General features: G+C 35.8%; 6 protein-coding genes and 1 pseudogene across 7 annotated transcripts; all 7 read left to right on the forward strand.

Moving 5' to 3' along the window:
- Window positions 1–252: 252 nt before the first annotated feature.
- On the forward strand, window positions 253–2,149 carry LOC117914514 (photosynthetic NDH subunit of subcomplex B 5, chloroplastic). The gene is made up of 5 exons (XM_034829865.1): window positions 253–576; window positions 1,096–1,156; window positions 1,287–1,349; window positions 1,447–1,505; window positions 1,620–2,149. The coding sequence occupies exons 1-5, from the start codon at window positions 334–336 to the stop codon at window positions 1,848–1,850; spliced, it is 657 nt and encodes a 218-aa protein (XP_034685756.1). The 5' UTR covers window positions 253–333; the 3' UTR covers window positions 1,851–2,149.
- A 12,138-nt stretch (window positions 2,150–14,287) lies between these two features.
- Window positions 14,288–17,953, forward strand: LOC117914713 (serine/threonine receptor-like kinase NFP). Its single transcript, XM_034830162.1, has 2 exons — window positions 14,288–16,045; window positions 17,051–17,953. The coding sequence occupies exons 1-2, from the start codon at window positions 14,915–14,917 to the stop codon at window positions 17,786–17,788; spliced, it is 1,869 nt and encodes a 622-aa protein (XP_034686053.1). The 5' UTR covers window positions 14,288–14,914; the 3' UTR covers window positions 17,789–17,953.
- A 4,677-nt stretch (window positions 17,954–22,630) lies between these two features.
- LOC117914831 (transcription factor UNE12-like) lies at window positions 22,631–29,165 on the forward strand. Its single transcript, XM_034830318.1, has 7 exons — window positions 22,631–23,112; window positions 23,313–23,405; window positions 24,095–24,214; window positions 24,664–24,729; window positions 26,574–26,639; window positions 27,335–27,412; window positions 28,377–29,165. Exons 1-7 carry the CDS (start codon window positions 22,825–22,827, stop codon window positions 28,605–28,607), a joined length of 942 nt encoding a protein of 313 aa, XP_034686209.1. The 5' UTR covers window positions 22,631–22,824; the 3' UTR covers window positions 28,608–29,165.
- Window positions 29,166–34,120: 4,955 nt separating this feature from the next.
- LOC117914261 (putative ion channel POLLUX-like 2) lies at window positions 34,121–63,730 on the forward strand. Its single transcript, XM_034829513.1, has 24 exons — window positions 34,121–34,333; window positions 34,647–34,723; window positions 35,745–35,854; window positions 37,654–37,934; window positions 38,290–38,361; window positions 39,775–39,850; window positions 39,973–40,071; window positions 40,151–40,305; window positions 40,397–40,501; window positions 45,970–46,059; window positions 47,395–47,479; window positions 47,574–47,721; window positions 51,512–51,588; window positions 51,686–51,766; window positions 52,398–52,589; window positions 52,680–52,793; window positions 61,488–61,580; window positions 61,687–61,813; window positions 61,875–61,951; window positions 62,298–62,345; window positions 62,470–62,539; window positions 62,627–62,700; window positions 63,391–63,501; window positions 63,573–63,730. The coding sequence occupies exons 1-24, from the start codon at window positions 34,257–34,259 to the stop codon at window positions 63,672–63,674; spliced, it is 2,541 nt and encodes an 846-aa protein (XP_034685404.1). The 5' UTR covers window positions 34,121–34,256; the 3' UTR covers window positions 63,675–63,730.
- A 4,490-nt stretch (window positions 63,731–68,220) lies between these two features.
- Window positions 68,221–76,520, forward strand: LOC117914890 (rRNA-processing protein EFG1). 2 transcript variants are annotated; one of them, XM_034830406.1, is made up of 8 exons: window positions 68,221–68,464; window positions 68,784–68,913; window positions 69,014–69,141; window positions 69,917–70,055; window positions 74,608–74,722; window positions 75,069–75,132; window positions 75,217–75,504; window positions 76,193–76,520. In XM_034830406.1, the coding sequence occupies exons 1-8, from the start codon at window positions 68,321–68,323 to the stop codon at window positions 76,196–76,198; spliced, it is 1,014 nt and encodes a 337-aa protein (XP_034686297.1). In that variant the 5' UTR covers window positions 68,221–68,320; the 3' UTR covers window positions 76,199–76,520. The 2 variants fall into 2 exon arrangements, with proteins under 2 accessions (XP_034686297.1, XP_034686298.1); XM_034830407.1 differs by having other exon boundaries at window positions 75,223–75,504.
- Window positions 76,521–78,495: 1,975 nt separating this feature from the next.
- On the forward strand, window positions 78,496–105,781 carry LOC117914580 (alpha-mannosidase I MNS4). The gene is made up of 18 exons (XM_034829961.1): window positions 78,496–78,766; window positions 79,502–79,621; window positions 79,723–79,815; window positions 80,513–80,599; window positions 81,879–81,969; window positions 82,730–82,785; window positions 83,196–83,268; window positions 85,066–85,175; window positions 92,902–92,952; window positions 93,901–93,989; window positions 94,121–94,202; window positions 94,276–94,389; window positions 101,136–101,215; window positions 102,523–102,658; window positions 103,844–103,914; window positions 104,099–104,342; window positions 104,813–105,176; window positions 105,266–105,781. The coding sequence occupies exons 1-17, from the start codon at window positions 78,644–78,646 to the stop codon at window positions 105,140–105,142; spliced, it is 1,950 nt and encodes a 649-aa protein (XP_034685852.1). The 5' UTR covers window positions 78,496–78,643; the 3' UTR covers window positions 105,143–105,176; window positions 105,266–105,781.
- Window positions 105,782–109,627: 3,846 nt separating this feature from the next.
- LOC117914245 lies at window positions 109,628–111,963 on the forward strand (annotated as a pseudogene).
- Window positions 111,964–114,029: the final 2,066 nt, after the last annotated feature.

The raw sequence follows: 114,029 nt of genomic DNA on the forward strand, positions 1-114,029 counted from the left end.
TGAAATTAAACTAACTTTTAAATATATTTCATTATTTTGAATGGAATTTGTGCCACGTTTGAAGAAACCTGTTCTTCAAAATGCCACGGAGGCTTCCGATGGATAAGGTCGCTACGGCCTCACCAGTCACTCAGTAACCAGCTAATTCAGAAGGAGATAACCAAACTGAAGTTTGAATGTCCGATAAAAGGACACAAACCAAAATCTAAACACGTGGCATAGAAACACTAGGCTTTGATACGCATCTGAGAGAGAGAGCAGTCACGGTATCCTGACCTCCAAGATCACGAAACAAAGCAAGGCCCAAAACGCTACACCGTAAGAAAAACAGAAATGGCGGTTTCTTCCTCACCTTCAGTTCTCTCCACCACTTTACTATCCAGAATCAGCCCCAGTTCTCAGCCACTCGAAGCTAGGGTTAGGGCCCGCTTTTCGATTCAAACAACTCCTGCCTCTACCCAGCAACTTAAATTGTTTGGAAATTTGAGGAGATTGAATGCTGCTGGATTGTCAGAGATTGAACCGGACCTCAACGAAGATCCCGTCGACCGTTGGGGCACCAACGGAATCAGCTCCGTGCGTTGTTATAATTATTTGTTATATTCTAAATGGTTATAGAATTTCAATCTGCAATATGATATAACAAACTGTTCTCAGGAGCTTCGGGGATATGTTTGAGTTGGCAATGTTTCAATATTGCTAATAGTAGTAATGGCGTATTACCAAAATTGTATGTAGAGGCTTAGATTTGAATGGATTAATTTTTCCATTTGATATAATTAATAAAAGAGGAATAATGGTTTGCTTATTTGTTGTTTAATGTTTGATGACCTTACATGTGAAATTATTTTATTGATTGCATTTTGTGAGGTATGGTTTCCAGAGATTAATTGTGATTATACAGTATGAAAGTGATTAGGTGATGATTTTGATTAGGAAGAAATGATGAGAAAGCCAGTAGTTGTTTGTTTGTGTTTGTGTATCATTTCTTTCATGATTTTTTTTCTTCATTTTTTGGATGAATGTAAACCTAAATGGTATTGTTGTCATTTTCTTTTCTTTTTTTGTTTTATTTTATCATAATGATGGTTTCAGGAAGATTTTAAATATGGGTATTATGATGGACATCACACTTACTTTGAAGGCGATGACAAAGGTATTTGTTTTGCATTCTTTTTCCCTTTCTGGTTTTGTTGATTTGATTGTGGGTTCAACTTTGGTTTCTGCTTGATTGAAGTATTATGAAAGTGGGGGACCTTATTTGCTTGTTGTGGGGATCATTTCAGGAACATTCTGGGGAGCAATTGCAGAGGATTATGCAGCAGTAGAGCCCCCCACAGGGTTTCAAGGTATTGATGAATAACTTAGACATTTGATAACGCTGTATCCTAAGCTATTGTCACTGACTGAACATTTGCTGGCTTGGTTCTCCTTTTGGCTGGGCAGGGTTTATTTCATGGGCTTTCCTTCCAGCAATTGCTGCAGGGATGTATTTCAATGTCCCGGTAATTTCAAATCTAGAATTAACATTTGTGAGGAATTGGCTATTACTGGACTTAGAAATTAGCAAAATGGCCTTGGTTAACTTTGCTTTAACATTGCTCTGCCCTACTCTGCAGGGGGAGTACTTATACATAGGAGCAGCTTTGTTTGCTGCAGTATTTTGCATAATTGAAATGGATAAACCAGACAAACCCCACAATTTTGAGCCACAGATATACAATATGGAGAGGGGAGCTCGTGACAAGTTGATAGCCGACTACAACACCATGGATATATGGGAATTTAATGAGAAATATGGGGATCTGTGGGATTTCACCGTGAAGAAGGATGACATAGAAAAGAGATAACTATTCCTGAGCAGAATTATTGTTAGAATTGCACAATCATTCCACACATGGACAGTTAAAGGTATCCATAACCTCTCTCGGCCACCCCCAAAATCCCATCGGTACATATTTATATGGTGAACATTGAACAATGTGAGTGTATATTCTAGTAGCAAAATATCAATGTGAATGAAAAAAAAAAATTCTTGCCACAAGATTGGTTATTTATGCTTTGAATTTGTTCTGTTAGAATGGTTGAACAGCAAAAAGGGGAGTTGATTTTTGAGTTTGCTGTATTGGAATACTGATAAAGTTTTTTATTCCCCTTCTTTTTTGAAGAATTTCTGAATTCCTTTATTGATCGTTTAGGTACACACCATACACATATATATACACAACTGACTGAATAAGAAAAAAAATCAATCTAGCTTGATTATTTTAGGAAACTAAATCATCCTAAATGATCTCTCCTTCTTTATTCCTAAAATACTTTCCTAAATTAAAAAACCCTAACTTTGAATGTCAAATTTCAACACTCCCCCTCAAGCTGGAGAATATATATCATATAATCCCAGCTTGCAAGTTAAGTCTTCAAAGTTAGGCCTAGGTAAAGCTTTGGTGAGGATGTCTGCGGTTTGGTGCTTGGTAGGAACATAGTTCAATCTAACCGTCTCACTAGTCACCTTCTCTGTGATGAAGTGTCTGTCAATCTCAACGTGCTTGGTCCTGTCATGATGCACGGGGTTCTTTGCTATGCTTATAGCTGCCTGATTATCACACATCATCAGAATTGGAGATGAACTCGTTTGCCCCAGTTCACTAAGAACCCTTTTTATCCAAATCCCTTCACAGATTCCCTGTGCAAGAGCTCTGTACTCAACTTCTGCACTACTTATGGCTACAACTGATTGCTTCTTACTCCTCCAGGTAACAAGATTTCCCCAGACAAAAGAACAATATCCAGAAGTAGACCGCCTGTCAATGATGTTTCCTGCCCAATCCGCATCTGAGTATACTTCAGTGTCACGGTTCTCTGTCTTTCTGAAGAATAGACCTTTCCCTGGTGTCATTTTTAAATATCTAAGAATCCTGTAGACTGCTTCCATGTGTTCCTCAGTGGGGCTGTGCATGAATTGACTTACAGCACTCACTGCAAAGCCAATATCTGGCCGAGTGTGTGAGAGATAAATCAAGCGCCCGACGAGCCGTTGATATCTCCCCCTATCTACCGGTGTACTTTCTTTCTCGATACCAAGTTTATTCTGACTATCCATAGGAGTATCAATTGGTTTGCATCCAAGCATACCAGTCTCCTTAAGAAGATCGAGTATGTATTTTCTTTGAGAGACTACAATTCCCTTCCTTGATCTAGCCACTTCCATACCAAGGAAATATTTCAAATTTCCAAGGTCTTTAACTTCAAACTCCTCTGACAAATACTTCTTCAAATTCTGTAATTCCTCCATATCATTCCCAGATAGAATAATATCATCAACATAGACTATCAATATGGCCATTTTCCCGGCATGAGACTTCTTAACAAATAGAGTATGATCAGCCTGACCTTGTTTGTAGCCCAGCTTCAGGACTGCTTTTGTGAATCTATCAAACCAGGCTTGGGGAGATTGTTTAAGGCCGTACAAGGATTTTTGGAGTTTGCAAACCTGATTCTTTGCCATACTTCCTTCGAAACCAGGTGGTATTTCCATGTAGACTTCCTCTTCTAGGTCACCATTTAGAAACGCATTTTTTATGTCCAGTTGTTGCAAGCACCAATCTTGATTGACAGCCAATGAGAGAAGAATCCTGATAGTGTTCAGTTTTGCAACAGGAGCAAAAGTCTCCTAATAGTCTATCCCATAGGATTGCGTAAACCCTCTAGCTACCAAATGAGCCTTGAATCTCTCGACTGATCCATCTGCTTTGTATTTTATGGTGAAAATCCACTTGCACCCCACGGGCCTCTTCCCAACCGGCAAATCTATGATAGTTCACGTCCCATTCTTCTCAAGTGCATCAATCTCATCTTGTACTGCCTTCTTCCATTCTGAAATTTTTAATGTCTCTTGTATTGTGTTGGGAACCTGAGTATCATCAAGAGAAGTAGCAAATGCTCTGTAAGATGGTGATAGCCCTTCATATGTAACATAATTCCCAATTGGGTGATCTGTACATCTCCTAACACTCTTCCTCAATGCAATCGGCAGAGTAGAATCATCAATGCTGGGAATTAACACCTCTTCAGCCCTATCCTCACCTATGTTCTCTTCAGGAAGACTTGAATTGGAGTCAATATATTGGCCACATGTTGACTGTGATCCGTGCTCTAATTCCTGTCTTTTCCTCCTCCTGATGTAAACTTGTAAGTTCTCATTAGCAAGTTGTGGGGCTATAGGTTGAATAGGCATGGGAGACTGGATGGTCACAAGAGATGGCTGGACTGATGACGGTATGGGTGTGGACAACTCAGTGGGCGCAAATTGAAGATGATTTGGTAACTCTGAGTGAAAAGAAGGTACACCCTCAAGAAGAGACTCCCAAACTTGATGTTCATTCATGCTCTCCCCCTGAACATGAGATTTGGGATAGAAGAAGACATGTTCAAAGAAAGAGACGTCCATGGTGGTGTAAAATCTTTTGTTGGTTGGAGAATAGCATTTGTACCTTTTTTGGGTTGGAGAATACCCTAGGAAAATGCACTTATTCGCTCGAGGAGCAAATTTGCTACGATTTTGAGGATACACATGAACGAATGCCGTGCAACCAAATACTTTGAGTGGTAAATCAGAAGAGGCTGCACGGGTGTGAGGAAATTGTTTTAAGAAAAGTTGACGTGGGGATTGAAAGGTAAGCACTCTGGATGGCATACGGTTAATCAAATAAGTAGCTGTGAGAATAGCTTCCCCCCAGAAATAGTTTGGAACATTAGAGGAAAACATAAGGCACCGGGCAACCTCCAAGAGATGTCTATTCTTGCGTTCAGCCACCCCATTTTGTTGTGGGGTGTCAACGCAAGAACTTATGTGGATAATACCGTGATTTTGAAGATAAGTACTGAGACTACTAGTAAAGTATTCCTTTGCATTATCTGACTTGAGGACTTGAATTTTGGAATTGAATTGATTTTGAACCATAAGATGGAAGGTTTGAAAAATGTGCCCGACCTCTGACTTTTCTTTCATAAGGAAAACCCATGTTACCCGTGTATGATCATCAACGAATGTCACAAACCATCGAGTGCCAGAAATATTTTTTATCCGGGAGGGACCCCACACATCACTATGTACTAGAGAGAAAACAGTCGAAGGTTTGTATGGGATTTGAGGATAGACTGTTCGAGTATGCTTTGCAAACTGACAAATTTCACAGTGATAAGATGCTGGATTTTTATTGATAAATAATTTGGGAAACAATTTTGCAAGGTAAACAAAGCTAGGATGACCAAGGCGATAGTGTAACATTATAATCTCACTATCTTTATTGACCTTAGAATTTGACACAGAATTGAAAGACTCTAACATACTCTGAGACTGTACGCAACTTGCTTGAGAGACTTGGTTTGAGAATTGGCCACATGAGAGGAGGTAGAGCCCGGAACACAGTTCAGCACTGCCAATCATCTTCCCCGATTTCAAGTCCTGAAAAACACACAAGTTTGGATAAAATTTAGTAACACATTGGAGATCACGGGCCAATTTGCTAATGGACAAAAGATTACAATCCAAGGTTGGAACATGGAGAACAGAATCAAGATATAAGTCTTTAGTAAGTTTTATAGAACCTGTCCCGGCAATTTTTGACTTTGAACCATCAGCAATATGGACGGATGAATGACCATTACTTGGCTTGTAATTTTGAAGAATGGTAGCATCTCCTGTCATGTGATCAGAAGCACCTGTGTCCACTATCCACGACTTCATTCCTCCTCGATTAGCAGTGAAGGCTACACCGGTAGTACTGCCACTGCCAACTTGGCTTAATAGTTTCTGTAGCATCTCCATCTGCTCTTTGTTGAATGGACTCGGCTCGGGAACAAAGGTGCTCTCAGAGTTGGCAGCCACGTGTGCTTTGCCATCTCTGTCAGACCGTGGCTTTGGTTTCTAATCAGCCGGTTTGCCATGAAGCTTCCAACAAGTCTCCTTATAATGGCCTGGTTTCTTACAATAATCACACCAAGGCCTATCCCGTTTCTGACGATCTCCACCACTACTATTAAATGACCGAGTCGCAAGGGCAGAGGCATCCAATGTTGGGGCAGGTTGCTCTTTGGATCCCATCATCACTTTCTTTCTACTTTCTTCACGCCTAACTTCTGAAAAAGCCTCCCTGAGACTTGGCAGGGGTTTAATGCCCATGATTCGGCCTCTAACATCATCCAATTCCCTGTTTAGTCCTAGGAAAAACTTGAACAGTCTCTTTTGTTCCACAATATTCCTGTATGTTGCTGCATCATCAGGACATTTCCATGAGTGAGTCTCGAATAAGTCAAGGTGCTGCCAATACCTTGTGAGTGTGTTGTAATACTGAGTAACTGTCTGCTCTCCTTGGCGGAAGTCATGTAGGGCTTATTCAACCTGAAAAAGTTCTGAAATATTTTCAGAACTTGAGTAAGTTTCTTTGGCTGCTTCCCATATGTCCTTTGCAGTCCTAAACAATAAGAAATTTTCACCTATGTCATTATTCATGGAATTGATAAGCCATGACATGATCATGTTGTTTTCAATCTTCCACTTCCTGAAACCCGGTTCTGTAGTTTCTGGCATGACTGCTTCTCCAGTGAGGTACTCATCCTTTCCTTTACCGCAAATGAACAGCAACACAGATTGTGACCACTGTAAGTAGTTATGGCCATTTAATTTGTGTCCTGTGATGAGAATAGGAGAGGAATCACTACCACCAAGGTTTGGAATTTCAGATCTGCCTCCTAATTCTGGTGACGTGACGCTGGATACTTGTGATGATGCCATTCCGTATTTCGTCATGGACCGGAAAGGTAGAAGAACACTTCCCAAGGCACGTGCAGGGATTGGAGTTGAGGAAAAATAGCCGGAGGACGTTGGAAAAGCTGATCGGAGGGCTCGCGGAGGCAAAAAGACCCCAAAAGAGGCACGTGCAGGGCTTGGATGGCAGAAACAGGTACGTAGGGTGGCTGGTCGGCGTCAGGCGAGCTTGGAGTAGGAAGCGCGTCGCCGGAAAGTGGCTCACGCGCCGGCGCGTGAGATGCAGTCGCCGGTCGGAAAAACGCGCGTGGGAGGCGCGTGGATGGTTTTCTGGCTCCGGTGTTTTTGGAAAAGTTGTAGATCTCCTCCAGATGCTCTTTGCGGTGTGAAAAAAACCGTCGCCGGAAAAGTTCACCGGCGGTGAATGTTTTTCTGACGACGATTCGACCGACCGGAAAGCGTTTTCCCCCTTGGCTCTGAGAACAGGGACTGATGACCGGAATGAGAGATGGTCGGATTGAGAGATGGCCAGAGAGATTTGGTCGGAATGAATGATGGCCTGAATACGAGGTGGCTAGAAGGGATTAGGGTTTCAGAAAACTGGCTCTGATACCATGAAGAATTTCTGAATTCCTTTATTGATCGTTTAGGTACACACCATACACATATATATACACAACTGACTAAATAAGAAAAAAAATCAATCTAGCTTGATTCTCTCCTAAAATTAAGAAACTGAATCATTCTAAATGATCTCTCCTTCTTTATTCCTAAAATACTTTCCTAAATTAAAAAACCCTAACTTTGAATGCCAAATTTCAACATTTTTCAATGGGATAAAGCTTTGCTGCATTGAATTGGTGGAACCTCTTGGTGGCTTCAAATATAGAATGCAACTATTATTGTGGCTTATAGGAAGTATTATGATGCACCAGGTGCCATGAAAAAACATAATTTTATTGTCACATTTGCCTCCTATAAACGTTAGGACTTGAGTAGATAATAATGGATTTCCTTTTGTATTGTGCAAAGAAATTGAAAAAGATGTGAGTCCATGATATAGCAGAATCATATGCCTGCCCATTATGGATTCGTTGTTCATTTTAATGTGTCCAGACAGGTACATTCTTTGTAGATTCCTGATCAACTTGAATGACATTTACTAGCACATATAGCACAGGAGTATATGTGCTTGTTCTTGTGTTTTATCCATGCTAAACTGGAATATCCAGTCCAGGCTACTAAAAATATCTAAAAGAAATCTGTAAACCATGTATGCAGCTAGCATGAATAGATAGAGATTCAATTTTGAGCAATCTTCTAAAAGCTGCTAGCCTCTTGAAGACTGTTGATATTCCAAAAAGTGTATATAAGAAACACTATAATTTTTCCTGATCAAAAAAAAAAAAAAGAAACACTATAATTTTTCATTTTTAAAAAATGGAGGAGATTAGAGAGAAGATGAAAGTTGTTAGAATGGATCCAGCTTGATAAGCAATATTATTTTGTACTCTTCAATTCAAGTACCATCGCATGTTAATCCTAGTAAAATTTCTTTTTAATCTTGTAAACTTCACTCAGTCACCGCCGTTTGTTTGTAAAGGGACTTTGATTGTGTATTTATACTTCTTCAAATTGATAAATTGTGGTTTTTTCATTCATACTTTCATTCGTTCATGTACAGAGTATATATAGAGGGTAATCACCATTCTAAGAATGGGAAAGAATGATACAAGGAAAGAATGATATAAGGAAATAACAACTAATATCCTAATATCTCAACTTTCTTAATATCTCAATATTCCTAATATCTTAATATTCCTAGTATCTCAATATTCATAATATCTCAACTTTCCTAATATCTAAACATTCCTAATATCTCAACACTAAATGATATAAGGAAATAATGATATAAGGAAAGCATTCTTAATATCTCAACACTCCCCCTCAAGTTGGTGCATAGATGTCACACATGCCCAACTTGTCTAAAAATTTTGAGAACACTTGACTTGAGACAGCTTTGGTAAGGATATCGGCCAATTGATCTTCTGATCGAATCTTAGGCAATTCCACAATCTTATCATCCAACTTTTCCTTAATGAAGAATCTATCCACCTCGACATGCTTTGTACGATCATGTTGTACTGGATTATGAGCAATATCACATGCGGCTTTATTGTCACAAAACAATCGGATTGGTTGCCTAGATAGGTAACCTAAATCTTGTAAGAGGAGTCTTAGCCATAATGCCTCACAAAGTCCTAGAGCCATACCTCTAAATTCCGCTTCTGCACTTGAACGAGCGACGACATTCTGTTTCTTACTTTTCCATGTCACAAGATTACCACCTACAAAGGTAAAGTAACCAGATGTAGATCGCCTATCATCCACTGCACCAGCCCAATCAGCATCAGTATATACTTCTATACTCTGATGATCAACATTTTTTGCGAATAAAATTCCCTTCCCAGGAGCATTCTTCAAATACCTCAAAATACGCATGACTGCATTCATATGTTGTTCTCCAGGATTATGCATGTATTGACTCACTACACTCAATGCATAAGCAAGATCTGGTCTTGTATGAGCTAAGTACATTAATCTCCCCACAAGTCTTTGGTATCTTCCCTTATCGGTTGATACTTGATTAGGCTCAACACACAATTTCAGACCTTCTTCTATTGGTGTATTAATAGGTTGACATCCCGACATTCCAGTCTCCTGTAAAAGATCTAAGGCATACTTTATTTGAGACAGAAAAATTCCTTCACTTGATCGAGAAACTTCAATCCCAAGAAAGTATTTCAGAGGACCTAGATCTTTCATTTCGAATTCTCTAGATAGATAATTTTGTAGAGCTTTTCTTTCTTCAGGATCATTTCCTGTAACTACCATGTCATCCACATATACGATGAGTGCCGTAATCTTACCATGTTGCTTTTTTAGGAACAAAGTGTGATCTGAATTACTTTGACGATAGCCAAAAGCTCTCATTGACTTTGTGAACCTTCCAAACCATGCTCTCGGGGATTGCTTCAACCCATACAATGACTTCTTCAATTTGCACACCTTCTGACATTGCTTTTCTGACACCATGCATCCTGGTGGAAGATCCATATATACTTCTTCAGATAACTCGCCATGCAAAAAGGCATTTTTCACATCAAATTGTTGTAATGGCCAATCTAGGTTTGCAGCTAAAGGCAGTAATACTCGAATTGTGTTGATCTTAGCTACAGGTGCAAATGTCTCTGTGTAGTCAATTCCATAAGTTTGAGTGTACCCTTTTGCTACCAGTCTTGCTTTAAATCGTTCAATACTACCATCTGCCTTGTACTTCACAGTATAGATCCAACGACACCCAACTGGCTTCTTTCCTGGTGGACATTCTACGAGTTCCCATGTTTCATTCTTCTGCAATGATTTCATCTCTTCATTCATGGCTGCTTTCCACCTTGGATCAGCTAAGGCTTCCTGCACACTATTAGGAATAGCTACAGTAGATAATTGATTTACAAATGACTTATTTGATTCAGACAAACGATGGGTAGACACATAGTTGCTCATGGGATATTTGACTTTAGTAGACAATTCAGGTTCATATGTGGGTTTAGGAATACCTCTATTATGACGATGTGGTAACCGTTTCATGAATGGATTATGCTCCAAATTAAGAACACCCTCAACAGACGACGATTGGTTTGGTATTTCAATGAAGACATCTTCGGACCCAAATTGTTGACCACTCATATCCAACTCACCCACTTCTTGGTTCACTAGTTCAGATTGTCCAGATTCATCTTCCTCAAAAATATGATAATCATAATCGAGAGTCTGAATTTCCTTATGGTACTCCCCCTGAAGTTCAGACTCAGATGAAAAATACATTGAATCTTCATGAAACACCACATCCATTGTAATATACATTTGTCGAGTTGGAGGATGGTAACATCGATATCCCTTTTTGTGCAATGCATATCCAACAAACACACATTGCAATGCATGGGAAGTTAACTTGGTGCGTTGGTGCTTGTGTAGATGCACAAATGCCACGCAACCAAAAACACGAGGAGGTAGATTTGGGACGGTTGGGGCAACTACGGCATTAGTAAGAGCTTGGAGAGGTGTTTGAAAGTTAATTGAGCTAGAAGGTACCCGATTGATCAAGTATGCGGCAGATGTGATTGCTTCTCCCCAATAAGATATTGGTGTTTTTGCTGCTATCAAGGAAGCACGAACAACCTCTAACAAGTGTCGATTTTTTCGTTCAGCGACTCCATTTTGCTGGGGTGTATTGGAACAAGTAGTCTGATGAATGATGCCATGTCCTTCCAAATACTTTTGAAGATCAGAACTTTGATATTCTCCACCATTATCACTACGCAAAACCCGAACCTTTGCATTGTATTGAGTTTCAATCATTTTATGAAATTTTTGAAACAACAAGTTCACTTCATCTTTGGTCTTCATCAAGCATAACCATGTCATTCTGGTACAATCATCAATAAAAGTAACAAACCAACGTGAGCCACTCAAAGTTGGGACTTTGGATGGGCCCCAAACATCAGAATGTATAACCATAAAAGGAAACGGACTTTTATTCAAAATTAACGGAAACGAAGCACGATGACTTTTAGCCAATTCACAAATATCACAAAGGAAACCAGAAATATCACTCTTTGCAAACAAACTAGGAAACAATTTTTTTTAAATAACCAAAGGAAGCATGTCCCAGACGTCGATGCCACAACCAAATTTCAGACTTTTTCTTCTCCCCCTCAAATCCATCTGCCATTAAGGCTTGTTGCAACTTATTTGAATCCTTTGACTGCAAGTCCAAGTAATAGAGTTTTCCCCGTTTAATACCACAACCAATCGTCTGTTTTGTTTGGATGTCCTTAATCACACAAAATTCAGGCCAAAAAATGACAATACAAGATAAGGCTGTAGTGATTTGAGAAACTGACAAAAGATTGTAATCTAAAGATGGAACAACTAAAACAGAATCCAAATTCAAAGTATCAGTAAGAGTTAAGGATCCTTCCCCAATAACTGGGGTTGTGTTACCATTGGCTGTGGAAACAATTTTTTGTGAGGAAGGTCTAAGGGGTGAAACCTGTCTAGAATCAAAAGTCATATGATCTGTAGCACCAGAATCAATTATCCATGTACTATTAATAACAGGTGTAAAAGTATTTAAAAACTTATTACCATGATCAGTAGCGGCTACCAATGCAGAGGCTTTCTCAGCAACATTAGCCTCTGTTTTTATTTCGGCAACAATTGCAGTCGAGGTTTTCTTGGAATCCTTCTTCCGTTGATCACGATTATTATAATTAATAACAAAGTGTTGATAGCCTAAACATGATCTAAAGGTCCATGGTTCAAACCCTCGGTTCCTTATTGTTTTCCTGGTCATACCAAGAGTCGTTGCTTTGAAATTGTGGGATATCCAGACTGGTGGGACCAGTCTTATTGCAGTGAGTGCATTTGAAGGTTGGCTTATCAATATTAGGGCTTGTCTTAGGATGGTTGATCGCTGTCGGACTACCATAGCGACAAAATATCCAGGATTTCAGTTCCATGGCTCTGATACCATCTTCAAATTGATAAATTGTAGTTTTTTCATTCATACTTTCATTCGTTCATGTACAGAGTATATATAGAGGGTAATCACCATTCTAAGAATGGGAAAGAATGATACAAGGAAAGAATGATATAAGGAAATAACAACTAATATCCTAATATCTCAACTTTCCTAATATCTCAATATTCCTAATATCTTAATATTCCTAGTATCTCAATATTCATAATACTCAACTTTCCTAATATCTAAACATTCCTAATATCTCAACACTAAATGATATAAGGAAATAATGATATAAGGAAAGCATTCTTAATATCTCAACAATACTTACATCAGCTGCAAAGTTATTTGGTTCTTGCATGTAACCATCTTTTAGTGTCCATCTCAAAAAGAAATCATGTGTCACATTTTCCCAGTTGTAGGGCATGTGCGTTTGGGGGCATCTTTGTTGTCACTGATCCTCATCCAGTTAACCAAATCAAGAGTTCTTAGCCTATCTTTTGGAGAGTGTTCAATTGTAGGTAGCCCTTGGCTTTGCCCCAATTCTGTGATCAAGTTGTGATCTCATGTGCTACCACTAGTCTGCCTAGTCCTTTCAGATGTCCTGTTTGTGTTGTGTCTGCTCATGCCAATCTAATTGCTTATTCAGATGTGACGCATACTTATATTTACACACAAAGATAGGGTTTTAATGGGTGAAGCTCCCTTTTATATTCAAATTATACCCCTGCCCTTTTACTTAAATTAGTTCCTGTCCATGATTGTTTACTGATTCTTCTGTTTATCTTTCATAAATATTGCTTTTTGCATCTAGAACGCCGCTGTTGTAGACAGTTCTTCAGTTTTGTTCTTCTCTAGATTTCCTATGAATCCTCTGGCCTAATTTGCTTCCAGCTGCCCACTTTAGCTGAGAGTGACAGCAGAAGGTAAGATTATGGTTCCCATTTAATGAGCATCCATATTTTTCTGACATAGGGACACATTTTTCTTAAGCAGTTGTTATCTCATAGCTTAAACACTCCAGATTATGTCATAGGGAGGGAAAAGGTCCATAAGAGTGGGCTTTACATGTCTGAATTTTGCAACTAGTCACCTGGTGAATTGCCATCCTAGTTTGTTTTATGCCATAATGTTGGTTTTGTGAAAGAGACGCATCCCTCATCAAGGTCGGTGGTATTTATTTTTGGGTCCCATAAAAGCTTCTAGCAGCAGCAATTGTAGTTCTTACATAGAAACCCTAATGGCTATTACCAATGTTAAATTCTCACTCTCTCTTTATATTTGTTGTTTAGTTGTTTATTAGGATTATGCATTTGGGTCTTGTTTGAGATGACTTATTTTTCACTTTAGCTATAAGTTGAAGTAGGAGTCATAATTTTTACCCAATAATATTGGTATCGGCATAAATAAAACAGGCATAAAAGCTCTTATTGAGCTTAAAGAGGAGCTTTTACCTTCTGAGAAAGATCACAAAAGAAAGATCATTAAAAATCTGAACTGAGAACTGCCCCTTTGTTAGAAACAATGACAGGGGTTATAATTTTTTGAGAATTCAGGAAAATCATGGTTTGATGTTACTGGAAAACCAATTCAAAGGATCAGTTTGAGTCATTTTGCTTTACTGGGATAATAAATAGAAGTGCCTCAAACGAGAAGGTGGGTGGTTAAATGTGAAGTCATAACGATGGGATAGGTGGGATTTGAAAATTTACGTTCATATTTGATTAGATTCAATTTTGTAATGAATAAAGTACAGTTATTTGGTAAGTTTTTCCAACATGGTATTTGAAAATAGGAAGCTTTGTAGGATAAAGCTTTCAACAATTTTTCACCATAACCAACATTTCAAAGTCAACGACTCTTGTCTTTTTTACTTGCTCTATTATTTTTATTTTTTTTCAACCTATTCGCACTTATTTATCGAAATTTTATCCATTCAAATGACGAAATATCAAAGAAAGGCTATGCAAGTGGAGGCTGCCGCGGGGGTGAGACTAATGCAGACTTGGTAATAAATGATGGTGGTGCGTGGTGGGCGGCCTCTTTTGACACGGCAAGCTGTCTCAGGCCACCATTTTCAACCTCCACTGTGGAAAAGGCCATCGGGCTTATCGTCTTCTTCGAGACTCAGGCGCACGTGATTCCCTTGTGAACATCTGGTATTTTTCCCACTAGGTCATGGATTGAGAGCTATGTGAATCGACAACTGGGAGAGATATTATATTGCAGGGGATCTCTGATTGGTTTATATTGAAACTGCCGTAGAAAATTTTCATGTGCGGATCGGACCAACATCCTGGACAAGACCCATTATACGATAATGGAGTATGGGGCAATCAGAAGCGCATTCAGTGCCCATGAAGTCATTAGACTGACTGACGAAAGGGCGAAGGTCCAGCATCCCATTTAATCATCTTGACTAGAATATTGACGAATCACAAATCACAAACCTCCATTATTAATTTCATTACTACTAAAAAAAACTCCTTATAAAGCCCAAATCAAACCCTGTCCACCCCATAAAACTTGCTAGTTGCAGCGCCACAGGGTCAGGAAACATGAAGCTCAAACCCCTAAACCACACCGTTTCTTCTCTCCTGCTGTTCTTCTTCCTCTGCTCCCTCCATCTCCACTACTCCCAGGCCCAGCCTGAACCCAACGCCACCGGCTACCCCTGCTCCGCCAACCTCTCCTCCTACCCCTGCCACACCTTCGCCTTTTACACTGCCACTTCTCCCAACTTCCTCGACCTAGCTTCCATTGGCGACCTCTTCTGGGTCAGCCGCCTCATGATCTCCGAGCCCAGCAACATCTCCTCCCCGTCCAACCCCCTTGTCGCCGGTCAAAGCCTCTTCGTCCCTCTCAATTGCTCCTGCAACTCCGTTAACGCCACCACCGCTATCTCTTACGCCAATCTCACCTACACCATCAAGAGTGGTGACACCTTCTACCTCGTCTCCACTTTCAGCTTCCTCAACCTCACCACCTACTATTCCGTCGAAATTGTGAATCCTACTCTCGTTCCCACTGCTCTCGATGTCGGCGATAAAGTCATTTTCCCGATCTTCTGCAAGTGCCCCAACGAAACCCAGTTAAGTAACGGAGTGAATTTTCTCATTTCCTATGTGTTTCAGCCTTCTGATAACTTGACTGGTGTTGCTGCATCGTTGGGGTCAGATACAGCGTCTATAATAGACGTTAATGGAGATAATATTCAGCCCTTCCAGACCATTTTCGTGCCGGTTTCCCGGCTTCCAAACATATCACAGCCTAATGTGACCGCTTCGGTGGCGACCTCTGTTCGGAGGGTTGAGAGAAAGGGGGTGATTATAGGATTGGCAATTGGGTTGGGAGTGTGCGGGATCTTGTTGGTTCTGTTGATTGGGGTGTGGGTTTATAGACATGTTATGGTGGAGAAGATCAAGGAAATTGAGGGAGATAAGGAGAGGCCTTTGATTGGAAGAGGGACGGGGTTGAAGGCGGAGGAGGTGAATTTAATGGCCGATGTTTCGGATTGTTTGGACAAGTATAAAGTGTACGGGATTGAAGAATTGAGGGATGCAACTGGTGGGTTTAGTGAGCGTTCCCTGATCCAAGGGTCTGTGTATAAAGGGTCTATTGATGGAGAGCTCTATGCCATCAAGAAGATGAAGTGGAATGCCTATGAAGAGCTGAAGATCTTGCAAAAGGTAAAAAATTTCTCACATACATTTCTCCACATATGCCATAGTATAGTTTTGTTTACACTGCCATCAAGTACTTCTAGCATATCAAGAATCAGACCACTTCAAAATTTTCAGAATCTTCTGAGTAAAAAGAGTTTGAATTTAATTACCCAAAAAATAGTTCTATGTTGTCATATGCCTGATGAAATTTAGCCCTGTTTGGCAGCCTCATACTGGTTATATTTGCTTCAGTTTGACTAGGTTTATAATTTTAGGAATACAATCAAAAGCCTTCTGCTATTTTTTTACAAATTCATCAATTATATTTGTCTTTCTTATTCCATAGGTTACTGGGATTATAGAGTGTGCTTTGTTGAGATATTAAGAATGGAGTATGCGAACTTAGTTGGAAACAGCCCAATGAAATCCATGAACAGAAAAATCATAATTTAGAGAGGAAAAGTAGAAGATATTGAAGGAAATTGGGAGTGAAAAATGTAACATTGGAAGCGATAAGGACACCAGTGCAAGAACCACCATTATGAAAATGATCCTTCCCGATATTTAAGTCCTTACTAATAAGATAATGGTTAGGTGTAGTGATCTGTCTAATTATTAGCTTTAAGGTCTAAAATAATCAATGCTTAGGTCAGAAATGTTAATTAATTGAGCTAAGAAATAGTGTCATTTTGACTTGTAGCTTTGGATGATAGTATGCCTGCCAAAGCAAAGTGACATTCAAATGTTTCTTTTCTATTTGATTTTAATCTTAATATATCATTTGGATGCCCTCTGGAAATTAACTTGCTCTGTTTTGTTTCATAGCACTTGAAAGAATAATGCATTATTTAGATATCAGAAAGACTGAGCTATCATAAAAATTAATCTTAAGAATTTATTCAAGGGTAACATTGACTTGATTCCTTGAGGCTCGTAACCCTTCAATATTTCACTGGTTATGCTTGAACATTGATCAAAATTCTCTCTTTTTACGAGTAACAAAATTGTGATTCATTTTGCATTATGAAGGTGAACCATGGCAATCTGGTGAGGCTTGAGGGCTTCTGCATAGACCCTGAAGATGCAACTTGCTATCTAGTTTACGAGTATGTTGAAAATGGATCTCTACAGTCATGGTTGCATGGAGACAGGGATGAAAAACTAAACTGGAAAAATAGGCTAAGAATTGCTATAGATGTTGCAAATGGCCTCCAATACATTCATGAGCATACGAGACCGCGAGTTGTGCATAAAGACATCAAAAGCAGCAATATTCTATTAGATGGAAACATGAGAGCCAAGATTGCCAATTTCGGATTAGCGAAATCTGGCTGCAATGCCATAACCATGCACATTGTTGGAACCCAAGGTTATATTGCACCAGAGTATCTGGCAGATGGTGTAGTTTCAACAAGAATGGATGTTTTCTCGTTTGGGGTGGTTCTGCTTGAGCTGATCTCAGGGAAGGAGGCAGTGGATGAAGAGGGAAGGGTTCTGTGGATGAGCGCAAGAGGAATTTTGGAGGGGAAGGACGAGAAGGTGAAGGCAAAGAGAGTGAAGGATTGGATGGACGAAGGTCTTCTTAGGGAGTCTTGCTCCATGGACAGTGTGATCAATGTGATGGCTGTTGCCACTGCTTGTACACACAGAGATCCTTCAAAGAGGCCCAGCATGGTGGATATTGTGTATGCTTTGTGCAAGTGTGAGGATTTCTTCTTTGACATATCTGAAGATGGATTGGCTCCCGCTGCAGTTATAGCTAGATAGATTGATCGAATAGCAAGCACTTCACAGCATCGGCACGCTGTGCATAAAAATAACATGATCCATGTTTTTGAATTTTGATTAGATTGGGACTGGAGGACTGTGTTTAATAGAGAAGTCTTTGTTTTTTGGTTGAATATAAAAAGTCAAAATATTTGACTTTTTCTATTAAGCTAAAAGTAACATGTTGATATCATCCAATATAACTAAACTGAACCTATTGATAACAAGTTCATTTTAGCTATGTTGGATGATGTCAATAAGTTACTTTTAGCTAAATAAAAAAAGTCAAAAAACAAACACCACTTTAAGTTAAGGACACTATGTATCACTGCAAACGAAGCATATATAAACTTATTTGGGATTGCTTTTAACTTCTATGTTTGCCATTAGAAGTAGAAGGAAAAGTCATTACTGTTATTGTGTGGTAATAAATTATCATTTCTTGGTTAAATAGAAGTTCCAATTGATGATGAAAATATCGGTAATTACGAATATATCGGTACTTAGATTTTATGGATATATCGGAGATTTATTGACAAATATTTTGATACAAAATATCGATAGACCAAAAATTCATCAAAATTTATGAAAATTTAAGAAAAAACTTTTAAAAATGAAATTAGAAATATAATAGACATTTTAAAATTGTTTTATTGAAGAAATCAATATATGTATGATATGATTTGCGATATTAAATTTAATTAGATAGTGTCGGCGGATAAGAAATGTGAATTTTGTAAGTGTAGACTCATTATGAAGTTAAATTATTACAAATATACTAATTATGTGATTTAAATATATTACTATGTTAAATGAATTTACTTACCTCTATTAAAAATATATTAATTAATTATAAAAATGTACTAATTTAAATTCAATGTTATACTAATTTTAAAATGTACTAAGTTAATTTATTCTCAATATACTATTATTACACTTGAATATCAAAATAAAATAAAATTATTAATTTAAAACTAAATTATTGCAAATATACTAATTATGTTATTTAAATATATTTATAATTTTTATTTTAAAATATTGGTACATTTTGATACAAAATATTTTTATTTAAAAATATTGATAATTTTATTTATAATTTTATATTTTTTTTATATTTAATTAGTATACAAATTTAATTTTAAGATAATTAAAATTAACTTATTTATAATAATTTAAATTTTTTACCGATTTTTCACATATATATCTCCAATATATCCCCGAAATTTTAGCCATTTTTTCCCATTTAGGGTTGATATTTTGCTTATATCACCGATATATCCATGATTATATATCGTCGATATATCACCGATATTTTTGTTAGACGATATATCTTACCTATATATCGTATTCACCTTCTTTAATACACAATATATATCCCGATATTTTCTTCTTGGTTCCAATTGCCTTAAAGACAAGATCATTTCAACATCTCACTAGATCAATTATTTTTCCAAAGTTTTATTTAAAGACAGGATTTTGGAAACTTTGTAGACACCTTGATGATTGACATAAAACTGTTTTTGTTTCTTTTTCCATTTTTTTTTAATTTTTTATTCTAGACTAATATTTCTAGTGGAAAAGTTTAAATGTGAGATTTTGAAAACTTCGTATGCACCACAAATGATCGACATAAAACCGTTTTATTTTTTATTTTATTTTTTGTATTCTAGGCTAATATTTCTAGTGGAAAAGTTGTCTTTTGACGTTAAGACAATACTTTCTTTTTTCTAGAAAGCCATGATTGGAATTTATGAGCCTTTTTTTTCCAAGGACCCTCATCTACATTGATTATATACTACTCTTCTCACTAGATGCTCAAGGCCAAGTTGAAATCCTATGGTAGTTCAAAACTCGTGTGGCATCATGCTCACTAAAAAAAGATGCACATTGCTCAAAAGGAATGAATTCTTTAGAATGACTATCTCTAGTGGGCAATTCTCTTACTAGCCCTATAATAGTCTAATTGGACAAGTTCCTATACTAACTCATGTTCGTAAAACATATCTAACAATTTTAGGAATTTTCAGTTATATGATTAATTTTATCTCACACTCTCCCCATATAGGAAGTCACTAAGGTGGTATTTGTATTTTTGGCTTTTTGTTAAAAGTAATTTGTTTTTAGAATTTAAATTGTTTGTTTTTCTACTTTTTTTATGACTTATTATAAACTTTTTACTAAATAGAAAATGCCAAAATATATAATTTTTTCTAAATAGAAAAAATAACATATTGATTTTTTTTTACTTTTTAATACTTAATAGAAATAAAATATTACAAAAACAAACAACTTAATATTTAACACTATTAAGCATTAAGGTTCAATTTAAAATTAAGTAAAAAAACAAACACCATCTAAGTTCTTTTTTCAAGAAACAAACTCCTCGATTGTAAGAGCATCGTGTCAATGTAGTATAAGAAATAAAGTGGCTTTTCAAGAAACTACCTCATCTAACAATTCCTTCACATGGTATGAAAATTCTCTAAATGGATGCCAATGATGAAAATTGTTTACTTTCTTCTAGAAGAGATCAATGGAGAGCCTCAATTATATGGTTACAAGACTAGAACATTCAAGCAATTTGAGACCCATTCTCACTCAACATTTAAAGAGATACCAATGATGAAGAAAGGTATTGACAAATTCTAGTCCCATTTAATAGGACAACAATTTCTCATGGAAATGGACATATCCTTATTCCCATGAATGCTCTAGTTCAAGAAAAAGATGCTCCCATAAACACAACTCCTCAAATGATTAAATTGGTTCTCACAATAGGACTTTATACTTAAACATATCAAAAGGAAAACAACACTTTGGCAAACTTCCTCTTAAGGCCTTAACTTTTGATCATCCTATTGTTACATTGGCTCCTAATGAACTTCATGAGTTCATTGAAGGCCTTCAATCAGAGGTCCAAGAACTTATAGCTTCACCTTGGTACATCCATAACTACTAAATTAACATTTGAAACATAGTAGCAAAGTCATAGACAAGATTAGTTGCTTAGAAATAGCAATCACCACATTATGATCATTATTAGAGATTCTAGCATATTTGGAAATTAGATTGTTTTGAGGACGAGGAGGATAAAAACAACTAGATTTCAAAAAACCAAAAGAAAATTGGGTAATCCTACCATTAGACATCACTCTAGCCATAATGGTATTGATATTATAGTAGTAACAAAATAATGAGAGCTATAGTTTCTTCTAATATTGGATCTAGCATTTTTTTTTTATTTACTCTCTAAAGAATGTTAGCTTGACAAATGTAGTTCTCATTTTTTGTTAAGATGATCTACCATTGAAGTACAAAAGACAGTAACGAACTTTTGTTCTCCCAAACATCTCAGAGGAACCTATTACAAATAAAGAGATGAATTGGATTCTAAAGATATAAGACCTAATGAACCTAATGAAAGAAAAGTAGCATGTAATTGATTAGAGAACTAAAGGAGAAAATTTTAATCATTTATTTTCTTTATTGATCCTAAACCAATGATCAATCTTAGTCCTTACCTCTTTATTCAATGATGGCAACTGTTGAGCATCTAGAAAAGAAAAACCAAATTAGTGATCGACAAATAATTGAAGCAAAAAAATGCAGAAGAAAAGGAATCATTGAAGATAGATGGGAATATCGAGAGTGTTATAACAATGAAGGACTATGGGACCCTCACTATTAGGACACTCTGAACTCCTAATCTTCAGAAATAACAACCATGCCACAGTCAAGATCGTTTTAAGTGGAAGAAAAGCCAAGCAAAATGCCGTCCTTCCTGATTCGAGGGCAATTTTAGAATTCTTCATAGTATAAACATACAAGATATATTGAATAATAACATTTATATTTCACATATGGTTCAGAACTAGATGGGAGTCATGGGATAACATTATTATAACCAAGTTTGTTAAAAAGTTGAGTAAAAGATATCTTCAAATGGTAAACGACATCTCTAAACCATAGGGTCATGGTAAGTCTCAAACCCGTCTTAAAGAAACATTTATTAAGGAAAAACGTAGTACTATGAGAACTATAACCTTCCAAATCTGTCACATTTCTATCTACAGAATGAAGATCACCCAAAGATACTATATACAATCTTAAAATCTTTAATCTCACTTATTGAGGCTTTTGAGAACTTCTTTTATCCATTCTACGCCATAGAAAACTCATAACAAGGGATAAAAGTTAAAACATTGCTTTACAAATAAGAATGAAAAACTCATTAAAGAGATATGGATCAAATCCTTAGAAAAAGAAAAGTCCAACAAGAAAATGATAAAAAAGAAAAATAGACCATATTTAATACTTCGTAGGGTATCAAATTTGACACCTGACACCTGCACCATCATGATCTAGTAATCGTATCAAAAGTGTCTAAGTAGATGTGATTAGCTCTTCCTTCAAAGAAGTCATATAAAAGACTAAAAAAAATTAAAAAAAAAAGGCCTCGGATTTTACAATAACTAAAATTTGAGACATTAGATATTAAAATAACTAAAATTCTCAATTACGATGTATTATTAATTATTAATTATTAATCATCTTACACCTATCAAGGATGGGGAATAGATCAAGGATAACTCAAACTCCGTTAAGAATACAGACCGGCTAGGAGCTTGTCCACAATGCTGATCGAGTCACCCTTTGAAGACAACCTAGGATTATTTGTTTTGAAAAAAGAAAAAGAAAAAGAGAAAAATCTAATTATGAATTATGGGATGATTCATTATTAGTTTCATTTTATAATGGGGAAAGCTTCTTGAGACAATCCTGCCCCTTAATTCTAACAAATTTACAAAGTGAGCCCCAAAATATCATTCTAAAAGTGCGACAACCGAGGAACCGTGTCGGAGCAAGGAAACCGAAGCAGGCCATTTCCCAAACATCTCTTACCGATTTATCGGACGACCTCTCTGTGACCTCTTTCTCCAACAATTTGACCTTTTTGCTAAACCCGAAAACCATCCTCATCTCTTCTTTGCTTCTCGCTGGAAAATCTATTTTCCGTTCCCGTCCATTCTCTAGCCATGGCCACCAACCCGCCCGAAGGTTACGCCGATGATTTTCTGGAACAAATCCTCGCAATTCCCTCCTATCCTGGACACGACCCTAATATGGTGGGAACGGGTTCTACCATGGTGCTGCAGCTGAGTTCAGGCGACGGCTCAGGCCACGTCGCCGGAGGTGGCTTCCAGGGGCCGGTCTTTCCGTTAGGTCTGAGCTTGGAGAGCGGGATTCCGGCGACACAGGTGGCGCCGGGAAGTGGCGAGCGGTTTCGAGATGACGTTGATGCCAGAGGTTCTTCAGGGAGGAGCGTAAGTGGTGATTTGCATTCATGCGGTTAGGCTTTGTTTTTCGTTTCTGTGTTTGTAAGATGGTGAATATGTTACTGTAAGAGGTGTTTTCCGATGGAGGATCGGCGGTTTCTGCTTTTCACGGGCTAGGACGGTATGTTCCGTAAATTGAGAAAGAAAAGGAGGGCAATTGAGTCATAATTTGAGGTGTTTGGTTGCAGGAGAGAGAGTCGGTGCATTTGGATGGTTTGTTTCCGGCGTATGGACATGTACAGTCTCTCTCCGTCCGACCCGCCGTTCCTCAGGTTCACCAGGTTCGGTTCCTGCCCTTTTAAACTTCTATTGCATCTTTTTTCCCCCTTAGAACCTGATCTCTGAGGCACAAAGAGACAGGAAAAAGGAAGGAGATAGCATGACATTAGGAAAAACGTAGAACATGTATGGGTTTGTCCATTCATTGGCTTTTGATATAACAAAATTGGTTAGCACTTAGAAAGAAGGTATCTTCGAAAAGGGCCCCAACCTTTAACTTAGCAAGATCCAATTCAACTGAGCTCTGAACTTAAAACGAGTTCACTGGTTTGAGCTCTAAAATTTTATGCTTGAATGGAGATTTTTCGGTTAGGTGTTTCACTTTTGTTTTGGCAGGTCTCAACATTTCAATTTTTTGTGCCAAATTTCTTTGTTTTATGAAATACTTAGTGGATGAACATCCTGTGTTCGTTTTCTTAGCTTTTTATCTTTCGTGCTGTTTTTGAAGTAAAACTGCAGTGGTTGAAATTTTATTGGACACAATCTGTGCCATTTGTTGCTTGAATCTTAGTTTGGAAGTGGGTTACCTACAAAAATCAGTTCCATAGTGAGTCAAGGTCGGGGGCTTTAGGGTGCTCTGTGCCACAATTTTAGAAAGTGTTTAAAGTGAGCTTATGTGATCCTTTGATTCTATAACTGAAAATTTTAGTTCTTAGGTATTTATTTGCTCCTGACCTAGCATCTTTTGCAGGCTTTTCATGGCCAGCCAACTCCTGTCCCAATTACTGCTGCACCACACCCGCCAGCTATCCGCCCAAGGGTGCGTGCTCGGCGTGGACAAGCCACTGATCCTCACAGCATTGCTGAGCGGGTAATTTGAAATATATGGATATAGATTAGCAACATCACATGATGTTGTGCTGAGACTGTATTTATTTCTAAAGAATGGTGATAAAATGTTCAATGTTATCAAAATGTTGTCTGAATAATGTGATAAAAGAAAAGAAAATGCCCACATTTAAGTATTAAAAATAAATAAACTTTAACTATACTTTTATCATTATTCATATGCGGGTTTTATCATTGTTGTCCTCTCTTTTTTATGCTTGCCTGTTGGCAATACTTTTATCCTCCATGTGTACCTTTTTCTGACAAGCATAGTATCATCTCTTATTTTTCCTATGAAAAAAAAAAAGTATAGGTTTGTTTGGAAAATAGTTTGCAAGCATTGCTGTTTTGTATTTATTCTTACCTCGACATCTCATTACTGTGTTAATGTTCTCTGTACCTATTTCATAACATTCTCTCCTTTAACTGCAGCTACGTAGAGAGAGGATAGCAGAAAGAATGAAGGCTTTGCAAGAACTTGTCCCTAGCTCCAACAAGGTGATTGGCATTTTCCCATTGCATCACTCCATTTTCCATAATTGTTTTTTGTTTTTTGTTTTTTCTTCTATTATTGTGGTTGTTATCTCCTGCACTTATAATTATGTTTTGGACTTGGACAAGAGAGGTATGGTAATTATTTTGTTTCATTACAGCCTGAATTCTTCCTTCTCTTGAATAATTAATTTACTATAGTAATTGTGAAATCGATGGTCCAACATTCTTAATCTTTTAATAAAATATATTATTAGTTATGTAGTTTTCACCTGTTCTAAAGTTTGACACCATTGTAGTGTTGTGCATGTCATCCATGTATAGCAGATAAGAAGTACATGGCCTTTTGTTTTATCAATAATGAGGGAATTTGTTGGGAAAGAAAAGGAAAACTAGGAAAGGGATCCTAGATGGAACCATCCATCTTAGAACCCAACAGCATTCAAGAAAGAGTCGCCACTACTTCCTGGAGCATCCTTTTGAAGGATGCTCTGTTAACCATTCTTTATGCTTCAGAAAAAGCCTGTTCTAGGTATGCATCACAGCACTGCTGGTTGAAACACAGTTTTGCCTTATCCTACATTTGGGGTTGGCAACAGAAATTTGGTTTGCCAATCTTCCTGTGTACTCTGTGGCTCCTTTCTGGAGTACCTTTTTTAATATATTGCTTTTTACCCTTCAAAAAAAAAAAAGAAAAAAAAGAGAAATTTGCTTTGCCAATCCATCCTGTCAAAATTCACATCTGCATATGATACTAATTTATAAATTATAATTCAACTGTTATATTTTGGTTTCACTTGACACTTGGTCTTCCACTGCTCTGAACGTGTGATGATCTCTTAAGTTTATAGCTGATGCAAATTGTGATACTAAATACCATGTGGTTCCTGTTGGTATTTGAAAAAAATCACTTCCACTTTTTCGCAAGTTTTGTTTAAGGATCCTTTAGATACCTTCCATTCCCTAGTAGCATTTTCAAATAGTTGCTTTGACTGTGCTATGATGATTGATTTCTCTTGAGTTGTAACATAGAGTTATGGAATGTTTAAGATTATAAGAAAGTAGTAAAAGTGGTTGTTTCCTTGCTACAAAATCTGTTGAATAGAACATTCTTTCACTTCCTGGCTTAGGAGAATGGGAGATACTGTGCAAGATTGAATGGTGGTTGGAATGTATAGCAATGGAAATGGCAATGCAGTTCTTTGATGGAAAAAACAATTTTCTTTACAGCTGTGGCCCATGTAGAAATTGAGATATATTTTATTAAACCAATGTAGTATTCATTAGATACACTACAAGGGTAATATGAGCAGCATCAGAGGATTCATGGTCCTGGAGATTGCCTAAAACTCTACCTCCATTTGTCTTGTTGAAAGAGTAATTCTAGGAATATGTGGTAATGCTATTGCTGACTAGTTTATTTTATTAATACCCTGACTTCTTAGATGGTTCACTGCATCGAAGTTCTTTCATCTATTTTGTTGGATGCACTGTAGCTTTTTGTGCTCTTAATCCCATTTACATAGGGAATATATCCCATTATTAATATTAGGATTGTGAAACAAGTTCCAATAAGGTACTGGTCACTTTTATACTGCAAGAGAACTAAGGGACTAGATTTGGAAAAATTTTCTAATGGCCTGCCAGTTTCTTTATAAACTAAAATTTAATTTTCTGTGACTTCAATGCTTTTCCATCTTCATTAAATGGTTTGGGACTGTTGTCGCACCTAGTATGAGTTACAAGAGTTGAAAAGGAAAAGAAAATATATTAATATATGATCACCTAATGGGAGTTGAAAACTGCTATGTCCATTGTTGCAATTGACATATCAAACTTTCATTGTGCAGACGGATAGGGCTGCAATGCTTGATGAAATTGTGGACTATGTGAAGTTCCTAAGGCTCCAAGTCAAGGTAAATAGTTTCCTTTCAGTGTTCTTGAGCAGAATCTGTTCTGTCTCCAGCTTGCATATTTGTTTGTATATTTTCACATAGATCATGTGATTGTGGACGCATTAGAAGTATTATGCAGTGTTGTGGATTTTTTTATTCTTAGTGATAAGATTATTTTATGCACTGTTTCTCTTTCTTTTTTACTGAAATTGATAGGGTGCCCATGGACATGTCATTGCAAATTTTAATTAGCAATTCAACTGTTGTAGAAAGTTACCAACTGCTATTCAAAGGCCTCCAAATTCCTAGTGAACTTTTTCCTATGTTGCTTCTAAACAATCCCTTTAAAAATCAAATAGTTGTACTATTACTGTTCATGGGTTTTGGGCCATCCAATCGTTACATGAATCAAGATTGACTGATTTTCATCTCCCAGAGAGATTGATAAGGACCTTTTCATTTTACCTACAATAATGGCCATCCACAAAGTCCTTTTGGCAATTTGATTGAAAAGAATAGTTCTGTAAGTCAAAGGTCCGTTTATCTATGGTCAATTTCTTTCAGAATTTGAATATCTAACCTGCTACTGTTAAAAGAAACTGAGCCATGGTTCATTCATTGGTACAAGGTCCTGCCTATTTTGTTTTCTAAATACTTTGGTGTTTATTTTTCTTAATTTACCTATTTATCAATATCCTCATACCCTACTTTTTCAGGTTTTGAGCATGAGTAGACTGGGAGGTGCTGGTGCAGTGGCACAACTCGTGGCTGACATCCCATTGCCAGCAGTTGAGGTAACATGGGAAAGGAATTTTTTAGTGGTTGCTATCAACTTAGCAAAAACTCAGTTAATGCTTCATGTCTTCATGCTGACATTAGCTTTTTAAAATGGTAAACAGTTTTCCATATTTCACCACTGGAGAAAATTTATGAGGTCTTATATTTTCTTAATCCCTCGACCATGAAGGATTTGTTTGTGGAGTTTATGAATACCCAATTTGTCCTAAAAAAATTCTAGTGCAGCTATGCATGTATCTAGGAGCTATACTTGCTGTCTGGATGATTTGACTCAAATATGTTTCTAATATTAGCTAATATGTTCACAGGATTTAAATAAATCATCAAAATTTTTTAATATTTTATATAATGCATGTGTTATGTACTAAAAAAATGCGTATTGTTTTCAACTTTGTGCACAGGTGTACTAATATCATCAATCCTTCCCTATTCCAGTCATTGGTGTATGACTTTGGCAATGGGAATGCTTATACACTTTAAATCTGGGTTTTTTAAAGCACACGTACAACATACCACCTTCCAAAAACTTGTGCTACCTCAAATTCTGCAAAGTACATCATGAATACAACAATCTTAGTAAAAATAATTGCGTACACTCAAAGCATTTTGTTACCCCTGTTTTACATGTTCTTTAGGTGAAGAAATGGGCTTTTTTTGGATGGATTAAGAGAAGTATCACTAGAAACCAAATATTTGGGTTAAAGCACTGCCACTGCAATTATTATTGGCTTTGGGCAAACTTTTTATGCTGACAAATGCTGCAAAGAAATATGCTAGCTATAGTATGAACACATATAGCAATGTTTTCAAAATGTTTCAGTTTTATTATTACATCATGTTAGGTAAGTTTGTCTTTATATGTCTTTGCAATGTTGTTCATGTTTCCTTTGAGCAAGGTTGTTATGTTCCCTTTGATGATTACTTTCCTTCTTCTTCCTTTTTGTTTTTTGATTAATTAAGGGAGAAACGGGTGAAGGTGGAAGCAACCAGCAAGCCTGGGATAAATGGTCAAATGATGGCACGGAACGAGAAGTAGCAAAGCTCATGGAAGAAGATGTTGGAGCTGCTATGCAGTTCCTCCAATCCAAAGCACTGTGCATCATGCCCATATCACTTGCTGCAGCAATATACCCTGCACACCAAACTGATACCCCTACGCTCATCAAGCCTGAGCCAAATGCTCCATCCTAGACCCCTTGAAAATGCACGTGCCTGTTGACAACTCCCATTGACCCCTAGTTGGCTAATCCCAAATTCCTTAGTATCCTGAATCCATATCCTAAAGTGTTCCTCACTATCCCTTTTGGCAATGCAATCATAGTCAGAAGCCATAGTCTTGCTTTTGCCTCTTTTTATTCTGAGTTTTGTCAAAGAAAGAGTGAATCATGCTTTGGGAAAAAAGAAAAGGCACTTTCATCACTTCTTGCCATGCTCGAGTGAAGGGGGGAAATTTTCAAAGCTATATTGATATGCTACTCCTTTTCATTTGTGCTGCTTGCTGGATGGTCAGAACACTTGTGGTGGGGACTCTCTTTGGTTGATGCTGTGGTCTTGTAAAGCGGATGGGATGACTACGATTCCATGTAATTAAAATGAATTTGAAGAAAGCTGAAATGGATAATGGAAAGTCAATTTCAATGTTATATTGCATTATTTCCAGTCTTGGAGGAGATTGATTTGTGCCACTTGGCTTTTGTGGGAACTGAAAGTGGGGTGTATTCCTAAAAGTAATTTCAAGCATTTCTATAATCTCCTGAATCATTATTGAAGGATGAATAATGGGAAAGAGAGTCTTGAGGTAGTGGTAGACATAAAAACTGAGTTGAGTTCCACCATCTTCTTCTAAGCTTTGATCAATATTTTAGCATTTTGTATGGAGACTAGTCTTCCATCGGTCAGTGGCAAATCCTGTGGGCTTGGACGCCCACCGCGAAACACCTAAAAGCCCTTTTAATTTTGATAAAAATGTTTGCAACTTCCAAGTTGCTGCAACCTTAAAATTGATTATGTTACTAATCAAAAGGCTTATTTGCCACAGGGAAAGGGATTCACCATCACAACATGCTAACCCATACTTATACAGGGAAGTTTTTATGTTTTGAGTCCAGGCCCAGAGCCTGTTTTGGGCTTTTGCGTTCTCTGGCTTCAGGCCTGGGCTTTGGCTTTTCAGCCTTTGGGTTCAATTACGCATTTACAATGTAACTGAGTGACATAAGTTACTGACCCAAGCCTTGACTTATAAAATTTATTAATTGTAGGCTATTTTTTTAATCCGTTCTTGAAAGCAATTTTGCCTAGAATAAAAAACATTTTTTTTTTTAATTTAGAAGATATGTTTGATAACTTTTTAGCAGAAAATAGTTCTTTGAAAATTTATTCTGATAATATAATATTTTTTAAAAATAAATTTGGAGTATTTTCTAATGGTTTTGTAGAATATTCTAAGCAATAAGAGAAAAGATAATGAATATTTTGTGAATTTTTGTGTTGTACACAGGTGTATAATATCTTGGGAAATTATATCCGCATCAACCCAATTTCTCCCATAATGAATATTTTTAGGACAAAAATGTCCCTTAACAAAATAACCAAACTACCTTCGCAAAAAATATACATTTATTTCTCTTCCTAGTATTTGGTATATTAAGTTCATCTATTTGCATGATGTTTGGCCTTTTAGGTCTAGACTGATACACTAAGAGGGTGTTTTAGTACATGGGAATAGAAAATGAAAATGAATTTGGTGATTCCATTTTTAGTATTTGGATGAACCTAAGAATTCAAGATTAAAATAATTATTTGTTTTTATCCTAATATTTGATAATAATATGAATGAGAGTGACAAAAGAATTAACGATAATACCCTTACATATAATTTTAAATAATTATTTTTATTTTCATTTAAAAATAAATAATTTTGAAAGTTTTTTGTTACTAAATAATAAGACTAAAAAAAATAGTTTTGTTATAGGATGAAGAGAAATCAGGATTTGAGGAATGAAATCTAAGGGTAAAATAATAATTTTAAACTATTTTATATTTTTTGTACAGGATGAATAAATCATAATACTGCCTACTTGTAATGAATTGAAATCTCACTTATAAGTGGAATTCGACTTTGTTTGAATAATTTTTTATTTTTTTGTTACCTTCATAAAATTTATAAGGGGGAAGAAATGAAATGTTTATTCCCACTTACCAAACACCCCCTAAGATTAACTAAATTTACACGGATTCTTATTAATCAATTTATATTTATATAACTTCCTACAAAGGATTTCTTAAATTCTTTTTAATACATTTATAATTATTTATTTGAAAATATTAAAACCTGTGAATGAAATTACTAATTTTATTGAAATATTTTTATGTAACTTTGAATAAAAATAAATTATTCAACATTACATAAAATTTTCATTTGAAATTTTATTTGAACTTATTTTAATTTTTAATAATTTTTTATAATTTATTTATTATAAATTTTTAATATTTTTGTTATCTTTATTAATTATTAATCTATTTAAATTATTAAAATTTTTGAAAGTTGTATGTGCAATTTATCTTATCATTTTTTTTAAACTTGTATTTTATGAAATATCTAAAAAATTATTATTATTTTTTATATTTTAGTTATTTATAGATTTATGAAAATTTTATATTTTAAAATTTTTATAATAACAAAAATTAAAGTCGTAAATGTAATTAAAAAATCAAAATAAAGTTGTTTATTTCTTTTAATATTTTATTTTTATTAAATATTAAGTTATTTGCTTTTTTTATCTAGATGTATTAAGAAAAATATTTTTATATTAAATTATTATTTGGCAAAAAAGTAATTTAACATATTTCTTAAAAAAAAATCTTAAAATAGTATTATTATACTAAATAATTTATCATTGTCATTATTAAAAGAATAATTATAAATTATATTTTTATTTTTTATAATTAAAATACAATATTTTAAAATTAATATGATTATGTTCTTATTGTTTAAGAATGTATTTGATAATGATTATAAGATGTGTTTCTATCTTTTTTTTTTTTTTTTAAATATTAAAAAAATTAAAAACACTTTATAAAATCATTATTAAATGTAATCTAAGTAAAATAAGATATTATTGATAGGGAGACAAAGTGTGAATTCGAGTGGTTAGGATGAAATGAAACGAAAGATGAATGTTGATTTCATGTTTTGTTGGATTGAGGATAATCAAACGTATAAATCGTTTTTAATATTCGGGAAAATTTAATTGGTCCCCATCAGGCTAGACCATTGCTTTGCGACATGTCAATTTACAGGCAATAAATATTGATTGCCATGGGTTTGTATTTTATCCCAAGCCATCAATTTTAGAAACATATAAATTATGGTTGGTCTCGGAAATTTTTGAGGAAAATAAAAAATAGAAAGAAAATAAAAGATAATTAAAACTCAATAAATTTATAGATATAATGATTAAATAATTTTAAAATACATAAGTTTTTAACTAGTTTTAATTATAAATTGATTTTTTATGGATTATGTTGGGTTCTTGAAAAATATTAAGAAAAGAAAAAAAATATTAAAAAAAATGATTTTCTCATAATTAGTTTCAACATGAAAAATAAAAAAATAATAATTAAAATTAGATAAAAAGTTATATATTTTAAATTATTGAATTTTTACGTAAAAAAAAAAGTTAAACGAATTTGAAATAACATATAAAATAATTTATTGATTTTAAATTTATTTTTTATTTTCTTTTTATTTTTTTTCGTATATTTTCTCTTATATTTTTCAGGAACCAAGTATAACAATTTTTTTTTTTTAGGATAACTAAAATACGAGAATATCATTTTTCTTAATATTTTATTTTTCTTTGGGAATCAAACATAACTATAAGAAAATGGTGAGGTGTAACAGGGGACAAACACGAATTGAAATCCATTTTTTAAAACATTATTCATATTTATTGATAAATAAAATAATTTAAAACATGAATATTACTTTACTCGGTCACATTTATTGAAGTTTAGTGGAAGTTTTTGTTTATTAAAAGAATTTATGATTTAAGAAATAATTTAATATAAAAGTAATATTAATTTATATAAAATTTTATTTTCATATTGAATAAAAAAAATATAATATTATTATTGTTTCTAAAAATTATCATTTTAATTTTCAACCTTAAAAAAATATTTGTTAAACAAATTAAATATATTGGATTTTAGGAGTTTGTTTGAGAATTGTTTTTAAAAACAGTTTTCTATTTTTAGAATATATATATATATTTGACAACCAGAAAACTGATTTTTGTTCTTAATAATAAAAAACAATGGGTTTGTTTGGTAACCAGTTTCGAGAAAAGTTTTTTATTTCCCATAACAAAGAAATAGAAAAACAAGTTTGACAACAAAAAAATGTTTTATATTTTAAAGAATAGAAACCATAGTGTTTTTGAAAAACATCTTTTGATTGTTTTCCACTATTTTCACTTATTTTCTAAGAGGTATTTTAAAAAATAATTATACTAACACGTAAAATGATTAAAACTAAAATACTTAATATAAAAATTATTTTTAAAATATATTTAAAAATATTAAAAACGGGTTATTTTAACAAATAATTATATAAATATATAAATGATTATAAATAAAATATTAGACATAAAAACTATTTTTAAAATATATTTAAAAATACTAAAAGCATGTTTAGGTTATCAAATAAATTTTTATTTTACTTTTTTAAAAATTATTCTTAAAATTATTTTAAAAAACAATTAGCAAACAAGCTCATATCTAATACATTTTAAAAGATTTGGCAAATCTATATGAATATTAATTAAATTAAGAGTATAGTGGTTTTAAAAAGTGTTTTTACGATATAGTAATAAAAGGGCTACTTTGGTCATAAGTTTTATAATAATACTTATATTCTTTTAGGGCTATTTTCACCCCAAAACTCCTTGCATTATCTTTAGAATATGCATAAAAGGTGAGTCAGGCATCCATTTAGAGAAAATTGTGTTTATAGGTTATTATATGGGAAATATATGGTTTTAAAAACTCATATAATTAAAATATGAGATCTGCTTGGTAACGAGAAAAATATTATATGTTTTATGCATTATTTACTGTTCATATTTATATTTTTAAAATTACCATTTAGGTATTTTTGTGGGCAGCAATCATTATTCGTGTCCATATCATATGAAAAACACATGAAGACCTAAAGGTAATTTTAAAAATATAAATATTAATAAAAAATGGTATATGAAACATATAATAATTTTTTCAAACCAAAACTTTCCCTCAACTTTACGGTGGACAAAATCATTGGGCTGTGCAGTTGTTTGTTGGCATCGGAAATATACAAAAGTGACGTCACGCTGTTTTCTTATTCTATTCCGTGTCACCGACTTAAAATAATAATGATAGTATTTCACTCAATATTCAGGTTTTAAAATCTGTTTTCTTATTCTATTCTGTGATCATGTGACAAATCTGAAGCAGGTCAAATATTATAAAAGTTTTTTTCTTTGAATTATTTAAAAAAATAAGTATATAAATATGGAAAAGGATTGGAAATAACATATGATAAATAAAAATTATTTTTAAAAAATAAAAATAAATAAATTGAGCAGGTTTCAAATTCGAAATTTCAGAAAAAGCCAGTTGTCGATTGCTCAGTTCTTAGGGGTGGACGAACAGACGCAGATATTTTAAATACACCGTCTATGTTTTGTCCCCATCGTTGTTCTTTTCCCCTTTTCATGATCGCACTGGTGGATATCCACCGCCCTCTCTTTCTTCTTCTCCATCGACCAAACTCTGATCCCAACTCTTTCTTTCCAAGAAAAGATGCTTCGGTTGCAGAGCTCTTCCCCGTGGACTTCTCCTCAAGTTTCGAGGCTCAATCGGATTTCTTCCTCCAAGAGGCTAGTTCAAACTTCAAACTTTGCTTGCATTTTTCTTTCTTCCCTTTCTATCTCTTTTTTTTTGGATTCAGAATATCTTGAATTAATGTATAATGCGCTCAAATTAGCTCAAAGATTATGTATAGTGAGCTTAGATTAACTTCAACCGAAAAATATCAAATGCTTGGGTTTCGCTTCGATGGATTCTACTGCGAGTACCTTGGAAAATTTGCGTTTTCGAATACTTGTGTGCTTGTGTCACGTGAGTTGTTTTGGCTGGTTTTTATTGGAGAGATAGAGCTTTTGGAACCTGATTTTGGGATGTTGTTTGCAGAAAATCAGTGCCATGTGACTGTTGGTGGATCCAATCTTCTGCTTTGCCTGCCAATAAATTTTTAATGCACAACAGAGGTGAATTTGAGATTGTTTTGTTATGTTTATTTTGTATTGGAAATACCTTTAGCGAGTGAATTTTGGGTGAAAAGCATGCTTTTATGGCTTTGCTGAGTTGTTGAAGTGCTTTGTGACTCGAATTTGAGTACGTATGAACTTATAGGGGCTCTGATTCTGTGGCTAGCTTACCCTTTAACAGACTCAGATATGTCATGTTCTTTTTCACTAAGCTGGAAATGTTCATTGTTAGCTACAAATTCTTCTATTTACGGTTACATAACTCATTTGATGGCCAGTCCACTTGTGAATTCGATTTAGACAAAATCAATACTCTCATGCTTACTTCTTTGCCCAACTTTGTGACATGCCCACTTTATTAGTTTCCTAGTTTCTTCATTTGTAGTTACATTCATGTCATATTTTGGTGCCAGCATTTGTATCAATGGGGCTTGTTGTGCTTAGCTATAGAAATTCATTTAGACAGTTATGTTATATCAGCTGGCATTCGTCTTGGTGAGCATGACCATGCAATGTTTGTTTACACCTCAGCTTGTGGACGGCCATGGTCCTTTTGTCATTTTTTTCAAGGATTGGACAGAAGTCCTGGTTTTCTTTGGTATTTTGGTGAGTCTAAAAGTTGTGGCTATCACATTATGGTGTCCTGTCCTGTGCTCATTGATCGGACACTTGTATCATTTATACCACTCTTGGCCAATGTTGAAGGTGTTGAATGGATTGTGGAGAGACACTTCCCAATGTAGCCATTTGATGTTAGCTTTTTGGTAGTCCATTTTATACTTAATAAACTCTTATTTCATAGAAGACCATGAGGCAAGGTACCATCTATTTCTAAAGCTGAAACAGAGTTCTATGCCATGGCTGTCATTGCTTAAGATTTGCCGATCCCTTACACTTAAGCTTGTTGCTTCTATACAAAATCTCATACACTTCAGCTATTCCCCCTTTGCTTGATAAACTTCTTCTGTGATCTGTTTTACATCGTTTCACATTTCAAACAGTCATGATAATCTTTTATCAGGAAAATGCAAGGCTAGTTTGCAAAGGACATTGGATAAGTCATATTCCCCTACTTATTTAGATGGTTCAAATGCTGGATGCTTTAAGGAAGATCTGAAAAACGGTTCCCAGGTGAGCATTAAATGAATGACAGGTGGAACAGAAAATGTTAAGAAAAAGGATGTTCCTTCTTGCTGTTCCATAATGTGTCATTGTTCTTTCACCTTAATTCAAGGCCTGAGATTTATATTGTCTTTTCTGGTAGTGTAATTATGTAAATCTTTTGTGAATATGATATATAATTTAGTTGGTCCATATCGTCACTTCTTTTATTTACTTGACATTTCTTTCTTGTAGTCTAGGAATAGCTTGGCAACACATTGACTTGAGCATCCTATGTTGATCATTGGTTGTCTAGGCACTTTTGTAATTTGGATATAGAGTAATCATATTAGAAGGATAATATGACATGCATCCTGTGCCTGCAGTGTTATGAATGATGTACGTACAGAATGTAGCTGTATATTTGAGCGTATTTAATCAATTACAACCTCAAAGACAGTAATTTAAATTTGTTGCAGAGTTGGTTGATGCTTTCCATTTCATTGCTTATATTCCAGTTCATGTTTTTCAAAAGAGAGGGGGAAAAGAAAAAGAAATTACGACAAAAACATGCATCGTAATGTGTGTGGACTGGTGAGTGAACTTCTGGAAACAAAACTTTAAGTTGTCAAAAAAAAAGAAGATAAAAATGAAAAATAGAAAGAAAGAAAGGAACAAGCCAGAAATGGCATGACACGTCTCCCCAATCTGAACTCTAATCCTTCCTATTGCCACCTTTTATATCATCACACCATTCCTGACAGCTATTACCCCCACCACTCTACCACCCGACCACCCAACCCCATCACCCAATCCATGTGCTACCATGAATACAACTGCCTTCTTTACCACTTTGTGGCAATGTCTTTCCATCAGTGGGTGGCATCACACTACTGCTGTGGCACCCCCATCACCATCAGCACACCACATCATCACTACCATCAGCATTTCTATATCCATTGCCACCTTTGTCAACACTCACCATCACCACCTCACCAAGTCTATGGAATTCAATATACTAATCTAGCTTCTTCCTTTTTTCTTTTTTTTTTAAACATAATTTTTTAAATTAAAACTATTTGTTATCACCAATAATTGAGTATCACGGCTTCTTTCATCAACTCAACAAGGTACATAACATAGAAGAATGAAAGGCTCAAAGAGTTTGACTTTATTTCTCTGAGTGGCAGGTGATGTATTTGTGGAACTGCATTGTTTTTTTTTAAAAAAAATCAACCCTAATCTTTTGTAGAACAGCTTATGTGGAAGTATGCATGCTATCAATGGAAGAAACTGACTAATTAAGCTTCTGACTAGAAATTCAGCCCTGGTATTGAATGAATGAACATGCTACTCACAAAATGACCCGAATGGAAGAACAGGAAAATAAGGTAAAGATTTCATTGCAGGATTTTTTTATTCAGGGAAACTAGATTTTTAATGCAGTGTGATGTGGATATAATTCTATATTTCATTTGTTTTTCAATATTCTTAATTTACACCATGATGTGGAATCCATTATCCTCTCCTATCTGAACTATTCTATTAATAAACATTTTGGTCTTTTTTCTTTACAAATTTTATGGGGGTGGTCGGACTGTGTGCTGTTTCAGTTCTTCAGTGACTTGTACAACCACACTTGTCTGTATATATGTAATTTGGTTACCAATTCTACACTGGTTACATACTTGCACAAAATCATTTTATAAGTTTCTGCTCACATCAGTAGAACATACTCAGTTTTTATAGAACAATTAATATTCAGTTTCTGGTATTAATAATTTGTGGTTAATGTAGCTCGTGTTCATTGTTATTCACATCATGTGCAGGGTTATGACGCTAAACTCATGATAGGATCTACATCTTATTTTCTACTCAGATTGACACAATTATATTCTGCAAATAGATTGATGAAGATGGTGCAAAACTTACTTTCGGTGGTTTGCACTTTTGGAAATGGGAGCTTGCCTTTTGCTTGTATGTCTAATTCATTGAATAAACCCACACCTCTTCGATTGGATGTATCCTTGCCTTCTTTACAAGATATTAAATGGAACTTTTCCCGGTTGATTTATTTATTCAACATACGACTTGAGAGAAATGTTGCCACGTAAGTGACATATGTATGCTTTTCATTTTCATTTAAGATCCAATGCCTTCTTCTTTTTTCTTTTTCTTTTTTTCCCCTTTTTCTCTATATGTTCACTGACTTTTTCTGTTTTGGCCATTAAATGTTGAGACGTCAATTTTGTCTTGAATGCTATATATACATTTAATATGTGTATTGATCTGTTCTTGAAAGTAAAGCTGCTATATCATATGACCTTGCTATGTGTTTGAAGGTTTCATCAGTCTTTCCTATGCATCAAAGGCTGCCTAGTCAACCATGATTATTAATAGTTTTCTTGTGTATTTATTTAGTTTCTACTTGAATTGTTGCATCATGTGTTCTTGATGTCCTGTAGGTCCTTTGTAGTGCTCCTTGTGGCTTGCTTCTCGTTTGTTGTCATTGGTGGTCTTCTCTTTTTCAAGTTCAGGTAACCTACAAACTGTTCTTTCACAGAATAATTCTGATGTAGCTATAGTTGTAATATTTTGTAAATGATGGATCTGCTTACTGTCTTGTATTGTTTTATTATATGCCAAATTCCTTAAATGAAACCTGTCAAACTAAATCCTGCCTATTCTGTTTTGTTTTATTTTAATCCCACAATTTGGAGAATCGAGATACAAACAATTGATTCAGGCCCTTCCTACTGGTGGATTGATAAAATACTGAACTTAACCATCAGCAACAGCTAATTTAAAGAGGAACCATACATTTATGTCTACCCCTTAATTGAAAGTAAAGAATACATCTTTTTGGTAGACCATGAAAACAAGTTTCTCTTGATAAATTTGCTGGCATAACTTCTTTGTTCTAGAACTTTTGCCAGGAGAAGTTCTTGAAGGATTGTAAATCCCTGTCTTTTGTTCCTCCTCTTTGGTTTTTATCAGGAATAAAAGAAAATGCTTTGAAATATGTTACACACACAAGGACCTTAATAATCTAGTTGTTGAACTACATATGTCAATTCCACGATCTCAAGATATTTGTTGTTTTATTATTCTAAGTCAATAACCAACAATTTTTTGTTGATTGCCTCAGTATTTAGAATAAACATTTTTCTTTCATCATTATATTGCAAAGATATCATCATATATATGAGTTGATGAGGATTTTGAGACTTTAAGATATAGGTACAAAGGAGTAGACCAGCCTTGTCAATGTCATTGGTGCCCTTGTTATTCATATGACTGATTCTGTTTATATTAATTTCTCTTTGATAGTTGGTAGCTTCTCTTCGTTTCCTGCATTTTATATATTTGGAATATATGTGAGAAAACTAATTCCTTGTGATGGGTGTTTGCCTCATGTTTTTCTTTCCTTGGTCAGGTCATAAATGTCAAAATTGAGTTCTCTTCAACTCAAACACGTTTCTCTTATCTTTACCTATGAAAGGGAAAAATATAAAATTGATGAGAATTTGATTTTTTCAGTTGGTTCTCTTCAGATCTTCTTGCAATTCTGCTGCCTCAATTAGCTGTAAAATAAGAAAATAATTTCACTGAAGAAAATAGGCATGTTTTAATTGACTCTCAGCAAGATGTTTAATGACTAAAGATACCCTAATCTAGGCTAACCATGCTCCATTACGGTGTATAGACCACCATAATATGTGATTTTCCATTCCATATAATGAATTAATCCCTCTTATCATGTTTTCAAACAGAATGATTATTAAGAATATTTCCTTCTCACTTTTGCTTCAGATCAATTGGCAGTTGAGCTAATAATTTCTTAGAGTAGTGGCCAATCAGCACTCTTGTTCTTTTCCTTATTGAGTCTTACTCCATGTGTTTCTCATGCTTGTGTCCTGTATTGTACATATCTTACATTGGAAATACAGGGATAACACACAATCTCTGGAGGACTGCTTCTGGGAGGCTTGGGCTTGCTTGATCTCATCATCTACTCATTTAAAAGTGCAATTCTGTCTTGAGAATTTGATATTTTCTAGTTTCATTGTTGCTGCCCTTATATTGCTAAAGTCATAGTGAATTGTTTACTGTTTTGATTGAAAATATTATATTGTGTGGAACTGCAGCAAAGAACACATATTGGACGTGTTATTGGCTTTGTTCTTGCTATATGGGGCATATTGTTTTACACCCGCCTATTGAGTACAATGACAGAACAATTCAGAGTAAGCTCTTGAAAAGAGAAGCTTTTACTAAAGTTTATAGGTATGTTCATTTACCTCCTTATGACCATCATTTGGACAGAATAATATGCAAAAACTTAGAGAAGGAGCACAGATGCAAGTTATGGAGGCTGATCATATCGTTATTTGTGGAATCAATAGTCATCTGACCTTCATACTGAAGCAGCTAAATAAGTATCATGAGTTTGCTGTGCGCTTAGGCACTGCTACAGCTAGGTAATTGGTTCTTATACTGCCAGTTCAAAATATCAGTACAATGTGTTTGAAATACTGGCTCCTATGATCCCTCGGGTGCATATATTTGCAGGAGGCAAAGAATTCTTCTTCTTTCTGATCTTCCAAGGAAGCAGATGGACAAGCTGGCTGACAATATTGCCAAAGACCTTAGCCATATTGATGTCCTAACAAAGAGGTATAGTTAATAGATTCTTCCTTTTGCTAATCAGAGCAGTACCTTTCAGGAAAGTCTCAAATTATCTTTCCTGCACAATGCTGAAAATCTTTAATTTGTCAGTTGCTATCTTTATGGCGTGCTTTTTTATTTTATTTTTTATAGCTGTTCCCAAACCAAATGGAAACACAAAGTGACTTTTTCTGAACTTAGCAACATTTATAGTAAATAGGGAAGCCTTTCTCTTTCACCTTATATTTCAAACATTAGGGACTCCCCAAATTACTGATTTTTCTTTTCTTGCTAGAAATACATGATGAACTAAAAATGGAAGCAAGGGTAAAGCAGGGGAACATATTTCAGGTTAGAAATGCTAGCTAAAAAACAGGATGCATTCCTTGAATAAATCTAACTGTGATTAGTGTCAGGCCAAGTGATCCTGCAGCTTGTGTATGTAAATTCCCCATTGCTACATGTTCATTTACCATAAAATAGAGGTTTTTTGGTTTTAGTGCGGCTTTTTCTAATTAGAAGGAAGTAGGCCTATATGAACAAGAAGTTTTTCCCTCTAATAATCAACTGATTCAAATAACATTATAGGAGTACAGACCTAGCAAGTGAGTTCTAAAGAAGGAAAATAGGAATTGGAACTTTATTAAAGCAGAAGACAACCAGCTCGATTTTCTCCAAGAAACTAGGTCCCAATTTCCTCCTAAAATCCAGGTAACAAACTGACTTCAAGTTTAAAAAGATGGAAAATACAAATCTCCCTAACTTTCAAGACTTATCATGAAATACCCTAATTTATTGAACAAACATAAATCAAATATAAAACCAAACTCTATCCTTATCTACACTCCCCCTCAAGTAGGGGCAAATATGTTTAACATTCCTAACTTGCCCATGAACTTCTCAAAAATCGATTTGCTCAGTCTTTTTGTGAAAATATCAGCCACTTGTTCACTCGTAGGCACGTAGGCCATGCACAATGTACCTTAGTCTATTTTTTCCTTTATAAAGTGCCGATCTACCTCAATGTGTTTCGTTCTGTCATGATGAACAAGATTGTGCAAGACATCTATTGTTGTCTTGCTATCACAAAACAATTTCACTAGTGACTCATTGTTATATGTAACTCCTCAAACATCGTCTTGATTCCCAACCCTTCACATATTCCATGAGCTATAGCTCTGAACTCTGCCTCTGCACTACTTTTATGTATCAAACTTTGTTTCTTAATCCTCCATGTCTCTAAGTTTCCTTTAACAAATGTACAATAGCCTGTAGTTGACCTCCTATCTTCTAGTGATCCGGCCCAATCTACATCTATGTGAACTTCCACTCCTCTATTCTCACTTTTTCCAAAAAAAAGTCATTTACCTAGTGTTCCTTCAAAATTCGGTACACAACCTCCTAGTGAGATTCTGTCGGTGAATGCATATGTTGACTCACTCTACTAACTGCAAAGGTTGTATCTTGGTGAGTGTATGAGAGATAAATCAACCTACCAACCAATCTTTGAAACCTCCCCTTTTCTATTGGTGCTTTGTCATCTAAAGACTTGGGTCTTTTGTTTTGGTCAATAGGAGTTTCACTAGGTTTGCATTCAAGCATCCCTGTTTCTTTTAGTAGATCTAAAGTGTATTTCTATTGACAAATAGAAATTCCAAGTTTGCTTCTAGCAACTTCCATCCCCAAGAAATATCCCAAACTACCAAGATCCTTTACTTGAATTCATCAGCCAATTCTCCTTCAATTTCTTCATTCCAAGGTCATCATCACCTATAAGAATTATGTTATCTACTTAAACAATCATAATTGTCACCTTTCCTTCTTGAGTGTGCCTATATAACATAGTATGATCAGAATGTCCTTGAGAGAACCCCAACCTTTTTAAGACTTTGGTAAATCTTCCAAACCAAGCTCTAGGTGGTTGTTTGAGCCCATAGAGTGACTTCTCCAGTTTGCAAACCTTGACCATGTGTTAGTCATCTGAGAATCCAAGAGGGAGATCCATATGTAGAGGCTAATCCTTGTTTGCTGCTAACAATTTAAGAATCCTTATTAAATTAAGTTTAACAATAGGAGCAAATGTCTCCAAGCAGTCTATGTTATAGGTTTGTGTGAAACCTTTGACTACTAACCTCACCTTGTGCTACTCAATTTCACCATCAAAGTTGTATTTCATCATAAAGACCCATTTGCATCCCACTAGTATTTTTCCATTGGGTAAATCAACAATCTTCCATGTTCTACTTGTTTTAAGAGCTCTCATTTCTTATAAAACAACTGCTTTTCATTAGGAAACCATCATAGCTTCCTATATATTTTTAGGAATTTTTTCTTGTGAAGGATTAGTAATAAATGCATAGAGAGATGGTGATAATTTTCAATAGGACAATTTTGTTTTTGATAAAAAAAAAAAGAAGAAGATAATTTTTAGGAGGACACAAAATTTCAAATAAGGTGAAGTGTGAAAGATCTTACTCCTTTTGGAAGAGCAATGGGAAGGTTAAGATTTTTAGAATGATTTTCTAGAGATGAGTCAAGATTTTCATTACCTATTGATGTTTCTATCTCTGGTTCAGATTCATGTTGAACTTGGGGTGCAATAAACTCTTTTATTTGAGGATTTGGTCATTGAGAATAGATACAAAGATTTTTCAATTGGTGGTCTGCAAGTTGTAAATCATCTCCTTTCCCTGTGGTTGATTTTTCCAGTGACACTATAGGTTCCGTCAAGTGTTGTGATGGTGGTGAAAGAAAAGGCTGGTCAAATTTTGGTGGGTTGTCTAAGATAAGATGAGAAGTTTCCAAAAAATGGTCTTCTCTCAAATTCTCCCCTTGAAGAGTGGTGTTGGTAAGAAGGGCAATTTTTTTTTTTTTTTTTTTTTTTAAAAATGACATCCTTAGTAATAAACAATTTTCATGAGATTGAATGATAACACTTATACCCTTTTTTGTGGAAGAGTATCCTAGAAAGACATATTTAATGGCAAGAGGATCCAATTTGGAACTATGATGAGCTGGAACATGAGTGAAAAGCAATGCAGCTGAAGATTTTCATAGGAAGGCATGGTAAAGACAAGAAGAAGGGTAAGTGGTAGGAGAGTTGATAAAGGAGTGTTAAAGTTTAAGACACTTGATGGCATTCAATTTATAAGAAATGTAGTGGTGAGAATAGCTTTGCCCCAAAATTTTTTAGGCATAAGACTGGTGAACATTAGTGATTTGGCAACTTCTAAAAGATGTTGATTTTTGCGTTTGACAACTCCATTTTGTTGTGGAGTGTCAGTGCATGAACCGTGATGAACAATCCCTTTGAGTAGATGGATAATTGCCAAGAATGGAATCAAAATACTCAGCACCATTATTAGTTCGTATGATTTGGATTTAGGCTTGAAATTGAGTTTTAGCCATGTAATGAAATTGTATAAAGGTTTGAGCAGCTTTAGATTTTTCTTTCAAGAGGTGAACCCAACGAATGCGTGTATGATCATCAATAAAAGATATGAACCATTTTGTATTATTTTAGTTTGGAACATGTGAATGTCACAGTAAATAAGTGAGAAAGCACCAAAAGCTGTGTAGGGTTGGGCAAGATAAGGACTATGGTGATGTTTTGCAAGTTGACAAGTTTTACACTGGAAAAGAGAAACATTTTTATAATTGAATAAAGTGGGAAACAAAGATTTCAGATGAGAAAAACTAGGATGGCCTAATCTATAGTATCATAACATTATTTCATTATCACAAGATAAAGAACCTAATCCACTACTTGCAACTTGACCTTGTCCATTAATGATGGTTGAGTCCTCAAGGTAATAGATGTTGTCACATTCCTAAGCTTTCCCAATCATCTTCCCTAAAGATAGATCTTGAAAAATCATAGTAGGAAGGAAAAAATTTAGCTATGCAGTTGTGGTCCTGGGTTAATTTGCGAATAGAAGATAGATTACAGGAAAGTTTTGGAATGAGTAAAAAAAAAAACGGATTTTTAGAGAATTTGAGAGTTGCACTGTTCCCTTCCTTGCAACAAGAGAAATTGAACTGTATGCAATTCTAATTTTTTGGTGGTGATCAAAGTAAGGGACATAGGAATAAAAATATGTCGATGACCTTGTCATATGGTCCAACGTCCTAGAGTCGACAATCCACATATCTTCTTTATTATTTGCAGTATTGAGAGCAGTAAGGAAGTTACCTTTTTAGGCTATAGAACAGTTACTACCTCCTTGGTTTGGACTGGACTGGGACAATGGTGAATTGAGTTAGTTTATAGAGGTGCTTAATTTGCTCCGTGCTGAATTTCATAGGAGCATTTTCTGAGTTATTTTCGTTTGGGTTTGTAGTGGCTTGATTGTTCTGGACTTGAAAGCTCATTCCACCTGTAGGTCGTCTAAGTGTCCAGTTAGCTGGTTTTCCATGGATCTTCCAGCAGGTCTCCTTAGTATGTCCAGGTCGGTTGCAATACTCACACCATAGCCTTTTGCCACGTTGGTTGACACACTGGTCACTAGAGTTTCTAGTGTTTTGCCCACATGACACACGAGCCAAACTCTCAACAGTCTCTTGAACATTTAGTTTTTCTCCCAGTATTACCTTTCTGTGCCTTTCTTCTCTCCTTACCTCTAAAAAAACTTCATTTGTAGATGAAAATGGCTCTCTACTTAAAATTCTTCCTTATACTTCATCAAGTTCTTTATTTAGACCTGCCAAGAACCCAGAAACTCTTTCCCTCTCAATCATTTTTTTCTGCTTTCACACTACACTCTTCATACCCTAATTATGGCTTGTAGAATAAGTCTAATTTCTGCTAGAAAGTTTGCAGATCATTATTATATTTTGTTACATCCATAGTCCTCTGTTTCATCTCCTTGATCCTACTCCTCAGCTCGAAAATTCGGGCAGCGTGTCTAGATCTGAGTAATTTTTCTTACCCCTGTCCCATATTGCCTTTGTTGTTGATCAGAACAAATAAGTCTGGCTGATTTTTGTGTCCATTGAGTTGATCAGCCACGCTTGACAATTGAATTGTCCATGATCCATGTAGAATAGTTCGTATCATTATTCTTTGGTGCCTTTGTTTCACCGATCAAATAACCGAGCTTGCCTCTTCCACACACCACCAACTTGATCTACTGAGACCATTGGAGGTAGTTTTTTCCATTTAATTAGTGTGTCATGATCTGGATAGAAGGCTTATCACCAGCTTGAAATGCCACAATTGATCTGGGTAGAAAAGTTATGTGATTTTAAAATTTCAGTTAGAAAGGCCATTCAGGGGGAAAAATACTATCTGGAAGGGGTATTTAGCAAGGAACAAGCACTTAACAATGAGCTTGGGTTTTTGGAACTTGGTTTTTGAGAAAAAGGGGCTGGAGGGGTTTGCTTCTTTTGGTTCATGCTTACCATAAATTCTGTTACTGGATTGATAGAATTGAAACTTCCTTTCCTATATCTTACATTATGAGTTTCTATTTGTACAGTTGCAGCAGCCTTAGTTTGACAAAGTCATTTGAAAGAGCTGCTGCTGATAAAGCACGTGCCATAATTATATTGCCTGCAAATGGAGATCGGTGAGAACTTCCATTTCTGTACATCTTCTTGAAATAAACAAAATTAGATACAAATTGCTTTGTTGTTTACACTATAGCTTTTATACTAATTGGAGTTTTTAGTACTGTGGAAAATGCAATCAATGTCAGGGTGTCAGATTTGAAACTCTGATCCATTAGTATAAGAATAATTAATGAAATTAGTGGGGAGGACTGATCATATAGGTAAAAAAAGGCAAAAACTACTTAAGTGGTAAGGGGTTGGAGTGGGGTTGTGGGAGGTTCCAGGTTTGAGTTCGAGTAAGGAGAAAAAAGGAAAAAAAGAAATAAAAGATTTAACCATCAAAATAAATGAAAGATACGGACTGATTCTTAGGGTAGAGATATGGTGAGCGGTCCTCCTCATATGGAGTAAACTTTGAACTCGAGCATTGCTCTGCTAGGGTGTATGCTTGTCTTTTACTGCATGTTCTTTGCAATGAATAATAATATCTGTCACCAGATCATCTATCAAGCAACCAAGAGCTATCAGCTATTACAGAAGAACTGCGATAACTTGTAAAGTTTGATGTACAAGCATCATTTGTCAGTGCATGTCACTTTCCTGTATACTTCATGGACTGGGTTCATTGTTCATACTTTTAAAATACATTCTCATCATAATCACTTCGGCATCAGCTCAAATACTGTGGGGTGGATTCATGAATGTACAGCATTTTCTATTTAAAGTGGATTCTTCAAATATTTTCTTGCTCTTTTATTTCATGTCCTTTTCAGCCTAACCTTTAAGGCATTACAGATGCTATGACTAAATTTTTTTACATGTGTCCAGATCATCTATGTCCATGCTTGTTTGGCTATTAATCCATCTCAACATGCTTATTTTTATGTCTGTGGTTAATGATAGAGAGTGTTGGTTAATCAAGAAGATCATTTACATGAAATGAATGTAGTTTAGGGTTGGACATTGAGATAGATGTATAACAAGACAAGAAAAGGATAGAATATATGATAAATGTGTTTGTGGGAACTGAGAAGTTGGAGGGAGTACCTAATGAAGACAAGATGAAAGGGAGTTGAGCCTAATCATTTGTAGATAACAAATGCTTGCAGAGGAAAGAGGCTGCAAGTACAACATAAAGATTAAAAAATGATATTGGTTGAGTTAGAACTTAGAAATGGGATGGTTTATGATTTATTACAATTTGGAAGCATTGATTAGGCACCCAATTAAGCTCATATTGTGACTTGTTTTCTCTTGACAAGTCCATGGTTTAATCTGTTTACAAGTTGCACAAACCAAAATTATTGAATTTCTCTGTTGAAGTCTACTGATTTTAGATTCTAATTTATCAGGTATGAAGTTGATACAGATGCATTTCTATCTGTACTAGCCCTTCAACCTATTTCAAAAATGACTTCTGTCCCCACCATTGTTGAGGTATAATCTTTATGGATACCTTTTGGACTGAAAATAACACAAGGTTAAGGATGCACTAAATTTGAGTTGAATGTTCTTTTTTCAATTGATGCAGGTTACAAACTCCCAAACCGCTGAGCTTTTAAAGTCAATTTCAGGATTGAAAGTTGAGCCAGTAGAAAATGTTGCATCCAAACTACTGGTTCAATGCTCTCGGCAAAAGGGCCTGATCAAGATCTACAGACATTTACTTAATTATCGAAGTACTTTCTATAATCTTGTTAAAATTATGACTTTCAAGTAAGCTTTTTCTACAAAAGATAAAAAGTATAAAACAAAAGCAAAATCAAAAACAAAGAAGCAAGGAAAAAAAGAGCTAAAAAAGGTTATAAAAAAAGAAAAATTAGAACATAGAAAGAAATGATGAAACCTTTCAGAAAAAATCCCATTGGATTTTTTCCTTTCAATTATTGAAATTCTCTTTATCAAATAAGTATTTGAAGTATTTAGTACAGTAAAAAAAATTAAGTACTCTTTCCTAAATTATTTTATATGATACACATCAGTTCATTTTATTCAAGAATTATTTGAATAGCTTGATATTTTGTTATTTGGAGGCTCTTTCTTGTTTTGTTTACCTTGCTCTTGTTTCATAATGTTTAATATTTGTTCCTTTGAGGTTTCTATTCATTACTCCTCTATTCTTTGTTGATGAAATCTTTTCTCAACCTACCAAATGACATCTTAACTCATCATCATGATACCTTTAGGGAAAATACCTCTGTGGACTTTAATTCTCGTTCAAGTTGGACATGCAAAGGGATTCCCCATTTCTAAGATACTCTACATTCTGAAGGTTAACTTTTAATTTAAATGTAGCATTAATGCACTTTGAGTTTTATCTTGAAAACTTAAGGTGGCTAAAAGTTGCATCACCAAATAAGACGATATCATTTGCAAAGAGAAAGTGAAAGGTGGTGGGGTGCTTTCTCTGCTACCCAAAGACTTACCACTTCCTCTATTCCCACTTTAAAGGTCAGCCTACTCGAAGCTTCTCCCAAATAGTAAACAAACTAGGAGACATCAGGTTACCTTGTCTAGTAACTCTAGGGTTGTAAAAAAAAAACCTTTAGCAGTTTTATCAACTACGTATGCAAAATGGAGTGAACATATAGACATCTAATTTGCACCTCTTTTGCAACATCAAATATAATTTACTCAAAAATTACAACATAAATTCTTAGTGAGCATGGTCAAAGGCCTTCAACAAATCAATCTTTTAAACTATGCTTGTGTTGCCACTCCTTTAAGCATCGGTATTTTTTCTTTTGATAGGCAAAGATGAATTTTGTTAAGAAGTGTTCTATCATAAAGGGGCAAACCTGGCATGCAGAAGGTATAGAGAGGGTGCCTAAAGGCTAAAAGGGAAGGCAAATTACAAAACACCCTCCCCAAAACAGGAGTCTAACCAATCAATGAAAACTAACATAGAAAAGGATTCCACATCAATAGACTTTCTGGATCAAAGGAGTAGATAGTATGTTGAATATAATGTATTTATAGTGTATAACCTTTCCTTGTTAATATAGGACACATGTATGGTAGTTAGGACTCCTAGCCTTGTATATATATATATTTCTCAATTGTAAGTAGAGATTACATTAATGAGAATTAAGGTCTTTCTTCTTTCCCTCTCTCTTCTAGTCTTTCATGAAAGGACTAAACATATTGAAGTTGACTGTCATTTCATTAGAGAGAAGATCGCATCAGGATGTGTTGCTACAAGTTTTGTTAATTCAAATGATCAACTAGCTGACATTTTCACTAAATCTCATATGACGTATATGCTCCAGCTTGAGGGGGAGTGTTGAATATAATGTATTTATAGTGTATAACCTTTCCTTGTTAATATAGGACACATGTATGGTAGTTAGGACTCCTAGCCTTGTATATATATATATTTCTCAATTGTAAGTAGAGATTACATTAATGAGAATTAAGGTCTTTCTTCTTTCTCTCTCTCTCAACATAGTAAATAAAGGATTTCTTTAAGGACCTGGTGAGAATGGTCCACATCTTCATCAGCTATATTCAGAATCCAAAATAGATACAAGAGCACCGTCCAAAAATTATTTGAAGGGGTAGAGTCGCATGGTGAAGCTCAAAGATATCTTCTTTAAGTCCCAGTTCATGTAGTCTAATGATGCCCCTGATGAAAGGAATGCATCATCCTTGATTTTGTGCAAAGAGTGGGGTTGACTTGAGTGCTTTGTGGTTGCGTAGCTGTTATGTTTTTCTTTTCTTTATTTTCATTTCTAGAAAGCCCTCTTTGGATGGTCCTATATATGCTTCATGTCTTATTCCGATATGCATTCACGTTACTTATAATTAATTAAAAAAAAGCACACTGCCACATGTAATATAGTGTAGCAATGTCTTGAACGTAGGTGTCTTCCGTACCTCAGAAGTGTGCTTTTATCCACTTTCCACCAACCTACTTACCTTGAACTTTTGTCTGAATTACCCCTTCTCCAGCGCCATGTTAAGAAAATTTGAATTTGTACTTGTTCTCAAAGCTTTTGCCACTATGGAGCTCCTTCTCCACTTCCATGAAATCCCTTTCTAAAACCTCATAGAATTTTTGTAGAAAGCAACAGTGGCCTGAAAACTGTCTTTTAGTGGCATAGTACTAAATTTTCTATGTCATCCACCTTAACTTAAAGCCTACAACTTTGAGCACAAGTGTTGGCAGTGAAAAGCTTTACATGCATCTACAAAAGCCACAAATGGCTTTCTTTCTTCACTCAACCAGCAGAAGTATTCACTTTTCTACTTGCATTTTCTATCGAATGAAAAGAATATGTTGGCTACATCACCTACCTTAGCCAACTATCCGAAAACAACTCAATCTCACCTTGTGCCAGCCAATACTCCTAAAAATTTGTAGACCTATGAGTATGAAATACCTAGATGAGGATGAATAGGTATTTAGCCCTTTTTAACTTCAAATTTTTAATTTTAATTTCCATTTAAAAGTATGGAAGAAGAAGAGAAATCAATCGCACAAGACAACGATTTTTATGTGGAAAACTACCCACAAAGTCTACCAGAGACTTTGCAGATGTAAACACCACACAGTCTAGAAATCACATAGCACAAATCCATTATTGAAAAAAAAGTACACAGATTTGCCTGGCAGATGTTATCCCTAAATCTTACTCCCCATTATTTATATTTATATTCATGTTCACAACATAATACCACATCTACACCTAGTTGACTACTTCAACATCCGATAGGATGTGGATCTCTCTCACCAAGCCAAGAATGTAAATCACGAACAATTTGAGAGTTTTGGGATACGAAAAAGACTTGATAAATTTTTTCATAAAATTCCCATGTACTAAAAATGATTTTTAGGCATAGTATTTTACCCTAATGGACAAAATCCTAAAGTTTCCAAAAATTGAATTAAAAAAAAATGGAAAGATTATAACAAAATTCTAGAGAATTATGCTTCGGTGCTTAAGCTCTTGATCACTCGAGTGCTCTTACGAAGCATTTGAGCATTCAAACAGATTTTTATAATCTTTATTTTAAATCATTTTTGCTCAATTCAAAAATCTAAAATCCACTTAATGCCATAATTCACCATCTTAGCTTTCATCAAACCTCTCTATACTTACCCATGTCTTCTTAGGTTGATCATGCAACGACCTTGAATCTTTAGTGGAGAGTAAGACACAATATATTAGAAAAGTCCTAAGCCAGGACAAATGGAACAAAATTGCCGACTTAAACTAAGCAACCTAATGCACTAACAACTCCAAACCAAGTCTGGGATATTGTGGGTGTAGATGATTATCCCCTACATTTGTCTTGGGTTGCTGGAGCCAATTCTCGGTGTGTCTGTGGTTGTCCCACCCTTTAGTGTGTCACATGTATTCTATTGTCCAATAAATCAATTTTTTTTTTAAAAAAGAAAAGCTAATATTCATGAGTTTAATTCTTCTTGATTTGGAAAGTTAATCACTTCCTGTTTTTTTGTTGCAGAAAATGTATTTAATCTTTTCAGTTTCCCTAATCTAGCCGGAATAAAGTATAGGCAATTAAGACGTGGATTTGAAGGGGTAAAACTTTCTGCTCAATGTAATCCTTGCTGGTATAGTACTTTGCTGCAAATTTCTGGTTTTATTTCTTTTATTTTTCTCTATGCTTATCTTTTAGGCAGTGGTTTGTGGCCTTTATCGGAATGGGAAGATATATTTCCATCCAAATGATGATGAAGTCCTGCGGCAGACTGACAAAGTAAGTAGACATTATGGAGTTATGAATTGTCTTATATTCAGGTTCACTTTATATAAATAAAAACATTGAGCACCTTTGAGAATCCATTTAAAGTTGAAAGAACCAGTGACCATTTTTACCTTAAGTACTCAAACATTTTGAAATTTACAATGAAAAAAACACAAGTGTTAATTATAAAATGTTAAAAATAATTTTTTTGTCTGAAAAGTGTAAATCTAACATAATGCAATTAAGTAAGACGTATTCTCAACAATGTAGGCTTATGTAATAATATATTTTCAATAATTCATGTGCAATCTCAATCTAGGTTGCACCAAGAGCTGGGGGTTTTGAAACCATGGAAACCTGTCTGATTTGATCATTGAGGTGGTTCAATTGTTCGATCTGATTTTGATAATAACAAGTCCTCTATATGAAATGAATTGTTCTATCATTTTGATTGAAGGGTTCTTGGATGATCATTATCTTTAAAATTTAGTCAGGTTAACGTAAATGGTAAGAGCTTTGGCAAGGGAAATAACCATTTTTAAGTAAAAAATTATTTACAATAGTCCATTTTCATCAAACTTTGAGTTACTTAAGTTCTGAAGAAATGATTTGTTTTATATGCTGATTTGTGTTCCTGGTGTAGGTGTTGTTCGTTGGACCTGTTCCTGGGAAAAGAGAACCACAACTTGCATATCCAGATGTGAAAGAAGAAACTAATACCATTCAAAATCTGGAAGTTCTAGAAAAGAATGGCGGTGCTTCACATTATGCCTTAGATTTGATAAAAACGCGGGTTGAGAATATTGTAAAACGTCCCACAAAACCAGGTTCAAAAGTATGACTTTCCCATAAGATAATTGTTCAAACAACACCATGCTTTAAACCTTGTATGTTGGTTTCTATTTTTCTTTGCTTGTGAATGCAGGCATCAGATTGGAGTTTGGGACCAAAAGAATGTGTACTTTTGATTGGTTGGCGCCAAGATGTTGTAGAAATGATTGAAGAATATGATAATTATCTTGGACCTGGCAGTGTACTGGTATGCTTTAATAATTTTCTGCCAATCTTTATACCTTATCTACCATTGTGCTTCAAGGGTATAAAATTAGATTCAACTTATTTGCAGCTTTAGCATGAGCATACTTGTGAAAGGCATTTGTCTAAAAATAGCTTGAGGATGATACCCAGAACAATTGTTTCTTGAAATTGATTAGGTCAATAGTTGCTGACCAGGTGTCCATTCTTTAGAGAGCTGTCTGAGAGCTAACTAAGATATTTGGAGATAAGAGGTACTAATTCAAAACTACATTCATCATGTTAGAGGAAGGATAGCAGAGATTGTTTTGTTATCATCCCAACTTCACTTCATTGAGGCATTTTGTTATGAGATAGTTTTGCTACCTAACATCAACATTTCTTCTCTTTTTTGATGGGCCAGAGGAATTTTATTAAGGAATACATAAAGGAGTGTGGCCTAAGAACATGGTGTATATACAAGCAACAACAAATGAACATAGGATGAGAAAAAACTACAGAAAAAACCACAAACCAAAAACCCAGCCTATCTATGAAATGCAAAAAAGCCTAGTGCCCCACCTGCTAGAGTCTACCAACCAAACAAACAAGGATTTGAGGATAATCTCTTTTTCCAGCTTGGTCTCCTCTGCCCATTCAAATGATAAGACAGAGATAACATGCAATTTAGTCTTGAAGAGGACACACCTTAATTACATAAATGACAGTGCCCCCTTTTTTCCATCTTAAAGGATTGGAGGTGAATAATATGGTGACTGGACAGAAAAATGACTGGTCCTGCAATTACTCTCCAAAGCTGCCAAACTAAGCACAGTGGGAATGTCCATCACACATTTCTCCTCATCTTAATGAATCTTCCATCTGAAGCTAGTCAAGTCTTCTGTATCTGACCTTGGCATCTCCCAACCCAAAAAGAATAAGCTCCTAGGAGCAAAAACTTTGATCCATGATGCAGCAGATTAAAAGATGGTTAGCAGTCTCCTAGCTTTTCCACGTCAGCACCAATTGACTGAAGTCCACCTCCTCATAATATGGTCAAAAGTTAGTATCTTCTCTCGAGATGAAGACCAGACAAAACAATGCCATTAGAAGGAGTGCAAGAACTCCAACCAACCTCATCTGGAAAAGAAAAACCTCCTCTGGCACTTATAAAGCCTTAAAGTAAGACTTAAATGAAATTGGTTATGTTAGAAAGAATGGAATATCTCCCCTGCTCCATACAACCTCCCTATTGGAAAGGCATCACAGAAAAGAATCCATCAATTCCTGACCCCAGCAGCAAGAACCCAAGAACTCCTGGTAACCCTAGGGTTCCAATTCCACTAACCTACCCCACACTACAGTTATCTACTCAAGAGTAACCTACCATTCCATAGCAATCCTAAAAAGATGCAGAAAGCATGAAGATTGCCACCAAACACCTTCTGACTGAACTTAATTCTCTGCCAATTTCCAATTTTAGAATTAGTGAAGTTCACAAAAGCAAACTTATCATTTCTGATATTTTTCCAAAGCCTCTTTCCATATGGCCACCTAGCTTCCTATGAACACCTCCATAAGCCTCCTCACCAAACTTATCACTGCCACACTTCTCCATAATTTTTCTCTCATCCACAAGCCTCCAAAACCATTTGGCTAACAAGATATCATAAGCATTCAAGACCTTTTATTCTGGAAAGTACTGCCCTCAGTTAAACATATAGTTTTCCATCTGAAAAAGCATGAGTCTTCTTCTTGTATTCTGATCATCACCACAAAACACTCCCTTAAATCTTTGTCATCTTAACACTCCCTTAATTCTTTGCCATCTTGTTTCTAACCAATGCAAATAACTTTTTCTCTCTGGTATTGATTCAGAAGAATTACATGATATTTAAAAGAAAAAAATCCAAAGATCAAGGTTAGATTATAGTTATATAGAAAAGAAAGAACCCTAGGAATATTTATATAACACACAAGGAAATCAAATCAATTTATAAAAATAAATTTATTGATTCTAGTGAATGAAGAAATCGATCAATTGATTGATTCTATTGAAGACAAGTTTCCATTTTGGCTGTAAGACAACCAGATAGAACCAAAATTTTTATCTTCAATACTCCCCCTCAAGCTAGGTTGTAAATATTTATCATGCCCAGCTTGCTTACCAATTCTTGAAATTGTTGTCTTGGTAAACTCTTTGTAAAAATATTTGCCAAATGTTTTTTCTCTAAAGAGACATATGGCATACAAATTTGGTCATTCTCTAATTTCTCCTTAATGAAGTGTTTATGTATCTCTACATGCTTGGTCCTATCATGTTGAATAGGATTGTGAGCTATCTTGATTGAGGCCTTGTTATCACAATAGAGTCTCATCGAGTTGTTGGACAATTGAAACTCCTATTAGAGACTTAAGCCACAATAGTTCACAATTCCCTAATGGCATTTATCTAAATTCAGTTTTAGCACTTAACCTTGCTTCTACACGTTGTTGCTAACCCCTCCAAGTTACTCGGTTACCTTTAATAAAAGCAATAACTAGAGGTGGATCTTCTATCACTTACTAAACTTGCCTAGTCAATGTCTGTGTATGCTTGTATCTTCAAATGATTATTTTCTGCAAAGAAAAGTCATTTTTTTTTACTACCCATAAAGTATCTTAGGATCCTCACCACTGCATTCATGTGATTTTAATTTGGGGCATGCATGGATTGACTAACCACACTTACTACAAAGGCAATGTTTGCCTTCTATTTGATAGATAGATAAACTTCCCTACTAATTGTTGATAGCTCGCGTTATTTACCACATGCCTCTCAGTAAGTATTCCAAGTTTATGATTTGTATTGATTGGTGTATCACTCGGCCTACATCCTAATATCTATACGAAGAAAATATCTCAAATTCTCCAAGTATTTAATCTTAAATCCTTTAGCAAGAGATCCTTTTAATCTTCCTATATCAACAACATTATTCTCAGTTACAATGATATCATCCACATAGACAATAAGAATTGTGATCATTCTTCCTTCAGTATTCCTATGGAACATTGCGTTGTCGGTCTGATTTTAAAGTTATTCCATCTTTTGAATGGATATTGTAAATCTTTTAAACGAAGCCATTGGTGATTGTTTCAAGCCATAAAGGGATTTCTTCAATTTACCCATTTTTCTTCCAAATTTGGTTTCAAATCCTTGTGGTGAGTTCCTCTTCCAATTCTCCATGTAAGAAAACATTTTTTTACGTATAGTTGATGTAGTGGTCATTCAAGATTAGAAGCCAAAGATAGTAAGACCCTTACTATATTCATCTTAGCAACCAGTGCAAGTGTCCCTTGGTAATCAATACCACATGTTTGGTGAAGCCCTTGGCAACAAGTTGAACCTTGTATCTATCAACAATTCCATTGAATTTAAATTTCACTGTGAATTCCCATTTGCAACCCATTGTTTTGTTTCTGGGTGATAGTTCCACAAGCCCCCTTTATTTTTGTGTAAAGTATGCATTTCTTTTTAAACTGCCTCTTTTCACCTTGGATCTTCTAGAGTTTCTTGTATAGTCTTAAGAGTATCCGCATACGAAAATTTAGGAGTAAAGGCTTTAAAGAATAGATTTGAGTTTAGTTAAAGAATAGATTTGAGTTTACTATAAGAAACAAAGTTGGAAATAGGATGTTGAGTACATGACCTTACACCCTTTCAAATGGCTATAGGCAAATCAAGATCTGACATGGTTTCTTGAATATGCTCAGAATAATTAAAGTCACTTGGATTTTTCAATTCCACCATTTTTTATTGAGATGATAGTTAGAGAGAGAGGTTCTCAACTTCTTTATTCCTCTTAAGAGTAAACCTATAGCTCCTTTTCTTGGCCATGATCTCTATGGTTACCCAAAGGTTCTTGTTCTATAATTTTCCCTTCATGAAACTCTCCCTTAAGTTCAATTTGAAGAGTTTCACAAGTGACGAATGGAGCAATAGATATGTTAGACATCTCAAAACTGATCTTTTTCTCTCTCACACTCAACCCTTCCTTGCGCCCTAAAGGAGAAGTTTGGGTAAAGTACGACTTGCTCCCAAAGAACGTGACATCCATGGAGATGAAAAACTATGGGATAGGGAATGAAAGCATTTATAACCCTTTTATGTTGGTGAATGCCTAAGGAACATGCATTTGATGGATTGAGGATTTAACTTCTATTTTGGGTATAGACATGGACAAACGTAGTGGTGGAGAAGAAAATATATGATTAGAAGTTGAATAGATCGTTTGAGGTTATCTATAGGAGTGTCAAAGTTAAGAACACGGGTTAGTATCCTATTAATTAGATATGAAGTTGTTAGAACCACTTCCCCCTAAAATTGATTGGGAACTCCTATTTGAAACATCAAGGCTTGGGCCATTTCTAATAAATGTTTGTTTTTCACTTTGGAAGCCTTATTTGTTTGGGGTGTATCCACATAGAAAGATTGATGAGTAATTGCATTTTTTTTCTAGATAAGTTCTCAAAATACTTGAAAAGTATTTTTTTTCCCTATTATTTGTTCTTAAGACATAAATCTTTGTTTGGAATTGTGTTTGGATTATTGACCAATTTTCTCTATTGTACTAATTTACTTATTTACATAGTAACTCTAGTAAAGAAAAACCAAAGAAAGAGTTACTATGGCTTTTGTAGTATTTTGGGTATCATCCTCAGAGATTGACTTATGGAAATTGTCAATACTAGGTTAAATGAGTTGCTTTTACTTAGGTCTTAAAAAGAAAAACAATATGTAAATAGATTTTTATGAAATGACATTACATAAAGAAAACTAAATTAATAACAATGCAAATATTGATTTTCATTCAAATGATTTGAGTTTAGGGCTTTCTGCAATCTAACTTTAGGTATAGAAACCAGAGAAAATAAGGGTTGCTTAAGTAGAGTGATTTAGGGCTTTGGAATCCTTGCTTGCTCGCAATCAATCTGAGCTCTATAACTCAATGTTGCATCCAATTTTTTTTTTTCATTTTTAAAATAGATTCCTAAAACCATCAAGTGAATGAGATTTATTACCAGTTCAAGGTTTGGCTTTTTTAACTTTCCTACTCTTTGTAGTTTTGTCTAGAGACAGATAACAATAGAAAATACTATGATAACTAATGATCAAGAGTCACCAACAATCACTAGTATTGGGTTATATACCATATCATTCTTTAATACAACTCACAATGATAAGTCTAAATACTCATAAATTATAACCTAACCTTTGATTAATCTTATTATTATAATTATTTACCCATTGTTCCTTTAAGTTTCTAACCCTTAAGTTCTCATGTTTCAAGCTCTAAATTGGTTTTTTAGCCTCTCATGGGGGTGATGGAACATTCACAATCCATAATAGAATAAAAATCCATGTATTATCAAAAGAAACTAAAAACAATGCATTAAGTAAAAATAAAATAAAATAAACCAAATCCGTTGTCTTTTTCCCCCACAAACATCAAAACTTAAAAAAATTACTCCCAAAACCTAGAACTAAGAGAGTTTATATAGTAAGTTCAATAACCTGACATGTGACACACTTCCATTGGCCACTTATTTAAAAGAAAGTCATAAACAACCTAAAAGATTCAAAATGTTACAAGTTTTAAATGAGTGTCATGTACTTTAAATTGAATGGAGACATTTGAAACTCATTTAAACGTGTTTTGGAGCTCAAAACTCGATCACCAGTGACTGAATTTGAAATTGGAGTGAGTTTGAAATTAATTTCAAACTCATAAGTGCGAGAAATAGTTGAATTCGAAATCTAGTAGGTAAGTTCGAAATTCACAATGAATTTCAAACTCACCCACTACCCATGCTGTTACGCCATGTTTTCGGGTTCAAAATACGTGCCTATCATTTGAAATAGGTAGGGGGATTCGAATTCAGCCTCTGCCAAAAGTATCCTTGCATTTCTTTGAGTTTTAAATGCCCAAAAACCATTTCAAATTCTAGTTATTAATTTCGAACTCATCATTCTTCTCTGCCTGGTTCACTTCAAATGCGCATAACTTCCATGTTTTATCTCCGATTTACACACCGTTTGAAGCATTGGACTCCTGACTTCCTAACCTTTAGAATGATATATAGTTTGCCCTAAAATGACTTTAGGAAGTGTTCCAGATTTTGCCTCAAAGTTAGAGTATATGTTGCTACCGGATTACAAGCTCCAATTTGCCATGTGAATTGGTTAAATTTTGCTTCATGCCTCTTTTCCTATGATTGGGTGCCTTCTTTCTTACTTCATAATGGTCATTCCTCATCTCTCAAGCTCATGAAATCCTCATCTTGCCTTTTCTTATGTTCCATGAGTCTTGACTCTCTCAATTTCTCATTTAACTTCTTTTTGTTCTTTAAAGTCTAAAACAATTTTTTCGACTTGCATTCTTTCCATCCCTTGAACATAAATCTCAAAATAAAAATTAAACTCATGGCTAGGGTCTTTGCATTGATTTGAGTCAAGTAGGATGATTAGAGTGTCTTATGTTGCAAAATTCATAATTTTTAAGTGACATTTGAACACATATTTGAGTTCCAATCAATCATTGATGAAAATTTTGAAATAGATTTTATGCCTCTGATTTTTCTTGCAAAAGATATGTCCAAGATTCATGGGTATGGTCATTAGTGAATATAATAAACCATTTAGCACCAGAAATTGTATTCACACAAGAAAGACCCCATACATCACTATGAATAAGGGAAAAAGGACTTGGTTTAGTATAATCTTAAACCGGATATAGGTATGATGATATTTGGAAAGTTCACATGTCTCACATTGGAATTTAGGCACATTTTTATTTTTAAACAAAGAAGGAAATAACCTCTTTAGATAAGGAAAAGTAGGGTGCCTTAATCTAAGATGCCACAATTATATTTCTTTATCACATTTTTTAGAGTTTTCACATAGAGGAGCTTGAGATGGGTCTCCTCTATCCTTAGGTTCCTCATCAAGGATATAGAGACTGGCGACCTCTCTGACATTGATAATTGTCTTCCCTGTACACAACTCCTGAAATTCACACTCATTTGAGAGAAATTTAGTCACGCAATTTAGATTACAAGTAAGTTTACTAATGGAAATCAGGTTGCATGATAATTTAGGAACATTTAGAACTGGATTTAATGTTTAGGTTTTTGAAAGAAAAATCGCGCCCTTTCCAACAAGGGAAGAACTGAACCGATAACAATTTTTAACTTCTTAATGACTCGAATGCCTCCGAATCTATACTCTAGAGGTATGCTTTTGTGCTTTTAAAATGGATCACAGCAAGGAAATCACTTGTTTGGGCCAAATTTGCTGAAGAGGAAAAATTGGAAGAGATTGTTTTTACCCATAAACCTATAGAATGGTCTAGTTGTTCCTTAGTGAAGGTTGCTGATTCAACATTCAAGAGGGCTGCATGTGTTGCATTCTGACTTCTTTTTTTATCAGCAGCGAGGGCCCTGATTGTTGTTATTGGTTGTCTTATCCCCTCTGCCTTTGATAAAAAGTTTGACTAACTGTGACCAATGGGGAAAATTTTGGCCATTGCATGTATGAGTGGTGATTTGTAAAGTACGATTTTCAGTTCGAATTGGTGGGGTTACAATAGAGCTTTCTGATTTCTTTGATGTAACAAACATCTTGGACTGAATAGGAAGTTGAAAAACTTTCAACAATGAATGCTGGAAAAGGATAGTAGTGGAGGGCAACAACTAGAGAAGAACAGCAGCCCCAAAATCCTAAAGATGGCTCTGATACCATGAGGCAAATTGAAAAAATAACTTTTTCTCTCTTTTATTAATTCAAAAGAATTACATGGTATTAAAAAAAAAAAAAAATCCGACAGTCAAGGCTAAATTCTAGCTATACAAAAAAGAAAGAAAAAATCTTAGTAACATTTATATAATGCACTAGGAAATCAAATCAATTTATAAAAATAAATTGATTGATTCTAATGAAGGAAAAGATCAATCAATTGATTGATTAAGAAATCAATCAATGATCTTATCTGTTTCCGTTTAGGCTGTAACACAAGCCTGATGGAAGCATCTTTCTGATCTTCAACACTAGCCAAAGCTATGATCGTAGACATGTGCTTAATAAACTTGATTGTGTGCTCTTTATCAACTTCAGTCTTCCTCTAAACAGATACCATCACTTATTTAAGATCTATTTTTATGCGTATGAATCTCTTTGTTAGATCTTCTTTGTCTGGGAAAGCGTGTCTTGAGCATCTTCTCATTGACCATTACAGCCAGTTTACATTATAGGTTTCACCATTGTGGTTTAGCCATTTCAGGTGGTCACCAGAAACTTGGAAATCAATATTCCTCTCTCATTGTGAACTCTGAAACTGCTTGTTTGATGTCATATATTTGAAAACTTCAAGGATAAACCTAGGATGCTTTGCTGTTTCATGCTTTGGTCTTTCATCTACAGAGCAGTTTTTTCCAGCAACTGGAGGCTCTGTAACTGATATTATAATGCTAATCTGAATGAACCTCCATCTGATTACTACATACAAATAATGTTGATCTGAATGCCACTTTTGAGACCCTCAATGAAATAACATCATTATTTGTCTATTGAAATTAGATGGAGCTTAGATTGTATATACATAGTTTTTAGTTTACAAAGCTTTGACATTGTTCATCTTTGATATGGAGCCGGTACTTTGTTGTTTTACATATTTATATGCAGGAAATATTGTCAGATGTGCCATTAGATGACAGAAACAGGGCATGTAACTTTGCTGGTCATGGCAAAGTTAAAAACATACGAGTCTCCCATAGGGTACAGTTGCTCATTCTTTAGAAGTTAGATTGTCTCCCTTTCTGTTTTTTCTCATGGAAGTCAACATTCATCCTCGATTTTCCTTTCATATGGTGCAACCATGCAGGTTGGAAACCCCATGAACTACGATACATTGAGGGAGGCCATATTAAATATTAGAAGCTCTTTCAAGAAAGGCGAAAGCGTTCCCTTATCAATCATTGTAATATCTGATAGGGAATGTCTTCTTGGAGGTAATTATATTGATATTTTGGTTGGCTGAAGATAGACTCCCATTAACTATTCTCTCTTCAGATCCGTCCAGGGCAGACAAACATTCTGCATATTCTCTGCTTCTTGCTGAAAATATTTGCAACAAACTTGGAGTGAAGGTGAGCATGTTTTCAGGTTCAATTTGAACCTATACTCATAGTTATATCTATAAGTCTTTGGCTTTTTTGAGTAATACGTATAGGTGATCCTACTTAAGTGATTTGAGTCAGGTTTTGCCATTTTATTCCTAGAATAATGATCCGATTAATCTTGTAATGAAAATGAAAGAAATAGGAAAAAGAAGATTGATGAGATTTACTATCACCTAGAACTGTAACCTTAGCATTTTATGAGGGGCTGTGAAAGAGGTGCATCTAGTTCTTCATGTAATATTTTTTTAGTGGTAAGGACGGATATCTATTTCTTTTATGTGAGAACTGAAGAAATACGATGAGTGCATTTCAGGTGCAAAATCTAGTTGCTGAAATTGTTGACTCAAAATTGGGCAAACAAGTAATCTTTCCTTTTGCTCTCTCTCTCTCTCTCTCTCTCTCTGTGTTTCCTTGTCTGAACATTTGTGATTTTGTCTTTTGTTTTCCAACTTAATGGTATTTTTTGCCCACTTGGAACCCTACAGATTACAAGAATCAGGCCATCTCTCACTTATATTGCAGCAGAGGAAGTGATGGGTCTTGTAACAGCTCAAGGTTTTGAATTTGTCTCTCCTTGCTGTTATGGTTTTTATATCATTGAGGGATTTATTTTGAAGAGCAAATCATCTTTGTGCATGACAGTGGCAGAGAATAGCGAGCTGAATGAGGTCTGGAAAGATATTCTTAATGCAGAGGGAGATGAGATATATGTGAAGGTACATGGCTCCTCCTGTAACTGCTTGAGTTTTAAATTTTCTGGTGTAAATACTCGGAATCTCTTATAAATAAGTAAAATGAAAATTAGTTAAGAATGAGAATGAAAGACATCATTGCAAGTTTAGTGGATTACCACTCTGGCTTGTTGCCTATTTTGTGTGGTTGTGATTACAGCAAGTCATTATTGGGAAATGCCTTTATTTTGTTGAAAAGCAAGGTATTAGTCTGTTTAACTCAATCAATCAAGTGGCTGCATCACCCCTTTGTACCACAATTTGACATCCTGTGCTGGCTAAACAGACAATATCTCTGAAGAGATGACCCTGAACAAATCGCCAAAACTGTATAAAACATGTCTAGGCGATGGCTTAAAATGCTTCGGTCAGATGTTGGAGACACCCAAATAGATTACATGGCTATGGTTCACCAATCATTTATCCTTTTTCCTATTCTTAAACCAATTGCCCTTGGGACTTATTTTGTGCCTGATCACTAACCATTCATTCAGTCACCACACATGAGTATTATATCTAACATTGTCCTAAAACATGTGCACGACTATCAACCTTTCCTTTATGTGTGTGTGTATATATATATCTAGCTATGTTGGTGTCCTTTGACTGGTTCTACTTGATAACCAAACCATGTACCGACTGTGACTGCTTTCTTTACCTTGTTTCCTTTGACAGGATATTCGTCTCTACATGAAACCAGGCGAGAACCCATCATTTTCTGAGCTTGCTGAAAGGGCACATTTGCGGCAAGAAGTTGCCATTGGCTATGTGAAAAACAATAAGAAGGTAAACTGCTTTGATTTCACACTTGAATTGAAATGGCACTGTTAAGCTTATTCAAACCTTATTGGTTGCAGGTTATTAACCCAATTCCCAAGTCGGAACCCCTTTCTCTTGAAATGACAGACTCACTTATTGTAATATCTGAGCTTGAAGGAGCACAACCCATTGTAATGTAAAATGTACACTTCAGTCCTTGTTCATTATTTCCTTTTTAATTTGGGATTTTTTTTTTTTGGCTCTTTTTCATTAAATTTCAAGTGGAAACATCCTAACAAATCCCCATAACTAAAATCTGAAAAATAAATAAATAAATAAATCACTAGTTGATTCAATTGATTGACACTAAACTTATATTATAGGAGAAAACAGAACCTAACATGCAAAATTGTAAGCCAATCACCTGATGAACACACGGCTGCCAAAAGTAGCTCCAAATAGTTAAAAATTGAGACATTTTCCTGTCTTCAAAAAAATAAAAAATAATGGTGCAAGACGATATAATTTTTGAGAGCAGATGGATCAAAATGATTTCAAAATGGGTTCCTGTGAGTTAGGTGGGATTTGTTTTCTGTATTAAAGTCTAAATAGATTCGAAATTGTCATGTATTGTTTACTCTCTTTGGAAAAGGAGTCGGTCCCTTACGTGCGGAATTATGGGAATATCATTCCAGTAAGGGTTAACGGACTAATACTCTGAGAAGAGCGAGTCTGGATGGCTTGTCCGCAAAGCTCACGTGCCCTAAGAAATGCCACTAACTATAACTGTATCTCACACTCCCCCACATCCTAACAATTAGAGATTAGTTATGGTGTGTCAAGAACTTGTGGAATTGCATCGTCTATACTCCATACATAAACCCAGTATAGTCTGTAGATTTATAGCAGGAAACGTTCCCTTCAAAGCTGATATTTCATAGATTGGAGAGACCTTATGGTGGGGAGTTTCTCGGAGCAGGATCCTCACCAAATCCCGACGCCGATTGTTAGGAGCAGCAAACATTGCGCTATGACCAGCCTCTGTGACGTCTTATGCAACAAAATGAAGGCTTGCTAAAAGACAACGAGGATTTAAGATTGCGACTACACATGGTTCATTCTCATTCCACTGACAATTTGAGTGCACCCTCGATGGCTAAAAGATCCCTGCAAGCTAAATCGACACCCACTCTTGAGGAAGACGAGTCAGTGAGAAATGGTATTGTTTGGTCATCTTAGGAAAGGGCTTCATTTGAGCTGCAGTTGCATGAACTGAAGGCTCTGAGTGGATTCTTTAAAGGGAAAAGCTACTTTACAAATAGTGTCAAAGAGCTTACAGGCTAACCTCAAGTTCGTTCTCAATGCAAATCCTGAATCAGAAGTTCCTCGAACTTCATCTTTCCTAAATTCCAAGTCTTTGACGACCTTGAAGGCCCGACAGATCACCTTATGCATTTTTACCAGTTGATGTCCCTGGTAAAGGGGAATGCATTGATAGCTAGGCTTTTCCTTTTAGCTTGCAAGGACCACTCTTGTCTGGTTCCATAGTCTCCCGAATAATCATCTGAGTGTTTCAGATATGACTAGGATTCACCCTTGTGTTGTTTTACACCAACTCAAGATAATCACAAAATTTATCCTTAGTTAAACAATGTCAAGGAAGTCAATACCTCGCATGGTTAGCTAACACCATAATAGTCCTAAAGAAGAATGACAAATGGGGGCCGGGTTTGTGTGGATTATATAGATTTGAATGAAGGAGATTATCCTTTATGGATGCATATTTTAGGTACAATCAAATAAATATGGCACTTGGAGACATCAAGAAGACCACATTCATCTCTACAAAGGACATTCATTTTTATTTGCTCAAGTCTTTCATATTGAAAAATGATCGGGCTATCTACCAAAGACTAGTGTCCCAATTATTCTCTTACATACTTGGTAAGAGGCTTATATCAATGACATATTAGTTAAAACAAAAGACAAAATGCATCACAATGATCGAAATATTAATTATGTTCGATGTAATGCTCCACTATGGGTTTCCGATCCGTATAAGTAAGACTCATCCAAAGTTCTTGAGAGAAATTAGAAGACAATTCAAAAGATAAGAGTTTAAGGAGAGCTATTCAATAGACATACAAGACTGCTTCAAAATTTCAAAAAGAGACTTCAACAAATCTTCAATTTGTTTAAAGAGTCTTCGAGTTTATCAAGATCTTCAAAGCCTTGAATTTCAAGTTTTAAGATTATAATTTACACAATATCTTTTTTATCCATGATCAAGCTACTCAAGCCTCGAGTTAACATTGTTCAAGACAAGCCAATACCCCAAGTTTAGCCAAATCTCAAGTTAGTCCAAATCTCAAGTCATGCCAAGGTCCAAGTCATTTGACCTAAGTTAATCCAAGGTCAAAGTCACATTAAGGTTCATGTTACCAAGATCCAAATCAAAATAAAACCCAAGTGATTGTGGTTGCTCTCTATTTTAAACATAAAAATCTTTATGATAATAGAAATCCTAGTAAAGAAAAAACTATAGAGAGATGTCTACAACATGTAAGATTTGGATGTTGTCATAAGAGAGCAACAAAATTGATTGTTTGTGTACTATTTAGAACAATCCTAGAATTACCTTTAAACCTAACTCAAATATCTTCACATTAAGAGATCAAATCTTAATTTAAAGATGATAATAGATTTAAATCAATCTAGAACTAAAGTTATGTAGTTTTCATAATATAGCTTTGGACTCAAGACATAATAGAGAGCAATATGAGGATTTATGTTTTAAGATATAAGGTCTATTCAAGATTTAATTAAGTTTGGAGACCAATTCGCATCTAAACCCTAAATTAATTCTCTTTTATTATGATCCCTACAAGCTAATAGTAGATTAGATTTTAAACCAATCTAACATCACTATATTTATTTTGCTCTTCCACCTTTATGCTACATCTCCAATGTGGAACTAATTTCTCCTTCAACTTGAAACTCGCAAATTGGTTTTGAGATCTACCTTGATTGAAATTTTGACATGATGCTTTGACTTCTCCTCAATTTGTTGTTTTTAAATTGATTTCAAATTGGAAAACTAATTTTAGACACTACCTTATGTTGAAACTTCTATCCTTGAAATCAGTTTATTTTTTAAATCAATTTAGCTTAATTCATAAATCAATTGGGCATGCCTTTGTGATTTTTCCTATATTTTCTCTTTTTTGGCATAATTTAGTAGCTACCAAGGTTCCTAAAAAACATATAGATACCTCTATTCCATCTCACATAATAGGATTATGCTAAATATCTCACGTTTTCTCTATTCTACGTCTTTTTACTAAAAACATAATGTGTTAGTTCTCGAATGTGGCACTAACACAAATCTAAACTAAAGGTAATAATTTGACTCATTTGTCATGAATAAAACACAATCATTAACATCCTTTATAAGTTTAAATTTGGTACAAATCACTAAGTCAAAAGTTAAAGCATAAATTAAACTTGAGCATTTGAGATCAAACTTCTTTAAGTTTCCAATTATCAACTAGAAAAGGAAGAATCAAAGGGCAAAATAAAGATTGGACTCTCAGTTTTTTTTTTTAAAAAAAAATCAATAAAAATAGAATTTGACCATTCCTAATTTTTTAAAAATAAACATTGGCTTATACAACCTTAACATATTATGCATTTAAAATAAGGATATTATATATATATATATATATATATATATATATATATATATATATATATATATATATGATATTTGAGAAAAAATAGTAAATATTTTTAAAAATAATTTATAGTGTTAAAAAATCATTTATTCATTTATAATATTTTTTTTAGAGAAACATTTAATAAGTAATTCTTTTAAAAATACTTTTAAAGAAAGCAATTCTACTAAAAATATTTCAAATAGAATTATTGTCAAACATATTTTAAATATTATGTAAAATTTAATTATTTAATAAATTGGTGTACTTTTGTATATGTTTTTTATTTTAAAATAAAAAAATAGAATTGAGTTTTATACAAGATGCAAAAACTTTTAGAGATTTACATTCAAAAAGTATTAATTTAAAAGAAATTTAAGTATAATTTTTATTATTATCTTAAATTTTAAAATTTGGAAGTGATTTTTAAAAATATACGAGAAATATATATATATATAATATTATATTTTTATATAAAAGTTTTTTATTTTAAAAACAAAAAGTAGAAAAGGTATAAACCCAATGCTAAATAAATTTATTAAAATTCTACTTTTCATTTTAAAAATAAAAAATAGGAAATGTGTCCACTCATTTTTTGACTAGTCAAATTTGAAGGAACCAAAATAAAGCCAATTCTAACCCAAAATAGAATGAATGGAGCCCACCTACACAAATCAAGTTTCGAAAAATATTTTAAATTGAAAATATTTTATTCATATTTATTTCATTGAAATAATTTATAAGTAAATAATATTTTTACTCAAAATATTTTTAATAAAAATATTTTAAAATCATCATCTGTCAAATATTTCTTTAAAAAATGTTGTAAGTGATTTTTTAATGTTTTAAATAATTTTTTATATTTTTAAAAATGTTTTTTATAATTTGACAAATATCTCATTTAAAAAAAAACAATTTTTAGGTTTAAAATAATTTAACGAGTTAGCAGGCTTGACCGACCTTTTTCATTTTTTTTAAAAATTTTTTATTTCTATTTCAGGAAAGGCGGAAAGGAACTTTAGAGAAACGAAGACCGTCATTGTCATTCGAAGCATCGGTGCGGGAGTTCCAGAGCAAGAGCCCTAATTAGGGCAAAAGGAAGCCCCAGTTTCCTGCAAGCTCAGATCAGGAAAATGGCGCACGGTGGCTATGGGAAGCGCAGGGTCGCCGAACGCAAGCCCGAGAGTCGACGATCGAAGGGATTGGCTGTGGATAAGAAACCCAAATCAGTGTCTCTCAAGAACCAGATACGCTCCACAGAACGCATCCTCCGTAAGGTACGCTCCACTCTCTTGCTTCTTGTATTTGCTTTCCCTTTGTCGTCTTTTTGTTTTTGTTTAGTGGCGGGGAAAAATTATATTAATTTTCGTTATTTGATGAGGTTGAACTCCATCTCAACTTAGCTTGGTACAACAATTTGAGTTTATGGAAGATGTTCCCTTCTTCTCTTTTCTGTCTATCAAGTTAATGCCTGTATGTGATTTTCTATTCCGTTAGCCGACTTCATAATGATTTTTCTGTTTGGTAGAATGTTGTGAAAATTTTGTATTTTCTTAATGTAATGTGTGCGTGTTTGTGTGTCTTTCTTTTTTGAAGAATCTTCCGCCTGAAATGAGAGAAGCCCAAGAAAAGAAGTTAGAAGGACTTAAGAAACAGCAGGAAATTCATACTCGTTTGGCTGTGGAGCGTAAAATATTCCTGCGGGATAGAAAGATAAAGTTTTTTGGTATGGTTCTCTTTTTTTGTGCAATCGGTTCAGATGTGGTTGTTCAGTTCGAGTTTCATATGTTTTGGTATGAGTATTGTGTTAACATTTTCTTGATCAGAGAGAAGAAAGATAGAAAGGAGAATAAGGCGTTTGGAGAAACAGCAGCGCGCTGCCTCTGGTCAGGCCCAAGAGGCAGAAGTTGCTGAGCAGCTGTCCAAATTGAAAGAAGATCTGGAATATGTTAGGGTGAGCTATATATTCTGCATTTTTTTTTTTTTTTTTTGTGTTAAATTTTTTTGGAATATGTTGGCCAACTCATTGGGACTTGAACCTGGAACCTCCCACACCACAAACCTTCCCCATCCCTTTACCACTTGAGCTAGGCCTCAAGGGCAGGGGAGAGTGAATTAGATATGTTGCACTTTCATGAAAACATCATGAATAATTGCATAAGTTGCTACCCAAACTCAAACTCAAATTGAAATTGGCCAGCCAATTTTCAGTTATCTAACTTGGATAAAAATTGGCTGGTTCTCATGTGTGTTAGTTAGAGTTATGGTCTTTATTGTAATATTTAAACTGTGTTGTTGTCATGACTTTAATTTTCAAGTTTCTGGGTATTTTTTTCCTGGTCTGGACAATTCTTAATCCTAATTATTATCTCTTGGTAGAATATCAAATATTTTTCCATTTTACTATGGATCTGACTGTAATTTGTTTAGAATTTACTAAAATTTTCGCCAATTTTACTTTCTGAATTTGATAACTTTAAAATGGTTGAATTTGTTAAATTATTCAATTATTTTTAAAATTCTGAAAAGTGACCAGTTTTTTGCATCCTGCTTTTTTTTCTTCTTTTATTGGATTCCAGATTGAATTCAAATCTAATGTTTTTCCTGTCTAGTTGGGATGAACATGTGAATTTCAAAAGCTGGTGCTTTTATACGCTTGGTCATGAATAACATGATTGTGGTGGGAAAAAAACTGCAAAGTTAAAGTTGATTTTTTATTTGAACTACAGTTCTTTCCCAAGACAGAGAAGTATGTATCCTTATTTATCGGAGGTGATGATACAGACATGGTTGACAGGAGAAATAGATTGCGCAAGCAGATTAAAGCCAATATAATTGCTGCTGCAGCCAGTGGAAAGGATTTGGAAGGTATTTTCTTTGCTATATTTCTACCAGCACCATGTCACTCAATGCTTTAAGAATTGTCATTTTTGGTTTGATTTTTGGGTACCAACATGGGCTTCATCTTCCATCGTAAATACAATATGCTGGAGACAATATTTTCATTAACGTACTATGGAGATGTTAATATTTGTGAATATGCTTCACAGAAGTTGTACATCTTCTAAGCATTGTTCTGTCTATATTTTTGGTCATGATTACGTTGAACTCTCTTCAATTTCTTTTAATAGGCAAAGATCAAATATTAAAAGGCCCTAACAAAATACTTGGGGGCGCTGTTTTGGCGTCTCCCCTTTATATATATATACCTATTGCTCTTACCTATCAAAAAAAGGAAAAAAAAAGGAAGGGCCCAACAAAAGGGCATATAAAAGCATGTACAAGGTAATACAAAGGCACTAAACGACTCGACAAAGTGAAGAGAGAGAAAAAAAAAAAAAAAAACCAACTCCCTCTCTGTGCTTAAAGCCGGTCGTTGAGGTCAACCATAGACATTGAGAAATGTCATATGTACATTCTAACCCACTCTAAAATATTATACATAAAGGATTGTTTGGTTGACTAATATACTTTTTCAATATTTTTAAACACTCTCATCTTTTCCTCCTTCCATATAGTCCAAAATAAGCACAAAGAAGCAACTTTCCAAGTTTTTTTCCTCTTTTTCCCAACAAATGATCCATTCTAACTCAAAAGGACACTTCTTATTAAGGAGTGCATCACCTACTTTTTTCCAAATAGGGCTTAAAGTAGCTGCCACAAGATGATTGCTTTTGTGTAGTGAGATAGGATGTGAGCAACTTCCATCCTCTACTTTTGAGTTTGTCCAATGTCAAGATCCTTTCCCTTGCAACTTCTCAGGCAAAAAAGCTAACCTTTAATTGAACCCAAGAATTCCAAACAATGCTTGAGGGAAAAGCTTCTATTCTTTCATTACACAAAGAGAAGTAAAGAGATTTAATTGAAAATTTGTGGCATTTAGAATTTAGCCAAACCATTTTATCCTTTACATCCCCACAAATTGTCTGTGCTTGTAGTCTATTAAAAAAAAACCTTCACCCCATCTAGCTCCCACTTATAGATCTATCTTGTGAAATGGGGGTTTCAACTATCACCCTCGCCTTCCTATTCTCAGATCTCAACTACCCATGTATCGTTGATGGTGGCCGTGGAAAATAATACATGAAAGGACTCTCCAAGTGTTTGGCCATACCATCCTTCCAAAATTTCATCATATGTTTTTTACCCACCTAAAATTGGTTCTATTGTTAAAGAACTCCCACCCACTTCTAATTGCCTTCCTCAACCCCATATCTTTCCCTCCCCCCTCTTTGAGCACCAATCCCTTCTTACTCTCATATCTCCCTAGAATCACTCGCTTCCAAAACGATTCCTTCTTAGTAGCAAATTTTCAACAACATTTGTTGAAGAGGACCATGTTGAGAGTGGATAAACTTCTACTATCCACACTCCCATTCATTCTTGTCAATACAAACTATCAATCAATTCACTAAATGTGACTTATTCTCAAGGGTAACTTTTCCCCAAAGTAAGAGACAAGTCTCTTTAGATCTTTTTCACCCTTAGCCTTACCTTTCTAGGGATAATAAATAATGACATTAAGTGGATGGACAAGCTAGGTAGAGTGCTTTTTATCAGAGATAACCTTCCTTCTTTTGATAGGTTCTGTCTCTTTCACATAGCAAGTCGTGTCTAAAATCTTTCGGCCACCATATCCCATATTTGCGTTGATTTGAAATGGGCTCCCAACCTTTCTTTCCTTCTTCCCCCACACTAGGATCAACCCTCTTTTCTCCAAATTGATTTTAAACACCAAGATTGCCTTACACCTCATGAATGACCACTTTTCTCCCCACTCTGATCCTTCAAACATTCCAAGATAGAATTTGTAGCTTCATCATCAAACCTTTACTAGCTCCCAATCGCTCTTCCCACTCTTTGCCCTTTTTCTTGAAATAATCGTGGTTGATGGAGCCTTCCAACTTATGAAGTTCCCTCTGAAATCTAGACCTAGAAATTGGTTTCCTTTTAATCCTTGAGCTTAAGGCTTTATCCCCATTTCTAGGCTCGATCATCCTAATAAGGGTCAAAATTCCTTTTGGCTCCCTCTAGCAAATCAAACTTCCTTCCATACCCTCCACTAGATGTTTGTACTTAGAGAAAGGAAAATGAGGGGTAGACTTGATTGAGTTGATTTCCTAGGGCAAAGCAATGACTATCTCTAATCCCCACCACCACACAATCAGCCACCAAAGCTGCTCTCTCTCCACAGTGGCTAGGGCTCGAGTGATCTTTCTTCTTTGATTGAGCTAGGGGTTCACTTTCTGAATTAGATTTCTAATCTGGTACCATTTTACCTATGAGGGTGGCTTAGTTGGTCAAGGCGAATACTAGGAAGTGTGGTCCCAGTAAGTGACACATGGTATTAGGTTTGAATCTTGTCACTAATGATACCCTGAATTTACTCGGTGTTGGTTATTGTGGGGTGGTTAGCACCTTGAGGTTTGGGTCCCCATGAAGATTCCTAAGGGCTTGGCCATAGAAGGTTCCTCGGTTATAAAAAAAAAAAAAGACCTAGTAGCATTGGGCACTCCACTAGGATGAGAGGAGCCCACTTAAAACAGCAAGTCTCATACCCTTCAAGCCCAAGCCTCCTTGAAGGCTTTCAATGACCAGTTCCACAGAGCTCAACTCTTCACCTTGGGCCTCAACAGAAAAAAAATGGCCCTTCTTAGCCCTGCTCAATTTGATGGCCCTCCTTACCTCCCTTAGGCCTAAATTTGCTAACTTCTTATTAGCCTCTTTTGTGGCCAAGATCCATTTTCTTGCTTGGAATACCCTTATGGCCCGCTGATTCTCCTATAGCATCATTCCTGATAAGGTTGAGCTCTACCGAAATGCCTCGCTCTGAATCATGGGTCCATGCTTGCTGCCCACCACCAGAAGGATTGCAAAGGCCTTACCTATGTTAGCCTTGGTTTTATCTTGGGGTGACTTGTTTGCCTTCCCCTTTTTTTGTTGCAAAATTGAAGACCCCACTCTCACCAGTGCAGGACAATCCCTCCACATCTTTCCTCAACTCAAACTTTGTTCTAGTCTTGCTCAGCACAACCTAAGAAAGCGACAATCAGATCTCTCATCATCTTTTAATGGCGTACTAAGATTACCCCACCACGACCTGCAACATTCCTATCACCTTCCTCCATCTTTTCTAATCACCCATTGCAAGTTGGGCTAACTTGTGTCTTCATCCACTGTCACAAAACCTCCATAGAGATCTCTCAATTGCTTAAAACATTCCGTGTCCCACAAGAAAACTCCCACAATTCTCACCCAAGCTTCCTCTGTATGGACTTGTTCTCTACAACAAGCAGCTTCTGGGACCCACTTGTCCAACAACCACCTCGTCTTCTTGAAAACTTTCAATCCCCTCTTGAAGAACCCTCTCCACTTCAGAGATAACCTCAAACTCAAACAAAATGAGGTGTCTTTCCAACAAGGATAAATGGAGTTCCCTTTCAGTAACTAATTATACCTATCCCAAGCCTTTAAGGAAGGCAAAAAACGGGGCCTAATTCGAGTATTCTCCCTATCTACCCATTAGGCAATGTTTAAGGGATTGCATTTTATTGAAGGAATCCAACCCCTCACACTGAATCCATACAACTTCTCCTAACTTCATCCGGTCTTTTTTCACCACATTTACATAAGATCCTCCTACTCGAAAGGCCCTTTACCCCACTGCCCACAATAGAGGATTTGCAAGCTTGAGGCACCACAGCGAGTCTAGGTAGAGGCGCCACTCCAAAACTCCTCACCTTTAGCAAGAAAACTCTTCCCCTCCAGCTATCCCCTTCCTTTTGGGAACACCACAGAGAACATTTTTGCCTCCACAGAGCACATGGAGCACATAAGGAATCTCCCAACGCCATTACTCTAGAGCTCTTGCTTGTAATTTCCACTTCCCTCTAAGCAAATCTTTCTGAAGTTTGTCAGGTCCTGTCTAAAAACAAGCCTCCACCCCTTCCGATAATAAGGACAATCCCTTTTCGCCAAATATGATTCATCCAGAGAAGCCTCGGCTCCTCTAATCTTTCCAACCACCTTGCCTTTGACTTAGTCAATTGAGGTCTCAAAGGATTTTGCCTCTACTCCAAACCAGCTTTTATGTCCTTTCACCTCCATTAGCTCATCCTATAACTCTCTTAAGCAATACCAATTAAATAAACAATACCGGTAACTACAAACTAGCTCTCTTCCAAAAATAAAGTTACTATTTATTAACCATAATGTTTAGATAAAGAAAAAAAGAAGATGTCTGTCCTGGAGTATTAATGTTGGGTTGTCATTTTTGTCGTTTTGGGTGTATACTGTCCCTAATCTCCTTTATTTTTTACCAAGAAACTATTGTTAACAGAAAAAACCTACAGTTTTAGTGGCTGGGTGGACTTTTTCTGTGCTCACTAGACTGATGGACTTTTTGGACTTCCCTTAACAGAGACAGGGAGTGAAGATGATGGGCTTTTGGATCTGAGTGAGGATGATTTTTTCTTAAGTGGAAGCTCTAGTGATGAAGCAGATGCTGATGATGAATGGACTGATAAAAGTACAAGGTACACATTTCATTGGGAAGGGAGATGCAGCTTCTGACTTTATTTCTATTGAAAGTGCTAATTTTCTTTAGTTCCACAGATGGAATCCAAGTTCCCTCATTTATTTATTACCCACTTAAAAAATAGAGTGTGTTAAATGGAGGAGTCGAGATTATTATAGTACTTGTTTTCTATATGGTGTAGTTCTGCATAAATCTCTTTGCATGATATTTTGATGACACTTCCATTTTTATGAACAGAGTGCCAGTAATGGGTTATTGAAGCTTCTGAGACATGGCCTTGTTTCATATTATTTAGAGACTATCCCTTAAGGGGCATCTTAGGATTTTTGTTAATTGTTTGGCAGGGAACAGGCTTCTAGTGCTTCAGGAAAAGCAGCATCTGGCATGTCCAGTGATGAAAGGAATCAGGTTCCTGTTTAATTTGGATACCTTTTTGTTAAAAAGGCATACTGATCTATTCGCTGTACTTACTATGACAACCTATTTATTTAGAAGCAGATTTCTGCTCGTGCTCTAATGCCTCCTCCTCGGCCATCAGCTAATTCATTTTCAAGTTCTGCACGTACAAAATCAAGGTTTGGAGCCTCATCTAGCAAAAATTCATCCATACGGAGAGCTGAAATGTCAACGTCCAGGAATACATCAAATAGCAGGAGCGGGTATTCCTTCAAAAACAGGGAATCCTCAAGTTCAAGAACAGGTCACAGTAGCAATCTAAGTTCCAACTCTGATGCTCATAAACCCCGAAGAAAGAGAAGGCCAAAGAAGAAGAAGCAACAGGTATGATGACTGTAAGTTTGTAATATAGGCTTTCTAATATCACTTCTATTGTTAAAAAGGACAATTACCCCCTCAAGGATTTGTCTGGACTCTGACTGCCCCTCTTAAGTTATGATGCTTTTACCTACCTTGTAATTTAATCTAGTAATGATAGAAGAGGGTTTTATCTTAATAATAATGATAATTTCATTCATCTCTTCTCAGGTTTTGGTTAAATACACTTTGACCCCATTAGTTTGAAATTTCATCAAATACCTCTCTTATCATTTTCATTTGTTATTTTAATTCACTTTTCCTCTCACTGAAAATAAAGAAGGTATTTGATGAAATTTCAAACCAATAAAAACTAGGTGTATTTAGTTAAAACCACGGGAAGGTGTATGAAATTAACTCTTTTGTATTATTAATACAAGTTATGATGGCCTTGCAACAATCATGGGACTGGCCATGTTTACTTTCCATGAGGATGATGGAAATACTGTATTTTTGTACGGTCAGTCCTAGTGGCAGTCCTGCTCATTTAGCGAATGGTTTGTTCCAGTGGATGGGGACGTGGCAGTCCTGCTTTAACATGGCAAGATGTACACTATAAAACAGAATGCATTTAATCCTTCTCTTGTTTACATCTGAGTAAGAAGCCTATGCACAATGCTCTAACTCATTCACCCCTTTTGTTGGTTGCCCACAGGCATGAATCCAGTGGATGTGGTGCTGATGCAACCTCTTTGTAGTCAATAGACTAGTTCTCGACAAGATGTTTCTGTGAGATTCTGCAGCAAGGGTTTAACCTGCTTTAACATTTCTCTATTTTTATTGGAAAAACAGTAGGGGTTGTGTACATCCTGCCTACTGTAATATCAATTTGACGGCCATCCTGCACCACCATAGCCAGTTGGTTTGAGAATTAATTTTAGTTATTAATCGTGCCAAGAAGTTATGGTCACTGGTCATTGTGGGTTCCCGTCACTCTCTGTTGCTCCTTATAAATTGTTCTTTGGAATTTTCCTTTTTGTTTTCTCAATTGCCCTTTTCAATTTATTATTCATTTTTCCTAAATCTTTCTTGAAAACATTATTGGGCATGGGAAGTTCCAACTAGCGAGGCGGCAAAAGTGATTTCTTCGTAATCAAACTGTTTTGATTGAATCAATGGTTTAGATTTTGTGGGATTTGATCCCATATGTTTATTTTCATTGATGTAAGTAGTCAGCAACTGCAACCATCTGTAGCAGTTGAGCAACAAGCTAAAAGGCATTGGGCCAACAACCTTCAGTTTTGCATTTCCCCCTGTTAATGGGCAAACACAAGGTTGGATGCCAACATCATGAAATGATGAAATGCAACAGGTTCTGCAATGCTTTTCCAACCAACAAGAAAAGGACGACCAAATTGCATCTTCCCCATGTTCACATCACCATAAATATGCATTATTATTTTATTTTATAACAGAGGCTTAAAGGCGCATTACAGTTAATATTTGGATTGGAAATTATTCAGTACTATTGAATGAACTAGAAGGCACAAAAAAAAAAAAAAAAAAAAAAAAAAAAACAAACAAAACAAAACAAAACGAAAAAGAAAAAAAAAATGGAATTGAGAAAATATGATAAATGATTTTGAAGGTGGGAACCAAGAATTAAAAGAGAGAAAAAAAAAAACAATGTTTTAAAATTTTGATCATTGAATAGGAAAAGTTATTTCATGATATTTTTATTCTAGAGTTCATATTTAACCACACATATAAAATGGTAAGATTGAAATATTTATATATTATTGATCACTAATTCAATATTTTATTTTGTTTTATTTTTTAATTTAACTATAATACCAAAAAAATAACTTTTCTATATCACGTATTTTCTTTTCAATCAATGACAAATTTCTATGTATATAATTACCATTTTCAATCCATGACAGACTTTTATATATATAATTGATATTTAAAGTTTTTCTTTTAAAGAAAATCAATTCATAAATTATGATTTCTTTGACTCATTTAATCATTAACATTGCATGCAAATAAGATACTAGTAGCCTAGAGTTTGATTTTTTGATTCAAAATTCACAAAATTATAGCCACAGATTTAGTGATAAACTTTTACATTTCTGTATTAAAACTTAAAAGTCTCTAAATTTTATTAAATGGGACGCTAATGTTGGGATGGCGTCGTCGCCCGCGGCCACTAGAGGGGGTGGCAGTGGCGTAGAAATTTTTATTAATTATACTACATTTGAGGATAGGAGATAAGATTATGTTTGGTTTGGAAAGTATTAAGAAAAAATAAATAAATAAAGAAAATGTTTTTTCAATATTTGGTTTTATTATGAAAAAATATATATATATAATTAAAATTGGTTAAAAATTTATGTATTTTAAACTTATTTAATCTTTATATAATAAAAAAAATAAATGAAATAAGTTTAAAAAATAAATAAAGAATAGTTTACTAATTTTAAATCTATTTTTTTATTTTCTTTCATTTTTTTCTCTCTATTTTCCTTCTCTCGTATTTTTCAAACCCAAATATAGGCTAAGGCTTCCGTGGAAATAAAGTTCTTGTAAAGTAAGATATTCCCTTTGACTTTAAGAGAAAATTTTTAATGTCCAAAAATAATATTTATATTTGTATATATCAAATATCTCTATTCATTCACTTGAATTTAGAAAAAAAAATTAAGACAAAATATTTATATTTGAAGAAAGGATTATGTCTTTAGGATTATCATTAAGAAGAAAAGAATTGAAAGAAAATGAAGAATAAAGCAGAAAGGGAAAAGGGAAAATGAGAAAACTATTTTTAGGTTTATTAGAAAATTTTAAATTGACAGAATTAATGTTTTAAAAGTTGATGAATAAATAGAATGGATGCAAATATAATTTTTTATTTTTAGACGAAAATACCAAGAAAAAAAAAACCTAATTAAACTCTAAAAAAATATATATATATATTTTAAATAATTTTTTCTATGATGGCTTCGCCCAGACTTCCAGTATTCGATCAACCTTCTCGCCTTGTGTCTTCCCCGCATTTAAAACTCCGCCATGAAAGCTTTCGAAGGGCAGAAGGGAAAGAGAAAAGCAGATGTTACTGTTGCTTAAAGCGAGAGAGAGAGAGACGGAGGGAGATAGAAAGTAGAGAATGGAAGCTGTGAAACCATGGATTCTATTGTTCTCAATACTCCTCCTATTCTCTCACATTTTCATTCTCACTACTCTCGCCGAAGGCGTTACTCCCCAGGAAGCCAAGCTACTACGCGACGAGGTTTTTGTTTTATTTTATTTTTGTGTTTCTGAGAGCTGACTTCAATTACGCTCTGTTTGGTTGCCCGGAAAACGCTGGAAAGGATAGAGGGATACGGAAACTTGAAACTTGTGAACTTGGTCATATTAACTTGAACCCAATTTCATTTGAGATTCGGTGTTCTAATATCATTTTTTGCTTTGTTCTGTTTGCAGTTAAATGTGGCGTTAGGGTTTGTAGTGATTTGAGATTTGAGATTGGTTAGTTGTTGGAGCAATTGTAGTGACTTGTAATTTTTGCCCTAGGTGGGGTGGGGGGTGGGGAGACTAATGATGAAGTTTCTGAGAGTGAGTACGTTAAAAGAAGCAGTTGAATTGGATCATGCTCATTATGCTTGTTGAAGCTATTTACATTGCATTTTCATTGAACATAAAATCAGGATTCATGGTGAGGATTTTTATAGATTTCATGGGACAGGGACTTAGGCAATTTCCTTTTTGTCATATGAAATGGTAGTGGATTTACTGAAATGTCACTGTTGGTTGTTGCAATGTTGATTTCTTCTTCATCTTAGTTAATGGTAGAATTTGTACTTGCATTATGATAGGGATTAACACTTTTACCAGCTTGAGTGGTCATTAGCTTAAACTGCACCTTAATGATTTGAACTTAAGGGAATAGGAAAATTCCAATATGAGTTGGGATTTAGCTAAATGGTTTATGGTTGGTAATTGATGCATTTACCGTCTGCCATAGGTACGTGGCATGTTCTATCATGCGTTTGATGGATATATGGAGAATGCTTTTCCTTTAGATGAATTAAGACCTCTGACATGCGAGGGAGAAGACACACTAGGAGGTTATGCCTTGACTCTGGTATGAGAAATTCATTTTCTTTTGTTCTTTTGAATTTATTTATTTGTTATTGAACTTTTCATAATAAACTTTTATATCATGTTGGCATCATGTCATCACAGATTGACTCCTTAGACACACTAGCTTTATTGGGTGACCGAGAGCGGTTTGCTACCTCAGTTGAATGGATTGGTAAAAACCTTCGGTTTGATATTGTGAGTAATGCTCTTTTCTTGCATTAATGATATGACCTATCATTTTTGGGGTGTGTTGTTGCCCATAATACATTGACAGCTTCACTTGGTCAAATATTAGACTCTGATTTCATAAAACAGATTAGGCACTTAAGCCCCAGTATTTATATTATCATTTGTGACATATCTTTCGATATTTTGATACTTCATGAAAACTTACCTGATGTATGCTTATTGTCCACTAATGATTTTTTTTTTCTCCAATTTTTTTTATTCAGGGGGTAAAACCACTAGTTTTCAATTTCAAATAAACCTTCACAATCCTAAATTTCTTTTTTAAGTCCTTGCATTTCTTAGAAGTGATTAGAAGTTAGAACCATCTCAGTTTTTCTCAATTTGGTCACTGTAATTTGTATGGTCTCATAAAATATGGTAAGGTAAGTGAAAATTTTCATGCTTCAATATAATATTTTGTCAATAGTGATATTCATCAAGAATTTGTAGTCTCAAAGTATTTCTTATTTTTGCTCTCTTTAGTTCCTCGTATTGGACCCTTTTTGTTGCATTATCTAGTTCTTAATATACACTCTTATTTTTGGCTATCGTTGCCTTTGTCAATGTATTGACAATCATTTCAATCTGGCTGGGCTTGCTGCTTTGGTTACTGCAAAATAAACACATCAATCTAAACTTTTGAGCTTATTGTGTCCACTTGCAGAATAAGACGGTATCTGTGTTTGAGACTACCATCCGAATCCTTGGAGGTTTACTTTCTGGTCATCTTATTGCCAGTGATTATGCTACGGTATTTTTCACACACCTTTGTGGATCTTTTTCCAAACAATTTCTCACATGGACTGTGATGTGAAGCAAAGTGATTGTCTTTGTTCAATTAAAATCATATATTCTGGTACAGTGGGGTTGGCAATTGATAATGTGTCTTGTTATTAGTTTATAGGTGCTCCTAGAAGGAAAATAATGTGTTGGAAGTACTTCCATTAGCTAGTATATCTTCAAGAAAGCAAATGCAGCAATAACAATGGTTAGAACAGGCCCCAATATTAAATGCTTTTTATGTTCTATGGTATGATTTCTATAAACTTGACCTTTTATTCTTAAGCTAAAAACAGATCCTAACTGAAAGTAGACTACAATCAATTTAGTAAAAAATTGAACTCTTAGAAGGACTTTCTAACCCAATCTACTCAAAATTAAAAACCCTATCGTTTGGAAACAGCTCTTGGAGTTAACAACATAAATTAGAATTTGAAAAATGTCCTTAGGCCTCTTATGGGGCAGCAAGCATGTTGTAACACTGGTATGCAATAATATAATGCTAGATGAGTGATAACCTTGGATCTTGTTGATCTGGATCAATTAGGAGCTGTAACTGAGGGCAAAAGCTCTAGTCAGCTTGGTTACGTAGTAATTATGACCATCCATTGGGCTTGAGAGTACTTGGGTTGACATCAATTGGATATGACCCTTTAATGGATCATGTTTATGAAAATTGCTTGATCGAAGGGAATCAGTGAATGTAGTGATTATTGATCCTACTTGGTAAATATAAGAGATATTCTAACTATAAAAGGTGTTTTACTTTCTTGTTTTGCTATGCAACTACTATACAGTACATTACATGATTCATGATACAAAGCAATACACAATTGATTATTCCGAAACACAGAAATTGTTCTTGCATACTGTACTAGTATTGGTTCGCACAGTCAATATGCCATTCTATTTGACTGTGGACTGTGATACAACTTGTGATCAGTTGATAGGGCCTTAGTATGTAGATTTCTAGCCTGGGGCAGTGTATGCTGGTTTACTTTACTGCAGCTAGGATCTCATGATATGAGTCCAATTTACCTATTTACTAAAATCTCAGGATATATTTTGATTTTATCAAAGGGTATATAGCCGGATTATGACTTACAGATCTCCAGTGGAACTTTGTTTTGTTTAAAGATTCCTAAACTTCTTTTCCCTTTCGCTTTTGTTTCTATTTTCTAGAATTACTGCAGTGTTATAGTGTACTCCATGTTAAGGTCTTGAGGCATTTCTATGTTTTTTGAGTGCAGGGTATGAAAATTCCATCCTATGACAATCAATTGCTTCATTTGTGTGAGGATCTGGCACGGAGATTGTTACCTGCATTTGACACTCCTACAGGTATCTTATTGGAGCATTCTTTGGTACTTACACACAGAACTGTACACAAATGGTTTCAGGCTGGACTTTGCTACTTTTTATTTTGTTTTTTTATCACTTAGATTATTGGTTCCTTAGTTTTACAGGAACAATGTCTGTCCCACTTATTCCTCATGTCTTTTGGTAACTTGGTGTGAATTATCAGCATTATGCAGATTATCTACTTGAAAATATTTTTTCTAAAAAAGACGACAGGAGTAATTGATCATAACTGAATGTGAGAAAATGTATGTTACATTAAATGCCACCGTATCTGCAGTTTAGCATGTAGGCCTGAGTCTACAAGGGGTAGAGTAGGATTGCCAGTAGTTTGGATTTAGTTTCAGGTTTAATTATTCAAGAGATTTGACTTCTCAGGTGACACAAGACTGTTGCATGACTAGCTTTGCTGGATAGAAAGTATTTTGCAGCTAGATAATTTGAATTGTGAAACAATCCTAGTAGGCTCTCAACATTAGCTTGTTTAAACTCATTCAAGCTTGCTTGGTATGATTAATGAGCTGAGCTCAAGCCTGATCTGCAGCTTGTTTTCTTAAGTAGCAAGCTTGGGCAACAGATACCAGCTTGTCAACTGGTAAAAGTGACACTTGGTAATGGTGATTTCACTACTTGATGGTCACTTAGCACAGAGATCTTTACTTTAATAGAGAAAAAGCTTTAAATGTTCTCTGTTATAGACTTCTATCATATTATGACCTCTTTAAGCTATGATGTATTGCAGGAATTCCCTTTGGATCTGTCAATCTATTGCATGGAGTTGATGAACATGAAAGCAAGGCAAAGCCTCTCTGTATTTTCTTTCCCTCTTATGTGAAAAATCTGTTTTATACTCCAACATTTCTTAATGCATACTCATACTGAAGCAGCTAATCATCTTGTGGGACAATTCATGTCATATTTTTACATTTATATGAGCTTATGCCTCAAATTATACCATAATGTTAATAGTAAATTGCCATGCACATTTTCTTGTGTTGCAACCCTAAAATTTTTAAAGATCTGTTGTAGCTAGTCACCCCTGACAATTAGCTAAGAATCAACAAGTGGAGATCCACACTTGTAGCAAATGAAATGGAAATTGCTATTCTTTCTCACTATTGGATTAATGCATATTTTTGCTTCCTTTTTGTGACTCCATCCCATATTGTTCAGATACATTTCTGAATGTCTGATTTGTCTTTTTTTAGATAACTTCAACAGCAGGTGGTGGGACATTGACCTTGGAATTTGGGGTGCTTAGCCGCTTAACTAATGATCCCAGTAAGTGTTTATTATCCTTTCTGTAGGGCTAGTACATATCATTTTTCAACTTTTTTTGACTGGAATCTGGCCTCTAATTGATTTTCTTTTATTTTTTTCCCAATGGGGGAAACATGCTATTGGTATTCACCATTTTGTAACCGTCACTAGATCTTGCAGCCTGCGATGGACATAATCCTTGTGGAGGGTGGTGTCATTATCCTCCTGTAGGACCACTACATTTCACTTTTCTACCTGTTTTTAACTGGAATCTGGCCTAGTTTATGTGTGTGTGTGTGTGTGTATTTGTAGGCAAAGGACAGAATATATTAAAGGCACCTGAAAAAGGATGTACCAAAGTGCATAAGAAGTATATAGGAAGCGTCATCAAGCAAGCAAAAAAGAAAAGAGGGAGAATAAAAAACAACCTCTCTCTACCTAAAGCCTATCATGGTCAGAGAGTAGTCATCTATGTACGCTCTAGAGCAGATTCCCAAAAGATACACATAAAGAAAGATTTGATTGCTTGATTCGTTTGGCGTCTTCAAATGACCTCCTATTTCTTTCCATCCATAACATTCAGAAAATACACAAAGGAGCGGCCTTCTAAGCTTTCTTCTGCATCTTCTCCACAAAAGAACCATGCCAACTCAGTAGGTTTCCTCTTAGTGAAGAGTGTATTACCTAAGTCACTCCAAAAGGAGAAAAAACTAGCTGCCACAGAATTCTCGCTTGGAGAAGTGCAGGAGCATATGGTCAATTGACTCCGTTTCCCCTTTACACATGTAGCTGATCCAACTGGTTGGCCAGTCTATATATATTCACTGGAGAGATGCTATCAGTATTCATCCTTGTGTAACCAAATCTAAGTCTTGCTGCCTGTGGTGGACATAATCCATGTGGAGGTTGGCAGGATGTTGCCAAATTATAAGTTTGGTTTCCAAAATGGCATCAATATTGACAGTTTCCACACTGACGACAACACTTAGGTTCTTTCCATGCACATGCACACAAAAACCGTTGATATTGACAATTTCCACACAGACAGCAGCTCTTAGGTTCTTTGTGCATGTGCACACACACATGCTACTATTATGTTATTCATAGCTCATAGATTTTTTGATTCCACTATCTTCTAATAAGGCATGGCTTATGCTATATATGTGGTTAATTCCTTCATGATTTCTCACTTGGATCACTATAGTTTGTTAATTATTTATTAATATTTGGTAAATTGAGTCATGTGTCACGATTGTCTTCCTCTATTTGATTTCTGCTTTGTGCATAGTTGGTGAAGAAATTGATCTATCATTGACTTATTTATTTTTTTGGAAAACTTTCTTAAGCAAGATATTATCTTGTTTCAACGCTGAAGCTAATTATTGTACACTGGCTTGTTTGTTTGAATATCTCCATGCTGACAGGGAGTTTAATATTTTCATGCATTTTTTTTTCCATCAGAAATATCTGTGTGATTTGGGATGACTGAAATTTTTACATGTGAACCACACATATTGAGATCAATTGCCATCCCAATTTTTTTTGATAAGTGGAGATCAATTTCCATCTCATTGTTTGCATTATATAATTGGGATCTCTATTCCACATCAAACATGCTTACTTTTTTACACATTATTGTATGCTTCTCTTGTTATCTTATGCTTCTCTCTCTCTCTCTCTCTCTCTCACACACACACACACACACACACACACACACACAAACACAAACACGATTCTTCTCCTTTTTTGGGTGGAGGGATCTTTGCATTTATTGTTGAAAGAGGTTTTATATTTATGTCCATTCTCATATACATGCAGTTTTCGAGCAAGTTACAAAGAATGCAGTGCGTGGATTATGGGCTCGCCGATCAAAGCTGAACCTAGTTGGTGCTCATATCAATGTTTTTACAGGTGAATGGACACAGAAGGTAACATTTGTTTTAACATGAAAACATTGTAAGGGCCTTCTTTTCTATTTCTAAGATAGAGAAATGCTTAGTTATTTAACATCATAATTTCTTTATTTTTTTAATACAGCTTTAGATGAAGTAATCAAAAGTAATATTATGAGTATATAAGACTCATCATGTTGATGATGAGTCTTTTATACTCATAATATTACTTATCAAAAAGACTCATCATGTTTGCCATTATACTCTTTTATTAAGGTTATATTCCTTTAGTTTAAGTATGATATGTATACTTTAGAGTTCTGTAATGATTAGAAGACATGTTTAACTTTGTACTTCTGCCCAGGATTTTTGTTTCTCACAATGCTATTTCAAATATTGATAAGAAAAAACTGCATGTGGTGAAAATATGGACTTAATTGGCTACTTCAAGTTCCAAGAATTCTCTGTTTAAACTTTTGGTATTTTTTTGTTTTTGTTTTTTTAATTTTTTTTGTTGTGATCTCTATGTCTTTCCTCTTTTCCCACAATCAAGAAAAGGGTAAACTTCATATACACCTCCTATTATTTAGCCTTAGATGCACTTGGACTTCTTTTTTTTCTCCTTTTTTTTTTTTTTTTGTTTTTTTTCTCCTCTTGCTTGGTTTTCTGCTTCACATGGGCCACTCCATCAAATGCCTGTTAATTATCCTAACAAAAGTGGTTGAATTCTTGATATATATATATATATATATATATATATATATATATATATATCCCTTAAAATATGAGAACTATCTTTAATTTCATCATTGAAGGGACCATGGCTGCCTTCTCTCCTCCCTTTAACACTTTTCCTTTCCCTTCCCCCTTCACCATTGTGCCTTCTGCAATGGTTGTGCGGCCACATTAGCTGGACCATGAGTTTTCCTTTTAGTTGGGGAAGGTGGCATCAGCCATGACTCTTGTGTGTGTGTGTGTTTTTTTCAAATTATTATTATTATTTTGGAAGTGGAAAGTGGCACCAGCTGTGGTTGCATGGCCATGGTTCTCTCTATTTCTCTCTCCGCTTCTTCTTTTGTAAGTTTAGGAAGGAGAAGAAAGGAAAATGTTGGCATAGACCATCACTCTCTCTCTCTCTCTCTATATATATATATATAAATATATATACATATATCTTAAATTTGAGAAGGAAGAAGAGAGAGAGAAGGAGAAAGAGAGGGTGTATCTTAGACATTACATTTGTCCACTAAGGTGTTGATGCTGAAGGTGGAAAAGGTAGTTCTAAAAGAGGATGTGGTCCCAAGTGCATCTGAGGCTATTGACAAGAATTGTAAAATGAACTTTACTCCTAAAAAAGAACAAAACGAAATGTTAAAGAGTTAATAGTAGTTATTTGGTAAGGGGTAGTTTAGTCTTTTTGTCTTTTATTGTGAAAGTCTATATATACTCTGTACTCTTTTCTTGAAGAATTAAGACACTATTTTTTTCTCTCACTCAACATGGTATAGAGCAAGTTTGATTTGGAACCTTAGCCCTAAAAAAAAAAAAAAAAAAGAAAAGAAAGCACTCCAACCTTAACATGTTACAGTACTGTGCTATGGTACTATGCTACACTAATACACTATAGTGCCGTGCTACTGTGATCTGCTATGGCACTGCTACCTTGGCCTTTGACACTAGTGCTTATGTGATTGGTTGTATTTTGTGATGAGTAAGAAAATGATAACTCCTTGCATCAAGTTTGAAGATCAGTTGGGTGATGTGTTTATTAAATCTTTGGGGAGAAATCCTTTTTTCTGTTATGTGCTCCAAGCTGGTGATACACACAAGGCAAGAAATTAACCAGAAAACGCAGAGAAAAAGTAGAGGAATAACTGGTATTTCTGTATTAATGTTTGAAATGCAATATCTAAGCTTTCGAGAGGCTTAGTTCTCTCCCAAATGGGCAAGCCCAATTCTAGATCATTCTTTCCATCCCCTCCCCCCAAATCCCCCCTCACCTTTTATTCCCTTCACCCCTCTGGTCCTAACAGAAAATCTCAACCAAATACCCAACACCTCCTTTCTAACAGAATTTGCAATCATTCCTTCCACGTCAGCTACTGCTTGCAATTCCAGAATTATTCTTACGCCTAGTGTAGGTGAAGTGCACAGGTGGCCTAACATTACCTCCCCCCAAACTTTCACCTTGTCCTCAAGGTGGAAAGCAGGAAATTGTTGGTGAATCAAATGAAAATCTTCCCAAGTGGCTTCATATTCTGGTAAAGACTTCCATTTCAACAGCACTTCAACTTCACCCGGCTGGCCTTGAGCTTTCGGACGAACATCTAGCAATAAATCCGGCTCCACAACAAGTTCAAGTTCAGGAGTTAATTGTGGAGGTAAAACTGGTGAAGAAGAGGAGACTCCATGTGCAGGTCGCAACTGAGAGACATGGAAAACAGGATGGATTGCTGCTGTTGGGGGAAGCTCCAGCTTATAAGCCACCTTGCCAATACGTTGCAGAACCTTGAAAGGACCATAATATCGAGCAGCTAATTTTTCGAACTTTCGCTGCGCAAGAGAACGCTGCCGATATGGTTTCAGCTTCAAAAAAACTAAGTCACCATCTTGAAATTCTGCATGATGACGCTTGGTATCAGCTTGCAGCTTCATCCGCTGTTGCGCCCGTAACAAATGCATGCGCAAATCATCCAAGACAACATCTCGATCATCCAAAAGCTGATCTACAGTAGACACCAACGCAATGCCTCGTTCATAACGGATGAGAGGGGGTGGATCGCGACCATACAAAGCACGGAAAGGGGTACAACAAGTGGAGGAGTGAAATGAAGTATTGTACCAGTATTCAGCCCAAGCCAACCATCGAGCCCAACTACGCGGCTTATCAGAAGCAAAACAGCGCAAATAAGTTTCTAGACATCGATTAACAACCTCCGTTTGGCCATCAGTTTGTGGATGATAGGCAGTGCTACGCTTAAGAGAAGTCCCTTGCAACTTAAACAACTCATTCCAGAAATTGCTCAAGAATACTCTATCCCGATCAGAAATAATGGATTGAGGAATGCCATGAAGCCTCACAATTTCACGAGTGAAAATGGTAGCGACCGAGACGGCTGTAAATGGGTGTCTTAAGCCGATAAAATGAGCATATTTACTAAGTCGATCCACCACTACCAAGATTGCATCCAAACCTTCCGAACGAGGTAGCCCTTCAATGAAATCAAGTGTGATCTCATCCCAAACCTGCGCCGGAAGAGGAATGGGCTGCAGGAACCCAGCAGGTGTGGTGGCCAAATACTTGTGCTGCTGACAAACCAAGCATTCCCGAACAAACTTGGCTATGTCCTTACGCATACCAACCCAATATAACTCAGCTGCAAGGCGGTGATAAGTTTTTGTTTCCCCTGAATGGCCCCCAACTGGAGTGGTATGAAACTCTCCAATTAGAGTAGAAATGAGCTTAGATGTCCGTGGAATAACGAGACGATTCTTGTAAAACAATACCCCTTGTTCCACAGTAAACCCAACATGAGACTGAGTGCCCGAAGTGATGTTGTCCTTTAATTTCTTCAGAAAATCATCCTCTGCCAATTCTGTCCGTAAAGTGTCCCAATGCTGCCACTGAGGTACTACTAAGGTGGTACACTCTACTTGATCAGATACACGGGAGAGAGCATCTGCTACTCGATTGCTTGCCCCACTACGGTATTGTATATCGAAGTCATACCCCATGAGTTTAGTAACCCACTTTTGGTATTCTTCCCCAACTATTCGCTGCTCCAAAAGGAACTTCAAACTCAGCTGATCTGTCCTCACAATGAACCGTCTTCCACGTAGATATGGCCGCCACCTCAAAACAGCAAATACAATGGCCATCAATTCCTTCTCATATATAGACTTAAGGCGAGCTCGAGAACCAAGAACTTGGCTATAATAAGCCACTGGCTGCTGGTCCTGGAGAAGAACAGCACCCAAACCAAATCCAGAGGCATCTGTCTCTATGATAAAGGGTTTGGTGAAATCGGGCAACGCTAAAACAGGGGCTGAGGTCATGGCTTGCTTAAGTGTTTCAAAGGCTGCAGCGGCTTCCGAATTCCACCCAAATTTATCCTTCTTTAATTGATCAGTCAATGGCAAAGCAATGCGGGCATACCCAGCCACAAACTTTCGATAATACCCTGTCAATCCCAAAAATCCCCTTAGAGCTTTCAAAGTGGTGGGGGTTGGCCAAGAGAGCATGGCCTGAATCTTGCTAGGATCTGCTGCTACCCCCTGTCCAGAAATGATATGGCCCAAGTAAGCCACCTTAGTTTTCCCGAATTCACACTTTTTTTGGTTGACGAAGAGGCGGTTAGCCTGCAGAATCTCTAGAGCTTGTTTTAGGTGCTGTTGGTGGGACTCTTCAGAAGGACTATAAATCAGGATGTCGTCGAAAAATACCAAGACAAACTTCCTAAGGTAGGGCCGGAAGACATCATTCATCAAGGATTGGAAAGTAGCAGGGGCATTCATGAGCCCAAAGGGCATGATGAGGAATTCGTAATGCCCATCGTGAGTCCGAAAAGTTGTTTTGTGAATATCTTGGCTACTAACTCTGATTTGATGATAACCCGACTTCAAGTCTAACTTAGAGAAAATTTTTGCACCGTGTAACTCATCTAGTAACTCATCTATTACTGGAATTGGATAGTTATCTGGTACTGTTACCTTATTCAATGCCCTATAATCCACACAAAATCGCCAAGACCCATCCTTCTTCTTAACAAGCAGAACTGGACTTGAAAAGGGACTGTTACTGACTTGGATTATTCCAGCTGCAAGCATTTCCTTGATTAATCTTTCAATTTCGTCTTTTTGGGCATGAGGATAGCGATACGGACGAACACTAATCGGTTGGCTGTCGTCTTTTAGTACAATGGAATGTTCATGTCCTCTAATAGGGGGTAGTCCCATGGGCATGTCAAAAACTTCTGCATAATCTGCCAAAATCTGATGTAGAAATGGTGGCACATCGGACTTTTCTTCACCCAAGCCTTCTAACTGATTCAACTCCACTAAAATTCCAGTGCCCTCATGCTTGATGGTTCGCATCATAGCCTTTAGAGACACTAGTGTCTTTCCCAGTGAAGGATCCCCACGTAGAGTAACAGATTCATTACCCAGCCTAAACTTCATTACTTGAGTTTTCCAGTTGGTATGTGTCATACCCAAGGTCTCAAGCCATTTGATTCCCAAAATCACATCAGCACTTCCCAACCCTAGTGGTAAAAATTCTTCTACAACATCAATCCCCTGTAGATGAAGAGCTACCCCTCTGCATAATCCTCTCCCACGGACAGCAGTTCCGGTCCCCATAGTAACCCCATATTCCTCACTGTCATCAATAGGCAACTGTATTCTTTTAACCAAATCTAAAGATATAAAATTATGGGTTGCACCTGGATCGATCAAGACCACCACCTCCTGCTCACCCACCATTCCCTTTAATTTCATAGTTTTTGGGGTAGTTAATCCCACAACAGAGCTGAGCGAAACTTCTGCCACTTGATTAAGTTCAACCGCCTCCAAATCAGCCACTGCCTCTTCCGTAACGTCAATCTGACTCGATTCTTCTTCATCGGCGTCATGTATGAGAAGAACACTTAGTTCTTTCTTCTTGCAGCGATGCCCGGGTCCCCATTTTTCATCACATCGAAAGCACAATCCCTTATCTCGTTTCTTTTGTAGCTCCGAATCAGAAAGTCTCCTCACTTCCCCGGCGATCTTGGCTTCCGAATGATTTGCCCTAAAAATTGATCGGGAGGCTTCAGAGGGCACAATACTGCCCCGTGAAGTCCCTGTTCCTGCTCTTGTAACCCCACTAAAGGGTTTATGGGCTTTAGTGATCCACAATTTTTCCTCAATCCTTTGGGCCAAGTCCATGGCCCGGCCCAAATTGCTGGGTTCCAGAATCCTAACCTCCACTCTGATTTCTGGCTTCAGCCCGTTAATGAAATTACCCAGAGCTACTTCATCAGAAATGTTCTCTAATGGCGCCGACAACTCGATGAATCTCCGGCGATAATCCTGTACACTTCCGTCTTGAACCAGGGCTAACCATTGCTCGTGAAGAGTGCCGGCCTAGGTTGTTCGAAACTGCTTCAAGAGAAGCATCTTCATCTCTTCCCAAAGAACGATGGATCTTTTCCTGTTTTCCCACTGATACCAAAGCAGTGCATCACCTTCAAAAGCCATAATTGCAGCCTCAAGTTTCTCTTCATTTGTTAGCCGATTAAATGCAAAATATCGCTCCGCCTTGAGAATCCATCCATCCGGATTCGTTCCGACAAACGGAGGCATTTCGAGCTTCCGAAATCGGGATTCATGGCGAAATCCGGCGGAACCAGGGCTGCCATCTGACCCATGAACCTCCCCCATAAAAGGTCTGTCTGCCCTATTTCCCCCCAGAAGAAATTCCTCCAGCCCGTACAGCGTCTTCTTGCAATTTGATGAATTGCTCGAATCTGTGATTCAGATTCTGCATCTCCTCCTTTAGCGTACCCACTTCACGCCGAAATTCTCCCTGCACTGCTGCAATTACCTCCTCCATAGAATCCATACGCTGAGCCATGTTTTTACTAGCCATTTTCTCAAGTTCGTTACCGCTCTGATACCAATTTGATACACACAAGGCAAGAAATTAACCAGAAAACGCAGAGAAAAAGTAGAGGAATAACTGGTATTTCTGTATTAATGTTTGAAATGCAATATCTAAGCTTTCGAGAGGCTTAGTTCTCTCCCAAATGGGCAAGCCCAATTCTAGATCATTCTTTCCATCCCCTCCCCCCAAATCCCCCCTCACCTTTTATTCCCTTCACCCCTCTGGTCCTAACAGAAAATCTCAACCAAATACCCAACACCTCCTTTCTAACAGAATTTGCAATCATTCCTTCCACGTCAGCTACTGCTTGCAATTCCAGAATTATTCTTACGCCTAGTGTAGGTGAAGTGCACAGGTGGCCTAATAGCTGGGTCTTAGTAATATATATGCCCATCTTGAGGTGAAGTGTCAAAAGAGTTATTAGTAGTTATTTCCTAAGGTGTAGTTTAGTGTTTTTTTGTTGTTGTTGTGGTAAAAGCCTGTATGGATGCTTTGTACTCTTTTCTTAAAGAAAAAGACTTTTTTTTTCTCTCACTCAACAAAAGAAAAAAAAAAAGACAAAAAGAAAGAACGAAAGAAATTTCCACCAACCAAGAAAAGAAGAAAAACTGCAATCTGGCAAAGGCATGCAGACAATCCTGGGTTGAGAATTTAAACTTCCAATAGAATTGTGAAAGGTTTAATGATGCCTTTCAAATTGTGAGTAAGTTGCCTCTTAGTTTTGTAAGGGATTTTAGCTTTGCTTTTGTTTTGTTATTGACACATGTACTCTTTTTGTTAGTTGTTCTAATTTACTTGAAAATAGCCCATCTTTCTTGTTCCTTTAAATTCTGAGTATTGAATTGTAGTTTCTGATTAAAAACAAAGACAAAATTTCTGCATGATTGTCTACTCATCACTTATTATGGCACACCATTAAAGGAAAAGCACTAACTAGATGTAAACTACAGTTATTAGTGTTTTCCTTTTTCTTTTCTACTAATTTTGACAGTAATCTGAAATTTTTTCTTATGGAGCTTCTTGCCAGTGTTGGATTTTCCCCATGAATGAACTTCATGTTGTATGGAAGATTTAGTCTCTTTGTACTATCTAAAGTTACATTTCTTTGTTGCTTTTCAGGATGCTGGAATAGGAACAAGTATTGACTCATTTTATGAGTATCTCTTGAAGGTTAGTTTCATTTATGGAAATGATTAAAAATCACCTTGAGATTTTTTATTATAATTATTAAATATGTTTAGGAAATCTATGGTTCTATGGATCCCATTCTAGACGAAATTCATTAACAATTTCATTGGAGGGGATGGATGCATGGGAGCTTTCTAATATTCTTGGATCTTTCAGAGATTCTTCTCCCCTTCTTCACACTCCCTGCACATTGGAAAGGATGTATGCATGTTTGCATTCAAATATTTCTTAAAGAGATAGTAGCTATCTCTAGAACCTTTTACTATTGCATGGTTGCTAAGGAGAAACAAATAGCACATCCTGTATTTAGTTTAATAAAATTCATGGAATTCTGTCTGCTTGGTCGTATTTCTGTTGCTTTGCATTCATCATTGCAGTGTTTTCTTTCTCCAGTTTTGTTTACTTTTATGAATGTTTTCCTACCATGTAATTATCTTCCGCTTTTTCAATACGTTTCATTTCCTTCCAAAGATCAAGAAGAAAAAAAAGTTCTATGCAAATTTTTTTACTGGATCACTGTTGAGCACTTCTATCCCTTTGAACTGCTGAGAAGAATCCTACCAAATCATTGCTGTTTCTAAATGACCGCTATTTTTGGTCTACTAGGATTTTTGTTCTGTAGCTGACATTTCTCTGCTTCCACTTTCTGGCATAACATGTTTAGTTGGCTTCCTTGTACCCCTGTTGAACCAAATACCAAATCACAAGCTTGCATTTTATGTCCTAGTGTAATAGAAAACAATACCCGAAGTGTTGCCAGCCTTCTTATTGCATGTTAATAGTGATTATCTTAAATGTATGGGCACTTTATAATGTAAAAAATATGCAAATATTCACATGCATGGTGTCAAATTCCTCCCTTTTTTTTGGCAGAAAATGGTGGATTTTCTCCTCTTTTGATCTTGTTTTCATTTTATGATCTCATTTCAGGCTTACTTATTATTTGGGGATGAAGAGTACCTGTTCATATTCCAAGAAGCTTATGGGGCTGCTATGTACTATCTTTACAATGATCCATGGTAAATGATTGTGGCTATCATGTGCTAGTATATGAATCTACAATTCCTTGACTTTGTTTTATTCATTTATTATTTATTAGAATTGGTTTTAACCCGATCACAAATTAGGTTTAATTTTTATGTGTCTGTAGGTATGTGGAGGTAAACATGGATTCTGCTGCTATTGTTTGGCCATTATTTAATAGTTTGCAAGCATTCTGGCCAGGCCTTCAGGTATTTTATCTATTATTTATATATTATAAATTTTGCATTGTTGATTAATCAAAACCGATTATCATTTTGGAAGGTTCTAGCTGGAGACATTGACCCTGCTATTCGAACGCATACTGCCTTTTTTAGTGTTTGGAAAAGATATGGCTTCACCCCAGAGGGTTTTAATCTTGCCACATTAAGTGTTCAGGTATCTGAACTGCCATTATCTGAAAACTGATGCAATACTGTTGTTGATTCTTATTAATTTTTACCTTTGGGTTTCATGCAAGAAGCATATAAATATCTTATTCAAGGGCATGTGCACACAATGTGCATTCTGCATGCTATTTTGCTAAAATGATTTATCTGTCATCACTATGCCTTTGCCGTACGCTGTCTCAAATGATCATCAGGATAACACCATTTTCTGTCTAGCTTTTTTGATGGAGAATCTATTAGTTTGGAACTGCTATAGCATCCTACCATGATACAAGACAAATAGTTCGTTGGCCGCACAAACTCGGACATGAAAAGGGTTACCCCTGATCTTAGTTGGTTAATGTCATATTTAAGGCCATTTTCTGGAATGCCATAAATAAAATCCATTTTCTAAAAGATAAAAAAGAAATTAAAAAAGGAAAAAGGCATATATGTCTCTTTGAAAAGAGCGATGTTAAATACACCCATAAATTCTTTCTGAACCCATTCATTTTCTTTTTGTTTGTGAAAGGGCATAAATGCCCTCATCTTCACACCCGCAGCCACAAATTAAAATCCTAATCCTTCATTCTCTTCTCTTCCCCCTTTTCTCCCTTACCTTTTTCTTTCCTTCCCCTTCCCTTCTTCAGATCAATTTATTAATTTCAACTGAAATGAGAGAAAAGAAAAGAAAGGGCATGTGTGGCCATGGCTGCTGCCTTGACCAGCAACACCTGGCTATGCACTCTCTCATTTTTTGTTTTTAATTTTTTTATTCCAGTTTATGGAAAAAAAAAAATGGAAATCTGAAAAAGGGAAGGGAAGGGAGAGGAGAGAGAGAGAAGAGAAGGAAAGGGAAGAAAAAGGGAAGGAGAAGTGTTAAGGTTAGGGTTTGCTGGGTGGTGGGTGTTGGTGTGAAGAAGATGGGGGCATTTTTGCCCTTTCACATGTCTTTTTTATTTGGAAAAAAAAAAAAGGTAGATGCAGAGAGAGCATAGATGGATGTATTGAACATCACCCATTTGAAAAATGACACATAGATATGCCATGTATCTACTTGAAAAATGGCACCGATAAATTTTGACTTCTTACTAGTGTCCTAGCATATATCACTGTTTTTTGTTCTGAAGAATTTCTGAATTCCTTTATTGATGCTTTAGGTACACACCATACACATATATATACACAAATGACTGAATAAGAAAAAATCAATCTAGCTTGATTCTCTCCTAAAATTAGGAAACTGAATCATCCTAAATGATCTCTCCTTTTTTATTCCTAAAATACTTTCCTAAATTAAAAACCCTAACTTTGAATGCCAAATTTCAACACTCCCCCTCAAGCTGGAGAATATATATCATATAATCCCAGCTTGCAAGTTAAGTCTTCAAAGTTAGGCCTAGGTAAAGCTTTGGTGAGGATGTCTGCGGTTTGGTGCTTGGTAGGAACATAGTTCAATCTAACCGTCTCACTAGTCACCTTCTCTGTGATGAAGTGTCTGTCAATCTCAACGTGCTTGGTCCTGTCATGATGCACGGGGTTCTTTGCTATGCTTATAGCTGCCTGATTATCACACATCATCAGAATTGGAGATGAACTCGTTTGCCCCAGTTCACTAAGAACCCTTTTTATCCAAATCCCTTCACAGATTCCCTGTGCAAGAGCTCTGTACTCAGCTTCTGCACTACTTCTGGCTACAACTGATTGCTTCTTACTCCTCCAGGTAACAAGATTTCCCCAGACAAAAGAACAATATCCAGAAGTGGACCGCCTGTCAATGATGTTTCCTGCCCAATCCGCATTTGAGTATACTTCAGTGTCACGGTTCTCTGTCTTTCTGAAGAATAAACCTTTCCCTGGTGTCATTTTTAAATATCTAAGAATCCTGTAGACTGCTTCCATGTATTCCTCAGTGGGGCTGTGCATGAATTGACTTACAGCACTCACTGCAAAGCCAATATCTGGCCGAGTGTGTGAGAGATAAATCAAGCGCCCGACGAGCCGCTGATATCTCCCCCTGTCTACCGGTGTACTTTCTTTCTCGATACCAAGTTTCTTCTGACTATCCATAGGAGTATCAATTGGTTTACATCCAAGCATACCGGTCTCCTTAAGAAGATCGAGTATGTATTTTCTTTGAGAGACTACAATTCCCTTCCTTGATCTAGCCACTTCCATACCAAGGAAATATTTCAAATTTCCAAGGTCTTTAACTTCAAACTCCTCTGACAAATACTTCTTCAAATTCTGTAATTCCTCCATATCATTCCCAGATAGAATAATATCATCAACATAGACTATCAATATGGCCATTTTCCCGGCATGAGACTTCTTGACAAATAGAGTATGATCAGCCTGACCTTGTTTGTAGCCCAGCTTCAGGACTGCTTTTGTGAATCTATCAAACCAGGCTCGAGGAGATTGTTTAAGGCCGTACAAGGATTTTTGGAGTTTGCAAACCTGATTCTTTGCCATACTTCCTTCGAAACCAGGTGGTATTTTCATGTAGACTTCCTCTTCTAGGTCACCATTTAGAAACGCATTTTTTATGTCCAGTTGTTGCAAGCACCAATCTTGATTGACAGCCAATGAGAGAAGAATCCTGATAGTGTTCAGTTTTGCAACAGGTGCAAAAGTCTCCTGATAGTCTATCCCATAGGATTGTGTAAACCCTCTAGCTACCAAACGAGCCTTGAATCTCTCGACTGATCCATCTGCTTTGTATTTTATGGTGAAAATCCACTTGCACCCCACGGGCCTCTTCCCAACTGGCAAATCTGTGATAGTCCACGTCCCATTCTTCTCAAGTGCATCAATCTCATCTTGTACTGCCTTCTTCCATTCTGAAATTTTTAATGCCTCTTGTATTGTGTTGGGAACCTGAGTATCATCAAGAGAAGTAGCAAATGCTCTGTAAGATGGTGATAGCCCTTCATATGTAACATAATTCCCAATTGGATGATCTGTACATCTCCTAACACCCTTCCTCAATGCAATCGGCAGAGTAGAATCATCAATGCTGGGAATTAACACCTCTCCAGCCCTATCCTCACCTATGTTCTCTTCAGGAAGACTTGAATTGGAGTCAATATATTGGCCACATGTTGACTGTGATCTGTGCTCTAATTCCTGTCTTTTCCTCCTCCTGATGTAAACTTGTAAGTTCTCATTAGCAAGTTGTGGGGCTATAGGTTGAATAGGCATGGGAGACTGGATGGTCACAGGAGATGGCTGGACTGATGACGGTATGGGTGTGGACAACTCAGTGGGCGCGAATTGGAAAGGATTTGGTGACTCTGAGTGAAAAGAAGGTACACCCTTAAGAAGAGACTCCCAAACTTGATGTTCATTCATGCTCTCCCCCTGAACATGAGATTTGGGATAGAAGAAGACATGTTCAAAGAAAAAGACGTCCATGGTGGTGTAAAATCTTTTGTTGGTTGGAGAATAGCATTTGTACCCTTTTTGGGTTGGAGAATACCCTAGGAAAATGCACTTATTCGCTCGAGGAGCAAATTTGCTACGATTTTGAGGATACACATGAACGAATGCCGTGCAACCAAATACTTTGAGTGGTAAATCAGAAGAGGCTGCACGGGTGTGAGGAAATTGTTTTAAGAAAAGTTGACGTGGGGATTGAAAGGTAAGCACTCTGGATGGCATACGGTTAATCAAATAAGTAGCTGTGAGAATAGCTTCCCCCCATAAATAGTTTGGAACATTAGAGGAAAACATAAGGCACCGGGCAACCTCCAAGAGATGTCTATTCTTGCGTTCAGCCACCCCATTTTGTTGTGGGGTGTCAACGCAAGAACTTATGTGGATAATGCCGTGATTTTGAAGATAAGTACTGAGACTACTAGTAAAGTATTCCTTTGCATTATCTGACTTGAGGACTTGAATTTTGGAATTGAATTGATTTTGAACCATAAGATGGAAGGTTTGAAAAATGTGCCCGACCTCTGACTTTTCTTTCATAAGGAAAACCCATGTTACCCGTGTATGATCATCAACAAATGTCACAAACCATCGAGTGCCAGAAATATTTTTTATCCGGGAGGGACCCCACACATCACTATGTACTAGAGAGAAAACAGTCGAAGGTTTGTATGGGATTTGAGGATAGACTGTTCGAGTATGCTTTGCAAACTGACAAATTTCACAGTGATAAGATGCTGGATTTTTATTGATAAATAATTTGGGAAACAATTTTGCAAGGTAAACAAAGCTAGGATGACCAAGGCGATAGTGTAACATTATAATCTCACTATCTTTATTGACCTTAGAATTTGACACAGAATTGAAAGACTCTAACATACTCTGAGACTGTACGCAACTTGCTTGAGAGACTTGGTTTGAGAATTGGCCACATGAGAGGAGGTAGAGCCCGGAACACAGTTCAGCACTGCCAATCATCTTCCCCGATTTCAAGTCCTGAAAAACACACAAGTTTGGATAAAATTTAGTAACACATTGGAGATCACGGGCCAATTTGCTAATGGACAAAAGATTACAATCCAAGTTTGGAACATAGAGAACAGAGTCAAGATATAAGTCTTTAGTAAGTTTTATAGAACCTGTCCCGGCAATTTTTGACTTTGAACCATCAGCAATATGGACAGATGAATGACCATTACTTGGCTTGTAATTTTGAAGAATGGTAGCATCTCCTGTCATGTGATCAGAAGCACCTGTGTCCACTATCCACGACTTCATTCCTCCTCGATTAGCAGTGAAGGCTACGCCGGTAGTACTGCCACTGCCAACTTGGCTTAATAGTTTCTGTAGCATCTCCATCTGCTCTTTGTTGAATGGACTCGGCTCGGGAACAGATGTGCTCTCAGAGTTGGCAGCCACGTGTGCTCTGCCATCTCTATCAGACCGTGGCTTTGGTTTCCAATCAGCCGGTTTGCCATGAAGCTTCCAGCAAGTCTCCTTATAATGGCCTGGTTTCTTACAATAATCACACCAAGGCCTATCCCGTTTCTGACTATCTCCACCACTACTATTAAATGACCGAGCCGCAAGGGCAGAGGCATCCAATGTTGGGGCAGGTTGCTCTTTGGATCCCATCATCACTTTCTTTCTACTTTCTTCACGCCTAACCTCTGAAAAAGCCTCCCTGAGACTTGGCAGGGGTTTAATGCCCATGATTCGGCCTCTAACATCATCCAATTCCCTGTTTAGTCCTAGGAAAAACTTGAACAGTCTCTTTTGTTCCACAATTTTCCTGTATGTTGCTGCATCATCAGGACATTTCCATGAGTGAGTCTCGAATAAGTCAAGGTGCTGCCAATACCTTGTGAGTGTGTTGTAATACTGAGTAACTGTCTGCTCTCCTTGGCGGAAGTCATGTAGGGCTGATTCAACCTGAAAAAGTTCTGAAATATTTTCAGAACTTGAGTAAGTTTCTTTGGCCGCATCCCATATGTCCTTTGCAGTCCTAAACAGCAAGAAATTTTCACCTATGTCATTGTTCATGGAATTGATAAGCCATGACATGATCATGCTGTTTTCAATCTTCCACTTCCTGAAACCCGGTTCTGTAGTTTCTGGCATGACTGCTTCTCCAGTGAGGTACTCATCCTTTCCTTTACCGCAAATGAACAGCAACACAGATTGTGACCACTGTAAGTAGTTATGGCCATTTAATTTGTGTCTTGTGATGAGAATAGGAGAGGAATCACTGCCACCAAGGTTTGGAATTTCAGATCTGCCTCCTAATTCTGGCGACGTGACGCTGGATACTTGTGATGATGCCATTCCGTATTTCGTCATGGACCGGAAAGGTAGAAGAACACTTCCCAAGGCACGTGCAGGGATTGGAGTTGAGGAAAAATAGCCGGAGGACGTCGGAAAAGCTGATCGGAGGGCTCGCGGAGGCAAAAAGACCCCAAAAGAGGCACGTGCAGGGCTTGGATGGCAGAAACAGGTACGTAGGGTGGCTGGTCGGCGTCAGGCGAGCTTGGAGTAGGAAGCGCGTCGCCGAAAAGTGGCTTACGCGCCCTCACGCGCCGGCGCGTGAGATGCAGTTGCCGGCCGGAAAAACGCGCATGGGCGGCGCGTGGATGGTTTTCTGGCTCCGGTGTTTTGGGAAAAGTTGTAGATCTCCTCCAGACGCTCCTTGCGGTGTGAAAAAAAAAGTTCACCGGAAAAGTTCGCCGGCGGTGAATGTTTTTCTGACGACGATTCGATCGACCGGAAAGCGTTTTCTCCCTTGACTCTAAGAACAGGGACTGATGATCGGAATGAGAGATGGTCGGATTGAGAGATGGCCAGAGAGATTTGGCCGGAATGAATGATGGCCTGAATAAGAGGTGGCCAGAAGGATTAGGGTTTCAGAAAACTGGCTCTGATACCATGAAGAATTTCCGAATTCCTTTATTGATGCTTTAGGTACACACCATACACATATATATACACAAATGACTGAATAAGAAAAAATCAATCTAGCTTGATTCTCTCCTAAAATTAGGAAACTGAATCATCCTAAATGATCTCTCCTTTTTTATTCCTAAAATACTTTCCTAAATTAAAAACCCTAACTTTGAATGCCAAATTTCAACATGTTCTATGCTTTTTTTCTTTCATCAGATTCATTGTTATGTTTTTCTTGAATTATTTTCCTTTTCATTTCTTGTTTCTGGTTTCTTTATTAGTAGATGATGGCTATTTTTCGTGCTCCTTAATAATAGATTTCTTATTTCTTACAGGGGTGTATCTCCAGTAGTTTAACTTTTAATACTTTCTTTTCAGCATGGCCAGAAAAGTTATCCACTTCGTCCAGAGTTAATGGAGAGCACATATTGGCTCTATAAGGCTACCAGGAACCCCAGGTAAGCTAATATCCAATTTATGATTCCCTGTTTACTTATCTTTTTTTTTTTGGTCTTTATTTTCAAGACATAATTTCCTTTTTGGTAAGAACCTTTAACTGAAAAATTTTAGGTTGAAGGAGGTTTAAATCTTCTTTTCATTTTGTTCTTATTTTTTTCCCCTTTCTTTCCCTCTTGTTCATTCACCATGATAATTTGAAAAGCTAATGAATGAATAAAGCATAATAAATGTGGGGAGATTCCTTTTATATCTTAGTCATTGCATCAAGATATCAAAACATTTCTTTCCATCTTGCAAGGCTTTTTGTTTTCCACAAAAAACAGAAAACAAAAAAGGGAGACTGAAAAGAAAGATGTCAATTTATTTGGATCAATGTTTTTAAACCCAGAATAGATAGACTGTACAATTGAATTGCTAGGACAGTGAAGCACTTTTAGGCATCCAGTTGTGGAAGCAATTTGGGTTTCAGATGAAATATTGAAATGCTTTGCCCCAAAAAAATAATATGGTTGTAGTCTTTTTTCTTGGTCTTCCATTATGCAAGTTATTATTTGATTTTTCCTGTCTCTGTCTTAATTTTTACAATTTTCTGTTAAGCACCTCGCCTACTTTATAGTTCTAGTCTGCCTACCAAATGGAGGAAACAGATATTATACCATCCTCATGTAGTTTTCCATTCAGAAAAGCATTCCCCACATATCATTGGAACGAAGGCTACTTTCTTCACTAATGGCATATTTTGTTGGCTTTATTATTAGTCTTGGTTGGAAAACATTGTGATTTTGGTAGCTTCTACCTTTCTCAATATGCCAAATGTGCCCTACTAAACAATTTTCTCATAAAAGTTATTTTTTCATGGTGTTGCCACATTTTGGACACTTCATATTCCAATTTGATAACTGAAATATGCTTGATCTATTTCATAAAGTAGGTAGTACCACTTTGTAGACCCTGAAAGTTTCACTTTGGGGGTTGGTAGAGCATACTCTGTTGAGTTTTTACTCCTAAGCTTAATGTTTCCACTTTTGCTGTAAAATTTTCTGCCTCAAAAGAAACTCATGCACTAGAATCATAGAAAGTGTTGTTAGTGATCAGCAACCTTCATTTTTACCCCTTTTTCCTAACTATAAAGTGGATGAACAAGGGAAGAGACAATTTGATCTTTTATGAAATATAATCTGAAACATATGTTTATTTTTTGTGAGATTGTGCATTTGTTTGTGCTGGTTCATAACTTATTTTCAACTCTTTCCTCTTGTTAATATGGAAAATTGTTATGTTCTCCCTGAAAATTTTCTTCTTCTAGATATCTTGATGCTGGAAGGGACATGGTTACTAGCTTGCAGTATGGGGCTCGATGCCCTTGTGGATACTGTCACATATCAGATGTAGAGTTTCATAAACAGGAAGATCACATGGAGAGCTTTTTTCTAGCTGAAACAGTAAGGATCAATTTTACACCTGTAAATTCAAATGTTGATCTCTCCTCTCAGCTTCTTGTCGTGTTTAGAGGAACTTCATTGTGAAATGGGGATGAAGAAACTTTCTTTTTGTATGACTATCACACAGGCAGGGTAGTTGAGGGTCTCTCAGCTGACTATCTAATCTCATGCTTTACTTAATAATTGGTGAAGAATGTTCTCATACTTTACTTAATAATTGGTGAAGAATGGGATATGAGAAATACTCATGATGAGGTGAAAACAATGGAAAGGTTGCAGTGATTAGATTGGATCTAATTTTGTCATGTGGAGTTACAATTGATGGTTTTTGGATGAATTGTTTTAGATACAAGAAATGTGTTTCATACTCTCTTTTCCGTAATATGTCTGTACTGGTCAAGGCAGCCTAGATTATAGCCTACAACCTATGTTGCTTGGCCTCGGTCATGGGTGTGGGGAGTTACATTATTTTAACTCCAAAATTTAGAATGTGGGGAGCTGACGAAAAAGGATCCAAAATTTAGATATGGATATCAGGATACAACACAATAAAAGGAAAAAGAGAACCCAATTAGAAATCAATGAAGGTAAAGATATCTTTGATAGGAATTTTTCCTATCTTTTTTCTTGTCTTTATCTTTTCTTCCTAATCCCTAAATATTTTTAATTTTCTATTTTTTCAATATGATAATTTGCTAAGGAAGTTGAAAAAAAAAAAACGAAGTCAAACAACCATATGCCAAGTAAAAAAGGAGTTTCCGACAAGGATCTCACAACCACACCCATATTGTGTTGCATTGACAGGGGTACACTTGGTGAAGTTGGAGCTTCTGGGTGTCATAGCCTGCAATTTACACAGGTTGGCTTGGCTTGGGTTGATTTGGTTGCAAGAGCATCAGATCTTTGCATTTGCCCGACCAAGCTTGACCCTAAACCCAATCTGCCCTGCCCTTTTTAAATGCTAGGGATGATGACTTCACTTTTTTGTTTGAGGATTTCCTTCCTGGAAGTGCCTAGTTGTGGTTCTCAATTTCCTTACAATAGCTTATGTATTCTTTGCCATCATGCCTTATGATAGTCTTCCATGTCTTTCTAGCATTTGTTTTTTGATTGGCTTGTGCTCCTTTTATTTCCTTATGTCATCTTTTTTCTTTTCATTGATTATTGAACTATCCACATTATTAGGTCAAGTATTTGTGGCTTCTTTTTGATTTGGCTGCGGGTTCGGACAACCTTGTTGAAAATGGGCCATACAAGTAAGTCCATGCATACTTGTACTTTTTTCTTTTTCTTTTTTTTTCCCCCTTCAATTGATTAAAAATCCAAAGCCTATTTGAACTGAAACATCTAGCAATTGAAATAAGATATCAATCTCAATTACAGTAGATGGTAACAGTTACTTGTTTCTATCATATTCTGTTAAAAATTCTCCCTTTACAGGTATATCTTCAGTACTGAAGGCCACTTATTGCCTGCAACCCCACAAATATCTCTTATACGTGAACATTGTTCATATTTTGGGGCCTACTGTAATAATGATGACTCAAGACAAGATTCTCGTACTTTGGACCTCTCAGCGGATCATCAGGAAAATAATAGTCAATTATATAGAGGTTGGGATCCTTCCAGTTCTCCGTCGGACAACACTCTCCGTGAGCCTACGTCTATTTCAGGATCAATGAAGGTCAGCTTAGAGTATTTTTAATTTGAACCTTATTGCCTACAAGGCATCATGTGCCTATATCATATTTACTTGACTTCTACATACTCCTCTTCCACAACCAACAACACCTCAATTTTTGTATTTTCATATTTGCCATTGTACTGCATATCATAGCACAAGGGATGTCATACCATCAAAGGAATTATCCTTTCAACTTCTCAAGATTAGGTCTCCTTATATTAGCCTGAGAAAGCGGGAAGCTAATTTACTTATCTTATTAAATTTTAGAGTTTTATTATTTCTGACATTTTATTAATTTAAAATTTAAGCACCTAATTAGTACATGAGTCTACAAAATTAAGTAAATAAATGATCACATGGTTGTTTAGTAGTATGGGAAAACACAATGGGGCATATGCAAAATAACCAATCTAGTTCCTCATAAATAATCTGAGTACTTCCCTTTTTCTATTTTCTTATATATCACACAGGGGCTATGTCCAGGACTAACTCATGGACAAAAGTTTGGCGTATCATATCTGGCTTCAACTGATAAAAAAACTCATGAGGGTGAGTCCACAAGCCAGAAAGAGGCAACTGTGGTTCCCACCCAATCTGCAGTGATTGTTTCTAATCCAGATGCCGAGTCCACAGGCCAAAGAGAGGTCACTGTGGTTCAAAGCCATTCACTGGTGGTTGTTTCTAACCCAGAAGTTGAGTTCTCACAACCTGATGACAAGAATGATCATGATAAAGATCAGGGATTGATTGAAGAAGAGCTAGAGAGTGACCCGTCTCAAGACATTGATGAAGGTGCATGAGTTGCTTGTTAAGACTTCTGGAGGAAGATAAATGGTGGGAATGCAAATTCATAATTATATGTTGTTTACTTCCTATATTTCTTCTGCTAAAAGAAGGCGGTTAACAGTGAATATACTGTACAGGGAGAAGTGCTGGAGCAGTTCAGCCTTTGTATACAGAAAGCCTATATATGAATCTGGGCTCTCGGACTGGGACGTGTGATTTCTGTTCATGGATTCGAGTCTGTCGCCTGCTATTGATGCGTTGGGCTTGGATCTTCGATGTGAGGATATAGACAAGAAGAACAAGCTGCCCTGTACGATATGTTGCTGGCTGTGTAATCTAGCTGATTTTATTTAAATTTGTTTTTGGGAATTCTGTGTAAAGTTGATTTATTTAGGAGAAGGCACATCTGCAGACATTGCTTGGAATAATAAGAGGCTTGGGTGGATCACAGACCTAATACTGCAGAAGCTCTGAACAATTTTTACCACCTGATTTGTTCAATTTTTAACAGGCATTGATGGCCCACCGGACATCTGTGGATTGGTCCCATTTCGGGCTTCCATCTATAGAGCATGGATAGATAAATTATGTTCTGATTATAATAATGATCCATTTAGATGTTGATATATATCACTTCATTATTTGGGCTGTTATTTTGATTTGAGGTCTGATCTTTGACTCTGCGAGACAGGCTTGGATCAGTGTCATAAGAATGATGGCGTTAGTAGTCATTGTGATGGTCGGTGCATGGTTAGACATGTGGTCTGTATCAGTCGTGCAATTTTGTTTCAGGTAGCTAAGAAAATATTTAATATATACCATATATATTTACATATTTAACAACATAGCATAGTATTTTTTTATTTATATAATTTTATATCCCTTAATCATGGGTATTATTAACAAAGAAATGAAAATTTACTAAATTGCATTTGGATCTGCTTTTTATTTTTTATAAAGAATAAATTTTTTTGTACAAAATGTACAAATATTATATGAAAAGTTAGTACAAATGCATTTGAAAATTGTTTTTTAAAATTTTTAAAATTTGAGGAAGTAAAAAATTCTCATTGTCTCAAAATTTTAAATCATTGAAAAGTGCTTTTAATATCACAAGGTAAATTCATACATTTTCCATTAGAGTTCTTGTATTTTGTATACGAGTTTGTACATATAACAAAATGAATAAAATGTGTATCAAAATATAACTTAAATATAATTAGTTCATGAATCTAAGTAATCTATTTAAGATTGTGATGAACAACTTTTTAATAAGAGAAATAGCTTGTTTTAGTTATCGAGATGAGTTTTCTATGACAAGTGTACTAATGTATAAGATCATATTTAAATTGGACCTACGATGAATTAGGACATTGGACATTAGCTAGTAGTGATTTTATTAAGCTATTATATTACATGAACTCCCAATTTTGAGAGAATATTGATGTGGTAAGACCCTTAGGTGGTTATATATTCCTTATAGATCAAGTCGCTAATAATTACAATATTAGAAATAAGTATTATTAATAAAAGTATTATGATATCTCATGAAATTGAAATAACATATCTCCTTTAGTGATTCCAAAGACTTGTGATTATGAAATATGTGGTGTCATAGTAATTTCTAAATTGAATTTTGACATATATTCTTTGTGAACTAGAGTATGTCAGTTGATTACAATATAGGAGGATTTGAAGCTCAAGAATGATAGAGGTAATATTGAAGTGTTGATAATTTTTATCTTGTTAGATCATGAACACTAATTCATAGGTAGTTTGAATGTTATGGATAGTAGGTCTAAGATCCTAGAAATTAATTAAATTATATTTGATCAGTTTGTCTCTTGTTTTAATATCATAGGATGCTAAAGTGCAATTGACTTTCTTTAGTGGGGTATTGAATTAACTTCATAACTGGATTATTTATTTTCCTATAAGTCCAATGGTCTCTCCTCAAGCTCACATTCTTTTCTGGCACAAGGGTTTGAAGAAAATTGGAGATTTAATCATGTGAGTATAAGAGCGTTTTGGCAAAAGCTCAAGGTTGTTGAAGAACTTGTGACTATGTGTTTTAAGGTTTTATAAAGAATTAATTATTTATATGTATAAAGACATTTTGGTAAAAGTTCAAGGTTATACAAGAATTAATGATTAATTATTTTGGATTTTTATGGATTAAATTAATTAATTAATTAAAGCCAATAAGATTAATTAATTAATTAAGACCTAATGGACTAAATTAAGGGACCTAAACCCAAGTTGGGTCAAAGTAATGTAAGCCCACAATAGTAGCTATATAAACCTACTTAGTATTTAGGATTAACAAAACCCATTCACTCTATTCTTCTATGAAGAAAACTCTAGCCTCCATTACTCTCTCTCTCTCTCTCTCTCTCTCTAAGTATGTAGTCACTTTACACATGTGCCAATGATAAAAGATTGAGTCATCGAAGGGAAAATTTATGGATTTTGAAATTCTTTTCAGTGACTAAATTTGATTTGGAAACATTCAAATCAAAGGTAAAGAGAATTTTTTTTTTTTTTTTTTTTTTTTTTAGCCTTAGATCTAAGCTCTTGTTTTTAAATGCTTACGTTGTCTTTGATCTGGTGTTCCAAGAGCATAAATGCATGCAACCTTGCAATCCAAGACTTGAAATAGATTTTTCTAGGTATTTCAACAACTTTGACATGATGTCATGTGAACCATGATCTTCTATTTCCTCTACTTCTATGGGATACACATAATGCAAAGCATAATGTTGCCTTGTCTCAACTAACGTGTTATTTATCCATCTTATAGGTTTATCATTGAGGTATTTACCCATGTCCTCTCTTGATACAAATTTACCTTCAACATCTTAAGGTCATATTAGATTCTGTAGCAACCTTACACCTTTAATATTATAGTTTACCTATGGTCTGACATCTAGTGCACTATGTCACCTCTTATGTGCTTTCACTTAGTAAAGTCACATAAAGAAAATTGAGTGCTATGTCAATTTGGTATAAGACAAGGTATGCCTCAACCATGTAATATTAACATCAAACCACATAGTATCAATTTACAAGGTTAGCATGATCTTGATTAAGTGATTGTGCATTAGGAGTATATTCAAGTGTAGGACAATTATCGTGATCTTGTAATCAATAACAAGGTAGTATTAGGACATCCAAATCTTACATGCAATGGTACTATTCCACCATGCTTAGATTTTTTACATGGTATAGATCATTTTACAAGTTGTTGGTAATTTCAATAATACTCGTTGTTTCTTTTATTTTGGTTCAATTCTAGCTTCTCCTTTAAAAGTGTAAGGAAATAACACAAAGTGTATATAAAAGTTGTCTAGGCCATATGCTCCATAGGGGGCTATGAGACATAAACACACTATATCATATAGGACATTAGAAGCAGTGCATCAATTAGCTTGATTGTAAATTCGTCCATCAACCATAACTATCTCATATGTATCCTCTCAAGGGGCAAGAAGAGGATGAAGGAGATGAGGGCATAGGGGACATGCTATCGAGAAATAATATCATAATCTTATAACATCAATTGTTCAAGATCGAAGTAGTATTTAGGATTAACCATTCACATTGTTCCATACCACTATTTAGCCTCTCAATGGCGCATTATCAACAACCAACATCTACTCTAGCTCCAATAGCACTTGCCAAAGGACTAGTGAAAGCATAATGCCAAGGAAGTAGGAGCATGTGCCATGATGCATACATTCCTTATGCTGCAATGGACCATGTAAATAATGTAGATATCCAACTTTGGATCTCAATGTTTATGCTACTTTTGATGTCTATATTGCTCTTGATTTCAACATTGCTCCCAATATCAAGGCTGAGCCTATGTAACATATATCTATCGAAACTGTCCAACTCATAAGAAGAGACCCCAACCATGTGACACATGAGATTTAGTGTGATGTTTAATAGATTTACATTTCTATGTTTTGTATGATGTGTATGTTTTTTTTCCTATATAGTTAACACATATTCATTTTTTGGATATCGTTTGCGCATTGATTATATACTATCAAATTAGTGTTTATTGCTTATGTAATCATCGGATGTTTGTAGACCGGTTAAAATTGAGTTTCGATGGAATTTTTTTCTTTGATATTGAGTTTTAGATAAGTTGAGCTCGCTAAGATTGTGTCATTTTCATTTCTAGACATTGAATCTTCAGTAGGTTGAGGACATTGATATTTGGGAGATATTTGTGACAAGTCACGGTAAGCGTCTCTTGAGGAGATGAATTACTATTTAAAAACAATGTTGTATTGAATTTGTCTCTTTAATGAAAAGAAAAATACGGAATTTGTCTCTTAAAGAGAAAAAAAATGTACTAAATTTATTCATTCAAAAGAAGAGTTCAATATAAATTAGAGATAAGTTGGAAACAACTTTTAATTTTTAATGGAAGAGGACCTCATTTCTTAAAAAATAGAGCTCACACATCATTACGCTGGCGTGAAATGTTTGGGCTCAATGATAGGCTTCATGGTCAAATTTGAGCTCAACTAGGCCCACACCATTCTTCTCAATCACTGAGGAAGCCCACTGTTTCAATTTGATATCCCAACAAATGAAACATTTAAAAAGTTGTTAGATTTCCTCTTTCGCGCCATGAATCCTCCTATTTTGCATATCATCCACAACTGCAAAACTCTCAAATCCTTGAAATCCATCCATGCCCGTCTTTTGATCGACAGCTCAGTTGCTTCCTCGGAGTTTGTTATCAACAAACTTCTCCGTCTCTACTCACGCTTTGGAGCCACTGACTACGCCCATAAGGTTTTTGATGAAATTACTCAGCCAAATGCCTATCTATGGACATCCTTGATTCATGGGTATGTTGAAAATCGTCAATATGATGAAGCTTTTTCTCTGTTTATCCAAATGCGGAGGGAACCCATCTCAGTTTTGAATTTCACTATTTCTTCTGTGCTCAAGGCTCTTGCCCGGCTTACAAGATTCAAAGGTGGGCAAGCTGTTTATGGGTTTGTCTTGAAATATGGATTTGGTTTTGATTTGATTGTGCAGAATGCAGTGCTTGATCTGTTCATGAGATGCAGGAAAGTGGATACTGCAAGGCAGGCATTCGATGAGATGTGCGAGAAGGATATTGTGTCTTGGAATATGATGATTTCTGGTTATGGGAATAATGATAGAGTTGATATTGCGCGCAAGTTTTTTGATAGAATGCCAGAGAGGAATGTGGTTTCATGGACTAGCATGATTTGTGGATATGTTAAGGCTGGTGACATGGCAGAGGCACAGGTTCTTTTTGATTCAATGCCTGTCAAAGACTTGGCATCATGGAATGTGATGGTTTCCGGGTACATGGATATTGGTGATTGTGTGAATGCTAGGATCATTTTTGGGAAAATGCCCATTCATGATACTGGGAGTTGGAATATAATGATTTCAGGATTCTGTAAAGCAGGGGAATTAGAATCTGCAAAAGACTTTTTTGATAGAATGCCAAATAAAAATGTTATATCTTGGGGTATTATGCTAGATGGATGCATTAAAAATGGGGATACTAATGGTGCAAGATGTTTATTTGATCAGATGCCCATGAAGAATCTCGTCACTTGGTCTACCATGATTGGAGGTTATGCTAGAAATGGACAGCCTCTTAAGGCTTTGGAATTGTTTGAACGGTTCAAGGAGCAGGACATCAAGCCAGATGAGACTTTTATTTTGGGAATCATCTCAGCTTGCTCGCAGTTGGGGATTATAGATGCAGCTGAATCGATTATTCACAACTATGTGGGGCCCTCACTTCTTTCTGATCTGAGGGTTGTCACTAGTTTGATAGACATGTATGCAAAATGTGGCAGCATTGAAAAGGCTTTGCAAATGTTTGAAATGGCTCACCCAAAGACTTACTATCCTATAGCACAATGATTGCAGCCTTGGCAAATCATGGATTGGGCCGTGATGCTATTTTCTTGTTTGATAAAATGCAAAGGGAAAATATAAAACCTGATGGTGTGACTTTTCTTGGAGTTCTGACTGCTTGTAATCATGGGGGCCTTGTTGATGAAGGCAGGAAGTACTTTAAACAAATGACTGAAGAATTTGGAATTCAACCCTCAGAAAAGCATTATGCATGTGTGGTTGATCTTCTGGGTCGTGTTGGATGCCTTGAGGAGGCATATAACCTTATACGTAATATGCCAATAGCACCACATTCGGTTGTATGGGGTGCTTTGCTTGCAGCTTGTAGGGTCCACTGCAATGTTCAGCTGGCTGAAGTTGCAGCAGCTGAGTTATTCAAGATTGAACCAGATAATTCTGGTAATTATATTCTTTTATCCAATATATGCTGCTACTGGAAGATGGAGCAGTGTTGCTAAAGTGAGAGCAAAGATTAGGGAGCATCGGGTGAGAAAGAATAGAGGCTCAAGCTGGATTGAGTTGAGCCATGTAGTTCATGAGTTTGTTATGGGAGATATGTCACGTACAGATTCAGATAGCATATCGTTGATCTTGTATTTACTCTCTGAAGATATGAAGCTTTCAGGATATTTAATTGACTCCTGACAGAAATAATAAGCTTCTTACATGTCCTCTTAAAATATTTTGGAAGATTGACGACTAAAACAAGGAAGAAAAAAAATGCAAATCTTCTGAAATAATATTACTCATAGTCCTATAGAGAAGATCCCTTACATGGTTGTGGGACAATATCAATCAAAGCATCCCCATTGCTCTGACTTGTGGATTTCCATATAACTAGTACAATACTGTATGGTTTGACCTTTCTTACTGACTTTGTGAATGGAGATGACAACAGCTTGAATGTGAATGCATGAATATCCCGTTTTTCTTCTTAGATGGTGAAGGGTATTAATCAAGTGTTGAGCTGTCAAGGTATCACATTTTGAGAAATCAAAGTAAGGTCTATGATTCATTAAGGGAAATTCATTATTTCTTCCAAGCTAATTTACACTTCATTCACACATCTTTGAATTTTGTTTCTCTGTTCTAGATATTCTTTGAGTTTGTGAGATAGAGTGTCCGTGAGTTGTGGTTGAGGCATGAATGACACCATATTAATGTCCCAAGCATGGCACTTGCTTAACCACAAGAGATTTATCTTTTCTGAACACCCTGTAATGTGTACTATTGATTAAATTTAGCTCATCAAATAGTGGAAAATCATATATCTCAGTATCCATATTTTTAACTTAAGTTTATGTAAGGTTTTGTTTATTTTCATAGAAGGATTCATGTAGCTGAATTGAGGGAGTCTGGATTTATGCTTTTATTGAAAGCAAGAAGCAGATAATAATAGAGTGGCATAGCATGGTTCTTAAGTTATGTTCTTATAATTTTATAATGTTGTGTCTGCAGTTTTTATGGACGATTGAATGATGAATGATGATATTATATCACTATTTATATCATTTATAGTAGTGCTTGCCAAGCTTTATGTCATTTATAGATGATTTAAAATCAACTTTCTTTTTTTAATTAGATTCTTGGTATGAAGATCCTTTAGTAAGGACCATCTAGTTTTGCGCCTAGAGTGCCTAAGCACCTATGTCAGAGAACAACATATCCAGTAAATTGCGCTAACGTTGATAGCTCTGTTGCATGAAGATTCCCTAGTTGATATTTTGCTACGACCACCCACTTAGGACCCAAGAGAAGCAATAAATGACCTGTCTAAGGGAAGATAATGCCTTATTACATTGTTTATGAGAGGTCCAAGGGGCAATTCATTTTCTGACATTAGGTTGGAGAGACATCAACATGTTAGAAGACAATGTCATGGGGCCTTGGCAGAGTATCCAAAGTATTGAAACCTGTCTTTGTGTCAAGTACAGTTAGAATCCTTATCCTTTGAGTTGTTCTGAAAACACACTGGCCCAAAATCTCAGTGCATATAACCCATGAACAGGCGTACAATATTGACCTTGAGATCCCATTAGGTGTAAGTGAGATATGCATCAGCCATTGTCTCTTTGATCATCTTTTAGAACAGATGCCCAAACAACTCATTATATTTTTCTTTGATTAGATCTGGACATCTTACCGACATCCGAGTTAACTCAATTTGGAATTACTAGAGTCAGGTCTAGGAATCATGTCACATCTTGTTTCTAAATCACCTTTGTGTTTCGTTTGGTTGCGTAAGGACAGGAAAAGAGAAGAAAATTTGGATCATTAAAGACACAAAGAGATAGGATTTCAAACCGTGAATCATGACTAGCTCACTGTTTCCTGTTTGAACATTAGTTAAGCCAAAAACAAATGGTGTGTCAACTCATAGTCTCATCCCAACTTATGCCCAACAACTAAGTTCAATGAACCTTTAGCTTATTTAATCAAACTGAACATTCAGGTTTTAAAATCTTTTCAACAAAAGATGTCCAGGGAAAAAGAAAGGTAGAAGAACAAAAGAAAAAAAAAATAATGGTATAGGACAGATCGTAAAGATAAACCTATTAATGGATTTCACTTTGTAAAATAAAAAGACAATCACTTTCATCTGCCTTATGACATAGAGCTCTCAACTGATTCCCCTTTGCGAATATAATATTTGTCCAAACAATGTTCACAATACCCAAAAAATTTCTTGGTTTCTCGATGGGATTTTCCCAGTAAAAAATGTTACTTCAATAATTTGTGTGACCACAGATTAGTAACAGGGTCTCTGGGAAATGTTCTGGATTGCCCAGTCCTAAAAGACCATAGATTCAAGAACAGGAAATCCTAAATGATTCATCATCACAAAAAGGAACACACACACAAAGCAAGGACATATTCTACTAGATCAACATTTTCTGTTGTGACTTGAAGTCTGTTTAGGACTAGAACTAGGTTCAAAATTGACTGCATCGATCCTAATATCAAACTCAACACGGT

This window comes from Vitis riparia, chromosome 5 (assembly GCF_004353265.1).
Source record: "Vitis riparia cultivar Riparia Gloire de Montpellier isolate 1030 chromosome 5, EGFV_Vit.rip_1.0, whole genome shotgun sequence".
NCBI lineage: Eukaryota > Viridiplantae > Streptophyta > Magnoliopsida > Vitales > Vitaceae > Vitis > Vitis riparia.

Coding starts and splice junctions, on each gene's coding strand:
- LOC117914514 (XM_034829865.1), top strand. CDS start 334: ATGGCGGTTTCTTCCTCACCTTCAGTTCTCTCCACCACTTTACTATCC. Junction 577..1,095: donor GCACCAACGGAATCAGCTCC/GTGCGTTGTTAT, acceptor TGATGGTTTCAG/GAAGATTTTAAATATGGGTA. Junction 1,157..1,286: donor CTTTGAAGGCGATGACAAAG/GTATTTGTTTTG, acceptor GGATCATTTCAG/GAACATTCTGGGGAGCAATT.
- LOC117914713 (XM_034830162.1), top strand. CDS start 14,915: ATGAAGCTCAAACCCCTAAACCACACCGTTTCTTCTCTCCTGCTGTTC. Junction 16,046..17,050: donor AGCTGAAGATCTTGCAAAAG/GTAAAAAATTTC, acceptor TGCATTATGAAG/GTGAACCATGGCAATCTGGT.
- LOC117914831 (XM_034830318.1), top strand. CDS start 22,825: ATGGCCACCAACCCGCCCGAAGGTTACGCCGATGATTTTCTGGAACAA. Junction 23,406..24,094: donor CCGTTCCTCAGGTTCACCAG/GTTCGGTTCCTG, acceptor CATCTTTTGCAG/GCTTTTCATGGCCAGCCAAC. Junction 26,640..27,334: donor TCCTAAGGCTCCAAGTCAAG/GTAAATAGTTTC, acceptor CTACTTTTTCAG/GTTTTGAGCATGAGTAGACT.
- LOC117914261 (XM_034829513.1), top strand. CDS start 34,257: ATGCTTCGGTTGCAGAGCTCTTCCCCGTGGACTTCTCCTCAAGTTTCG. Junction 34,334..34,646: donor CGGATTTCTTCCTCCAAGAG/GCTAGTTCAAAC, acceptor TGTTGTTTGCAG/AAAATCAGTGCCATGTGACT. Junction 62,540..62,626: donor GGGTCTTGTAACAGCTCAAG/GTTTTGAATTTG, acceptor TGTGCATGACAG/TGGCAGAGAATAGCGAGCTG.
- LOC117914890 (XM_034830406.1), top strand. CDS start 68,321: ATGGCGCACGGTGGCTATGGGAAGCGCAGGGTCGCCGAACGCAAGCCC. Junction 70,056..74,607: donor CAGTGGAAAGGATTTGGAAG/GTATTTTCTTTG, acceptor TTCCCTTAACAG/AGACAGGGAGTGAAGATGAT. Junction 75,133..75,216: donor CCAGTGATGAAAGGAATCAG/GTTCCTGTTTAA, acceptor CTATTTATTTAG/AAGCAGATTTCTGCTCGTGC.
- LOC117914580 (XM_034829961.1), top strand. CDS start 78,644: ATGGAAGCTGTGAAACCATGGATTCTATTGTTCTCAATACTCCTCCTA. Junction 78,767..79,501: donor CCAAGCTACTACGCGACGAG/GTTTTTGTTTTA, acceptor CGTCTGCCATAG/GTACGTGGCATGTTCTATCA. Junction 101,216..102,522: donor AAGGCTACCAGGAACCCCAG/GTAAGCTAATAT, acceptor TTCTTCTTCTAG/ATATCTTGATGCTGGAAGGG.